Here is a 124,841-nt window from a genome sequence, read left to right as displayed (position 1 = left end):
GCACAGCATTTCTTCCTATTGCTCAGGGACTCTCAGGGTCTACTCCCCTTCTTAGCTCATGTCCATTGCCAGGACTAGTACTCTCTTGAATTCTTAGTCTTGTTTCTTTTGCTGGCAAAGGTCTCACTCCTTGCACTGCTTCCTGTCTCAAGTGACTGCAGGGCTTAGTAAGCTAGTATTTTCAAGGTGATCAAGGGCATGGTTAATATGTCAGCCAATGCTAAGCTTCCTTTCTATGTACATCAGGGAAAATTTCATACATTTTGAAAAGGGGTAGCAGACTATTAGCATTTTGTTAACACGTTAAAATCTAATTATTCGCCCTGCAGCTTCCTATCTTTTTTGGGTGAGTATAATCAGTTTGGTTGGGGACCAACTCCCTCCCTTATATAGGCTGCATTCATTTTGTATTTTGTTTGCCCTGTTCTGTTTATTTCACTTTGTATCAGTTCATGGCTTTCCATGTGTCCTGTATTCTTCATATTCAGTATTTCTTATGATGCAGTAATTTTCTATTACGTGAGCCACAATTTGTTTAGCCATTCCCCCGTTGATGAACACATACTTTGTTTCTAGTTCTTTGCTCCTACAAAAAATATTGCTATATATATTTTGGCTGATTAAACATTAGTTATAAATCTACTATGTGGGGCACACTTTAAAAAATATGATTATGAAATATCACTTATCTTCGATGAGCTTATAGTGTAGTAAGTTTTATAATTGAGACTTGCTATGACATATTGGTGATGGAACCTAGAGCAGAGAGGACATCTCCTTTTATCAGAGAAATGGAAAATAAGGCTTAGAGGAAAGTTAGATAACACGTATAATGAGAAGTACTGTTCAGAATGATTAGGTTATCCTAGAAAGAGCAATAGTTGAGACTGTGGTCATCTGGATCCTAGTTATAGCTCTGCCACTAAGTAGCTATACATCCTTAGGATGGTCACAACCTTCTGAGTCTTAGTTTCTTCATCTGTTAATGAAGTGATTAAACTAGACAATTTATCAGGACTTTCCAAATCTAAAATCTTGATGAACTTGAGAATCTGGAAATAGTGAGGTTTTATTTTGTTTGAGGTTTTGGTTTTGTCACTGATTTATTCTGATTTGTCTGATTTTGTCCTTGAATGTCTGATTTGAACTCAGGAAGATGAATCTTCCTGACTACAGGCCTGTCACTCCAGCCACTGCACCACCCAGCTGTCCTCCATATATATATATATATATATATATATATATATATATATATATATATATATATATATACTTATGGATAATGGTAGTGAGATACAAATCTAGGAAACAAGCTCTATAAATCATTCATCCAAATGGCTGATTTTCATATGAAATGCCCAGTATTTCATAATCTGGGCAATAGAAATTCATATCTATTTATTTCCTGCTTTCTTCTTTCCTGTTCTTTCTTACATGGATGGTCAGGATAAACTATTTTGAGTGTTATGACTATATCTTGCAGGATTCTCTGCATTGTTTTACGGCATGATGAAATAGCATCTACTAGCAGATATATCTATGGACCTCATCAAAGTAACTATGAACAAAAACTTCAACTTGGACTTCATACTGGATTAGCCCCATCACAGTAGTGGACATCCTTGGTGAGCAAAAACATTTTTTATGTCCCATCTGATGTTGGTGATCAGAGGGACTTTGAAAAGGGTTATTTCTGCTGTTATAGCTCACTAAGTTTTGAATGATTTTGATGTATGGATGGGAGACATTGTTGGAAAAGAACTTTTAAGATGGTGTTTTTACTCTTCAAAAACAAATGCAGTTTGACAACCAACAAACTAAAACAGTAGGCTCTTGTATTTTCTATATCTTTCATCAATTGCAGAATAGTAAGGGTGTGGTCCATTGTTGAATATCAGTTGTAGAATCCCGCTAATTCCCTACTACTGCCCTCATTAAAGATGTCTTTGATTTGTGTATAAATTATTTTCTTAAATACTTTGCATAGACGGCAAAGTAGATATCTAGGCCAGTAGTTGTTAATGTTCTCTCGTGTACTTTTTTTGCAGGGGAGGGGAAATATTAATAAGGTCTAAGACAGGAGTAGGGAATCTGCAGCCTGGAGGCCACACATGGCCTTCTAGGTCCCTGGATGGAGCCTTTGGACTGAGTCCAAGTTAGTTTTACAGAACAGATCCTTTTATTAAGGGGATTTGTTCTGTGAAGTTTGGATTCGGTCAAAAGGCCACACTTGAGGACCGTGTGGCCTTAAGGCCACAGGCTCCCCACCCGTGGTCTAAGATAACCCTTTTTTTTTGGCCAGGCAATTGGGGTTAAGTGACTTTCCCAAGGTCACACAGTTAGTACATGTGTCAAGTGTCTGAGGCTGCATTTGAACTCAGGTCTTCCTGACTCACTGCACCACCTAGCTGCCCTAACCCTCCATTTTGTGTTCCTCCTTTGCTTTAGATACCCCGTACATTGATGCCTCAAAGCTTTCACAATTGTGTTAGCTCCAGCATGGATCTCTGGTATATCGATTTGATCCAATCCAGCTGCCTTTCGAATGTTCTCTTTAGTACCATATCTATGTCCCTTATTGGCACATGTGGAACTATGAAATTATTACTATGTGCCAAACACTATGTTAAGCACTTGGGATACAAACATAAAAAGAAAGGCAGTCCCTGTCTTCAAAGAATTTACATTCTAACAGGGAGAAACAACATACCTAGGGCAGTGATAGCCTGTAAGGGGGCCTTATGGTTATGAACATTATAGATCGGTAAATGAGGCCATAGAGGCTTAGATTGACATATCCCTTCTAGGAGAACATGGCACAGTTGATTTTATCGTGCTTCCAGATCTGAGGAATCGGAATGGTACATGCATGCAGCTGCTGGTGAGGCTGGTGTGGCGTGAGAGTAGGGAATAAAGTGAGGCAAGACTGGGATCTGCTTGAAATAGTGATCCAGGTAAGATAGTCACCAATCTGGAGAGCAGAGTCCCATGACAGAAGTTCATAAGGGGAAAGGGAATGAAAGGACCTCCAGAGCATGGTTTCTGGAATGGGAGGCTAAGTTGTCACTAAAGATAGCTGGGAGTAGGGAGTGTTAGAATCTAGGTGCTTTGGATTCATTGTCCTTGATGGTGAGAACAATAATAATTTTTACAAATCTTTCACATTTTTTCCTATTTATTTTCCTCCTTGCATTTTTATTCTTATATATTCTCGAAATGATTTTGCTTAACTGGATTATTTGCCAAGTTTTTTTTTTTGAACCAGTATTTCCCCTTTACCAATTCTTTCCACTAGATGACACTCCTCATAACAATTCTTCATCCTTCCTTGTAAGATTTTACAAGCAAGTTTATATTCAAAATCCATGTTGTTTTTGACCACCATATTTTTTCGTTTCATAATTAAGTCAACTCTTTATGGACTCAGGTACTTTCTGGTCTTCTTGTTGTGGTAATCAATTTACATGGTTTAAGCTTCTATATAATATTATAATCAATGCTGATGTTATTTCTGTTGCCCATTTCCCATTATTTATGATCAATTACTCATTGAAATTGCTTTAATTAGATGCCATACCCATTTCTCCTCCTTTTTCCTCTCTTTCTACCCCTCCCCCCACATCTTGCTCCCTGTCTCTTTCTCTTCACTTATTCTGATCTTTGATCTGACAAGTCTTGATGATCTGGCCCAATATACCTTTCAGTTTTTGTCTCTCTCTGCTACATGTCCCAGCTAAACAGTGCTCCTTGCAATTCCCAGACATGGCAGGTGCTTTCCATCTTGTCCTTGTTTACGATATTTTCTCCATATGGAATGTCTTCTGCTCCTCCTCTCCTTTCCACCAGTGAAAATCCTACTCATACTTCAAGCTCCTGCCTAAATGCTATCTCTTCCATTAAGTATTCTTTGAATTCTTCAATGGGAAAGGAGCTTCCTTTCCTCAGAATTTCTATAGCACATTATACTTGTCTTATAGCACTCAGAAATACAGAAGACGAGAGCTGGACAGGATCCTTAAAGATCTCTAATCCACCTCTTTCATTTTATGGATAAAGAAATAGAGGCCTAGAGATGGGAAGTCACTGGTTCAAGGTCACTCAGTGAATTAAGAGCAGAACAAGTACTAGGTTCAGATTCCCCAACTCTCAATTTAGGAATCTTTCCCACTACTTTAGGACTTGCCACATCCTATCTTTGTATTCTGTTACTTTCCTAGCACAGTGCCTTACATATAATACGTATTAAATATGTCTTAGATAAATGAATGAATGAACTAACAAAGGTGTGAGAAAAATCTGTTGCATTAGAACTGTATATAGTCTTTGTTGGAGCTCCCTCTAGTGGGCTTTCTGCTTTTGACCTTGGCCTCGATCTACCCTTTGGGTAATTCCCCACCGGAGGCCAGGGGGAAAGAACTGTTGGTAAAAGAAGTTGGGAGAAAAGGATTAGAGATTTACTGTCCTTCTCTTGGCCTGTAAGCTACTCCTTGCCATTCCATCCCAAAGTCCATTATCATCTCATCTACTTGGGTAAAAGACTTGGCCAGCGTTAAAAGCTGCAAAAGCTCCAATGGCTTGTTCTGGCAGGCATTAAGGCACCGGATGAATCTGTCTCTGGATAATTCTTCCTTCCTCTCTCCACCCTCTCCTTCTAGTGCCTTTGGCCAGATGCCTAATATCAGAAATAAATCTGCAGGAACAAGTATATGATTTGAAATTAACACCATACTTCCTCTAAGGAACAGGACTCAGAGATTCAGCAGAAGCTCATTCGCATTTATTTACCTTTTAGAAGCAGTGGGTGCTATTCTAGGCACTCCAGACATTTAATAGGACTGGAAGAAAACACCGACTTTGCCCAGAATTTGTAATACATGTACATAGAGGCACTATTGAATTGGTTTCTTAAATCTCTATAATTTTTCTTCCAATGATTTCAAAACACACTACTTCTCCAATCATACACTATTGTGGAGAGTCTACACAATAGCCAAACTATAATCTTCATTGTCCCTTTACACATTGCACCATTTCCTGACTCTGAACCTTTGCTCATGCACTTTTTAACTGGAACTACCTCTCCCTATTTCTGCCTGTCACTCTTTAGGGTTTAGTTCAAATGACAACTCCTCTGATCCTCCTAGGCAGAAGTTATTTCTCCCTCATTTTATCTCATAGCACTTTATACTTCACTTATACAGTTATGATATCTAATTCATATTATATCCATCATGTTTAGCCTTGACAACAGGAAGACCAAAGACTAAGTGGCAAAAAGGAAAAGCATGAAACCCGAAAAAATGATCAGAAAAGAAGGTACACTACTCATGTAGTAAGAACAAAAGAAAATATGGGTACTCAGGGGTTTGTACTGTACTCGTGAAATGTTAAAATACCTAGAAGAAGGTCTCTCACATATACAATGGATCCTTGATGGATGATTTATTAGAGAATATAGATAAATGAGTGACACAGGATGAAAGGCGGGGATGCAGTTTGATCTGTATCACTGAAGGGGCTACCTACATCAATGAGATCACAGATGTATTATCTTTATATCTGTGCTTGTCAGATTTTTTCCTACTAGATTACAAGATCCTTAAAGTCCAGAAAACTTATTTATCTTTGTATCTCCCTAAGTGCCTAGTATAGTGCCTTAAACATAGACAATTAATAAATATTGAATTAATCAATGAATAAATGAGTGCACTTCATTTATCTTCCCAGAATAACTGCAAGTTAAGCAGAAGAGATTCCTGTCCTCATCATCAAAAAGTCTATTTGTATTACAGGCACTATGCTGAATATTCACAGTCTAAGATGTGATGATGTAGCAAACAACATACAGACAATAGAGGGAACATGGTAATACTCTTATAATTTACAAATTACACTTCACACATGAAAATATAACTGACTTTAGGGGAGGAAATGAGTATGTTCCCTTCTTTGCAGGTAAAATGACACAGTAAAACTCATGACACACTAAATAATTTATGAACAGAGCTAGAACTAGAACCCAGTCTGGAATCCTACCTTCCATACTTTATCTTACAGAAAGACAGAAGAGAAAGCAGTTTTATCCACAGATGACACTTTTATTAAGTTTAGAAAGGATGGGAAACATTATTCTTTCAAGTCTCTGGATGTTTAGTCCAAAGGCCTCTGTATTAAGGGTTATGTGCAGAACCAATAGAGAAAGCAGACTACCCTTTCTTTTCTTTTGTATTTTTAATGTGAGAGATAGGACCATATAAAAATGAAGTAGAAATAATTTTAAATAGCAGAGTGAAAACCATATACATAAAATGTTGAAGGGATCCTATACATTCTAATTTGAAGCATATTGAAGAGGAAAAGGTTTAGGAAAAAAGTTACACCAGAGGTGTGCATTATATATAATGGCCCATGGATCTATTTCTCACCCATTATATATCTAGTGTGTTAGTGGGGGAATAAAAGGACCTTGGGAGGAATATACATTTACTTGTATACATCACCTTTCAGAAGAACCTCAGTTAGTTTTACCCTGATTGCAGACCAGAAGTACCTGGTTTAAATAAAAATAAAAGCATACATTCAAACTCTACTTCAGAGAGAGAGCAACTCCAATGGGCTGGCCACGTTGTTCAAATGCAAAATGTACTCTTACCAAAAAAGACTATTTTATGGAGAACTCTCACAGGGCAAGCATTCACATGGTGGTCAGAAGTAACAATACAAGGACACTCTCAAGGTCTCTCTTAAGAACTTTGGAATTGATTGTGTGACATGGGAAACACTGGCACAGGACCACTCACCATGGTGTTCCCACATCAGAGAAGGTGCTGTGCTCTCTGAGCAAAGCAGAACAGAAGTAGCTCAAAAGAAATGTGAGATGCACAAATTTAGAGAATCCACCCCAAATGTTCACATGGACTATTTGTGCCTGACCTGTGGTAGAACATTCCAAGCTTGTATTGGTCTGATCAGCCACGGCCAGACACACTGTAACTTGACTCTAGCAAAGTGATGTCATTTGGTCTTCTTTGAGAATGAAGGACAACAACTATTCAAAGAATAGTATATAGAACATATACTATTATAAAACTTGCTGTACTAGGTGCCATGGGAGCTACAAAAATGAATGATACACTTGTCCCCAATGACTTTACAATATAGTAGAAAACACACATACACATGTGCGTAAATATGTACATAATACATGTATATGGATATATATACACATGTCGATATAAATATACACACATTTATAGACATAAATACACACTTATTAGGGAGATATGAAGAAGGTGCTATAGGAATTCAAAGGAAGGAGTTGTTTAAAGTAGTAAGCACCGAGATGGGTCAAACTTAATGAAGGAGATACCATTTGAAGGATAAATAAGATTTCCACAGATGTGGATGACAGATATCCAAGATAGGTAATGAGATAGAAAGAGAGCACCTAGATCAGGGAGTTTTAACTTTTTTTGTGTCATGGACATCTTTGACAATCTGGTAAAGCCTTTGGATCCTTTCTCATAATAATGTTTTTAAATGCACGAAATAAAAACATAGGATTATAAAGGAAACCAATTATATTGAAATGAAGCTATTAAAATATGAATGAAACAAGGTCATGGACCCTAGGTTAAGAACCTCTGACTTTGAAGCCTTTGGTCACTTGAAGTCACCTGACCCAGAAGAACTACATCTTCAGGTGCTGAAAGAAAGGTTTAGTGTGATTGCTGAGTCACTATCAGTGATGTTTAAAAGAATAGGAAAAATAAGATTAAGTAATGACAAGTGTTGTCTCAATTTTCAAAAAAGAGAAGAAATCAGAGTCTGCAAACTATAGGCCTGTGAGCTTGACTTTGATTCCTGGAAAAATCCTAGGACAGATCACTAAATACAAAGAACTTCATCAAGAACAGATCATGTCAGACTATCCTCATTTCTTTTTTTTTGACAGGATTTCTAAACTAATAGATGAGGGGAATGTTGTGAATGTATTCTACTTAGATTTTAACAAAGATTTTGATAAATTATCTCCTACTATTCTTGTGAAGATGGAAAGATAGTATCTCCAGGTCCTCGAGTGCAGCCTTTTGACTGAATCCAAACTTTATAGAGCATATATCCTTAATAAATGGATTTGTTCTGTAAAACTTGGACTCAGTCAAAAGACTGCACCCGAGGACCTAGAGGGCCACATGTAGCCTTGAGGTCACAGGTTCCCCACCTCTTGTTTAGACCATAACAAAGGTAGAGGAACTCGGAACTGTTCAATTTCAAAGTAACAGGATGTCGTCATTGGAGAACAGCAGCGTTCTATTATTAGCCCTGTGCTATTTAACTTTGTTACCAATAACTTGGGTAAAGGCATAGATGTAATTCTCATTAAATTTGCAGATGTCACAAAGCTGGGTAGCTAACACACTAGCTGGTGGGGTCAGGATCCAAAAGAATCTTGACAGGCTACAGCTTTGGACTGAATCTAGTAAGATGAAATCCAGTAAGAATAAATATGTGCTTATTGACTTGACAAGTCCAGGATAGGGTGAGGTGTGATTAGACAGTAGTAATTTGAAAAAGATCTGGGTTTTTTAGTGGACTACTAGATCAATATGAGTCAGTGATGTAGTATAGTAGTAAAAAAAAGCTAATTGTGATTTTGAGTTGCATTGAGAGAGGCATAACTTCAGAGGACAGGGAGATGACAGTCCCTCTGTATTCTGCCCTTGTCAGACCACATTTGGAATATTGTGTTCATTTCTGGGTGCTACAGTTTAAGGCAGATATTAGAAAACTAGACTATCGAGAGGACCAGGATGGTGAAGGTCCTTTAGTCTATATCATGAAGGGATTAAAGATGTTTAGTTTAGAGAAGATTTGGAGGGAACATGGTAGCTGTGGTTAAATACTGAAAGACTGTCATGTTAGGGATCAGACTTGTTCAATTTGACTCCAGAGGACAAAATTCAGAATAATGGGGTGGAAATTGCAAAGAAGCTAATTTAGGATTGACAACAAGGAAAACTTCCCACCGTTAGAACTGTCTAAAAGTGGGATGAGCTGCCTCTGGAGGTGATAGATATCCCCTCCTTAGAAGCTTTCAAACAGACCACATATCAGGTATGTTATAGTAGAGAGATTCCTTTCATGTCTGGGTGGGACTAGAGGGCTACTAAGGTCTCTCCAACAATCAAATTCTGTAATTGTGTGTCGAGGGTAGGGGGATGGTGTTTGCAGTGGAGAAGAGATGGATGGCAGACAAGAGATATCATGAACAAAGGTAACAAGACTGGAAAGTGCTAACTGTCTTTTGGTAATAGTCTTGTTCATATAAAGGAGATATATATATATATATATACACACACACACATATATGCATATATGTATATATATAGTATATATGTATACACACATATATACATACATATCCACATATATGTACATGTATATATACACAGGGTAGAGAGAGATGCTATTTTAGTGTCAAAGGAGGTTAGAATTGAAAGAGACCTTAGAGATAATTTAATCTTTTGCTCTCTAACTGATAAAACTGAGAGTTGAAGTGACAAGTCCAATTCCATACAACAAAGGTAAGGTTGAGCCAGAACATGGAAGGCATTGAATGCCAGGCCAAGTAATTTAATTACTAAGTGGGCAATGGGAAATATTTAGGTTTTTGAGCAGGAAAGTTACATGATTAATCTGGCAGTAACAATCAGGATAGCTTCAAGAGGGGAAGAGACTGGAGACAGGAAGTCGAAGAAGCTAATGCAATAGTGAGAGTTGAGAGATAATGAAGGCCTGAAATAAGGTAGTGACAATTTGAATGCAAAATTTTGCTTCTTGAGAGCCTAAGAAGACAGTCACTTTTGCTTTTGCTGGATTTCTGTTTTTTCTTTGTCCCTGCCTAAGGCCAGAATTAATAAGAAAAATTTTGCTGCTGGGAACTGATAGTGTCTTCTTCATAACTGACTTCAGCAAAAGGGGGTTTGAACTGTAGAATCAAGATGTCAGAAAGGTGAATTCAGTTAACTAGTATTTGTTACGTGCCTATTATGTACCAGGCTCTGCTGATTGCTGAGGATACAAAAAAAGGGCAAAAGACAATTCTTGCTCTCAAAGAGTTTACAATCTACTGGTGGAGACAACATGCAAATAAGTACAAACAAGACATATACAGGATAAATTGGAGATAATCAACAGAGGGAAAGCATTAGTATTAATTGTAGAATCAGGGTGTCAGAAAGGTTCCTTCCTTGCCCAGATGAGGTACAACTTTGACTTCTCTTATTACTGCAGTGGTTTACAGAAAAGGCAGGAACTTGGGGCTAGGGTCAGGGTTTTACTTCCCACAGACACGCAGCTGTGGAATTTAAAGTTCAGAGCTACCAAGTCTATGACAAGGGACTTTTTACGGAGGGAGAGTTAATTCCTTTTTCAAAAACCTTCTCAAGCAAACCATTTGAGAATAAGGTGAATCAGTGAAGTGGTAGAGTATAACAGCTCAGGGAAATAAGGCATTTCTACTCCACAGTTGAAGGAACTGAGGATGCTTAGATGTCAGAAGACACTGGAGCTATGACAAAAACTGGAAGACGAGAGAGTGGTGTAGGAAAGAGCATTGGATTTGGTGTAAGAGGGTTTGGATTTTAGTTCCAGCTATGCTTACTACCAGTATGATCTTAGGAAAGTTACCGAACCTTTCTGAGAAATTTCCCCACCTCTAAAATAAGGATGTCAGACTACATCTCTAAGGTCTCTTTCAGGACTGAATCCTATGAACTGTTTACAAGTATTTGAAAGTGAAACAGGAATTAGGTTTATTCTACTTGGCCCCAGGAAGCAGATGCAACGTGTATAGACTGCACATGAAGTCCATGTAAGGAAACACTTGGTAACGATCAGACCTCTCCAAAAGTGGACGGGGGAGATAAGAGGTAATTTTTCTTCCAGCAGAGTACCTAGTACTGCTCATGTTCCAGTTGGGATAGACCATCTCTTGGGTCCTTTCATGTTTTGAGACTCCATGGGCGGGCAAACGGCTCCAAAAGCAGATGTTTATGACTCGAGCTGCTGCTTTCAGATTAAGCAGGCAAGGTCTTCATGTCACATGCAACAAGTAGAGGAAGAGAATCTTGCTTAAAGCAGAAATTCAATTCCAAGAAAAGGAACACGATGTCCCAAACCCAAAAGAGGAAATGGGTTGTTTTTGAGCGTGGGGGGCGGGGGAGCATGGAGAAGATAGTGAAGAGTACTAACCCTCAATGTGTTACCTCTTTTTAGGGGCTCCAAAGGGTTTGTTGGGTAAATGATTACATCTCACCAGAATAATAATAATACGATATGCTAGTGGGGTTGGTTATTATTTACCTCTCCAACACACAACTCAAGACCCCAGGGAGAAAGTCTCAAAACTCCAACCAGGGATGTTAGGACCCCTAGGTCTAAGACCCCCTCCATTCCCTTAAACCCATTACCCATATGAAACATGGAGGCCTCAGCTTCCCGCCTGCCTTCTGCGCATGCTCCTCTCCACCCACCTACTGGCAGAGTGACCCTACCCGCCCCGCCCCGCCCCGCCTCCGGCCCCAGAATGTGGGGCGTGACTTGATGGAGGGCCCCACGGCCAACTTCCTTCCTCCTAGTTATTCCGGCCCCTCCCCCTTCTGTGGGATTAACTTGGCCCGATACTGGTTTTAGGAGAAGGCAATGGGGGCCACTGACAATCCCTCTGGATGAGGCACTCCCTTCCCACACCTCTAGCTGCCTGTCCGTTTTACGGCCCCAGCGCGCGCGCACGCGATGCTTCCCTTCAGCCTGGGAGCGCGCGCGCGCGCCGGAAGCTTGCGCTCAGCCTCGGGGTGGAGGAAAGCCGGGCGGGGGGTGGCGGGGTGGGGGTGGTGTGTGCTCATGGGTTCCTCTCGGCGACGCCTTCGCCTAGCCCCTCTTTAAAGGGACGCGCGCGCGCCCGCTTTAGCACGCGCGCTCCTCCTGTCCCCACCCCTTCCGCGCACCGCCCCCTGCCCTCCCCTCCCCGCGCACCGCCCCCTGCCCTCCCCTCGGGGCCAGCGCTCCGCCCTGGCCCCCAAGAGCCGGTGGCGGCGGCCGGCAGAGGGAGGCTCCGCCTCCGGTCCCCTCCCTCTTTCCTTCCTCCCTCCCTCCCTCCCTTCTTCCTTCCTTCCTTCCTTCCCTCTCTCTCGGTGCCGGGTTCCCGGGTGGGTTCCCCCCCGTTGCCCCGAGCCTCCCCGGGCCATGGCCGGCAACGTGAAGAAGGGGGCCGGGGCCGGGGGCAGCGGCGGCTCCGGGGGCTCGGGTTCGGGCGGCCTGATCGGGCTAATGAAGGACGCCTTCCAGCCGCACCACCACCACCACCACCTCAGCCCCCACCCGCCGGGAGCCGTGGACAAGAAGATGGTGGAGAAGTGCTGGAAGCTCATGGACAAGGTGAGGGGGCTCGGGCCGAGGGCGGGGGAGGGGAAGCGGCGAGGGTGGGGGAGGGGCCGGGGGCTGCGGAGGCCGGCGCAGCTGGGACCCTGGAGCAGGGCGGGGGGGTGGGGGGACTGAGAGCTGGGACGATGGGGCGGGGGGGGGGGGGGTCGACGAGCCGGGCTCAGGGGTTTGGCATGGAGCTGGTGAGAGTTGAGCAAAGGGTTTCTCAAAGAGCCTAGAGAGAGGAAGTCTCCAGGGAGTGGGTCAGGGGATCCAGGGTAGATAGGGCTGCAAAAACAGAGGAGGTGGATGTGTGGGTAGGGTCAAGAAAAGGGTATCTTGGGGTGCGGGTGGGGGGCAGTTGGAAGCAGAAGGCCAGGAGGAATTTGATTTACTAGGGACCTGGAGAGTCTTTGGATCATCAGGGTAAGGGTATGAACTATGATTTAGTCAGATCCAGGGTTAGTTGTTAAAATGTGCCAAGCGTTGGTGAGTTTTGTTTTTGTTTTTGCCTTTCATTATGGTATAGCATATGGTTCCCCTTGTATTTTAATAGACTAAGATGAAGGAAATTGGGATGTAAGGTGCTTAGTGGGGGCTGGGAAGGAACCTTATTCTCTAGATATAGCAAATGACTTAAGTTTGACTTTAAAAAACTATTTTTAATTTTTTTCTGTGAAATATTACATATGCTGGTATTTATAGACTGAATTGATTTGTGGGCCAATTTAACCAGTTTCTGGTCCAGTGCATCATCTCCTGGGAGATAAATTGACTGAGGAAGCTAAGTTGCATGGCCCGTCTACCCTAACTTTTTTTCTGGTTCCCTTTGGCTAAGTCATTAGACGCTTTCTTAGGCCTTGCTGTTAATTTAATTTGATTAGCGGTAACCCAAGGAAACTTTTTCATTCACAGATGATGAAAAATAGTTCATGAGCTATCCTGTATTTAACCACTTTTAAGTTTAGTGAGTACATCTTTACTCCTCTCAAGCTTAGTCTTTAATAAGAAAAATAATACAAGTATCCAAGGTACTTGAAACAATGTTAAACCAATCTAGATTATCAGGGGGAATTCAACACAAAGTATTATATTTTGTCTCTATCCCCCACCCCCATATTTAGTGAATGACTTTGGCAACTTTATATATATTTCTAGTCACTGTAGCAAGGTGGAAGTGAACAACTGTTATATACAGTGGTGTTATTTCCTCTAGTAATTGTCATAATGTAGACAGTTGGTATTTCCTGTAGTGTAGAAGAGGTTGTGGTGATTCTTTGCATGTCACTTAACTTCTTTGTGCTTTGGTTCCTCATTTGTAAAATTCTCGCTGGGTTGGTTTGGAAAAACAGCTAATAAGTCCTTGTGATAAAGATGTGATATAAATACCTAATAAGCCCTTTGTTATGAATTAACATCTCTGTTTTTCTCATTGATTTAAAAATAGTTCCACAAAGTTTTCAGTGATGTATTTGCTCATCTAAAGAATTGGTATTTTAATTCATGATATGTGTATTATGCACAGTGGCTAAAGTTGTTCTCTCTGTTCCTTGCAAGATCTAGCTTAATGGTGCTAAAATGTTAATTTCATTTTTAGTCATTGGGGTAATAAAGATTATAAAAAGTTAGCTGCAAAAGACCTCTTGAAATTATTTGATTTTCTTGAATTTTTGAATATTTACTGTTCTTTTGATCTGAAGTGCTTGTAGCTTAGATTTTATAATGAAGGTTGAAGGTTTTCAGAGAAGAAAAATTTGAATTTCAAATTCGTAACCTTCATGAGAGAATGGGATTCAATATATAAAAAATTTTACAGATGGAGACTATTCCTCAGAACCATAAAGTTCTCTCAGACTTCTTTATTTTCCTAGAAATCCAGATATGTATATGTTCTGCTAAGTTATCTTTTAATAGCTTCATCAACTCTTTTCCTAGTTAGGATATAATGAATTTTTATTCTTCAGAAATTTTGTAGCCATTCGCATCAGAATAAAGAAACATCCTGCCTTTGGGGTCAAAAATGCCTTTGGTAGTTATTAAGGAAGGGTTTCCACTCTTATTTTTCCAGGAGGGTCGATTATTATGTGATGTATCTACATTCCATAGGATATGTTGTTTGACAGAATTGAACTGAAAACTCACTTATTTCCACTTTAAAAGGTGTTGATCAGCCCTAAGACCAAATTTGTCTTATGTATTTTATGTACACAGGAAAGGGAAAGAAAGAGAATAAGCATTCATGTAGCATCTACTATGTGCCAGGCACTGTGCTGAATGCTTTACAAATAATATCTCATTTGATCCTCACAACAGCTCTTTAAGGTAGGTGCTTTTATTATTCCTATTTTACAGTTGAAGAAACTGAGATAAACAGATTTGCCCAGGATCACACAGGTAGTAAGTATGTGAGACTGGATTTGAACTCGTCTTCCTGATTCTAGATCCTGTACTCTATCCATTGTGTCACCTACATGTCTCTACACAAACCCTCCCCGCCCCGCCAAATCCAAAATTAAATAGCAGATCTCCTTTGGGAGAATGGAGTTTTGCAGTGGTTTGGTTACTGGGTAATAGGATTGTCAAGCAGGGAGTTTTCTGTTGTTTGAATCCAAATTGTTGTTGAATGAATTCATGTACAGTTTCCTGTTCCCCCCAAAGTGGAAGTTGCTTGACATTTCTTTTAGGGGGAAAGGACTTAATTCTAAAGTAGACAACATGAAAAGTGCTAGTGGGAAAGGTTATTTAAGTTAACTTAAGTTCATAAATAAAGTATGCATGACTAATTATCAACAATCCTCAGACTGACTCAATTAATTTATAAGGTGTATGTATGTGTGCTGGAAGCAATGGGCTTTGAGCTGGTGGTTACAAAAATAAAATCAATTATTAAGTATTTACAATGGCCTAAACCCTGGTGATGCATGGAGAGATTTAAAAATAGTCCCTTCAAGGAGCTCATGTTCTAATGAGGGCGACAACATGAAAATAATTAGGTATATACAGAGTACATAGGAGGTTATCTCAGAAGGTAAGGCAGTAGTAGCTAGAAAGACCCTCATGTAGAAGATTGGGGTTTGAACTGAGATTTGAATGAAGTGGGTGGGGGAAGTCAGGAGGTAGAGATGAGTAAGGGAGAGCTTTCCACAAATGGGGACAGCCAGTGAGAAGGCACAGAGTTGGAGATGGAGCATCTTGTTGGAAGAACAAGAAGGTCACTTAGCTAGATTGTACAGTGTGTGGAAATAAATAAAGTGTAAAGGAGGCTGGGAAGGTAGGAAGGGGTCAGGTCAAGGTCCTAAAGGGAGAGAAAGGATTCTTGATCCAAGAAAGTAGTAGTTCAAGTACTGAAGTTTTGCTTAGTATAGTTGAAAATTTCTTTGTTGTAACACTTCATTGTCCCTTAGGGTTACCAATATTCCCTTTACAGTACTGTAAATTTAGATCATGTGGGAGATAAGAGTTACTGGTTTTCTCTCTAATAAATCTCTGGTGTGAGAGGGATTTTTGGTTATTAAATACAAAATAATTTCAGTTAATTGAGGGTTCTGGTTAGTTGAGTGCCAGTTAATCAGGGTTTTATTTGGTATTTGTTCTTGGGTTTATAATTTTCAATAAACGAATGGCTCCAAAATATATGGTGTTTTGAAAGTATTAGCCTCTCTTATTCACATCAAATTCTATTACAGCAGATACTACATGTATATTTTTCAACAAAAAACCCCAAATTCTGAACTCAGAATTCTTGGGTCGTCATGGTGACTGCCACTCCATTGACAAATACAGTAACTTAGTACTACCCCTTTTGCTATATTAACAGAAATGCTCACCCTATTATATATCTTAACAAGTCTCAATATTAATTATTACAATACTTTAACAGGCTCTACAAACAGGTTTTTGAGAGCTGACAGCCCCAAATTAGACTTTAGGGTAGTGAGAGTCTTATCAGCTAAGTAAATAAGTCATTGAGCTTCTCAGAAGGAAGGAAGTTAAGGGTAATAGTCACAATATACTAATTTACTATTTCTTTGAGGGATATTACTTAATTGCTAGACAACTACTTTTCTGAACCCCAAACCCACGTTGCTTAAGGGAGTTTGGAGGATTTGATCCTTAGTTTTGTACCTCCCTCTTTTCTTCTTAACTTTTTACCTCCCTTCATTCCTCTCTTCTTTCCTTCCTCCCTTCCCTCCTTCCATAATAATTACTGATCACCTCTTGTGTGTGAGGCATCATGTTAGATTCTGTGGGAGATAAAACAATAAGACATATTCCTGTCCTCATGGAGCTTTATCATTGCCTGGGGAGAAGGATGAATACAATCAATAACTGAGCCGTACAAAATAGAATGTGAAAGTAGAGTACCAGTGGTACAAAGTACTATATAGTTCGGAGGAGAGAGATCATTTCCGCTTGAGGAGGAGGCTTTGCAGGTGTTACTGGCTGGAGAAATATGCTACTAAAGGAAGAACCAGATACTTCAATTGATAGAAAGGGGGAAGGCTGAGAAAGATAAATGAATTACTTTGGATTAAAAGTATTAATTCAGTCTGAGTTAGGGATAAGCTTAATATTCAAGCATTTTCATTAGAATTGCTACCTTTACAGTGGGAATAACAGGCAGGCTGTGTAGAACAGATTATTATTTTGTCAAAGTTTTTGGTACTGTTCTTTAAAAAAATTGTTATCAGAGCGCAGCATTCCTTCTTAATATGTTGATTCTCATTTCTGGTTGACAATGAAGTTTATTGTAAAGTTTTCCACTAAATGTATTTTTAAAAGGCTCACTGTTTTGCTTGCCACTACATTACCATCATGTGGCGTGCCATGGATGATTTCTTCCATGGCCCCCAAAGAAAATATCTTAAGATAGTTGTGGTAAATAATGGAAAAATAAGTTTCACATAATAGAAATCTGTGAGTCAGCAGACATGGTTGGAATTTATCTGTTATGTTCATTGGTAAACATGGAAAGAGCCAGGTTCCTTGCATATAACTGTTTATTAAATTGACAAGGAAAGGTATTTCTATAACGAGCTTTTTAATCCATAATTACTTATTTCAAGCAGTGCTCTATTTACCAGACTTTAATATCACAATAAAAAATACTTTGGATAGTTTATTGAAGTTTGTTATAATGAATCTAACTTGTATAATCGAACAGTTAATATGCATTTATCAAGAAGCTTCAGGAAATGTACTAGGTACTAGGGATACAGAGATAAAAATGAAATGGTCCCTGACCTCAAAGAACATTTGTTCTGTTCAGGGAGGCACATATAACTACATACAAGGTAATTTTCAGGGCCACTAGTGGCTTGGGAAATCATGAAAGGCTTCGTTTAGGAGGTAGCATAGGAACTATACTTGGAAGGAAATGATGATTTCTAAGGATATAATTTAGAAGAGTGCACGGAGAGTCATGAGGGAAGATCCTGTTTAATAGAAATGGGAAATGGAATGTCATGTGTTTAAGAACAAGACTAGTTGGTCTGGATCAGAGTATGTGTGGAATATAGTGTATAATAACCCTGGAAAGGTAGCTTTGAGTTAAGTTGTGAAGGGCTTTAACTGTCAAACAGAGGCATTTGTATTGATTCTTGAGGTAATAGAGAGTCAATGGTATTTATTGAGCAGAGGAGTAACCTGTGCTTTAGGGATGTCACTGGCAGCATTATAAATTATAACTTGAAGACATAAGCAATGAGGCAGGGACACCAATTAAGAGGCTATTACAGTAGTTAAGGCAAGAGGTAATTAAGATATGAACTAGCGTGGTAGATGTGTTTAGAGAGAAGGAGATGGTTGCATTATGGAAGTATAATTGACAATATTTGGCAACTGATGGAGTTTGTGGGGTGAGAATAATGAGTCATGGATGACTCTGAGGTTGTGAGCCTGGGTGATGGAAAAATGGTAGTACCCCCAACAAAAATAGGGAAGCTCTTAATACAGATGGATTTTTAGGGGAAAGATACTGAGTTCTGTTTTGGACATGTTGAGTTTGAGATGCCTACCATAACATAAGTCTAGTTGGAAATGTCTAGTAGGCAAATGGTGATATGGGACTAGAGCTCAGTAAAGACTAGGGCTGGATCTATACATATACATTATAATGCATATATTATAGATAGATAGGGAGGAGGGGAATGAGAGATGAAATCACATTTTCCCAATTCCATTTTATTTAGAAGGGGACATTTTTAAGAACGGAATAAAAGTAGTACTTAATAGATGTGATATTTTAATATTTATTAACAGTGCTTCCATATCAGTGTAACTAGGTTACATATTCTTTATTATTAAATGAGAGAACTTGGTTTGGAAGTTTGTGTATGTACTGATAGTGATTTATGAGGAAAGCAGGGGTAGTTACCTAATACTAATTGAAAGATTTTCCATAAAACTCTTTTTGCATGTTTTGACCATTGTTCATTTAAGGAGCTACATCCCTCAAAATATTATATGATAAAATATTTATTAATAATAGCCTATAAGGATTGATTTTGTTCTTTAGTACTGGTGGAGTTTCTGAAGTATTAACACCATTCATACTAGAAACAGCGCATTCTTAGCTTCTAAAACACTTTATGCTGTTAAAAACACTGTCCCTATCTTGTAGCATTTAAAGCTTGTTAGGCTGATTAGTGGTTTGAAAACTCCATGACTGAGCATACTTTGGTCCAGTTCACTCTTTAATTTTTAATGATTTTCTGATAATTTTTTTTTCTCTTCTGCTATGTTTTACTTTTCCTCTTCTTTAAAATGGGGGAAATATGTATGACCTATGTTAGAGTTTTGGGGAGAAAGAATTACAATAAAGCCATTATGAAATATTTCTGGGATGATCACATTTTGTGTCGGGTCAACCGGGATCATTGGAGGCCACATTCAGGCCTGATCCCATAAAATTTCTTCCCTCAACAATTTCATGAAGGGGAAGAAAGGCCAGGAAAGTAGCTGTGGTTTTTATTGTTCTCTTGCTGTGCTTGAACATTACCATTTTCCAAAGGTTGACTGGCGTGAAGGTTTCTCTTACAAGAATACTACAGGCCAGTCACCCGTGCTAGTAACTTTGGTGTTATCCTTGACTCCTCACTTGCTCTCACCCTTACATGTCCAATTTATTGCCAAGTCTTGTTTCTACTTTTACAACATCTCTCCTATGCATCCTTTTCTCTCCATTCACATAGCCACCACTCTGGTGCAGCCTCTCAGCATGTCATGCCTGTTGGTTCCATCTCTTTGCTACAAGTCTCTCCTGGTTCCAGTCCATCCTCTACTCGTCTGCCAAAGTGATCTTGCTAAAACATAGGTCTGACCATACCACTCTCACACCACTCATCCAATAAACTCTAGTGGCTCTCTGTTATCTCCAGGATCAAATACAAAATCTTCTGTTTGGCTTTTAAAGCTTTTCACAATCTTGCTTCTTCCTGTCTTTCCACTCTTACACTTTACTCGCCTCCTCATTTTTTACATCTTCCTTCTTTCTGTTTCTTCACATTGTTCACTAGCTGTCCCCCATGTATGGAATGATTTCCCTCTTCTCTCCCCTCATCTCTCCCTCCTGACTTCCTTCAAGGCTCAGTTCTGTAAGAAGCCTTTCCTGGCATCTTTTCCTTTTCCTCCATTGCCTTCCCACTGAGATTACTTTCCATTTATTTTGTATACTATATCTTACATGTACAGAGTTGATTGCATGTTGCCTCTTTCTTTAGAATGTTAGTTCTTTGAGGGCACGGACTGTGTTTTTGCCGTTCTTTGTGTCCCAGGTGCTTAACACAGTGCCTGGAATATAGTAAATGCTTAATAAATGCTTGTTCACTGGCTAGTTCTACCTTGTAAGTTTGGAACAGGTGTTGAGTGGCTTAGTAGTAGCATATAGTGTCAGGAATCAGGTTTCTCACCACTACCTGGTACCATTTCCCAGGCTTTTCCAATCTATGAGGAATAGCTTAAATGAGGCTAACTTCTTAGCATTATGTGGGAGGGGTAGGGTCTTGCTTAACCCCATCAGTGTCTTCTATTTATTGATTTAACTCAGCTACCTTTAATGGTAGCACGCAAGGACCCTGCACAAACACAAAAGAAACATTTATTAAGTGTTTAGTATATATGTTGTCTTCCCATGTTAGATTGTAAGCTCCTTGAGGGCAAGGATTATCTTTTTCTTATTTGATTATATTTTTCTTATTTATATCTTTTTTTTATTTGCACAATGCCTTGCATATAGTTGGCACTTAATACATGCTTATTGTTTGTTTATTATTGTTTAATTGCAAGAATTACTTTCACTGAGGTTTTACTCCCATAGCTCAATGTGATGGGGTTACTCTACCTCAAGGCCACAGGTTCCCTGCTCCTGCAAGGCTATGTGAATAGAACACAATCCTTGTCAGACCTTCCACCAAGCTTAAAAGTCTTTCTGGTCTGGGTATGGTGACACAATTTGCCCAAGGACCAACTTAATTAAATTTGGAGAGACTCATTGCCAAATTTGCAGCAGAGTGGTGAATTTTTCTGCCATAGCAACATTTAAAGACCATCTACTGAACTAGGTCCTGGGATAGAAAACTGAAAGATATAGTCCTGCCCTCAAAGATTTTATATTTTACTAGGAGAGAGAGGATATAACATATATACAATCAAGTCTACTGTAGGTATAATGTGTTATAGAGAAGGGAGAAATACTTAAAAAAATTGCTGTAGGTTAGAAGAGGGAGAGATTAGTTTTACTTAGGGGTTCTATAAAAGAAGAGGTGGCACCTGAGCTGGGTCCTGAAGGAGAGAAATGTGGATTTCAATAAGCAGAGATGAAAAGGGAAGTGAATTCTAGGTATAGAAGGTAGGAATCGATGAAGGAGGTTGGGAGATGAGGTAGCAAGGTGATATCCAGAAATAACTAATAGTCTATTTTGACTGAAGCCAGAACTGCAAGGGGAGTAATGTAAAATACGATCAGAAAGCTAGGACGGAGCCAAATTTTGATAATCCTTAAATTCCAGCCTGTGAAGGCATATGTTATTCCAAAGGAAATAGGGAACCATGACAGTTTTTGTATTTATTTCAATAATGCTAGTTAAACACTTAATCTATGTAAGGCACATGGCTAGGTAACACAAAGACAAAAATGAAACCGTCTTTACTCTAAAGGAGTTTACGTTCTATTGGGGGTGATACAACGTGGATCTCTGGAGGAAAGGTTCTTTTTTGTTTGTTATTTAGTTAATTTTTGTTGCTATCTTTTTTTTATATCACCAGAATTTTATTCAATATCTCTCCCTATTCTCCCTCTAAGAGAGAAGTCCTATGTGATAAATTTATATTTTTAAAGAAAAAGAAAAAAAATCAGCAACAGCAATGAAAAAGTTTAAAAAATATATGTGATATACCACATTTGTGGAGCTACCATATCTGCAAATTGAGTTGGGAGTATCTTTTTATATCTCTTCTTTGGGGGTGTGCTTGTTCTTTATAATTCTGCCACATTCACTTTCAGTTGTTTTGTGGTTTTTTCCATTTACATTCTTGTAAATAACTCTGCTTTCTTAATTCTATATCAGATTGTGCAAATGTTTCCATACTTCTTATTCATCATATTTCATGATTTTTTTTTACTGATTATTTCACTCTGCATCAGTTCATATGGATCTTTCCATGTTTCTCTGAATTTATTGCATGCATAATTTCTTACAGCACACTAAGATTCCATTACATTTATGTATCAGAGTTTATTTAGCCATTGCTCAATTGATGAGCATGTATTTTGTTTTTAATTCTTTGCTGTCACAAGCAATGCTGCTATAAATAGTTTAGTGTATATAGGGAGTTTCTTATCATGATTTCCTTGGGGTATAGGCCTAGGAGTTGAATCTCTGGGTCAAAGGGTATGGACATTCTAGTTCATTTTAATTATTTTATTTGTATAATTCTGACGTGTTTTCAAAATGATGTACTGATTCACAATTGAGCAGGTACTCTTAACCCTTAAAATTTTTTTTTTTGTCATGTACGCCTTTGGTAGTCTGGTGAAGTTTGTGGAGCCCTTCTCAGAATAATTTTTTTTATTGCCTACATTCATAATTAAAGGAAATATTAAATTTTAATTAGAGGGTAATGAAAATAAGGATGTAATTTTTTACCCTAGGTAAGGCCATATGGACCTCAGGTTAATATCTCCTTCTTTAGAGTTAAATAAATGCAGTATCTTTACAGAGTTCATACTGTACTCAAAGTAATTTCCAGCTTTAGATAGCACTAACAACCTGGGGAAATAAGAAAAGAACTCATGTAGGAACTAGCATCTAAACTATACTGTGAAGGAAACTAGAGATTCTCCAGGTCTTGGAGGGAGTGTGTTCAGATGTGGGGAAGAAGCTATGCAAAGGCATGAAGAAGGGAAATGGAATGCCTTGTATTAATGGCCAGTGTTATTGGAATGAAGGAAGAGTAATATGAAGTAAGACTAGGAGGTAAGAGGGAGCAAGATTGTAGAGGGTCTTGATAGCACAGGCTAGGGATTTTGTTTATCTTATAGATAATAGTAAGATTTTTGAGTAGGGAAATTACATGGTTAGATATGTATTTTAGCTTTATTAGTTTGGCAGCTGTGAGAAAGAGGAAATGGAGAGGAATGAGCCCAGAGACAAATTAGGAGACTGTTGCAATGTCCCAGGGTAGAGGCAATGAGTGCCTCAATTAGGATAGAAGTTCTGTAAGTAGAGAGAAATAGCAGATTCTAGATAGAAGTGGAGTAGTTAGAATCAGTATGATTAAAAAAAATTGATAAGACATGAACTGGAAATGACACATGCCAATGTTGCTTTTACATTTTCTAAATTTACTGAAGTAAGAATGGCTTAGAGGTACCTGGTCCCAAATTTCTCCCTTCCCTCAAAAGCATCAGCATAAATTTCACCAAAGAACCAAGAACAATCACCAATTTTTAAAAATCTTTCAAAATTATCTCCCAAATAAAAGTTTTACATGTGCGTGTGTGTGTGTGTGTGTGTGTGTGTGTGTGTGTGTGTGTGTAAACGCTGGCATTTCTGTCACTTCCAGTTTATAGTAAATATTTCATATTTGCATTTATAGAAGTAGTCATGGTATTCATGGTGGGGAATTAACAGTTCTTTGATAGATTCAGGGATTAGTATTAGATTAACTACAGTCAAGTTGTCATAACATCCTAGTTACTATCTAATTGCATATTTAAGAACATGCTCACTTGGCTGCTTTATGCTGTTCTGGGGATGTTATTAATTTATTATTTAATTAGTTGATTATTCTTTTAGGAGAATTGTGTGGCACTTTTTTTGAACTGTGTGCTGTAAGGTGTGATTGTGCAAAATGCCAGGGGCAGGGAAGATGATATATTTAGCCAAAAATGTAAATGAAATCAACCCTTATCTCTTCACATATTCTCCAGCTAACTGAGAAATGTTTAAGAATACCGTTGGTCTGGAGTTTGCCATGTTCTTTATGTTTGTCAGATTGGGTATTGCATTGAAAACAGTGTTGAATTCATTTTTTCTTCAGTTGATGTGATAACTGAAAGTAAGTTGGTTTGCAACCATGAGGGACAGGGTGTTTCTAAAAAGTACTTCGGTGCTATTCAAGATATCTGATTTAGTAATTATAGTTCAGACCTCAGAATATTTTGATAAATGGGTGGAGAACGGTAATTAGGAATAAAAAGCTTTTCTTGTGCCCATTTGGGAGGCTGTTTCATTTAAAAAAATTTGGGGGGAGTTATTCTTTGTTCTGTCTTATAATATAAAATGCAAATTGTTTTAGTTAAAAAGCTGTTAAGTTCCTCAGGTCGATTGATTTTTTTTTTTATAGTCACATAGGTGTATGGAATTTTCATTGTTTTATCCATACACTAATACATTGAAGTTTTTTTTTGTTTTACATTACATTTATTTCCTGACGAATTGAATTTTTTAAACAACTTAGTTGAATTATATATTTTTTTTTTTTTTTTTGCTTTTTGGCAGGGCAGTTGGGGTTAAGTGACTTGCCCAAGGTCACACAGCTAGTACATGTGTCAAGTGTCTGAGGCCGGATTTGAACTCAGGTCCTCCTGACTCCAGGGCCGGTGCTCTACTGACTGCGCCACCTAGCTGCCCCCAGTTGAATTATATTTTGAACAAGTTAAATAATTGTAGGGAATTGATAGCAAAAGTAAGAAAATATGGTGGAAATTCTACTAAATCTTTTATCTAGTTAAATATGCAAAACTTTTTAGAGGGTAAATACTTCACTGGGTAAGATGGATATAATAAAAACTTTTAAATGCCTAGTTTTAAGGAGGCAGTAATCATATATAGTATAGATTTGTATTTCTTCTTTTTCTAGACCATACTAAAAAGTGTAAACTCTTTAGTGCAAAATTGTTAGGATTTAGTAGCCCCAAACTGAACTTTTTACTCCTCTATTCACATTCTCTAGGTTACATTTTTTTAATAGTTTTTCAAGGAGAATTTTGTTCTTAACTACTATGGTCATACAAATTTCCAATTTTTTTAATCTGCTGAACACTTTACTTAACAGAAGAAAATTGGGAAAGTAGAGGCAGTGGCCAGGTGGAACAGTAGATAAGGTGCTGGGCCTACTATGATCAGGAAGACCTGAGTTAAAATCTGGTCTCAGACAGTGACTGTGTGATCCTGTCACTTAACCCTGTTTGCCTCAGTTTTCTCATCTGTAAAATGAGCTGGAGCAGGAAATGGTATCTTTGTTAAGAAAACCCCCAAAAGGGATCACAAAAAGTTGGACATGACTGAAAAACAACTAAACAACAGAGGCAGCGAGGGACCTGTTGTGAATGTAGTGCACTAGGGCTCCTGATGCTTTCCCAGGCTCTGCACTTCTCTTTTTGACATTATTGTGAAGGATACTTTAAGTTTATAAGATGGAGAAAGAAGGAAGGCAGCTATTTTTGCTACTACAGTATAATTGGAAACAAACTTGATTAGAAAGCAGTTTGTGTTTCAGTTTTTTCCTTAACATCGGAGTGTCTATAGAATTTTCTTAAGCCTGAAATAGTTGGCACTCCCTACTTTGTTGGCGGCCCATTAAGCTCGCTTATTTAAATTCATGGTAGACTAAAGGCAGGTTGCTCTAGATTCTAATGCTCTGTTAACTATTGACTTGAAATAGTCACAGAGAAGTGTTTTTGGGAAACCTTTCTAGGACATATCCTTTTTCTTTGCCACAAATAACCCCAAATTCTTCTTATAATTAATGCTGCATAACCAGTAATTACTAGGCTGAGAGCATGTAGCGTATACGGACACTTGAGGAGTTAGTGTAGTACTGACAGCTACTCGGGGATGGAGTGGGAGGATTACTTGTCTCTGGCTGTGTGTTAAGTGAAGATACTCTTTTTTTTATTTTGGGGTTGGCTGGCTGGCCTGGACCCTGGGAGGAAGAGGCTTAACAGCTGCAGGGGACAGGCATTTTTTTTTTTTTGGTTTCTCTGTGTTTTCTGCAGCAGTTTTTCTTGACAGGAGACTGAACCTCGTGTTCTTTTTTTCCCCAGTTACCAAATGGTTACCTAAAGCAAATATTATTAGTAAAGTGGTTGTGGCTATTGCCAGGAATAAAGGGCACAATTTCCAGTATATTTATAAGCAACAAAAGGATAAAGGTTAGCTACTTGCCCCTTTGCAGAGACTGGTCTTAGCTGCATAGCAGTGGCCATCTGGTGGAATATGGAGAGTTATATAATATTAGAATTGAAGTGAACCAATATCTGTCCACTCCAACTCCCTTCATTTTACAGATGAGAAAACAGGTCCAGAGTGGGTAAAGTATTTCTCCCAATGTCATATAGCTAGTTTTTTTTTTCATATAGCTAGTTTATGGCAGCTTGGAACTTAAACGTAGGACTCTTGACTTTTAGTCCAGTATTCTTTCTTTTATGTCTTTAAAGTGTTGCAAAACACAACTTCCATGAAGTCTTTCCTGATTTACATGCTTACCCCAATCCCCACATCAATAATGATCTTTTTCTTCTTGAACTTCATATAACATTTGGTTTGTGCCTATCTTTAGGATTAGGTCATTTAGTTTCTAATTAATTTTTTAATCTGGTCTTCAATGACACTTTATTAAATATAATTTTCATTGCATTATGGTCAGGAAAAGATACATTTAGTATTTCTGCTTTTGTGCATTTATTTATGAGGCTTTTATGCCCTAATACATGGGCAGTTTTTGTGAAGCTGCCATGCATAGCTTCTCAAGGAACATAGATAGACTCTTTTCTATTCCCATTCAGTATTCTCTAGAGATCTATCTAACTTTTCCAAAATCCTTATTTTGTGGTTAGATTTAGCTGGGTCTCAGAGAGGTAAATTGAGATTCCCCCTATATAATTTTACTGTCTATTGCTTCCTGTTACTCATTTAACTTTTCCTTTGAGAATTTGGATGCAGTGCCATTTGGTGCACATATATTCAGTATTGATGATATTAATTCATTGTTTGTAGTACTTTTTAGCAAAATGTAGTTTCCCTGATTGTCCCTTTTAATTAGGTCTTTTTGCTTTTGCTTTATCTGAGATCATAACAACTACCCTTGCATTCCCCATTCTCATTCTCTTCTTTTCTTTTTTTTCTTTGTTTTTTTTTTGTTTTTGGAGGGGGGAAGGTAGGGCAATTGGGGTTAAGTGACTTGCTCAAGGTCACACAGCTAGTAAGTGTGTCAAGTGTCTGTTGGATTTGAACTCAGATCCTCCTGACTCCAGGGCCAGTGCTCTACTCACTGCCACCTAGCTGCCCCCACTTCTTGTTTTCTGTGCCCACAAACGTCAGCCCCTCTATTGCTGCTGTTGAAATCCTTTCCTTACTTCAAAGTCTAGTTCAGATATTTACCAAAATATAAATTGCCCAGATTAACAGAAGAGGAAATAGAATACCTAAATAACCCTATCTTAGAAAAAGTAAATTAAACAAGTCATAGATGAATTCCCTAAGAAAAAATCCCAGGACCATATGGATTTACAATCAGATTCTACCAAACATTTTAAAAATAATTAATTCTAATACTATATAAACTGCTTGAAAAAAATAAGTAAAGGAGTCCTTTACTTAAAGGAAGTAAATAAGTGTAATTCCTTATACTTGAAGAAATAGAAATTCCTTCTGTGATACAAATATGGCTTTGATCCCTAAACCAGAAAGGGCAAAAGTAGGGAAAGAAAACTATAGACCAATTTCCCTATTGAACATTAAAGCAAAAAGTTTAAATAATAGCAAAGAGATTATAATAATATATCACAAAGATCAAACATCATGTTCAAGGTTGGATTTATATGAAGAATGCAGGACTGGTTAAATATGTATTTAGAAATAATGACTGTAAATGAGATGAACTCACCCACAAAATGGAAGATAATAGAACAGATTAGAAACCACCACCCAACAATATGTTCTTTACAAAAAATACACTTGAAATAGAAAAATACACAGAGTTAAAATAAAAGGCTGGAGCAGAATCTATTATGCTTCAGATGATGTAAAAAATGCAGGGGTTGAGAGAGAGTGAGGAGTCAAAAATGATGCTTAAGTCGTGAGTCTGGGTGACTGGGAGGATGGTGGTGCCCTCAGTATTAACAGGGACGTTAGGATGTAGGGAGGGTCCTGGGGGAAAGATAATGAGTTCAGTTTTGGACATGTTGAGTTTAAGATGTCAGTGGGACATCAAATTGAAGATGTCCAGTGGACAATTGCAGATGTTAGCAGAAGGGTTTGGGCTTGATAAACAGATGTAAAAGTCATGCATAAAGAGATGGTAATTGAATCCATGGGAGCTGATGATTTCACCAAGTGAAGTAGTTTAAAGAGAGAGGAGAAAAGGACATGCATTAGGAAGATCCTTCTGGTAGTGGTGTGAAGGATGGATTAGAGGGTGAAGAACTATAGATAGGGAGGCAAGTTAGGAGGTTATTACAAAGTCCATGAGCTAGCATTATTGCAGTGGAGAAACACTAGAAGCTTTCCCAGTGCAAACTAGTATAAAGAAAAGATGGCTTCTCTACCCACTCTCATTTGACATAGTTTTAGAAATACTAGCTATAGCAATGGTGTCAGATAAGTAAATTAAAAGTATAAATATTGGCAAGGAGAAGGTGAAATTATCTCTATTTGCAGATGACATGATGGTATCCTTACAAAACCCCTCAAAATCAGCTAAAAAACTGAGATGATTAATAGTTTTAGTAAAATAACTATACACAAAATACTATAACTATATAGTACTAACAAAAAACCAGGGGAAAATGGTAAGGTAAGTTCCATTCATAAGGATAGGAGTTAGACCTATGATTTCATTCATACAGGGAGCTCCTGAGTGAGGAAACTCACTTTACCAATGCAGGCCTACACTTTCTCTTCTTAGAACTGAAAGGTTAAGTGACCTACCTAGGTTCGGACAGCCAATAAGTGTCAGAAGATTTACTATAGCAACTCATACATTAGTCTACTGAGGAAATTTGTTGGTGGAGGGATTACCTACACTAATGAATTACAGATCTTTTGAATTATTAAAGATTCTATTGTACATTTTTATTGGTTCTTTATGATTGCTTGGTATACAAAGAATATTTTCTCAATATGTTCCATTAGTGATGTACAAAGAACTTAAACATAGACCATTTAATGCATTTCTGTAATATCCTCCTTGGTTTTTAGAGAATTAGTCATAGTTAACCATTAAATCAGAAGTTTGAAACTGTCCTTGATCTTTACATAATTTTCCTTTTCAATTTGTTCCAGGTGGTGCGTTTGTGTCAGAATCCAAAGCTGGCTCTAAAGAATAGTCCTCCTTATATATTAGACCTGCTGCCAGATACCTACCAGCATCTTCGCACAATCTTGTCAAGATACGAGGGGAGAATGGAAACACTTGGAGAAAATGAATATTTCAGGGTATTTATGGAAAATCTGATGAAGAAAACTAAGCAGACCATCAGCCTTTTTAAGGAAGGGAAAGAGAGGATGTATGAGGAGAATTCTCAGCCTAGGTAATGAAGAGTTCCACAGAAATACTCATAGTTGTACTTTTTGATAGTCTGAATGAGCGATGTTCAGAAATAGTTTAATTAATCTCCTGTTTCAGGTATATTGTACTAAGCATATAAAGGTAGAATTTGTCATAATTGCATTTTTATAGTGGTTTGGATTGCTGTTCAGGTCTTGAGACCACCTCTGAGCTTTCACAATCTACTAGTTTTATCATCTTGGGCTGGGGCCAAGAAAGTGACCAAATGGTTATGGAATTGGGGAGTGATTTGGAGTTTGTGGCTGTGTAGTCCATTAGGGACTTCAAAAGACTTTAAACTTTTAGTTTTGGGAGGAAGATGGGATTAGAAATGAAGTAGCAAGTGAAAGTGAAATATTGGATAAGAGTATCTGAGAGGCTAGTGGACCCACTAGCAGCAGTTTCTGGGTTGAACTTCTCCTGGTATTTGGTTTGGTCTCTTAGTAATTCGTGAATGTTTAGGCCCTTTTAGGGTTTGTCATGTTTTGGGGAACCAGAGCCTCAAATTAGTGCTATATGAGCATGTGGCATGTAAGTATGCTATATAAGTACATGATGATAATATACACTGCTTTGTGAAATGCACCTAAAATATGATTGAATTACATGAATTTATATAAAAAATTAACAGGGTAAGGATGGGGCTAGAAAGTGAGATGTTATTTTTCAAGCAAAAAAATAAAGTGTTGTTTTCTGTATTGATGAGACTTTTTTGAATTAGAATGGATAGAGGCCAATTCAGTTCCTATCAATAGATTTTTATTGCCCTGTTCATGATACCATGCTGGATCCTTTGATGATAGAATGCAAAGGAAGTATGTCATATATTGAAATGTTGATGTTTGTTGATGACTAAGTTCACAGTAAAAATGAAAATTAAAGCATGGTCATAGTCTTATTGGGAGAGAATAAAACAAACATACAGCCATTTATACAGCACATTATATAGGTAAGTGCCAAAATGAGTGGTTTGGATAAGAAGTACCGCACTTAGTTCAGAGAAGGTACTTCCAAGGTTTCAGAAAAAGTATTGCGCAAGGTGGGTTGGAATGATCTGGTCAGGCTTTATATTTGACTCTAACAATATGCAGTTAGGTGGATCTAGTAGATAGAGTGCTGGAGATAAAATCTGGAATCTTACCTCACACACTTAATAGCTATGTGACCCTGGACAAATCACTTAACCTCTCTGTACCTGTTTTTGGGTCTGTAAAATAGGGATATTTCCTATCTTACTGGTTTGTTGTGAGGATCAAATGAGGTAAAGAGTAATATAGTTTGCAAACCTTAGCTATTATTATGAATTATTATAGTGTATGTTGAAGTACTTTGTAATTCTAAAGTGGTATAATGTGCTGTACATATGTAAATTGTTATTGGAGAAACCTTTGGTATTGTCAGTAATCAATAATAATCAATAAACATTTTGAAGTACCTACCTACTATTTACCAAGAGTCAGGGGTACAAAGAAAGTCATATGATAATCCCTGCTCTCAAGCAGTTCACAATTAAGTGGGGGGAGACCATGCGTGAAAAGAAGCTGAAAAGAGAGAAGGGTGGGTGGGGGGGAGAGGATGAAAAAGCATGATGAAGTCCTGTGCAGGCATATGGGAGGGAATGACTGGAGGAGGGCTAAGTTGTAGAGTTGATTTTATCTTGCAGAATGATGAGGCTCTGGAGACTCTTGGAATAGGAAGTGAAGGTGAATTTTCCCTGTGCCCTTCTTAAAGGGTAGAAGATTAGGGAGGAGCATTCCAATGTCTGGCCTCCTCCCTTTTCATTCAGAGGGAGGGAGGAGCCCCAGGGGTATAAGGAGTGCTGTTGTGGGAAAAACTCTGGGCTTCACCTTCGAATTAATTTTAACCTTCCTACCTCAGTTTCCTTCTCTCTAGGAAGAATGATTTTTATACTAGCCACTTCCAAGGGTTGTTTTGAGGAAGGTGCTTTGTAAATCATAAAGCTCTAGCTGTGTGAGCTGTTGTCTACCTCCTACTTTATAGCTTCCATAATCTGTTACCCTCCTGATTTTCTTCCTTTTTAACTGTTCCATTTCTGATTTTCTTGGATCTCCTTTTGAAACCTTTAAATGTTGGTGTTCTTCAGGATGCTTTTTCTCAGTTTTCTCCTTGATCTATATCACATATAGTTACTTTTTTTAATGTGCCAGTCATTTTATTTTTTATTTTCTTTTAAAAAATAAGTTCTTATTCATGTCTCCTCTTTCTTACATGTCATAGTTATTCTCAGGATTCTTTCTCCTTCCCTGCCCCCTCCAGAGAGCCATCCTAATAGTATTTTTTTAAAGAGGGGGGAAAAAGTCAGTGCAAACTGATTGATACATTTAAAAAGTCCAAAAATGTGTGCAGGTCAATCTCTAGATATTTTATCCATGTTATAGTTATTTGAATGGAGTCTCCCTTTCTATTTTTGCTTCTTGGGTCTTAATATTATTAGAACTGCTGTTAATTTTTGAGGGCTTATTTTGTAGCCTGCACGTTTGCAGTAGCTGTCAGTTGTCTTAATTAATGTTCTTACTTATTCCCTAGGATTTTACAAAGATATACCATCTTAACATGAGCAAAAAAGAATCATTTTATCTCTTTACTAACTTTATGCTTTATTTTCTTTCTATTATCCTGTTGCTGTTCTTAGCATTTCCAGAACTACATAAAATAGTGGACAGAATGGGCATCTTTGCTTCACTCCAGTATTTATTGGGAAAGATTCTCGTGTTTCCCCATTGTATTTGCTGCTTACTTTTGGTTTTAGATAGTTGCTTTTTGTGATATTAAAAACAATCCCTCTTATGCCTACAACTCAGAGTTTTTAGCATAAGAGAGTTCTGCACTTTTAAGGCTTTTTCTTCATCTATTAAGAATGACCATGTGGTTTTAAATGATTTTGGTTTTTAATATCATCAATTATGTTGATTATTTTCCTAATGCTGAACCATCCTCATATCCCTGATATAAATCCCACGTGGTCATAATGGATGATTCCTTGGATAAATCACTGTATTCTGTTTGACAGGATTTTGTTTAAAATTTTTGAGTCAACGTTCATTAATGATATTGTCCTATAATTTTCCATCAAATTTATTTTTTCCTAGTCTAGATATTAGGACTATATTTGTCTCATAAAAGGATTCTGGTAGAATACTTTCTCAGTTTTTGAGAATAATTTGTGAAGTGTTGGTGCTAATTGTTCTTTAAAAGATTGATAGAATTCTCCTGTGAATTCATCAAGACTAGGAATTTTTCCTCCTTCATTCCTTTACAGCTATAGATCAGTTTCTTTTTCTGGGATTGGATTAAGATCTCAAACTGGTTTTTTTTCCCCAATTTTTTTGTTACATTTTAAGTTCCAAACTGTCTCTCCTCCTTCCTCCTCACCCTACGTTAGAGAGAAGGCCTCCATTTGACATAGGTTTATAAATATATGTAAAACCATGATATGCATACTTCTGTTTATCAGTTATTTCTCTGGAGGTAGATAGCATCTTCCTTCATAGGTCCTTTCTAGTTGATTTGAATATTTATACTACTCAGAGTAAGTTAGTTGTTCACATTTATGCTTTGACAATATTGCTGTTATTGTATACAACTTTCTCTTAGTTCTGCTCACTTCACTTTTTATTTCATGCAAGTCTTTCCATGTTTTTCTAAAATCAGCCAGCTCATTTCTTCCAGCACTAATATTCTATCACAGTCATATACCACAGCTTGTTTAGTCATTCCCCAATTGAAGGGCATCCCCTCCATTTCCAGTTCTTTGCCACCACAGTGATAGCTGCTATAAATATTTTAGAACATATATAGATAGATTCTTTTCCTTTTTCCCTGATCACCTTGGGAGACAGTCCTAATGGTGTTATTGAGTATAAAGAGTATATATACAGTTTTATAACTCTTTGGGCATAATTCCTGATTGTTCTCTCTGGCCTTCTGTTACTTTGGGTATTTTATATTTTTGAAGATATTTCTTTATTTCTTTTGTGTTCTCACTTTTGTTAGCATATAACTGTGTACAATTTTCTGATTCTTTTTTTTCTTCTGTTTTTCCAGTGACTTTACCCTACCCGTTCGTTAATTTATTGATTTGATTTTCTACCTTCTTTTTAAAATCAAATTAGCTAAAAATTTGTCAATTTTATTAGTCTTTTTAAAGAAGTGGCTTTTAGTTTTCATTTATTGCTTCTATGGGTTTTTTGTTTTCAATTTACCAGTCTTTCCTCTAATTTTCAAATGTCTCCTCTCTTGTGTTTATCTTAGGTTTATTTGTTGACTTTCTATTTATAAAAAATGCATATTCACTTCATTAAGTCTCTCTTTTTCTATTTTGTTTATGTGTGGTTGACTCATCTGCTCACTTCTGTGGAGCTTCAACTCTCACCTTTATGAAGGTGACACTCAAATCTTTTGTATATTCAGTCTCAACCTGACCTCCTGTGGTTCCTTAACCTGTGCCTCCTGTGTACTTTCCACCTGGATGTTATGTCAGCAGTTTGAACTTCTGTAGTCCTGTGTAACTTTTTTGCACCTTTGTATTCTCTATTTTTATTTAGAGTCATACGTGTAGGTTGTAGCTGTTTCATGCCATGAAATAACTTATTTCATATGTTCTATACAGACCCATCCATGTAGTTGGCACTAGAGTTTTGGAATGAATAAATACTAATGTTATTGCTTAGTTATTGGATTATTGCCATCAAGTTCCATGTTTTTGCAGAATCTGTTCCCTTGGTATTAAACATAGGAATTAAGTTGTATTTGAGAGAGAAGATAATTTCGTTTGACTTCAATAACAAATGGTATTTCGTTGAGGATTATGTTTGGTATTTGTGTGTGTCATATCTTCTCTTAACCTGTAAACCGTTTGAGGTCAGGGACTTTTTAAAACTATTTTTCTTGGTGCTTAAAAGTGTTTGTATAATGTAGGTGCTTAATAAAATGAATTCAGTTCTGTCCAGCAAACATTTAAGCACCTATTATATGAAGGAATTATACTAGACTCTGGATTGTGTAGACAAAATAGTTCCTGCCCTCAAGAACTGACCTTGTAGTGGAGGGAAAATAACTCCATATACAGACAAATAAATACAAAATATATACTGAGTAGCTTGGCATGCAAAGGCCTCTTGTAGGAGATGGCAACTGAGCTAAGTCTTGAAGGGATATAGTGTTTATTGAATTAGAATTGTGAATTTGGGTTAACATTATTTTCTTTTCAGTTAGATACCCCCAATTTCTGCTTTTTTAGAGAATGTGGTTTACTTACATAGTTTAAAAACTAAATTTAAATTCTTATTGAACCAAGCTTTTATTTGTTAATGAGAGATAGGAAATGGAACTGGAAGTGATTGACGCATTATCTTTGTTGCTTTCGGATGAATCTTTCACATGGATTACTACTTATTAGTAAAGGATTTGGAATTCATACTTGAGAGTTTTCTAAAAGGTGTAAACATAGTAACTTTTTATGTACAGTCTATTGCCTATTTTGTCTAAAACAAAACGAAATAAAACTGCTAAAGGAGTTAAGGTCAGAGTGATGAGAAACTGAGTGTGCAATGTGTTATTTTATACCACGTTCTAGGAATGTGAAATTTGAAGCATGGGTTAGGGGAAGGAGAGAAGTTTCCTCTTTTTCCCCTTGGGGGAGGTGGGGATGAGGAAGAGGATATAATATGGAGAGAAAGGATGTAGAAGGAAAATTTTTGGTACAATTGAAATATATATACATATATATATAATATATATTCTATGTGTGTGTGTGTGTGTGTGTGTGTGTATGTATATATAAAACAGACACAACAATGCTTTAAGTCTAACTTGATTTGTATCTAAATGTATAATTTTGGGGGAATACTCATTTAACCCAGTATTTGGCATGCTAATTTGAAAGTAAAACCTATTCAGACAACAAATTTCTTTTTTTTGAACAAATTTCTTAATATAATTTCTTATGAAAATGGAACAATAAGCTCCTAATTTTAAGAATTCCAGTATTTCTTCATTCTTTATGAGTTTTTGAGCAGACAAAAATCTGAAACTGTAGAGACTGCAACAATGTAGTACATCAAAAGGTTTTTTTCCTCCTATTGATGCTTCGTTGTCAAACAGATACTAAGAGTACTCTTTCTGAGAAAAAGTGAGCTAAGCTTTAAAAATTGAATATTTCTTTTGGATACAACTATTGTCATATGGAACTTTAATCAGTCTTATTTGGGAATGTGTATTTCATTTTACAGCGTTTGAAAACTGTGTTTTGTTTCTTCTCAGAATAACGTGGGGCTGAAATTGCCTACAAATGCTAGAGACTGGCATTATGATTTTGTTGAGAAGGGAAGAAAGGGAAAATATAACTTATTGATTGGTTTGGTTATACTGTAAATGCAAAACTACAACATTTACATTTATTAATGGCTTTCCTTCAGAATTAACCGTAATCTTTTAGCCCCACCTCACTACATGATTAAGTTTTGTTTTTATTTTTTGTCTCATATTTCCCAAATTAATGGCAATTCAGTTATGATTTTTAGGTTATAAAATTATGCTAAATAAGCTAAAATGTAGTTTGTTACATGAAATTCATTTTGATAAATATATTTTCTTTTAGCCCCTTTCGTGGATGTTGAGTTCAGAGGATTAGGTTCTTCCTACTGTAAAACACTAAGACACACTTTTGTTTGCTGAGCCTTTAAATAAGTACAGTCATGTTGTTGCTGTTCAGTCATTTCAGTCACATCCTACTCTTTGTGACTGCTTCTAAGTTTTCTTGGTAAAGATACTGGAGTGGTTTGCCATTTTCTTCTCATTTCATAGTTGAGGAAACTGAGTGACTTGCCCAAGGTCACACAGCTAGTAAGTGTGTCAAGTGTCTGAGGTCACATTTGAACTCAGGTCCTCCTGACTCCAGGGTTTGTGCTCTACTCACTGCATCACCTAGCTGCCCCTAGACTCTTTTTTTGATCATGGCTTTCAGGTAGACCAATAATTTTTAAATTATCTCTCCTGGATCTGTTTTTCAGGTCAGTTGTTTTTCCAGTGAGATATTTCACATTGCCTTCTATATTTTCATTCTTTTGGTTTTGTTTTATTGTTTCTTGATTTCTCATAAAGTCATTAGCTTCCATTTGCTCCATTCTAATTTTTAAGGAATTATTTTCTTCATTGAGCTTTTGGACCTCCTTTTCCATTTGGCCAGTTCTGCTTTTTGAGGCATTCTTGTCCTCATTGGTTTTTAGGACCTCTTTTTCCATTTGGTCTAGTCTGTTTCTTAAGGTGTTATTTAAAGCATTTTTTTGTGTCTCCTTTACCAAGCTGTTGACTCATTTTTCATGATTTTCTTGCATCACTCTTATTTCTCTTCCCAATTTTTCCTCTACTTTTCTTACTTGATTTTCAAAATCCCTTTCAATCTCTTCCATGGCCTGAGACCAAATTCATCTTTTTCTTGGAGGCTTTGGATGTAGGAGCCTTGACTTGGTTGTCTTCTGAATGTGTTCTTTGATCTTTCTTGTTGCCATAGTAACTTACTTTGGTCAGAATTTGTTTCTCTTTGCTCATTTTCCCAGCCTATTACTTGGCTTTTTAACTCTTTAAGGTTGAGCTCTGCTTCTAGGGTGGAGGGTGCACTGTCCCAAGCTTCAGGAGTTTTGTGCAGCAGTTACTTACAGGTACCTGTAAATTTCCAGTTCTTCTAAAGTAGTATGATCTAAGGAGAGGTGTTTACTACTCTCCTGGCCTGTGCTCTGGTTTATGAGCAACCACAAGCATTCTTTTCTGCTCTGGAACTGTGAGGAGGATCCCCCCTCCACTGTGGCCTCAAGCTCTGCTATGCTAGTGTTCTTCCTCTCCCTGGGACTGCCACCCAGAACTGCAACCCAGATCCACGTTTGGGCAAAGCAACAGTGCTAGCAAAAAGAACTCTGTAATCTCCTTCTGACCATCTGTTCGACCCCCTTACCGTCTGTGGGTGATGCTCCTACAGATTCAGTGGCTTCCAAGGCCCACTCCTGGTTTGCTGTGGTGGGCCCTGCGCTGGACTGGGCTCTACTCTCATATAAGTGCGACAGACCTTTCCTGCTGACTTTCTAAGTTGTCTTTGGCATCTGTGGGCTGAGAGGTCTAGAAACTGCCACTGCTGCCAGTGATTCAGTTGCCCTGTGGCCTGCTCCCTCTTTGTGAGGACTGGGTCTGCACTACCTTGGCCTCTGCTCTTCTCTCATCCTGGTGTAATAGACCTTTCCTTCTGACCTTCCATGTTCTCTGGGGCTTGAAATTGGTTTCACTCCATCTTTCTGTGGGGTCTGCTGCTCTAGAATTTGTTTAGAGTCATTTTTAAAAGGTGTTTGGAGGTTGGGGAAGAGCTCAGGTGAGTCCCTGCCTTTACTCCACCATCTTGGCTCTCCCCTGCCCCCATGCTTTATTATTTTCAAAAAATCATTGTGTATTTCCAGGAGGCCAGGGCTGACTTAAATAATGGCTTATTAGTAGTTCACTAAATAATTTAATACATGTAGTATTACATAGGTAAATTTCATTTTTTTTAACAACAGTCAAAAGATAGGTCATAATTGTGAACATTATGGCTTTTTCATTAGAAATTCTTGAGTCAAGAAAACTCAAGGAGACCAGCTGAGAGGTGATGATGCCCTTACCTAGATGGTAGCTTTGTAAGTGGAAAAAGGGAACAGATATGAGATGTTTTGGTACTAAAAATGGCAAGACTTGGCAAATGCTTTACTTGTGAGAGGAAGTGTGAAAGTGAGGAATTGAGGATAACACTATACCTTTGATAGAAGTGGGGAAGAGTGGTTAGTTTTGAGGAAAATACAATGTAAAGGCAGTTCATGCATGCGTGCTCATCTTAGGTGATTAAATTCTACCCAAACTAAAGAGGTGCTGATAGGTTTCTCATTCATCAATTACTGCCCTGGAACTCAGAGCCTATCTTCTGAGGGGCACTGTTTACAGCCACAAAATTATTTTTTTGTTTTTAGAATAGAAAAAATTTTTATTCACATCAGGTGATATATATTTTCTTTTCTTAAAATTTTATTTATTTATTTTCAAATCATTATTTATTTATTTAATATTTTTAGTTTTCAGCATTGATTTCCACAAGAGTTTGAATTACAAATTTTCTCCCCATTTCTACCCTCCCCCCACTCCAAGATGGCATATATTCTGATTGTCCCATTCTCTAGTCAGCCCTCCCTTCTGTCACCCCACTCCCCCCCATCTCCTTTTCCCTTACTTTCTTGTAGGGCAAGATAGATTTCTATGCCCCATTGCCTGTATATCTTATTTCCTAGTTGCATGCAAAAATTTTTTTTAGAACATCTGCTTTTAAAACTTTGAGTTCCAAATTCTCTCCCCTCTTCCCTCCCTACCCACCCTCTCTAAGGAGACAAGCAATTCAACAACCACAAAATTTTGAGGGGTCGAGGAGAAAGGGTAGCTCTGCTGGTAGGTGTGGTGAGGATTTTCCCAATAGTATCTGTACAGCCATTCAACATAACCTAAGGGGAGAGGAGTTGAGCGCTTGCATAGCTCTCTCTGTCTCAATAAAGATGAAGGGTGGTAGGCATGGTTATGTTGGAGATATTTCCAACAAGTACTTTCATTGAGAAGGTAGGCTGTGGAATGGATGATGCTAGACCTGGAGTCAGAAAGATCTGAGTTTACTCCTTCCTCAGACATTTCTAGCTGTGTGACCCTGGGGCAAGTCATTTAATCCCTGTCTGTTTCAGTTTCCTTGTCTGTAAAATGGGGATAATAATCATACCTGCCTCCCAGAGTTGTGGATCAGTGAAGTATTTGTTAAGTGCTTTGCAAACCTTAAAGTTCCAGGTTAGTGCTTCCTACCCTGCAACTAGTTGATAACTCACTCCTTGGTTTCATGCCACAGACCCTTTAGACTCTGCTTTAGAGACAGACTCTGCTCCTTCCCCCCTCTCTTTCCCTCATTTTCTTTCTCTCTCTCTTTCTTTCTTTTTCTCTCTGTCTCTCTCCATCTCTCTCTCTTCCTGTCCCTCTACACACATACACACACATATATACATATATACATATATACATTTATGTTGTCTTCCTATTTCATAGCTTTTTAGTTCTTATTTCGAGTTAGAATTTCCTTGAGGGCAGAGATTGAGTTTTGCTTATATTTATATTTTCTTCTCTGTACTTTCCCAGCTAGCATAGTGCCTTGTGATAAATGTTTGATTTGATTTAAGGAAAACTTTTACTGACTTAACTTTCTAGTTACAAAGGAATGAAGATTATAAAAATGCCCCTTCCAAAATCACCCCCCTCTTTTCTCTAGTTCTTTCCCATTTGCTTCCTCCACCTTATCCTATAGTGCTGCTTAAGTGCCAGGATTGCCAATTGAGTACCGAGGATCTTGTTTCCAAGGGCAAGGAGAATTATGCAGTGACTTGCATAGAGTGTAATGGTTGTCTTTTTGCCATGGCCAAGCAAATTGCTCTCTGTGTTCAACATAAGAGGCTGGCCTCTCTCCTAGAAGAGAAGGTAAATGAATGAAGTGTTCTTTTTAAATGTGGTGGTGAGGAGAGAAGATATAAACAACTGTGAAAAAGGCTCTGGAGAGGCAAAAAGGAATCCTGACCTGCCAGGAAGTTTTGGAGAGGGGAAGAATTTGATATTGGAGAGAAAAGGAAGAACCTTGAACACCTTGAGCTAAGTGGTAAGTGTAAAAGGGTCTTCCTGTAGAGGTGAAATCCAGAGTCGCCGAGGAGAAAGCAACTACTTTTGTCCCAAGGAATGATGATATGAATTTACTGATGTCATTATGAGAGAGATTATTCAGTTTGGGTCTGAGGAAGACTAGACTGTTGGTGGTCAGATGACTTCCTGCTGAGGAATATTGAGGCAACTATTAGTTGACTTGACATTAATAATAGAGAGGTTCTCTTTCTTGCCTGGGTATGTATCTGAGAGCACTGGAGAGCCTCTAACAAGTAACTCATTTCTGGAGGTTTCCATGAGGGCTGAAGGGTACTCCCAGAAGGAAGTTAAAAGGGATTATAAATCCTGGGCAAGAAACATGTGACTTTTTTTATCATTGCTACTGATTTTTTTTTTAGTTTTATTGGTGTCTTTTAACATTATAATTACTGATCCCCTCCCCGCCACATGCACACACACTGTGAGAAGTTTCTTATAACAAAGTGAACAGTTTAAGCAAAACTAACTACTCATTGCATTCATCTGAAAGTACATGCAACACTCCAGATCTATAGCATCCCCTAACTACTTAAAATTAAAAAAAATTAATAGACATCTATTTTCTCTCCCTTTCACTCCATCCCATTGAAAAGGAGGAAAGAAAAATAAATTCCTGGTAACAAATATACAGTCAAGCAAAACATTCCCTCATTAACTATATACAAATATCTCATTTATACATCTCATTTTATACACTAAATTGATAACTTCTGTAAGGCATTGGATAGTATATTTTATCATCAGTCCTCAGGAAAATCTTAGCATAGTCATTGTATTGATCATAGTTCTTACTGCTTTCAGAGTGGTTTGTCTTTTTTTGTTTGTTTACAAATATAAACAGGTCTTTATCCTTTAAAATTATGTTTATTTTCATTTTTAAAAAAAAATTTGAGTTCCAAATTCACTTCCTCCTGACCCTTCACTACCCACTGAGATTGTTGTAGCATATTGAAAGTTGTCTTTATAGTGTTGTTATTATATAAATTGTTTTTCTGGTTCTGTTTGTTTCCTTCTTCATTAGATTATCAAGGTCTTCAAAATTGTTTTTGTAATATTATAAATTACTTTTTCTGGGTGTGCTTATTTCACTCTTAGTATAAGTCTTTTTGTGTTTCTTTGAGAACGTTTGTTTTCTTCATTTCTTAAAGCACTGTGGTAATTTTATCATATACCACATACCACACTTTCCAATTGATGGATATCCCCATGGGTTCTAGTTTTTTGCCGTCACAAAAAGAGCTGCTATAAATATTTTGTATATATAGGACCCCTTTCTGTTTGTTTTTTTTTAATCTCCTTTGGTCCAGCAGTGATATAGTAATTCCAAATTGCTTTCCAGAATGATTATAGCCATTCACAGGTCCACTAGATAAACAATCAGTGTGTTTGTGCCTGTTTCCTTTCAGCCCCCCCATCCAACATTTGTCATTTTTGCCAATTTGTTGCCTGTGAGGTGGAATCTCAGAATTACTTTAATTATGCATTTATTTAATTATTAGTGATCTTTTAAAACATTCCCCCCCCCCCCCAATGTGGCTTTAGATAACCTCATTTTCTTCTCTTGAGAACTGCCTGTTTGAAGCCAAGGGCTTCAGATAAGAGAGGAAGATTTGGGAAATGAACAGCTGGTTAGAAAGATAGTGTCTGAAAATAGAATTTAGATTTCTGGTCCACAACTTAAATGTAGGAATTATGAATTCTTGACCAAGGATAACAGTATCCACTAAAAATATATTTGCTTGGAGCCTTAATCAAAATGGACTTAGCCACTGAAAAAGGAAGGGGAAAGAGAACTGTCTAAATGTACCACATTTTTACCTTTAAGAATAGCTATAATATATGAAGAAAAATAGCAATATGGTTCAGAAATTCACAGAAACAGAATACAAACAAAAGAACCAGCAATGATATCCATGGCTTCAGATGTCAACAAAGACGTCCTGTGTGTGGGTACCAAACAAGGTATGAGGCAACTTGGGCCTGGCAGGTATTACTGAGACTTGGTAGGGTGGCATCCATGATTTGAATTAGTTCTAGTAGGGTGCATCTTACTAAAAAAGACTAAACTAGATAAAAGAGAGTAATGGTGTAAAGTAGCACTGAATATTAAGGAGATAGACTCATGTGAAGATATTTAGTAACTAAAGCTGGGGGCAGAGAGGGAAACATGATAAAGATTTAAAAAAAGATCAGTGAAGTCTAGCCAGAAGAAAGAACTAGAAAAAAAATTTCAGAAAATAATCATATGGAAGCAGTGTTGTAATGGGATTAGGTTCATTCTGCTTGACTGCTATGAGTCAAAGTAGGAACACTGGGTGGAAGTTGCAGAGACAGATTTGGGTGCAATGTAAGGAAAAATTCCTGATAATTAAAGCTACCCTGAAGTTGAATGGGCCATCTTGAGAGATAATGGGTTTCCTTTCATAGAATGACTACTTGTTGGAATTATTGAGCAGTCCTCCTCTGTTAAGGGATGAATAGGTGGCCTTTAAAATATTTTCCTACTCAGATATAACAGGAAATAGTACAGTTGGAAATGCTATAATAAGAAGCCTAGTGGATTTTGTTTTTAGGAAACAAGGTATCTAAAAGTTTATAACAAATCTATCAATAGATTGTTTTTATGTTACTCAGTTTTCCCCATTTATTACCCCTCACTGCCATCCCTTATAACAAAGATTTTTTTTAAAAAGAAAAAAGTTAGAAAAAAATTCAGTAAGACTAGATCAATGCATTAAAAAACTTGACATATATAATGTCCCGCATCTGTGGATTCTGTATCTCTGTAAAAGAAAGGGAGAGGAGGGCCAAGTTTGCTATTTATAATTTTTCAAGATTCATTTAAAAATTTTTTTGTGGTGGTAGTTCTTTCCATTTACACTTTTGTAGTTCTTGTGTTATTGTTTTTCTTACCTGCCTTTTTGTTTATCTTTCTCCTCCCTCCCTTTTTTGGGGGGGGGGCAGGGCAATTGGGGTTAAGCCACTTGCCCAAGGTCACACAGCTAGTATATGTGTCAAGTATCTGAGGCTGGATTTGAACTCAAGTCCTCCTGACTCCAGGGTCGGTGCTCTACTCACTTGCCACCTAGCTGCCCCCCTCCCTTTTTAAAACAAAAGGAAACCAATGATTTTTTTTTGTTGAGTAGTCTGAGTTTAGGTGGCTTTAATGGAGTTGGTGTTATGCCATGATACGTAAGCTCAATACTTGTCTTTATTAATTTTAATAAAATTCTTTTGTATAGTTATGCTTTTTCTTTGTAATTTTGCAACATACACTTTTTTTTGTTCTCTCCATTTACATTGTTGTACTCATATAACAATAATAATTATATTGTATTCATGTACTGCAACTTTATTTAGCCATTCCCCAATCAACACATATCTACTTGACTTGGGAATTCGTTGCTGTTCTTTAGTCATTTTGCAGCCAAGTCTGACTCTTCTTGACCCCATTTGTGATTTCTTGGCAAAGATACTAGAGTGGTTTGCCATTTCCTTCTCCAGCTCATTTTGTAGATGAGGATTTGAAGCAAATTAAGGGTTAAATGACTAGCCCAGGGACTAGCCCAGTATGTGTCTGAAGCTGAATTTGAGCTCGGGTCTTCTTGACTCCAGTCTGGGTAGTCTATCCACTGTGCCACCTAGCTGTCCTGGCATCCCTGGGTGAATCCCTGTTTGGGAATACCTTATTTGAAAGCGACAGTTTAGATAAGTGGGATAATGGGTTTGGAGTCAAAGGACCTGGGTTTGAATCCTGCTGCTGCTACTTATTGTCAAGATGATTACACAACACTCTCACTCATGTACTCTTTGCTGTTCTCCTATCAGTTAGTCAACCTACTGATCCCCATGTATGATGTCCTGTCTCCTGCCTTGGTGCCTTTGCACAGGGAATGCTCTACCTCCTCACGTGTGCCTTATGGACCACCTCCCTTCTTTCAGCCCAGCTCAAATGCCATTTCCTATGAGAGAACCCGCTCCAAATGTTCCCATAGACTATTTGTGTCTGACCTGTGGTAAGAGCATTCTGAGCTTGTATTGATCTGATCGACCGCAGTCAGAGGCATTGTGACTTGACTTTAACGTAGTGATGTCATGTTTTTTTTTCGAGAACGAAGGACAATAACCACCACCATCACCATAAGAGGCCTTTACTAAATTCTCCCAGTTGATAAAGCTTTCTTAAGTTACTTTATATTTATTTTGCACTTTTACTTATTGAGGGATGTATCGTCCCAGTAGACATGAGTTCCTTGAGGGCAAGGAATGTTTTATTGTTTTGGTTTTTGTATTCCTGGAGCCTAGTATTGTGCCTGGCAGGTAGGATAATAAATAGATTTAGATTTAGAACTGGAAGGGACATTAGAGGATAGTAGACACTTAATACATTCTTGTTGATTTAAATTGAATTCTGTAAGATTTTGGAAGTCACTTCTACTCTATTGGCGTTTTCTTCAACTAAAACAATCAAGGTGCTATACTAGACAGTCTTTAAGATCCCTTCTAGGTCTACATTCTATAATCCTTTGATTCTCTTTTCAGGCCTGAACAGGTGCTCTACAATGACTAAGGGAGTCTACGGAAAGAGGAGAAAATTTGTTCACCATATGTTTTAATGTATTCATAGGCCCCCTTGATATAGCCCTAGATGATTCTGGGCCCTGGGCTGTTGTTAGGTGACGACTGACTAGGTAGAGAGGTAGAGCCAAGTTATGGAATGATAGGAAGCCATGCAGTCAGTTCAAAACAACTCATTATTCTTTCTTGTTTCAGTATCATTAAGTGAAACACTATGCAATTTGCGTTTGGGACTATCTTGTTTAAATACATTCAGTGGAATGTTTTTGCAAGGTTCTATACAAAACATTTTTTTGTTTTCATTGGGCATTTCAAATACACACTACACTTTGAAATTAATCAATGTGTTGGGTTTTACTTCTTCTTACTCAGACTCTACCTGAAGTATTTGGACCAAAAATCATCTGAAAAATAAAGTCTATTTCAATTTTGGATGGTAGTCAAAAGGCAGTAGCATTAATGAAGCACTCATAGTTGACTGTGGATCAATAATTCCACTGTTTGGCCTCAGATGGTATTGATGAGGTACTGTCGTCTTCACTTTAAAACATTTTTCTTTTGTCTAGATTTCAAAGCTTAGGATTTTGTATTGTCTGCCCCTGTGACAGGACCTTTATAGTGTAAAAAGATTTTTTTATTGATATTTTTTGTTTTTTCATTGCCTAGATTTTCCCTTGTATTCTCCCTCCCCCTTCAAGAGAGACATTGCTTATAACAAAGAACCTTTTTAAAGAGGAAGAAGAAAAAAAAGGTTCAGTAAAACTGTTCAGCTCATTGAAAACTGACATTTTATGCAGTGATTCATACCTGTGGACCACAACCTTTTCAAATGGGTGGGGCGAGGGAGGTGTTTTCTCATGTGTTTTTTGGGTTCAAACTTGCTCTTTCTGATATTGCAACTTTCAGTTCCCTTTGTTTTGTGGTTCTTCGTGAAAAGGCCTTTCAACTTGAGAAATATAGGTGACTAGGATCATCTGCTCATGCTTTGCCATGTTGCTACAGGGGCCACCATCAAAAACAGTATAAGGGGAAGTGTTGGGGAAAATTTTTTTTAAAATAAACCTCTCAGAAGATGAGATGGATAATTTTGCTTACACGAAGTTAGAAAGATTTTACAGAAAACAAATCTAATAAAACTAAGATTAAAAGGGAAACAACCAGGAAAAATCTTTGTAGAAAGTTTCCCTGATAAAAGTCTCATTTTCAAGATATGTAAAGAACTGGCTCAAATTCTTAAGAATAAGAAAGCCATTTCCCAATTGATAAATGGTCGAAGAGTATAAACAAGCAATTCTTTAGAAACTCAGGCTAGCTATAGCCATGTGAAAAAAATGCTCCAAATTCCTAGTAATTATAGGAATGCAAATCAAAGTAATTCTGAGGTTCTGCCTCACAGCCATCAAATTGGCAAAGAACAGAAAAGGAAAATGACAAATGTTGGAAGGTCTGGGGAAAAACAGGCACATTGATGCACTATTGGTGCACCTGTGAATAGATACAACTGTTCAAAAAAAACAGTTTGGAATTCTACAAAAAAAGTTAGTAAATAATGCATACATACTTTTTGACCCAACTGAATCACCACTGGTCTTGTCTAGAAGAGATCAAAGAAATAGGAATGGATCTTATATGTATAAAACTATCTATACCTATTCTTTTTTGTGGCAGCAAATAACTGGAAACTAAGGGGATGCTCATCAATTGGGGAATAGGTGAACAAATTGTATTATCTGAATATGATAGAACATAAGTGATATAAGAAATGAGGAAATAGAATGTTTCAGAGAGACATAAAACTTACGTGAACTAATGCAGAATAAAGTTAACAGAACCAGAAGAACAATTTATGGTATAAGATCCATATTATAAAGACAAACAGTTTTGAAGACCTTTAGAGACAAACAACTTTGTAAACTGCTATAAGAACTATGATCAATGCAATGACTATCCATAATTCCAAATAAGGAACCATGCTTTCCACCTCCTCACACAGAAGTGATGGAGTCAGGAAGCAGAATGAGACATTTTTTGAGCATGTCCAGTAAGGAAATTTATTTTGCTTGACTGTGCATATTTATTAAGAGGAATTTTTTTTCCAGTGGGGTGTGGAGTGCAGGAGGGACAGAGTGGGGAAGGAGAAAAAATAGATTTCTATTAAATAAAATACTTTGATAAAAGGGTTACCATTGGGTTTCTCTGTCCCTTCTGCTCCAGTACAGGTATGCTTGGTGGAGAAAAATCTTGAAACTAAGCTAGCTTCAATTTCTGTAAAGTTGTTATGTAACTTCAGATATTCCTTAGATTACTCTTACAGTCACGGTGGTGCTTGTGGTCTTCTTGAGTTCAGTTGTATCTGTCTCTTCATGATCCATTATGGGATTTTCTTGGCAAAGATATTGGCACTTAAAACAGATAACCTAGCCTTGTTTTCACAAGAAGGTTAAGGACATCCAACGTGAACTCCCTCAGGCTCCCTTCATCCATCCCTCAAAATTTCTTAGCATAGTCACCTACATTATGCCAGAAGTATCTTTTCTTTCATCAAGGCTAATCCCTTTTCTATGTACCCTTAGCCACACTTCAGTCTGCTCATCTGACCATAATCAAATCAGTACTACCATTGCTACTGAAAACCGTGTGTCATTCTGCTCCCCTGTGGCTCTACTCACCTTTGCTATCCCATGCTCCTTCTCTCCTATATATATATGTCAGCTTTCCCATTAGAATGTAGTAGTATCACCCTTGATTTTACAGAAGAGACTCTGAGAACTTTGAAGTGACTAGCTCCTGGATATGAGGCAGCTGAGATCTGAACAGAGACTGGGAATTACATCAGTGGCCAAGTGAAAAAAAGCTGTTCATTCTCTTTTTAATACTTTCATCCAGAGCTTTTATTTACATTTTTATTTCTTAATTTCTTTTAGATAGTCATGTAGTCCTTGTGGAACCTCCATTTTCCCTTTAAGTCTCTACCTACAGTTCTTAGGGAGTTTACTCTCTCTTGAGTTGGATTTTTGGCTATAATTCTTAATAGTAGTTTTGTATCATCTGTTTATTCATCTCTACAGCTTTTTTTAGTTTCTGAATCTGGTCTTTGGGCCAGGATCATCAAGCTCTGCCTTGTCCTACACGTGTGGTGGAGTGGTTAGCTCTGTGCGGTCTTAATTGGGTTTCTACACTGACCTCTACTTCCTGCACTCAGACCCTCCTGGATCTTTGAGGTTCAGAATACTGGATCTTCAGGACCTTCTTTGTAATCCCAGGACAGAATGCTAGGGAATTCAGGGCCCCAGCTTCTGGGGTTGCCTAAGTCTAAGTATTGTGCCTGGATACTACTCCTAGTTCCAAGCAACTTTGCCTTCCCCAGTGAATCCTCTGCTCTTATTGCCTCTGCATAAAGGGCCTTGCAGGCAACATGATGTGTTTCCAACCCATCACTGGTGGGGCTGGAAGGCTACAGGTCTGTTTGAGTGGGGGTATAGGCATACCTTGGAGATATTGCTGGTTTGGTTCTAGACCACCACAATAAATCTAATATTGCAATAAAGCAAGTCATACAGATTTTTTGGTTTTCCCAGTGGATATAAATGTTATGTTTACACTATTTTATAATCTATTAAGTGTGCAATAGTATTATCTCTTTAAAAAATAATGTACATACCTTAATTACAAAAGACTTTATTGCTAAAAAATGCTAACCATCATCTGAGCCTTCAGTGAGTTACATAGTCTTTTTGCTCAGGGAGTTTCTTGCCTTTATGTGGATGGTTGCTGACTGTTCAGGGTGGTGGTTGCTGAAGGTTGGGGTGGCTGTGGCAATTTCTTTAAAATAAAACAATGAAATTTGCTATGTTGTCTCTTCCTTTCACTTGAACACTTAGAAGACATTGTAGGATTATTAATTGGCCTAATTTCATTATTATTATGTCTCAGGGAATAGGGAGGCCTAAGGAGAGGGAGAGAGATGGGGGAATGGCTGGTTGGTGGAGCAGTTAGATCGCACACAACATTTATTGATTAAGTTTGCTATCTTATATGGATGTGATTCATAGTACCCCAAAACAATTACAACAGTAACATCAAAGATCATTGATCATAGATCACAATAACATAGCATAATATTATCAAAATGTGACACAAGAGATATGAGTGAGCACATGCTATTGAAAAAATGGCACCAATAGACTTGGTCAACTTTGGGTTGCCAGAAACTTTCATTTGTTAAAAACAGGATACCTGGGAACTGCAATAAAAAAGGTGTACTTGTACTGATTCTTTTGGAGGATTCCTTTTCCATTGCCTGTCAGTTTTTGGCTGATTTTGTGTGTGTGTGTGTGTGTGTGTGTGTGTGTGTGTGTGTGTGCAGTTCTGGTATGACAGAAGTCACTCTAGTTTCTCATTGGATTTCTTGAACAATTTAAAATTTTTTGTTGGTGTCAGCGTTGAGGGTGGAGCTAAGTTTGCTTCTATTTAGTCAGCCATCTTCTTTACCTCCTTCATTTGATATTGATAATAAGATCACTGAATAATTGGAAGCTTGCTAGACATACATATGAAATGTAATATTGTATTAATTTTGAGGAATTGGAACATATTTTCATATTCCTGCCTTTTAATAGCATGATTTATATATTGTAATTTTACCCTAGTGGTATCACATAATTCTGCCTTTTTTGCTTCAAGACATAATATTTAGAGGTCCCTGAGATTCTTTCATGAGATCTGTGAGGTCAAAGCTATATTTATGTTATTTACCTTTTCTGCTCTCATTCTCTCACCTAGGTACAGTGGAGCTTTCCAGAGGCTATAAAACTTGTGAATTAAAGATTTAGCTGAAGAACAGTGGTTGGTAAAACTGCTGACACATTAGCAAAATTCCAGGTAGTGGCACCAAACTGTTCTAGTGATCTTTGCATTCTTCACTACCATATACTAGCACTAAAAAAATGACATTTTTACTTAAGAATTTCCTTGGTGAAACAATGCAGATTACTAATTTTATTAAATCTTGACCCATGAGAAACATGTCTTTTTAATTTTCTATGTGATGATGGAAGTGTGCATAAGCACTAGGGCTGTATACTAAATGACAATGGTTGTCTGGAGGAAAAGCCCTTGTGCAGTTGTTTGACTCATGAGCTGAACTAGTACTTTTTTTTTTCATGGAATACCACTTTTATTTGAAAGAAGTACCAACAGACAAACTTGGTTACTCAGACTTGAGGATTTGGCAGACATTTTCTAGAAAATGAACAAAGTGAGCCTGTCACTTCAAGAAAAAACAACTGTGACAGTATTTGTTGCCAATGATAAAATACAGGCTTTCAAGTGAAAATTAGAATTTTGGAAAACTTGTATCTACCACTTTGAGCTTGATAGCTTTGGAATACTTAAAGTCTTTGATAATGGATTGGTAGTGTTATATTAATGAATGTGATTTTTTTAATATTGTATAATGAATCCTTTTGGAAGAACTGTATAACTCAGTGAACAAATATTTTCCAAATGATCAATGCATGATGTTACAAAATCATGCACAGGTAAAAGATCCATTTAAAGTGCAGGATAGACCAATGGATTTTAATGTAATAGAATATGAAAAGCTCATTGATATGGTTCAGCTTCCACATTGCAACTGACCTTTAAGAACCTACCACTTGTTGAGTTTTGGTGTAATATCAAAGAAGGGTATCCACAATTATCTAAAAAAAGATCATTAAAATACTCCTTCCTTTTCTATCTACATATCTGTATGAGGCTGCATTTTCTTATGCTTAAACCAAACAACATATTGCAACAGATTGAATACAGAAGCAGATATGATTCTACTCACCATTGGTACACGGAATATGTACACACTCATAGACAACACAAAATCCAATAGATCTGAAGAACAGTTCTTGTTTCAAGAGAACTCGGCAGGTACCACATCCAAATAGCAGCCCTGAATGAAACAAGGCCGTCAGATGAAGGCCAACTTATTGAAGTCAGGCTGGATACATGTTTTTCTGGAGTGTCTGCTGTGATGAGGAGTGCCTTGAAGCTGGTGTAGGTTTTGCAGTCAGATCTAATCTAGTCAACAAGCTTATATGCCTCCCAGAAGGAGTGGTTAATTGGCTCATGACAATGTGATTGCCACTTGCAGGAAAGTGCCATGCCACCAGCATTAGTGTGTAATGATTTTGCCATGATGAACCCAGATGAGGTCAAAGAACCTGAAGACTTTTGTGACTCATGACCTCTCATCACCTACACTCTTCTGCTTACCTACACACAATAAACTATTGTGGACTCACTCTCACAGAACTTGACATTTTATAGACCCCTTCATTGTAAGAAGAGACAGACAGGATGTGAAAGTGACAAAGACAATGGTGTGGCCAGAGTGCTGGACTGATCATAGACTTATCCTCTCCAAGCTAAATATTCACATTCAGCAAAAGCAGGGGCCCCCAAGGCAAGATGACTATCAGTAGACTCAACATCCAGTGAATGAATAGTTTATTGCTGATCTAGAAGAAAAGCTGAGCTAGCACACAGTTGGCAACAGTGGAGCAGAAAAGGAATGGGCAGCTTTCAGAGATTTGGTTTATGGCACAGCATTTGCTTATGTGGGCCAGAACACTTGCAAACATCAGGATTGGTTTGACAAAAATGATGGCGGAATCCAGAAGCTGCTAAATGGAAAACAAGACAAAAGTGAGAACTCCCCTGGGCGTACCAGCAGGACAGTTTATTAATTTTCTAAGAAGGCAGTGTTTAACTCCATCAGAAGTAAAGTGCAAGTGAAGCTTAGGGAAAATCAGGATTCTTGGTCCAGTAAAAAGACAGATGAGATTCAGTTTTAAGCTGATAGCAACAACACAAAGCAGCCCTGAAGACTGTTTATGGGCCAAAGACCTTTGGTGCATCTCAGTTATTCAGCACTGATGGAACATACTGATGGGTGATAAGGACATAATCCTAGAGAGATAGGTTGAACACTACCATAGTGTTCTCAATAGACCATCATCAACCAATGCTGAAGCCATTGACTGTATACCTCAGGTTGAAATCAATCCAATCAAATCCATCTCCAGCTGAACTTCCAGCTGAAGAAGAGATATTGAATGCCATTCATCTCCTGTCGCGTAGCTGGTGCTGATTCCATCCCAGCTCACATCTACAAAGCAGGGAGGGGATATACTGCTGTTACAGAAGCTGACTGAAATCTTCAGGATTATATGGCAAAATTTCCCCCCAAGGAGTTCAGGGATGCTTCCATTGTCCGTCTCTGTAAAAGAAAGGGAAATAGGTTGTCTTATGACAATCTTGGAGGTGTGTGGGGTCTCTTTCTTAGTCATTGTTGACTAAATTCTTGCTAAAGTCCTTAATCAGCTTCGCGTGGAAGATGGTCATCTACTTGAGAGTCAGAGTGGCTTCAGGAAGGGCTGATGAATGGTTGATATACTGTTTGCTTCCCAACAACTCCAGGAGAAATGCCAGGAACTGAACAGAAGTTTGTACACAATGTTAATCAACCTGACCATCAGTCATGAAGGTTTGTGGAAGATCATGGCAAAGTTTGGTTGCCCGGAGAAGTTTGTCAGTATTATATGACAGTTTCATGATGGCATGCTTGCACAGGTTCTGGATAAAGGATAATTTTCTCCCGCTTTCCCAGTCATCAGTGGAGTGAAGCAGGGCTGTGCGCTTGCTCCCCTGCTTTTTAAAAGCATGATGTTTTCCATATTGTTTTCACATGCTTTCAACAAGGACCAAAGCTGCAACCAGGTCAGCTACCACACTGATGGTAAACTGTTTAACTTGAAAAGGCTATAAGCCAAGACTAAAGTGGAGGGAAAGCCGAGGCAAAACTTTTTGTTTGCAGATGATTGGGCGCTCAGTGTAGCCTCTGAAGCTGAGATGCAACAGGGTATGGATTGATTCTTTGCCATTTGTGCTAATGTTGACCTGACATGCAACATCAGGAAAATAGAGGTTCTCCACCAGCCAGTACTGCATCATCTAGTAACTGTTTCTCTTTTGGCCAGGATCCCTGAGGGTCTTCCCCTCCCAGAAGGTCTTCCCCTCCCAGTTTGATTTTTTTTTTTTTTTGAGTTTTGATTAAAGGGACCAACCCTTGATTAACTTCTTAAAGAGGCCTATTCACTGAATGGGCATTACCTCACTCAAAGTGAGAACCTGAAAAGACCTTAGCCTGAAAGGGCCAGGGTCTCACAATGCATTCTGGGTCATCTCCAGTTGTCCTGATGAATATCAGGCCACTGGACCCAGATGGCTCTGGAGGAGAAAGTGAGGCTGGTGACCTTGCACTGCCCTCCCTCACTCAAATCAAAGCCAACTGCAAGTCATGTCACCATTTCCATGATGTCATGGTCCTCTTCAGTCACAAAGGACAAACACACAGCCACATCATCTATACACAGAACCTTTAGTTACTGTAGATAGAGAAATTTTGAATGCTATGGATAAGTTCACTTACCCTGGTAGTATACTTTTCAGGGATGTGCCCATAGATGATGAGGTTGATGCATGCATTGGCAGAGCAAGCTCAGCTTTTGGGAGGCTCCAAAAGCAAGTGCGAGAGAGAAAAGGTATTAGGCTGCATACCAGACTGAAGGCTTACAGAATTGTTATGCTGGCTTCATTGTTGTTTGCTTGTGAAACCTGGTCAGTCTACCAGTCCGTGCCAGAAAATTGAACCACTTTTATTTGAATTGTCTTAGGAAGATTCTGAAGATTACCTGGCAAAATAAGGTATCAAACTCTGAGTCCTCTGAACTGCCAAGCATTCAAACTGTTGCAGGGAGTATAACTCTGATGGGCTGGCCACTTGGCCTGAATGTCAAACATATATTTTCCCAAAAGACTATTTTACAGAGACTTCACACAAGGTAAGCACTCACACAGAGGTCAGAAGAAGTGGTACATATTCATTCTCAAGGTCTCTCTGGAGTTTTAGTATTGATTGTAAGACATGGAAGACATTGCCATAGGACCATCCAGCATGGTGTGCCTGCCTCAAAGAAGTTGTTGTGTGTCCTCTGAGCAAAGCAGAATGTTGCAGTAGCTCAAAAGAAACGTAAGATGTATACATATATCACCATCTCCACTCCAAATGTTCATGTGGACTGTTATTTGTGCCTGACCTGTGGGTAGAGTCTTCCAAGCTCATGTTGGATGGATCAGCCACAGTTAGACAAACCATACCCCAGCATTGTGATGTCACATTGATCTTCTTCAAGAACAACATCCATATGAGGCTATATTTTCTTCTTATGCTTAAACCAAAACGATGTATTGCAACAGATTGAATGCAGAAAAAGATCTCAGAATCCAATTATCATTTATTAAGCCAGACGTTAAAGAGATTTGCAAAAATATAAAATAGCACCAAACTTCTTACAATTTTTTAATTTTTGGAAAATATTTTTATAAAAATGTTATTTGTGTTAACATTTAATGAGTTTCTTCTTATTTGTAGTGAATAAGTACTTAAAATTTTTTGGTTTCTAGTGTTGTTGTTTGTCCTTCATTCTCGAAGAGGACCATGACATCAGGGAGATGATGCCATGAACTGGATTTAAGTGAGGGAGGGCTGTGCAAGGTCACCAGCCTCACTTTTTTGAGTCATCTGGGTCCGCTGGCAAGATATAGATCAGGATGACTGGAGTAGGCCCCCTAATTTCTAATTAATTTCTAATACAGCAAATATCGATAGACATAGTCCACATAAACAAAATCTCTTTAGGATTCTCATATATTTTTAAGAATATAAAGGGATCCTGAGACCAAAAAGTTTGAGAACCATTGACTTAACTGAAAATGTCACAGATATTCAGTATCTTCCAGAAATGGGAATATTTGCACTGATTTAGAGGATGAAGGATAATAATCCTGTGGAAGGAACTTTTAAAAAATGTTTTTATTCTTTAATTGCAATTCAGATAGTGAATGGGCTCTGTCCTAAGAAATACTTATGCACTAATTGTAATTGACTCAGAAAAGTCCAACCATAAAGTTTCTGACTAGACTTAAGTTTATCTCAGAAATGCTGAGGAGTTCTTGAGGAATTTGGAGTGAGCATAGAAAATCAATGATGCTGTTATAAAACATTACAGGGAAAAGTGGAGAGAACCATATATCAATTAGCTTGAAAGTGACCTTTCCTAATACTTTGTCTTAATGGAACTAACCAAGACTTGCTCTAAAACTATAATACTTGTGGAACCTAATCTGCATTTAAATTAGAACATCTTAAAGAGCACACTCAAAAGCTGGCTACAAGAATGACTGTAATGGACAAAGTGGCAACTACTCTACCTCTGAAAAAAATCCAGTACTTTTGGAATCTCCTACTATTGAAGCGTTGTGAACCTCAGACTCAGGCAACCCATTTTTAAAATTTTGCCTATTGTACATTGCACTATAAGTATGTATATATATATATATATATATATATATATGTATACATATACATATATATTTTTTTACAGTGCAAATATAACTGATTAAATTTGGTATAACAACAAGATAAAAAGCTTCTTTTAGCCTTCCTGTTTCTCTTTTCTTCCTCCCTTCCCCCAGCTACTTTGACATGCACCACCATCATTAAGCAGATGAATGTCTTTTTTTTTTTTTTTAATATAGAAAGGCAATTGGAAAACAAGTTTGGAAATACCTGAGCCTATAGAAACGTAGTAGGTTTTATTTAGAATCCCTTCACCTTTCATAGGATTTACATTTTTAAAAAATTGGTTGACTAATTGATTCTATCTCCTCTTCCCCCTTCTCATTCTCCTTTAAAAAAAAAAAAGGACCAGAGGAGAGAGAACTCAGCACACACTTCTATTTCTGTGTTAAAGGGGGAAATCAAATTCTCCCACCTCCATATAAACCTACAGGGAACATTCTGCATACATTTATTAAGTTCTTACTATATGCCCTATAACTATATACTCAGTCCACCTACAGAGGATAAATCCTTTTTAATATGAATTGTTAGTTGAAATAGATTAGTTTTAAAAACAAAGCTCAATCAATTAAACTACTGGTTAGGGTAGAATTTCTTAGTTTTTCTTATTCATTTGTCCATGGTCTGATTAGCAAATATGGTTGTTACACACTGAACGTCTTAAAGAGCACAGGTATGGAGCATAAGGCACCTTTATAAAGACATATGTCAGAATACCAGTAATACTACTCCAGCAAGATGAACAATAACTATATGTTCCAGATGAGCATTAGGTGTAGAAGCTGGTTATTTTTGCTGGTGGTAGTAGTAGAATGCCATCCAGTTTAGTTCACAATTTAAAAGCAATAATTGGTATGTATTCTCAGATTTTGTCTTATTGGTAGGTTTTAATAAAACCATCTTTTTCTGTATTTATTTTCCTTACTCTGGTCCCACCCAATATAGAATCATTTTGACACTTCCATAGTAAACATTCCTATAATTGACTGCAGGGGGAAAAAAGCCAAGAAAAGTTTGGCGTTAGTGGCTTCTTGAGAATTTGTTGTGGTGATTCAATGTGTTCAGGAATCCTGATTCCTAGAAATAATGCAATCTTAGAATTTTTTAATAGCAAATTAGATAGTGTCATGTTTTATTGGAGGTCATCTATAAGGAGCTCTTCCTTTATCCGATATGGAGGAAAATATTACGTAATTTATGAATGTTTTTATTCTGGTTTGCCTTAAACTTCTCTTTTTAAAGTATTATTGATGCCTTCTTTTTGTTGTTTACATCCCATTCATTTCTTAATATATGCTTCTTACCTCCCTTGCCCAGTAAGCCTTCCTTTGTAACAGATATAAATATATGAAAAGAAAGGAAAAAGCTCAGTAAAACCAATGGACATATCAACTGTTTGGCATATGAAGTATTTCATATATCTATAGTTCTCCAGTTCTAATGAAAGGAGAGAGAGGAGTATTTTCTCCTTTTGTTTCTCATTTAATTTCTTTTCAATGGTCCAAGCTTGATCATAATCACACTGTATTCAGTTTTATTTTATTGTTGAACTTTTGTTATAAGTATCTTGCCTTGCCCAATATATAACTGTATTTTTATTAGACCCATAAATTCCCCAAAAGATTTTTATAGGTGAGTGCTCTCTAGCACAAATATTTTTCATTTACAGCTCTGAAATAATTTACGTGATTTCTTTAATTTTGCTATTGATTATTATTCCTTTAGGCACTAACAACATTTTAATTGAATGTTTCTCTTCTTTTGGCATTTTAAAGTTTCCGTTGTATTTTAATGCCTGTAGTGAACACAATTTTTATTGTTTGTTTCTTTACTTAACATTGATATGCAAATCCCACACTGGTTTTGGGGTAGAGAGGCCTGATTACGAGAGCTGGAGTCCGAGTCCAAGAGGCTGAGAAGTTGCTAAGAAATGTCGACAGTCTAAGCATTTCCTCATCTTTTCTATATAAAGCACACTAGGAAACAGATTGGGCCTTTGGTGGTCATGTTTACTTTAGTCTTTTATGAGAACAAGTAAAGAATTAGCACAACTTCCTAAAAAATGGGCAGTTCTGTTGTATCATTTGGTTCAGCTAAGTTAAAGAACATGTTTACTATTATACTTCTTATTTATATAACACATGCTACGTACCTGACACTCTTTACAATTATCTCATTTGATCCTCACAACAATCTTGGGAGGTAGGTGATATTATTATTCGCATTTTACAGATGAGTAAACTGAGGCAGACAGATTAAGTGACTTATCCAATCACAAGGCTAGTATGTTCAAAGTTATGCTGACTCTGAGACCTGTGATTCCCAGACCTGATTGTCGGTCAGTGTTGGATGAGACATCACCTATTCTGCAGTTTTCTATTACCTGCTGTTTACCACCTACCAGTTAAACTTCATGTAGTCCTCACAGGCGTTTGGAGAGATGCTGAGATGCATTGGTCCATTCTCTTTTGCTGACCTGGACCTAGCTGAATTGTTTTTATCTCATTACCGAAGTATCAATAAAAGCTGCCCATCAGGGTACCTTGATGTACTTATAATGAACTCCTTTTAATTCTCCGTCCTGAGTTTTGCCTCATTAATCAGGGTGAAAGTCAGAACAAAGAATTTTCCTTTTAACAGTGTCTCTGGCCGAATTTGAACTCAGGTCTTCCTATCTCCAGACTTGGCACTTTATCTGCTGTACCACCTAGCTGCTATATGCAATGTGCTGGGCTAGGTAATGTTAACAACGTTCATATGGATTTATGCTGTAGTTCACAAAAGCACTGTGTGCCAGTGTGCCAGATCTTAATTTGTCCAATACATTTTTCCTTTTTCTTTACTTAACTCGGTCAACACCCCCACCCCAAACCCCAAATCTCTACTAATTCAGCTTCTAGTGTCTTTTTCAGTTAGAATGCCATCAAATTTCATTATGTCTGAGTGAATTTACAGTAGAAAACCCTAAAGATCCTAGAAGTAACTCTGGGTCCTTAGTCCAGCTCTTCTTTTTACAATATGAGCAAACTAAGGTGAAGTGACTAACCCCAAGGTCAGACAGGAAATAAGTGGTAGATCAAGGCTTTGAACCTTGGTCCACTTCCATTGGCTCTAGCACCACCTCTTCCTTAACAGTGCACCAGGCCTCCCTATTTACAGATGAAATTGAAGAAAATGACAAGTGATCTCAAGTTCTAGGACTAATAGAGAAATGTGTAGCCCAGGGTCCTAGCTTTGGCTCTGCAGATATTCTTTAAATCTAAGTTATATAAGGAAAGTGGGAAGCTCTGAGGTTTCCTACTTCTCTGGGCATAGCAAACTGTAGTGGTAGTATGTACCCTCTTTAGACCTGAAGTGGTATATTTAAATGAAAGACAATCTCTGACAAGCCATAGACTGACTACCTCTGTGAAAGTTGTATGCTAAAGATGACTTGGCAGGGATCCTAAAGTGTCAAGTTATGACCATGGAATTGACTCTGAACACTTTCCCCCTCTTCTATCTTTCCAGTCTTCTTACACTTTAATCCACCTTGTGTAATCTTTGATCCAGTGACACTGGCCTCCTTGTTGTTCCTTATGCAGAATACCCCATCTTCTTACTCTGATCATTTACACTGGCTGTACTGCATGCCTGGAATACTTTCTCATATCTGCCTCCTGGCTTCCTTCAAGTCCCAGCTAAAATGCCACATTTTTCAAGAATTCTTTAACACCCCTTAATTTGAGTTCCTTTTCTCTGCTGATTAGCTCTAATTTTCCCTATTTAGATCATGTTTGTACATAGTTGTTTGCATGTTGTCTTCCCCATTATTCCATAAGCTCCTTGAGAGCAGGATTTGCCTTTTGCATTTCTTTACATTCCCTAGTGCCTAATACATGGTAGGTGCTTAATATATGCTTGTCAACTGATAAAACTAGAAAGGTTTTAAATATGGGCCCAGAAACTGGCCATTTTTCCAGGACCAGCTTACTTGAGTGTAGATAGGCTTGACCACTGATCATTGAATTTTGGGGTCATCATAACTTGTGAAGCCATTTACTAAGTAAAGTAGGGAGGATTTTTGATCTGTGTCAGTGGAGGGAATTATCTGTATTGATGATCTCCTACACTTTTTGAAGTATTAAAGAAATGGTAAGTAGATGCTCTTCTTGAAATGGTGGTTTGGGGCTATGTAAGGAATATCTCCTTTCCTTTGTAGTGTGATTTTGTTTTTAAAGAACACAGAAGAATGAAGGTACTCATAGCTTTCTGTGTGTGTGCCCACTCTTTTTTTCATTTCTTCTGCCTTCGTACATCTGTTTGAGGAAGTGGTATAGGGAAGTCCTAACCAAGAAGCAGGGTTAACCCACTTTGCTTGGTTAAGGACAAATGTTACCCAATGCATATAACCTTACTTAACATATAGCTATTTCAAAATACAAGTTGAACAAAGGTGTACGGTGTATTGAAATAATAGTCAAGTCCAGTCTTACCAATGGAAGCCTTTATTTTAGAAATTAAAAAAAACCCCAACAACCTAGTTTCCCTCTAATTCAACGCAGTTTATTATTATGCTGCTAAGTGTTTACAATGATGTTAGCTATTTTTGTGTTTTCCACCCACACTTAAATCCAAAAGTTTTAGCACTTGAGGATTGCCTCAATAGTGTGTTCATTCTAATTTAAAATATCACATTATTAATCACTGTGGTTTGCTTCTAGAATACATTTGATCTCCAGATGGGGGTGAAGTAAAGAGATGGAAGAGAGAAAGAAGTGGTCTCTGTACATTTGACTGATCCTTTTTTTTGTGACCCCATCTTCCAATAACAGGATATACAAAAATCCATCCAGGCATTTTCAAATCGTTTTTTTTTTTGTTGTTGTTAGGGGGTAGGGATTGGAAGATTTCAAAACTTAAAGTTAATCTTTTCTCATCTGTCAGTAAAACAAGAACAGAGACTTACAAATTGTTCAAATTCAGCATCCTTACAGTTTATGGAATGAATAACTGGTTTTAGGTGCTGGCCATAAAAAGGTAAAAGCAGACTTAGTCCCTGCTCTTGTAGAGATTACAGTCTGTCCAGGAAGATAAAACATAAATAATTAACATGAAAATTAGGGCAAAGGAAAAGTATGTATATCATCGTCTTTGAGAAATTCTAAGAGAAAACTTTCAGGTGGGACCTGAGTTGGGCCTTTAAGAAAGAGAAAGCTTCCATCTGGCAGATTTTGGAGTGGGGTGTCCCATCCCATCTGCTTAGTGAATTCTGCTGGTCCAGTGGTTCTTGAAGTGTAGTCTGGGGACCTCCGCGAGTGCCCAAGATCCTTTCTGGGTCCGCAAGGCCAAAACTATTCTTATAATAATACTAGGAAGTTTTAATTTCTAATACTGCAAACAAAGGTAGATTTAACTCACAAAAGAAAAGCTTTTTTGGGAGGAACTCAGGAACTTTTAAGAGTGTAAAGTGGTCCTGAGACTAAGAAGTTTAAGAACCGCCATACTAGATGATTGCTGGGGCTCTGTCATCTTCCAGGATTAAGTAGTTGTTTGATTTAGTTCAGAAAGTAAATGGCTCAGCTTGCCTTATTACGAGTTTACTGTGGTCATATTGGGGTTCTAAAAAGTGATGATAAAATATAGGACTTCAATAACTTAAGTGTGATATTGCCATAAAATATTAAAAAGGTTTATCATTTTACAGGTAGACTCTTGAACGCTTTTAAATAGGTGTTGATTTTCTGTTTTTAAAGCTTCACAAGCAGGTAAGGGTTAAACTACTTTGTTCAGTTCCTGAGGAGCTTTGGTGAAAGTAGTTCCGTTGTATCTATTTTTAAAGCTGATTACTGTGTGCAGTGGAGGCTGTGGTGCACTTTAGTTATAAATGTCATCTGTCATCTCTCAACGTTTTCTCACTCAGCATTCTTTGGAAGGCATCAGTGTTTGTATACGAGTTGGAATTAAATGAACATGCACAGCACAGTTGTTACTAAAATGGTAACAACAAATGGAATATTCTTATCACTGAATACTGTGTCGTTACTCATCATTAGTTTCAACCTCTTCATACAATCCTTCGTCTAAAATGTGTCTCAATACCTGTCATTACACAAGGCAGCAAAGGTTATATTTAGCTCTGGAAGTTATGAGTCCTTGCAAATCTCATGGTATTTCTTTTAAAAAATCAGCAAAACATCTTTATGAGACATATATCAATGCATTTAATGCTGCTCTTAGAAGTGATGATCATTAAATGTTTGTTTTTTGTTTGTTTGTTAACTCTGGCAATATATAAAGTCCTTTTAAAAAACATACCCCCCAAATCATTTGGGGATACAGCACCTCTATAGTATGTAGCTCTATAGTATGTGTGGATTAGCTGATGAGACCAGTTTTTCAGGTGCCACCTAGTGTTCGGAAATCATAATAGTTAAAATCAAAAAAGAAAATTCAGGACTTTTCAGACAAAGCAGAAGTAGATTTTTCACCTAGAATAATTCTCACTTTATACTTAGTGGTCATCCAGCTCATGTAATATACAATAAGAATTTTATTCCTTGAAGTTCCATTTTCCCCTTTGGTCCTATTGTGAAGTTGTACTGATAAGTGCTTTTAAAAGTAAGACTGTGTCTGGGGTACCATCTCATATGTATCAGATTGACTAAAATGATAGAAGGGGAAAATGTTAAAGGGAATGTGGAAGAATTGGGACACTAATACACTGTTGGTGGAATTGTGAACTGATCCAACCATTTTGGAGAGCAATTTGGAGTTATACTCAAAAGAGTTATAAAACTATACTCTTTGACCCAGCAATACTACTATTAGGTCTGTTTCCCAAGGTGGTCAGGGGAAAAAGGAAGAGGACCTACATGTTTTAAAATGTTTATAGCAGCTCTCTTTGTGATGGCAAAGAAGTGAAATTTGAGGGGATGCCCATCAGTCGGGGAATGGCTGCGTAAGTTGTAGTATATGATTGTCATGGAATACTGCTGTGCTATAAGAAGTGACAAGTAAGTTGGTTGTAGAAAAACATGGAAAGACTTGCATGTAATAAATACAGAGTGAAATGAGCAGAACCAAGAGAACACTGTATATAGTAACAATAGTATTATTCGAAGAATAGCTGTGAATGACTAAGCTATTCTGAGTTACAGGATCATTCAAATAAACCACAAAGGACCTATGAAGGGAAATACTATATCCACCTCTAGAGAAAGAACTGATATATGGAAGTATGTATTGTATGATTCCACATATATATCTATATGAAATGTTGGCCTTCTCTAATGTGGGGTTGGGAGGAAGGGAGACAACTTGGAACTCAAAATGTGACAAAAAGTTTTTAAAAATAAAAGCAATAATGCAATGGAATTTGAGTTGGAAGAAGCTTTAAGATCATTAAATTTGACTACTTTCTTTTATAGAGGAGGAAACAAAGGGCCGCATAGGCAAGGTAATTTGTAGCAAACAAGAACCCAATCTGCTTTTTCTCCATTTGTACCACATTACCCTTCATGTCATATGCAAACACGATCTATTTATATATGGGTACAAATGGGGGGGGGGGATGTTAGATGAGGGAAATACAGTTTTATAAGATATATAATTTTCGAAAAGAATAAATAGTATAGTGCCAATTCTAGATTTTATTTTTTTAAAAGCAGTGTTAAAATTTGGTTGGGGGGTACACTTATGACATCATTGGTGCAAAGAATATGGAAACTCTTTTAGTGCAGAGGCCATTTGTTTGCATTTCATAGTCTTAGAGAATTGTCTGGAATCACTGAGAGGCTGTGACTCACCTATAGGCACAGGCTCTGTTCAGAGGCAGGTTTTTCCAACTCATAAGACAGCTTTGAATCCACTATAGCACACTCCCTCTCATATTAAGATAACTTTCAGATCAGCCAATCATGCATTTATTAAACATCTCTTATGTGCCAAGGACAAGATTGCTGTGGATACAAATATTAAAAGGTCTCTGTCATCAAGGAGCTTACATTTTATAAAGGAAATAGCATGGGCACTTACAAGTTTCTAATTCTTTAAGAAATAGTATGGCATAGTGGAAAGATAATTGCGTTGGGAGTAAGAGGACTTGGATTAAAATGCTGGTCTTGTTGCTCTTAGTGGTAGGACCCTGTGAAAGCAAATTAACCTTCTGGCCTTCCATTTCCTTATCTTTTATAAAATGAAAAGGATAAACTAGATTCTTAAAGTCCCTTTTATCTTTCAGTCCTATCATCCTGTAAGTAGTGAAATGGAAACTCAGTAGAGGGGCCACCTTGAGGATGCATTGATTTCCCATGGAATAAAGACCTTTTTGCCTTGAAAAGCACTGCAGTTCTGAAATTCAGAACTAGAAGGGACCTCAAATGACTTTTATCTTAATCTCCTTATTTGACAGGTGAGGAAACTGAGGCCCAGACAGGGTAAGTGACTTGCCCAGGGTCACACAAATAATAAACTTGGGGTGGGATTTGAAACCGGGTCCTCTGACTTGATCCTCTATATATATCATGTTTCCTCCAAATCAGTTTCTGGAGTTGAGAAATAGAATGTCTTGCATGAAGAACAACAAGGAGGCCAGTAATACTGGATCCATAGTGAGTGGATAACACAATAAGAAGACTGGAGAGGTGGGGGCAGATTATGAAGGACTTTCAATGCCAGAGGATTTTCTGTTTGATCCTGGAGGTAATAGGGAATGTAAAGAAATGCAAAAGGCAAATCCTGCTCTCAAGGAGCTTATGGAATAATGGGGAAGACAACATGCAAACAACTATGTACAAACATGATCTAAATAGGGAAAATTAGAGCTAATCAGCAGAGAAAAGGAACTCAAATTAAGGGGTGTTAAAGAATTCTTGAAAAATGTGGCATTTTAGCTGGGACTTGAAGGAAGCCAGGAGGCAGATATGAGAAAGTATTCCAGGCATGCAGTACAGCCAGTGTAAATGACCAGAGTAAGAAGATGGGGTATTCTGCATAAGGAACAACAAGGAGGCCAGTGTCACTGGATCAAAGATTACACAAGGTGGATTAAAGTGTAAGAAGACTGGAAAGATAGAAGAGGGGGAAAGTGTTCAGAGTCAATTCCATGGTCATAACTTGACACTTTAGGATCCCTGCCAAGTCATCTTTAGCATACAGCTTTCACAGAGGTAGTCAGTCTATGGCTTGTCAGAGATTGTCTTTCATTTAAATATACCACTTCAGGTCTAAAGAGGGTACATACTACCACTACAGTTTGCTATGCCCAGAGAAGTAGGAAACCTCAGAGCTTCCCACTTTCCTTATATAACTTAGATTTAAAGAATATCTGCAGAGCCAAAGCTAGGACCCTGGGCTACACATTTCTCTATTAGTCCTAGAACTTGAGATCACTTGTCATTTTCTTCAATTTCATCTGTAAATAGGGAGGCCTGGTGCACTGTTAAGGAAGAGGTGGTGCTAGAGCCAATGGAAGTGGACCAAGGTTCAAAGCCTTGATCTACCACTTATTTCCTGTCTGTCCTGTATCATGAATAGAAGGTGGCACACAGAGTGGGCAGAGATGATGAAATCAAGAGGACATGTGGAAGAAGCAAATGTTTGGGGTGATTGCAACAGTATAACCAGTTAGCTAACTTAGGCTCTTAAAAGCTTTAAAAATTACTTTAGGTAGGAGGATTTTTCATTAGTTTTTGGAACAAATATTTGCTCTACTGATACTTAAGAGTTACTCAGTTTTTTAACATTTTGGAAATGCTCCTATCCCCTGGTCACTATGTAAAAAAAACCCAAATCTGATATTTAAAAAATTTAGGGTGAAGATTGTGGAGTTTTTGTCTAATGTTTGCTTTGTAGATTTTTTAACACTTAATTTTTTAAATAATTCTGATCATATTTATTTAACACACAAAACAAAATAACACAGCAAACCCATAAAAGTTGCCCTTTCTATGTGATATGAGTACCTTGCACAGCATACAGAGTCTTCTAAGTCTCAGGTGTAGCTGTAGCAACTTCTTGGTTTTTTTTTTTTAAGTAGATTTTTTTTATTTTTAGTTTACAACATTTACTTCTATATGTTCTTGAGTTTCAAATTTTCTCCCCTTCCCTCTCCTCCCTCCTCCCCTCCAAAATGGCAGGCAGTCCGATATAGATTCTACATAAACCTTCACATTAAACTTATTTACACAATAGTCAAGTTGCAAAGGAGAATTTTGACCGATGGGATGAATCATGAGAGAGAGGAAACAAAACCGAAAAAGAAGAGGAAAAAAAAGGGAGCAAATAGTTTGCCTCAATCTGCATTCAGACTCCACAGTTCTTTCTCTGGATGTAGCTAGCTTTTTCCATCATGAGTCCTTTGGAGCTGTCTTTGAACCTTGTATTGCTGAGGAGAGCCAAGTCTATCAAAGTTAATCATCACAGAATCAATATGCTTGTGGTTGTGTATAATGTTCTCCTGGTTCTGCTTCTCTCACTCAGCATCATATCATGTAGGTCTTTCCAGGTTATTATGAAGTCCGTATCTTCCCCATTTCTTATAGCACAATAGTATTCCATTACATTTATGTACCACAACTTGTTCAGCCATTCCCCAATTGATTTCCAATTCTTTGCCACCACAAAAAGAGCTGCTATAAATATTTTTGTACATACAGGTCCCTTTCCCACTTGTGTGATCTCTTTGGGATATAGCCCTAGGAGTGGTATTGCTGGGTCAAAGGGTATGCACGTTTTTATAGTTTTGGGCGTAGTTCCAAATTGCTCTCCAAAATGGCTGGATCTGTTCACAACTTCCCCAACAATGTATTAATGATCCAGTTTTCCCACATCCTCTCCAGCATTTATCATTTTCTTGTTTTGTAACTTTTTAAATTTCTAATTTCCTTCTTAGTAAAAAGAAGATAAATACCTAAATGATAGCAGTAATAATGCCTTAAGTTACATGAAGACTGATTATTGGAATTTAAGAAGTAGATTCATGAAGTCATCTTCATCTTTTGTGTTGAGCTGTTTCATATGGTTAACAAGTTTTTCCAGAAAGGAAAGTACATGGAGCATTTCTGAGGACCTTTGAGAATGCTTAATAATATTGCCTTGACAGCTTTTTTTTTTTTGGATTGACAGCTTTTTGCAATGGGATTGGTGGTAGGCAGTATAAAGGGCCTAAAGCAAAAGTGTTGGGGGGGACAGGGAGAGGAAGGAAAGAGATAACCATCTATTAAGCACCTACTATATGTGCTGAGTACTGTGCAAAGGGTTTTGCAAATATCTCATTTGATCCTCACAGCAACCTTATGAGGTAGATGCTATTTACAGATTTCCCATCATGTCTGAACTGCTTGTTGGTTATTTGAGTATTTTTTCAAAATTCTGTTTCACTAAAGTATTTAGAGTGGGTATGTTTGGGAGTTTTTGAACCAAGGTATTCCTCAGTGACATTTTCAGTTCTAGTGGTACTAATGGTATTAAAAGAACTAAATGATTTAGCTCTGGAGTAAACTATGGAAGGGAATGAAGCCTTGAGGGAGGTAGTACTACTTTTTGAAGTACCCGCATTTCCCCATGTATAAGATGCACCCTTTTCTGAAAAATTTTGGGTCTAAAAACTGGGTACGTCTTATACAGTGGTTGTAGATTTTTTTTTTAACTTGCATTTCCTGCTTTTTCATGCTTATTGTCTTTGCACTCATCGTTTCAAATTTGTTACTGGTATGTTAGGTTATGTTTTGCCATATTCTGCCCAGAAATGGCTCAGAAAAGATTTTCGTACAGTGCTGAATTCAAGTTAAAAGTGATCCAGTTTGCAAAAGTGAATGGAAATTGTGCCGCTGAACATAAGTTTGGTCCTCCTCCAAGTGAGGAAACAATCTGAAACTGGCTATGGGAAGAAGAAACCCTACTGAAAACACCATGGCAGAAGAAAGCCATGAGAGGCAAGTCAGCAAAATGGCCTGATTTAGAGATGGAATTGAAGATATGGATTGAAGAGCAAAGGGCAGTTGAAATTTCTGTGTCCACAAAGATGGTTCAGCATGAGGCAAGAAGAATTGCTGATGAAAAAGAAGTTACTGATTTCAAAGGAGAACACAATTGGTGCTTCAGGTTCATGAAACGGGATGGACTAAGCATGCGTACGTGCACCAGACTTGCTCAAAAGATGCCTAAAAGCTATGAGCAGATGAATAAAACTTGAGTTCAATACTTTATGTAACACATTTTTTTTTTAAATTTTGGGCCCCCAAATTAAGGTGCATCTTATACATGGGGAAATACAGTAGATCTTTTGAAGCAGATATCAACACTAGAACATAGTGACAAAGTTTACAGTTGGTAGAGCTTGTTCAGGTGTGAAAGAATTCACTTAGACCTTCTCTGTAGCCATTGGGAGCTTTTTTGATACAAAAGCAGTATTGGTCTCCTAGCAAGAAAGCTAAGTGAGACTCCGATATTTGTGGGAGTTATGCTTATATAGAGGTTTCAGAACGGTGATGCAGTTTTAGAGGTTTTTATGGAGGTTAAAGATTAAAGACAGGACAGGATGACAGGATGAAGGAGACAAAGGGAATTCTTTATGGTTTAAGGATTTAAGGACAGGGCAGGAGGACACAGATTAAAAATGAAAGGAGGGGGGAACACAGGATAAGGGAGACAATTCTTTTGGTATAGGTTCAAGATAAGGGGGGAAGGACTTTAGGGTAACTTCAGGTTACAGAATAAACTAGGGGCTTCACAAAGTCATTCCTTAATATTTTTAACTCTTAGGGCACTGTTTGTATCTGCATCAGTAGGAGAACCATTTATTACAACTTTAAAGAAGTCTCTCAATGTTACTATATTATTCAAATACTCATAGACTCTTCAGAAATAAACAGTTAAGGCAAAATTGTTTTTTTCTTTTCTGAAAACTTTATCCGTAATCATAAGAAGAAATGCCTCCCATTTGTATGGTGCTTTCTTGTTTTCAGAGTGCTTTTCCTTGTTAAAACTTGTTATTTAGGATATGCTAGCAGTATGTCCTTGGTATAGCCCTCATATTAACTTTGTCTTAACAAATGCTCTTGCTATGTTTCTTTTAAAAATGAGGGTAGTTACGAAGTTCCCAGACCTGTGATTTTTGTCAGTATAAGGAATCCTTGGTATGGAAACCAAAAAAAAATTGTGTGATTTGCTCTATTGCAGTGGCCTGGAACCCAATGCATGGTATCTCTTCTGTGTGCCTGTATAATAAAAAGTCTTAGGCATTTAGCTTATAGGGTAGGTGGATCTTAGTTCTGCTTCTAGCATTACCATTATAAAGGGGTTCAGATGTATTTGAAGAGTGAGAATCTTCTTGGTGAGCATTTTATACTTTTTGTTAATTATACTTCATTATTCTTTATGAGCAAGTTTTGATACTCCATCTATTGCAAAAAGTGTACTTGGGTTGATTAGCCAGCTACTTGATGTAGAGAAGTAACTGTTTAGAACACAGGAGGCCTACACAGGTCTTTGTTGATGAACAGTCCTAAATGCAACTTATCCACCACGTAAGTTTGTATGTCTCCGATTTCATGTCTGTTATACTTTCCTAGGGAACTCTCCAGTGAGTTATAAAAAAATAAAATCTGTTTCCCTGTTATAATTATACAGAAAACTTCTGTATATATGCATTTAGCTTAGATTAATGTTTATTACCTAACCTACTAACATGAGCTGAGTCTGAACTACATGAACTTATGCAAAACAAATAGCAAATAGTAGTAAAATAGCAGTAAATAGTAAAATTTTGTTTTCCTGTTATTTCCATAGTTTTTAGAACTTTCAGTGAGTAGGTGGCTCTGGCAGACTTTGTATAGTTCTTATTCTCCAATATAAAATTCTCTAAACTGCTAATCTAAAAGACCTTGTGTCTTCAATTCGAACCTATCTGGCATAATTTAAGTTGAAAATTAAGATATAAGGTTTAAGATAACATTGATTCTTGCTTACCTTACCCCTGTAGCACATGGAGGATTAAGAGCCTTCCTTTTGTACATGTGATGGGATTTCATTCCCCTGGGTTGTTAACACTTTTCATAAAATGTTAATTAAGAGAGCTAGCTTGGTGTCTAAAAGAGCACATAATATGTACTTCAATTCTAGACCTCTTGGTTCTAGGCCTTATTCTACCACTTAATTAGTTATTTGCAGCTGACTGTGATTTCTCTTATTCACTGGTCTTGGTGGAGGAGCAAGAATACTCCTTGTTCCTTATTACTGCTTCCTATTGAGCAACTTCTCCATTAGTTTCAAACTTTCTTAATTTATCACCCAATCTAGATTCTGGTGGCTGTTATCTGTAATTTTCATGTCCACTCAGCACCCCTTCTTCATTGAGTTCAGTGCCTGGCTTACAGTCTTTCTTCCCCCCTTGAATACCCTAATTTCCCACTTCCTCAATCAACTCAGTTCCCGTGATCTATTCTTCTACTTCCCTCAACTACATAAACAGATGGTCACACCCTTGATCTTACCATCATCCACAAGTGTCTTTACTTCCATGTTCATGAACTCTAAAATTTCTTTATCTGATATTGTGACTCTATCTTTCCCTATGCCTGACAACCACTAGCCTAGTTTTTTATCTTGTGAGCTCCATCTCTTCCATTCTTGTCTTTCCATTTCTTTCATCTACATTTCTTTCCCAGGCCATCACCTTTTCACTGGCTATGCTTTCTTCCCTTATCTTTCTTAACCTCTTGGTTACCCATCTCACTCTGACTTTTGTCAATTGGCCAATCTGATTGGTTCAGAATGAATGTAAATAGTAATTGTTTCTGTTTTGGCCAGAAACCCTGAGAGTCTTCACCTCCCAGATCAATTTTTTTTTTAATTAGGTAAAGAGGCCATTCTCTGCTTTATTTTGTATTAAGCCTTAGTCACTGATGAGACCTGTTAAAGACCTTAGCTTGAAAAGGCTAAAGTCCCCCATTGCATCCTGGGCCACCTGGCCACTGGACCTAGATGGCTGTGGAGGAGAAAGTGAGGCCGGTGATTTAGCACAGCCTTGTCTCACCTAAATTCAATTCACTTGCATGTCATGGCATCACCTCCCTGATGTCTTGGTCCTCTTTGAGAATGAAGGACAAATAACAATAGGGTCCTCTACCCCCTCGATTCTCTTACTCCTTTATTATGTCCTGAACAACCTTGCCAAGCTCTAATCCTGAATTACTCCCAGCTATGGTTTCCTTCCTTCCCATTCACATGCTGGTGAATGAAGCTAGAATAGGTCATAAATCTATGCTGTTTGAGCCCTCAATGAAAAATATCTCCTTTCCTGTCATCCCTCTCTAAGTAATTCACCATTCTGTTCCACAAAGTAGAATTTCCCTTCAAGTCTCCCTTGAGACCTGCTCCCCCAGCACTCCACTGAGATTCGATAAGAGCTCCTTATCTTATCTCTACTACCTCCTTTTTCACTGCCATCTCAGATAAAGTGGTGGTTCTTGTTAAGGCAAACTCCCCAATATGCACTATTGTTCCCATTCCTGCCTGACCTCTCCAGCAAATTGTCCCTTATCATCCTGTAATCTATTCCTATTTGTGGCTAAACTTGGGAACACCATCTAATGTGTGCATCCACTTCCTCTTCTTTCATTCTTTTCTAAACCTTCTGCACTCTCTCTCCTAGGTTCATTGTCCAACAGAAACTTTTCAGTTACTAGTGATCTCTTAATTGCCAAATCTAATGGCCTCTTCTCAGTCCTGATTCTCCTTGACCACTCTGCAATATTTAATACTGTTGACCACCCCCTCCTGGATACTTTTTTCTTTATACATGTTAGTGACATTGCACTCTTCTGGTTCTCTCCTCTCCGACCACACTTTCACAGACTCCTTTGTTGGTTCTTTATCCATGTTCCCTCACTAACTGGGTGTCCTTCAAGGCTCTGTCCTGGGTCCCCCCTTCTCTTGATTATAAACCAGGGACTATCACACTATATACATGGACCAAATGGACCCATGGATCCAAATGAGCTGGCTACCTGCTAAATGTAGAAACCATTCTTAGCTCCTTAGCAAAATAAAAGTAAACCAACAGTACAGTCAATCAATTGATACACATTTATTAAGTGCCTAAGATAGCCCCTCCCTCAAAGATCTCATTGTCTCATGGGGGAGAGGGGAAGCAAACAAATATAAACAAATAAGCTCTATACAAAATAAATAGGAAATAAGGGAGGGAAGGCACTTAAATTAAGAGGGGTTGGGAAAGACTTCTTGTGAAAGATGGGATTTTAGTTGGGACTTAAAGAAAGCCAAGAGTTGAGGAGGGAGGGCATTCTAGGCATGTGGCATGGCTTAGAGAAAATGCCTGGAGCTGAGAGATGGAGTGTCATATTCATGAAATAGCTAGGAGGCTAGTATCTTTTTTTTAAAAATGAATTTATTTTTAGTTTTCAACATTCACTTCCATAAGCTTTTGAGTTTTCAATTTTCTCCCCCTCCCTCCCCTCCTCCCTCCTGAAGATGGCATGCAATCTGATATACACTCCACTTATACATTCATATTGAACATATTTTCACATTTGTCATGTTGTAAAGAAGTATTAGAACCAATGGGAGGAACCACAAGAAAGAAGAAACAAAACAAAACAACAAAAGAAAAAAAAGAGAGCAAATAGTATGCTTCAGTCTGCATTCAGACTCTGTAGTTCTTTCTCTGGATGTGGATAGCATTTTCCAACTTGAGTCTTTTGGAGTTGTCTTAGATCCTTGCATTGCTGAGAAGAGCCAAGTCTATGCAAGTTAGTCATTGTACATTGTGGCTTTTACTGTGTATGATGTACTCCTGGTTCTGCTCACTTCACTCAGCATTAGTTCATATAAATCTTTCCAGGTTTTTCTGAAGTCCACCTGCTCATCATTTCTTATAGCAAAATAGTACTCCATTACATTTATATACCACAACTTGTTTAGCCATTCCCCAGTTGATGGGCATACCCTCAATTTCCAGTTCTTGGCTACCACAAAAAGAGCTGCTATAAGTATTTTTGTGCCTGTGGGTCCCTTTCCCATATTTATGATCTCTTTGGGATACAGGCCTAGTAGTGGTATTGATGGATCAAAGGGTATGCACAATTTTATAGCCCTTTGGCTTAGTTCCAAATTGCTCTCCAGAATGGTTGGGTCAATTTCACAACTCCACCAACAATGCATTAGTATTCCATTTTTCCCACATCTTCTCCAATATTTATCATTTCCCTGTTTTGTCCTGTTAGCCAATCTAATAGGTATGATGTGGTACCTCAGAGTTGTTTTGATTTGTATTTCTCTAAATCAGCAGTGACTTAGAGCATTTTTTCGTATGACTATATGTAGCTTTAGTTTCTTCCTCTGAAAACTGCCTGTTGTGAGAAATGTGCTCACTCTAAAAAGAACAATATTCATTGTGAAGCCAGGAAAGTTCTCATTTATTTTACATTCCTACTAAATGGGTTAACTCCCAAATGGAGTACCCTTACTCAGACAAATGCAACTCTTTTTATGCTGTTCCCAATTTGAATTTCCCCCCTTGCTCTCCATTGGTTAGATGCAACCTCCTACTTCAAGTTCTCTTACTTGATATGTTCCCTCTCAGACAGCTCTTTAAACATATGTAACAACCAAGCTTCTGACCTTTTACCCGATTAGAACCCTGGTTCTGCTAGGTCACAGCTCTGATTAGAACCAGTCGCCTCTGATTTACATTCTGTTATCACTCAAAGCTGGGAGTAGTTTTAATCCTGTGGAAACAGAATTCCTTCTTTTGTTTCTCACATTGTTCATACCCTTTGACCGTTTATCAATTGGGGAATGACTTGTATTCTTATAAATTTGACTCAGTTCTTTATATATTTTAGGGACACTGGCTGTAAAAATTACTTTCCAGCTTTCTGCTTCCCTTCTAATCTTGGTTGCATTGGCTTTGTGCAAAACCTTTTCAATTTAAAGTAATAAAAATGATCCATTTTGCATTTTATAATGTTCTCTATCTCTTGTTTGGTCATAAATTCTTTCCTTCTTCATGGTTCTGACAGGTAAACTATTCCTTACTCTCCTAGTTTGCTCATAGTATCAGACTTTATATCTAAAGTCTGACTTTGTCTTGGTACAGAGTGTAAGATGTTGGTCTATGCCTAGTTTCCACCATACTTGTTTTTCAGTTTTCCCAGCTGTTTTTGTTAAATAGTGAGTTCTTATCCTGGAAGCTGGAGTTTTGGGGTTTATTGTATATGGCCAGTATTATTGGATCAAAGAGTACATGTTGGAGAGTAACATGTAAAAAGACTGGAAAGGTAGGAGGGCCCTAGGTTATGAAGGACTTTGAATGCCAAACAAAGCATTTTGTATTTGATCCAAGGGATGATAGGAAACCAGTGGACTTTATTGGGTTGGAGGTGGGGGTGGGAACATGGAGGTGGGGTGACATAATCAGACACGTGCTTTAGGAAAATCACTTCAGTAGCCTCCAGTTGGCGGATGTATTGGAGTGATGAGAGTATAAAAGCAGGTAATTAGCCTGTTGACCCTGTTCCATTCTGTATTACTTGATGAGCTTATTAGCTCCCATGGTAGATTTATCAAATGAAATAATATGTAAAGACACTTTGCAAACCTTAAAGCACCATACAAAATGCTAGGCATTTTATGTTATCATGATTCTCAGATCTGTATATCCAACCTTAGTCTCTTGCTTGAGCTATAGTCATGCTTCTCTTGTTAACATGTCCAAAACACAATTCATTTATCTTTCTTCCTAAACTCTCTCCAAATTTGAACTATCCTATTATTATTATTGAAGGCACCACAATTCCCAATCACCTAGGTTTGTAATCTTTGTGTCATTCTTGACTCCTTACTCTGATTCATGCCACATATCCAGTCTGTTTGCTATATGTTATCATTTTGACCTTCACAACATTTCATGTACATCCCTTTCTCTCTATACAGCTACAACCCTAGTTCAGGCCCTCATTGTCTTCCCCTAGGCTACTGCAATAACTTTCTAATGGTTATCCCTGCCTCGTCTCTTCCTCTTCCAATCCATCTTCTGTTTGCTGCCAGGGGGATTTTTCCAAATCATCGGTCTGATTATGGCACACACACACACACCCCTTGTCCCCCGGTAAGCTCAATTACTTCCTCATTACCTCCAAAATCAAATATAAAATCTTCTGTTTGGCATTTAAAGCTTTTCATCATGTGTCCTCTTCCTTTTCAACTTTTTTGTACTTTATTCCCTTCTACACCCTCTATGATCCAGCAACAGAGGCCTACTTGAAGTTCCTTCAGTAGGACACTTCATTTCCTGACCATGCTCTTGAGTTAGCTGGGCCTCATTCCTGGAATGTTCTGCCCCCTTATCTCTACCTCTTAGCTCCCCTGTCTTTCATCAAGATTCATTTTATATCCTATCTTCTGCAGGACATCTCTCAGAGATCTCACAGCTGCTAATGCCTCCCCCTTTCAGATTACTTTCACCCACTCTTGTTTACATCATGCATGTTGTTTGTTGTCTCCCCTATTAGGATGTACGCACCTTGAAAGAAGGGGCTTTTTGCCTTTCCTTATATCTTCAGCATAATAAGTGATTGTTGACTGAATGAATGACTGCATATGACTACATATGAGTCACTTAAGCTTGCTGAACCCTGGTTTCTCCTTTTGTAAAATGGAGATAAAAACATTTTCACTAGCTATTTTATTTTTTCCAATTACATGTAAATATAGTTTTCCACATTAATTTTTTTTGTAAGATTTTGAGTTCCAAATTTTTCTCCCTCATTCCCATTACCCCCTCCCTAAAGTGGCAAGCAGTCTGATGTAGGTTGTACATGTGCAAACGTTAAACATATTTCCACATTAGTTATGTTGTGGAAAAAGAAATAACCAAAGGAAAAAGCCATGAAAAAAAAAAAACAAAAAAAAAACAAAAAAGTGAACTTAGTATGCTTCAATTGGCATTCAGACTCCATAGTTCTTTCTCTGGGTGTGACAGCATTTTCTATCCATGTGGTTGTTTTGAGGAAAGTACGTGGAAAATTTTGGAGCACTATTGAGCTGTTTTAATGAAAAGATCTTCTTTCCATTTATGACAGAACAAGAGTGACAGTATTTTTTTTAACAATATTGGCCAGAGAAAATATCCAGATAGTTTCTAGATATGTTTGGATACCTTTGTAACTTTGCCACTGTCATCTTTCTGGCCATGTGTGCTGTACATAAATCTTTTTCTCTTGTTCCCTTAAATGTTTTATTGTTGTCATTTGTAGGCGAAATTTGACCAAACTGTCCCTGATCTTCAGCCACATGCTAGCAGAACTAAAAGGGATCTTTCCAAGTGGACTCTTCCAAGGAGATACATTCCGGATAACCAAGGCAGATGCTGCAGAATTTTGGAGAAAAGCTTTTGGAGAAAAGTAAGTCTCAGTGTACTTACTTTGGACCATGGAAAAATAATGTTATTTTAAAATCTTATTTTTATTAATGCCTTTTGTTTTTTCATCATCTTAATTTCCATATATATGTCAGTATCTCTTCCTTTACCTAACGGATAGTCCTCTCTAGCAAAAACTTAAAAAAGAGAAAAAAAAGTTGGAATATAGACTCATGGAAAGAAATGAAGTCATGCAAAGAGAAGTGCACAGAACCAGGACTATATGCAGTCAGTCTAAATGTAAAGAAGAACAAACAAAACAACACCAACAAAAAATTAATCGTGTGCAAATATAATGACCAAGCTTTGCCCTAAAGAAGGGATGAAAAAATGAAGCTCCCTCACTTCTTTACAGGGGTAGAGATTTTATGTACTGTCAGACTCAGCTGATGCACTGGTTAATTTTGCTGCATTTTTCTTTCCCACTCTTTTTAATTCTTTGTTACAATCTGTAGCTCTCTGGGCTTAAGGGGAAAACAACATTTAAAATGCGATTAATATTAAAAAAAATACAAAATTTTTTAAAATGAGAATTGAACCTTTAGTCAACTGTTCTCATTCCAAAATATAATTCAGCTCCACTTAGGGACAGTTGAAATTGCTTTTGAAAAGTGAGAGGTGGGTACTTATTTCTACTTCTCCCTTTATTCTTGATTACCGTCATGCCTAGAATTGTTGACTCTGGGGTTTGTTTCTTTTATTTTTAAATCAGGACAATAGTCCCTTGGAAGAGCTTTCGACAGGCTCTTCATGAAGTACATCCCATCAGTTCTGGACTAGAGGCCATGGCCCTGAAATCCACTATTGATCTGACCTGCAATGATTATATTTCAGTTTTTGAATTTGATATCTTCACACGACTCTTTCAGGTAGGTCAAATAACTAACTGACTGGAACCCTGTACATTTGTATTTTGAATAGCATTTAATTGCAACAAATGTTATTGCTGCTTAAAAGTTTTTTTTTAAACTATTGACTATTAATCATGACATCATTTGGTTGTCATTATATTTTCTACATTGTTTACTTTTAGCACAAGCCTGCACAACCTGTGGCCCACCAAAGGATTTTGGGCAGCCCTCGAAAAATGTAGAGGAACATATTCTCTACATTTTCTATAAGCACCCAAAATCCTTTGGCATGTCCACAGGCCACTTACTGCCCTTGGAGCTGCAAGTTGTGCAAGCCTGTTTTAGCATGAAGATGCCAATTTTCATATAGATTTCTTGAAATTCAATTTCACATTTAGGACCTGCCCTTTCATTCTTTTTTGTGTTAACTAATTTCTCTCTACTATTGACTAGAGCTAATCTCAGATTTCTTGACCTTTTTTTTTTTTTAAAGCAAGGCTAAATTCTCATATAAATATGCACCTTTCTTCGTTCCTCTCTCTTCTCCTCTGTCCCCCGCCGCCATGCATTCTTATTACATATTACTTCCCTTCACACATTTACAATAGTTGGCAGACTATCTTTCTTGCTGTTCTTCATACATGACATTCTGTGTTCCTTGTCCATGCATTTGCTATGTTCTGTGCCTGATAAATGCTTTATTTTCCCTTCTGCCTCATACAGTCTCTAGTTTTCTTCAGAGCTCAACCAAATACTACATCTTCTCTGAGGCCTTTCATGATCACAACTAGTTCATGTCCCCCGACATTCCCTTGTATTTATTTTGCAGGTACTTATGTGTGTACATTCTATTTCCCTGGTAGAAAGAAAGCTTGCTAAAGATAAGGACTGTTTCATGTTTGTCTTTTTATCCCCAGCACCTCACATTGTGTCTAGAACCTTAGCAGGTACTTATAACTGCTTATTGATATGCCTAGTATCATCCTATATCTCTTTTGCCCTTTGTAGCTAAATTCCTTGAAAAGATCATCTACAATAGGTGCGCCCACTTTCTCTCCTTATAATCTAGCTTGTCAATTTATTATTCCACCAAACTGGAAACTTCCCCAAAATTACTACTAATCTGTTGCCAAATCCAGCACTGTTGCTCACTCTCTTCTCCTTAATATTCTTTCTAGGTTTTCAGGATACTGCTCTCTCCTGGTTCTCCTCCTACCTATCTAACAGTTTCTTCTCTATCTTCTTTGCTGGAACCTCTTCTAGATCACACCCTCTAACCATAGGTGTCCCTCAAGGTTCTGTCCTAGGCCCCCTTCTCTTCTCTCTTTATACTACTTCATTTGGTGATTTCATCGGCTCCCAAGGATTTAATTAGCATCTCTATGTTGATGATTCTTAATTCTACCTTTCCTGCCCCAGCCTCTCTGCTGACCTACAAACTCACTTCTCCAACTGCCTTTCAGACATCTTGTCTTACATGTCCAGTAAACATCTTAAATTAAACATGTCCAAAACAGAACTCATTATCTTTCCCCTTAACCCTTTCCCCACCTCCTTCCATTTTATAATAGAGGATAACACCATTTTCCAGTCCCTCAGGCTCCCAGCCTAGTCATCATCCTGGATTCCTCACTATCTTTCACCCCCCCATCCAAGCTGTTACCAAGGCCTGTTGATTTTACCTTTGCAACTTTTTTCCTCTGACACTCCATCCTCTAGTGCAGGCCCTCATCATGTCGTGTCTTGATTATTACCATAGCCTGCTGGTGAGTCTGCCTTCCTTAAGTCTCTCCCCACTCTAGTTCATCCTCCAACCAGCCACTAAAGCGATGTTGTTAAAGTGCAGGTCCAGTCATGTCAACCCTCTACTCAATATACTCCAGTGACTCCCTGTTACCTCCAGGATCAAATGCAAAATGCTCTATTTGCCATTCAAAACCCTTCATAACCTAGCCCCATCCTACCTTTCCAGTCTTTTTATACCTTACTCCTTGATATATACTCTTTGATCCAGTGACACTGGCCTCCTTACTGTACCACGAACAACATACTCCATCTCTTGACTCTGGGCATTTCCACTGGCTGTTCCTAATACCTAGAACACTTCTTCCTCTGCTCCTATTACTGGGGTCCCTGACTTCCTTTAAATCCCAACAAAAATCTTACCTTCTACAGGAAACCTTTCTCAACTCTTCTTAATTCCAGTTGCTTCCCTTTGTTAACTATGTCCTACTTGCTGTATATAGCTTGCTTCGTATATATTTGTTTGTATGCTATCTTTCCAGTGGTGTAAGCTCTTTGAGGGCAGGAACTATCTTTTGTCTCTTTTTATATCCCCTGCACTTAGGCATTTAGTAGGCAATTAATAATTGTTTATTGATTGATAATCTGTGATTACTCTTGTTTCTTTAGCCTTGGTCGTCTTTGCTCAGGAATTGGAATAGCCTTGCTGTGACTCATCCAGGTTATATGGCTTTCCTGACATATGATGAAGTGAAAGCCCGGCTCCAGAAATTCATTCACAAGCCTGGAAGGTTAGCACCCTATAGAAATTTGTCTTACATGTTCTCTTATGGCTTCTGTTGAAATATAGGAAGCAGAATTTTGACTTTGGTATCCAGTTACCAAGATTTCACCGTTAGATTGAGGTTTAAAGAAACAGATGGAAAATTTTGCTATGGTAATCTGAAAATTGTTTCAAGTTATGAATATTAAGTTAACAGCCTCATTGTTTTTTATCTGGAGGCATGAAAGAAGTTATCCTTGATGATTTGTAAAGCAGATTTTTTCATTTCTTTCTTGCCTGCCACCCTCATTTCAGCATATTTTAAAACCTTTCTCTGTCTGTCCTCAGCTACATTTTCCGACTGAGCTGTACAAGGCTGGGTCAGTGGGCCATCGGCTATGTCACTGCTGATGGGAATATCCTCCAGACGATCCCTCACAACAAACCTCTCTTCCAGGCGCTGATCGATGGCTTTAGAGAAGGCTTGTGAGTAGCTATTTATCATTCAGTGGTGTCTAGGAACTTGAGGGGCTAAAGCACCATTCCATGGCTTTGTTTCATGTTCTTTCTACAGGTTGACTAGGAGAGTATATTGATAGAGTTTATTGTCTTGGCCTTCCCATTATGTTGAGCTTGGTTTCATTTGGGGTATTGAGCTTTCTTGGATTTCATTATTTGATTTTCTATTTCTTTATGAGCAAGGGATTATCTATTGTTTTTTATCTGACAAAGTTTCAAAAAGAGAATAAATTAACAATGATGTTTACTTGACCATTTCACATTATAGCCACATCGTAGGACAGTATCTTAGTGATTGAATGTTCCTGAGAGTTCAGTTTAACAATATTTTAAAACCATGTCCATTCATGTCCTAACTTCTTTCTGATTAAACAGAATTTATGTAAGGCATTTGACTCTAAACTCTTGCTGGTTGGCATGGCGGACTTCAAATGTATCATAGTCATTATTTCTTCAGGAGGCTGAGCTGCTTCTCTGTTGACATACGTAGAGTATAACAAGAAGTGACTGAATGTCTCCTAAAAGGATGAGGAAGGCCAATTTTCCTCTTGGTCTTTGTGTGGAACCCACAGAAACATGAGCAAAAGAGGTTGTTGCCTCTGCTCTAAACCTTGCAGCAACGAATGCTTGAAGATCTCAGTGACTTAGCCTGTTTTCTTCATCTTTAAAATAGATTTTTGTCAATGTAGTAGTAATCAGGTGCTCAAGGACATTTGAGTCCTTTGTTTAAAAAGAAACTCCCAACAAGAACTAATATCTTTTTTAACTATCATATGGAAAAATGCCAACTCCTCTCCCTGTCTGTCATAATGTTCCATTATAATTTTCCTGTGCATCCTAGGAAGAAACATCACTATAATATCAGTATAACATCATCATCTCAGAATTGCTTGGAGTCATTTTACTCTCCTTAGAAACTCATGTGAATTTTGTCTTTGCCTCTCTTCTGTTTTTTTGTATCATCAGTCATTAGTAATTTAGTTTGAAGTCAAACATTTAAGTGGCTACATTTGCAAGATAGTGTGCATAGTTGCTGCAAATGAGAAGATTAAGAAAAGATAAAACCTCTACCCTTTAAGGAGCTTACAATTTAATAGGAGAGGTAAGACACATGCAGAGGTAACTGTAATAAAATCAGAATAAGATTACTTATGTTTGGAGGGATCAAGCATGAGAGATTTAAGGAAGGGATGGATCACGTCTGCTTAGATAGATCTTGGAAGGCTTCAAGGATGAAAGTGCTATCTCTGCTGGGCCTTAAAGGAATAAACGGGATTTTTCAATAGGCGAAAGTTTGAGAGAACCTGTTCTACAAATTCTAAAGTGCTGACATCCATGTCTTCTTTATTAGCTTTATTTCTTAACAGTAATACACAAGACTAGTCATGTAATCACAGAAAATAAAAAGAACATTGAGTCTTGTTTTATTTATCTATTTATTTTTTAGCTATTTGTTTCCTGATGGACGGAATCAAAATCCAGACCTGACTGGCTTATGTGAGCCTACTCCTCAAGACCACATTAAAGTTACCCAGGTTAATTGCATATTTGTTTCTTTGTAATAATTTCCCTATTCTCAAAAATTAACCCATTGAATTCATTAGTTCAGTTTTATGAGAAGGAACTAAGTCAATTGTGCGAAGTTTCAAAGTATAGTGTCCATCTTGGACTTGTTTGGAATACCGTCTGAGAACTCTCTTTTTGTTGGGGGAGTGGGGTTTGAGGCAGTTGGAGGTTAGTGACTTTCCAGGGTCACAGGACAGTGCTCTATCCACTGTAGCTATTTTTGTTCTGATAACTTTTATTAAACCAGTAATTTTATGTATTTTTTCACACTAGTCTTGTCATTATATTTCCTTATAGACCAATAGCACAAGGAATAGATGTGCTAGTTTTAAAGGAAGAAACTCTGAGCATTCCTTTAGAATTGATTTTTTATTTTACTCTAGGAAGACCTATGAAACAAGTAATGTCTTTTTGAGTGATCTTTATTTTAGGATGTATGGTTCTAGCAGACTCAAGTGAACTTTGTTTTCTCTCATAAGGAACAATATGAATTATATTGTGAGATGGGCTCCACTTTCCAGCTATGTAAAATATGTGCTGAAAATGACAAAGATGTGAAGATTGAACCTTGTGGCCACCTCATGTGCACATCCTGTCTTACAGCTTGGCAGGTAGGATCCAAATCCTACATTCTCAAAGTCAAGATAGTCCCTGCACAAATTTTTTTTTTTTTGCTTTTCAGCCCTTTTTCAGATAATAAAAGCATGACCTGTGATTGGTAGGTTTACATTTTAAATGTCTATCTAGTTTTCATCACTATATAATCTATTTTATACTGTCTGGATATGTTAAGACATTTTAAATACTTTCAGATGTCTGAGACTGTCACTAATCTCTTTCTTTACAGGAATCAGAAGGTCAAGGTTGCCCTTTCTGTCGGTGTGAAATTAAAGGTACAGAGCCCATCGTAGTGGATCCCTTTGATCCCAGAGGAGGGGGTGGCCTGCTTAGGCAAGGAGCAGAGGGAGCTCCATCACCAAATTATGATGACGATGATGATGAAAGAGCTGATGATTCCCTTTTCATGATGAAGGAACTGGCCTGTGCCAAGGTAATACTTCAACTAGGAGACTTAATTGAGTTATTCTGTGAATCAATAGATCATTTGGTGCAAAACAAAGTATTTAAGAATTGTATCCTGGCTTTGGTTTACCCAGATATTTTGGTTGATAAAATAGGATAGGGACATTCAATCAATGAATAAGTAATTACTAAGTACCTGCTATGTGCCAGGCACTTTTGCTAGGGGTTAAGGATATAAATAAAATGAATGAAAATCTTTGTAGGTCTTCTATAATATTCTATTATCTTGTTTGTAAAATAGAAAATCTTCATAGGATCAGAAGTTTAGAGCTGGAAGGCACTTGATAGATTATCTAGTCCAACCCTTTCATTTACAGAGGGGAAAACCAAAGTCCAATAAGATGAATAAGTTTGTCCAAAACTGCAGATCTGCTAAGTAGCAGAGCTGGCATTTAATCTAAGGCCCTCTAATTTCAAATCTAGTGGTCTTTCCACTGTACTGTGCTTCCTCAGATTATGATCTATATTCCACATAAAATAGTAGAAAACAACTATTATGTCACTGCTAGGTCTTTGTCCAAGTGAAGCACCTCTAATGCCTTTATCATTCTAATTACATTTATATAATGCTTTAAGGTGCACAAAGGGATTTCTGGGACTTTTTTTTTTTCTTAAATCAAGGAAATGGACCTTATTTGTTTCTGACCAAGGAAAAGTTACTTCTCTGTCAGAGAACATCATCTTTTTTCAAAAATCATATGTGTTGTTTCTGGAGAGATAAATAGAGAGCAGTGAAGACATAAAGATTTGGATTTTTATTTATTTTTAAAATTATTTATTTTTTATTTTCTTATTATTTACTTATATTTATTATTTATTTTATTATTATTTATTTTATCTGAACTTAAAAGACCCAAAAAACTTCCAAACCATATATCCTTATATATTCAAATATTGATGTTCTTTGGAGTCTCCCATCATTGGTGACCCAACTGGATACCCCAATCCGCTAATGGTTTGAAATATAGTACTTGCATGATCTGAATGGTGAGATTGAGTGACAGTGGATAAGGGAGAGGTCCAACAAGCTGGTCGTTTGGTGATGAATTTTTGGGCCACATGAAGCAAAGAAAAGTAGAAGATGGCCCTCAGGAATTGGAATAGTGTAAGGCAGGGATGGGGAACCTGTGGCTTCTAGGCTGCAGGTTCCCCACCTCTGGTAAGCAAAATAAGACTAAGAACTGATTTCAAAGATGAGGAAAAAATATAAAAGAACTTTTAATGGACATGAAGGTGAATTATAAATGTTATAATTTATATGGCAGAATGAATTTGAAAACCCAACAATTTACTTTATACAGGAAACTGATTTCAGGCACAGTCATAAAAACTGAGGAGCAGGAATAAAATTAATGTATTTCAAATAGTTCCAGAAGAACAGGATTACAGTCACAATTTCAGGTAGGGCAACAATAAAAGGTGACGAGAGAGAGAGAGAAACAGTATTAAGTATATTGTTCTTAAAAGCACTGTGGAAGACAAAAAAATATGGGGGGAGGGGTCCTTCATTATACAAGTATTCATTATACATATATATATATATATATATATATATAATAAAATGAATGAAAATCTTCATAGGTCTTCTATAATATTCTCTTACCTTCTTTGATAGAAAATCTTCATAGGATCAAAATTTTATTTTACAAACAATATATACAAGTATTCATTCTCACAGTCAAGGAATTACATTTTGTTTTGGAATTCTTTCTACCAATGCACTTTGGAAAAGGAAAGCTGGGAAGGGAATAAGCATTTATGTAGTACCTACTACTTGCCAAGTATTGTACCAAGTGCTCTATAAATAATAATTCATTTGATCCTCATAACAACCTTGTGAGTTAGGTGCTGTTATTATCCCCATTTTAAAGTTGAGAAAACTGAGGTTAACAGAGGTTAAGTGACTTGCCCAGGTCATACAACTCTGGATGTGTCAGAGACCAAGCTTGAACTTAGGTTTTCTAGACTCCAAGGTCAGATTTTTATCAACCACTCCACACTGCCTTCCTTTAAGATTGTATATGCAAATGTCATAGGAAAACACAAGTTGTGCATAGAGAAACAAAAGTCATCATAACATGAAACCATTAAAAAACTGATTGCTTGTAAATCAGTTTCCACTTAAACATCCCTCCCTACCTAAAACCAGCATCTAGCTTGTCAGTGTCAATTTCTTTGTTTGTAGTCTGGATGAATGGCTGCCTATCGGTACTCCAGAAGAGAATTATTTTGGATATCAAAGGATAAAGAGATTAAGGGAGACTCTTTGGGAAAATTTATGAAGTCCTTAAAGATCATAAAGATCATAGTTCATTAAATAACTAATAGAGGAACTAAGCAAAATACATAGACCCAAGTGGAGACCAATGAACTGAGCCATAACTAAGAATTCCGGAACCTGGAAGAAATTCACTGAAGGGACCAATTTAAATGTGGACATTTCTGTGCTTAGTTGTAATCCACTTGAGACAGAGGTCATAGACGGTGAGGTTGAGGAACTAGGGGGCCATTATGTTCAAAGGGGCCAGATGCTGAACTTACTGAGGAGGAGGGAGAGCGACCTGAAGGTTCGTAGATGAATCTGCCACAAAGATTTAGGCAGAAGAGAGTTTGTTGCTGAGTGATAATAGCAAGAGGAGGGAGAGTCTGAAGGTGGCATTCAGGGAGCAAAGGAGCATACCAGTTTCTCTTCCTGACAGTATGTGTCAGGAAGTGAGAGAGAAGCAGTGTCCAGATTTGAGGAGACTACCAAGAGATGTGATATCCTCAAGGGAAATTGAGGTTTTTGGAAGTACCAGCAAATGGAAGAAATGTGAGAAAGAGGTCTAAAATGAAGTTTGTTAATGAAAGAGGAATATTCCAGAGGATGCAGTTGGAAAAGAAGACAAAGAAGGATAAGGGACTGGAATAGGTTAGAGCTGATCTGAATAAAGATGAGACTGGGGAGAAGTAGCTGGGGAAAAGGATTTCCGATGTGGAGAGAAAGCTAGCGAGACCCTAGAGAGATAGTCTGACCTGCATTATGGTTGGAGAGATGATAGCTCATACCTTTCTCCCTAATTTCCACAGAAAGAAATCCTGCTTTCATGCCCTTTCTGCTACTGCCTTCCCTCCCAAGCTCTACAAGTTAGAGGCCAATGAAAGACCCCAAGGTTAGAGGCACAAGAATGATAGTCTTCAGTGGGGAGGAAACCTATTATCCTACCAAGATGTTAGCACTTGGGCAAAACCTTGACTGCCTCATCCAGGTTAGGGTTCTAAAAACATTTTCAGGGCAGCTAGGTGGCCAAGTGAGTGGAGCACCAGCCCTGGAGTCAGGAGGACCGGAGTTCAAATCCGGCCTCAGACACTTGACACACTTACTAGCTTGGGCAAGTCATTTAACCCCAATTGCCCTGCCTTTCCCCTCCAAAATAAAAAAAAGAAATTAAAAATCTAAAAACATTTTTAATAATTAGTTGGTCAAAGAAGACATAAAAATTATAAATAGTGGATAACAATAATGCAGTATACCAAAATTTATGGGATATAATTAAAGAAGTCCTCTAAAAATTTTCTACCTCTAAAGATTTTTAAAATAGGAAAACAAATGATGAGCAAACTGATGGTGCAATTTTAAAAACAAAAAAGTTGACAAGTCAGGTGAGAGGTGTGCAATTGAAAAATACAACTCACGGGAAAAAATCAAGATGAAAAATTCATTTTAGGGCATGCAATTGACTGAGGGCTAACCTTGTGAGTTAGTTGATTAGTGCACATATATATCTTATTCACTACAGATGAGCTGGGCCCAGAACTGAAGGAGGAAAAGAATGGGCTTTGAACCATTTGGGAAGTTATGCAGCACTTCCCATGACCCCAGGGTAATCCCTATCATAAAAGCCTGTTTTTAAAATACCTATATTTTCCTGGCATTGCTATATTGTTGCAAAGGAATCGAAATTGCAAACAATACTAGAAAGACAAGTGAACTATATAGCACGTTACTCATACTGCTACTTGTACACTTGTCACCATCTAATTGAACCTTATTTTTCTCCAGTTGCTTTCCTCCTATGATTCTCCCTTTCTGTTGTACTCTTAGGAAGCCCTGTTCTGTTGTTAACTTCTGTTCATCCTAGTTCTCTTTTCATATTCTTTCCATCTTCTTGTAGTCACAGAAACTTTGCTCTTTGTGATGATCTTTTCTGGGGCTGACTTTTCTTATGTGCCCTAATACATGGGGCAGGATGGTGAGCTTTAGCATATTCCCTGCTCAGATGTTCATTCCATCAGTCAGTATCACCCAATCTAGATACTTGTTGCCATGATACCACCCTCCACATCACTTTCCTTCCTCTCAAAGAATTCAGTACCTAACTTGTAGTTTTCCCTCCCTGCCTTAACCCTTGCCTTCATACTTGGAAATTTCTGTTTACGTTTGGATGTCTCCTTGAACATGCTGGGCTCCCAGTTCATCAACCAAATTAACTCCCATGATCTATAGCTTCACTTCACTTCTGCCCCTTAGGGATGATCATACTCTTAATCACACCATCATTCATAATTGTGCCAGCTTTATGATTTTGAACTTTGAAATTCTCCTCTGTGATCCTAAGTTCCTCTTATTCCATTTTTCCTTCTGCCTCCTGCTTCCTCTGAACCTTAGTCTTTATCTTTACCATAAGCTTCAGCCCTGACTATTCTTTCCTGACCTTTTGGTCCCTTATTCCAGCCAAGCCTTCAATCTCTTCTCTTAGCGGCATTGAACCTATCATCTACCAAATCAATTAAACATTTTTCACCATCCTTGTTATCTTTAGCCCCTTGTGATTTTGAAGAACTTCAACCCTGGATCACCCTAACAAAACTATTAAACACTCGTGGAGGAAGTCATACCACTCAAGTATTTCTCTGATGTCATAAGCTTGGAAGTTCTCTCAACCTACCAGTGCCGACATATGCTGTAACTCTTAACCATGTCCTCCCACAAGTCACTCACATGGTCTAGCCTCTGGAGGTCTTCCTCACTTTCTGCTCATATTGTAAGAGCACCAGTGAACCACTCTGGCTGTCTACCTTTCTTTCCTCATTTTGTGACCAGCCCTTCTTCTCTTACTATCATACAATTCCCTGATGACATTTTTTTACTCCTGTTCATCAAAGTTACTCGCTGGTTATATTTTGCAGTCTGTTCATACCTGTTATGTGTCTCTCCATTGCCTCTGAGTGAGATTCATTTTTAATTCTTTGGAGATTGTTGTATTCATGTGTAGTTGCTAAATAGCAGCAATAATAGAATTTTGATATTATTGATATTTGTTCTCATGGGAAGCTAAAGTCATTGTAGGAGCTTTGCAGTTTTTTGGAGGCAATCTGTCTGCTCACTTTCCTTCTCTTGTTCAACTCTGTGACCAAATAACTTTCCATCTGTGCTGTCTGTCCCAAATATACATACTGATGGACAAGCCCTGCAGGTTATCTATCCTAATGCTTATTTTAATATGGAAAATAGACATTCTTCTTCTCCTTGGGTAGGAAATTGGGAGTCACTGGTAGCTTTTAAGTTTAGTCTGGATTGCATTAGAGATAGACTAGACATAATAACCTAAGCCTCAATTGATGATCTGGACTAGGGAATGATAGCAGTAGGAATGGATAGAAAAGAATCGATGTGAGATTTCTAGGGGAAAAGTGACATGATAACTGTGACTAGATGAGGAAATGAAATAAGTTAGCTTAACCTATTATAAAATTTAGATCAATTTTATTCTCTCATCCCTAAGCAGTACTGCTTTATGGTTTATTCTGTTGCCTTGTCAGCAGGAATTGAGCCTTTTCTCTAAACAAAGAAATAAGCACAAGCCACTCCAGAAGATGAGATTTGCTGTCTTCCTTCTCTTCTTTCCCCTTCCGCTCAGCAATAATGACTGGTCTAAGTGCAGGGCATGCTGTTTTTGTTAAGGAAATATATGGGCTGTCATCTTATTATGAGTACATTCAGTATAAGTTTGACTATTTTCTGTCGGTTTTGCTTTCTGTTGTGAATGCAGAGAGGCATTTTGCATGGGTCATTGTGCCAAATGCTTATCTGTTCATCATGCTGCTTTGTGCAGGAAGATGGAAAAAGCTTTACATTTGTTTCAAATAATTTGAAGCCTATTTTTTAACTTTAAAGGATAAGTGTTAATTCTATTTACTGGATTGAAGTAGCATGTTTCTTTAAAAGAATTGAAGATGCTCGTCAGTTTAAAAAAATCATCTGTAAATGTTTCATTCACCTTCTTCAGGATTCAACAAACTTGATCATCAGCACACTTCTGTTAGGTGCAAAACACTGTCCAAGTGTGTGGGGAAATACAAAGATAAAACTTGGTCCTTCATGGAACTCATAGTCTAGTATGGGCTTTTGGAATATCATGTATCATAGTTACTTGTGTAAGTGTATGAGAGAAGTGTAATTGAAGTACTTTGTGAAGTCTGAGTGGATCCTTACTGGCTGGGGATGATTTTATAGAAGACATGGCACTGGGGCTGTGAAAAGCAGGTGGTAACACAGTCCTAGTGTAGCATTAGCAAAGGCACAGAGATGGATGATAACAGCCTAAGACATCTGTTACCATTGGAAAGTAGTCCAGCTCCTTTGAAGCATATAGCACACATGAATGAGGAAGGAAAAGTGGAAGAGTGGAAATCTGAAATGTGCGCCGGATGGTGAAAATGGTAGGGCCTTGAATGGAAAGCTCAGGAGTTGGACCTTTTTTTTCAGTGGCCATAAAATGCTATTGAAGGTCTTTAAATAGGAAGATGCCTGGATATATGCGTGAATTCTCTTTTAGTCTCTATCTGTATAAAGAAGCCCTATAAAGCATACTTTACGTAGACTTGGATCTACTTTCTTGTCCTAAAGACATTATTTTTCCTGGTGATTTGCTCAGGTTGATATCTTCTTGCTCCTTCCCTATCTTTTCATGGATTACATTTTTAACCTTGAAAAGCATTAGTAGTTAAGCTTTCTTGAAAGAAAGCAGTAGAAAAACAAGAAAGAGCAATTTAGCAAAGATTTTTCCACTTGCAGTGGAATGAGCTCTTAAAGGACAGCAACAACATGAGAGAAAAGTTAAAGCTCTTTCTTCTTCCAAATATATTCTCTGATAGCTAGCTGGTTGGTGTTTATGGGTTGAGTGCCCTCTCATGGTGGCATGAAGGCAGTAAAGTCCCAGTAGAAATTTATCATTGATTCTGGAAGAATATCTTTTTCAGTAGGGGTTTGGATGACTAGTCCTGTGTTTGTGTGGCAGTTGCTAGACACTGCTTTGGAGAAAATCAGTGTTATTTTGGTGTAGTTTTTTTCTCCCTAGAACATGAAAATCCTTGAAACAAACTTTTTATTTTAGGTTGAACGGCCTCCTTCTCCATTTTCCGTGGCTCCACAAGCTTCTCTTCCTCCAGTGCCGCCGCGACTGGATCTTTTGCAACAGCGAACATCCATTCCCTCAGGTGCTTCTAGTCCTGGAAGTGCTTCTAAGGTAAAGACTTTTCTATCTCTGCCATTTCCCTGCAGGCTTTTTAGTGCTGAGCAGGTGGATGCTTACCATTTTCCATTATGTCTCAACAGGTTACCACTGGCTCCCTTCATAAGGACAAACCTTTGCCAATCCCTCCCACACTTCGAGATCTCCCTCCTCCACCTCCTCCAGATAGACCACATTCCATTGGCGCAGAGAGTAGGCCTCAGAGACGCCCACTACCATGTACACCAGGCGACTGTCTGTCCAGGGACAAACTTCCCCTTTTTCCTTCTGGCCACCCCGGGGAATCATGGCTTCCCCGGCCAATACCCAAAGTACCTACAGCTACCCTAAGTCCTGGTGACCCCTGGTCAGGCAGAGAATTGACCAACCGGCACTCGCTTCCTTTTTCACTGCCTTCTCAGATGGATCCCAGAGCTGATGGTCTTAGGCATGGAAGCACCTTCAGCCTGGATGCCCCAGTGGTGAGTCAGTTTTTCTATGAGTGTCTGTGTATAGAGCACTGGGAGTAGGTACTCTGGGGAATACAAAGCATATATTAGGGGAAACATGTACCCAGGCAACTATACTGTAATATAAAGGCCACATAAGAACAGAGACAATAATTCCTAAAAGAGTTTGGAGATGGAAGAGATCATTTCCATTGAAGATGATCTGGGCTTTGAAGGATGGGTAGAACTTGTAAATGGGAGGGAGAGTTTCCCAAGTTTAGGAGAGAATCAAGAAAATGCAGGGTCTTTTTCAGGAATGATAAATAGACTGGTTTGGAGTAGACAGTCCGTGGGTGAGAGTAGTAGAAAATAAGACCAAAAAGAGTGGCTGGAATCATATGGGAAGGTTGTGGCTTCAGGCCAAGGAGGGTGGACTTCATTCTCTGGACGGTGAAGAACTATGGAGATTGTTGAGCAGTGTGTATTTGACATAGTAAAAGTGATCGTGTAGGAAGATTAATTTTTTGGCAGTGTGAAAGATGATTGGGAGAGGAGGTGGCATGCTAGGTAAGGAGGATACAAGAGCTGAGATGGAAGCACGATCTGGGATGTTCTTCTATAAGTGACCATTTGAACTGGGATCAGTTACTTAACCTCTCTGGGCTTCCATTTTTTCATCTGTGAAATGAGGGGGGTGAACTAGATGATCTTTAAGGTCATTTCCATTTCTAAATTGATGTTGTTAAGTGATTACAATTGTATAATTCATTAAGTACCTACTGCATATAGAGCGTATGGTGCTAGGTGCTGGCAGATACAGTTTGTTGTAAAGTTGTTTTTCAGTTGTATTGACTCTTTGTGACCCCATTTGGACATTTTCTGGGCAAAGATACTGGATCAGTTTGCCATTTCTTTCTCCAGATCATTTTACAGATGAGGAAGCTGAGGCAGAGACAGGTGACTTGCCCAGAATCACACAGTTAGTAAGTGTCTGAAGCCAGATTTGAATTCAGGAAGAAGAGTCTTCCTAACTCTAAGCCCAGTACTCTATCCACTGTGCTGCCTAGCTGTCCCAGAAATACATAGTTTAGGCAAATTATAAACCTGCCCTCATGGAATTTATAGTCCAATAGTGTGATAGGATAAGCATATACAAATAACTGGAACACAATAATATACCTGTATAAGAAAGGTGTTAGTAGAATGTTATGTGAGGCCCATGGGAGTAGAAGAGTAGGGAGTCGTTAGTGATTGGGGGTATCAGGGAAGGAGGGTACCCCCTGGGTAAGTAACATTTGAGATGGGCTCGAAAGAATGAATAGAAATTCAACAGACAGAAACCTTTCAGGCAGCAAGGAATGATGATGAGTAATGGGCATTCCAAGCATAGGAATCATAGGCCAGAGACATAGAGATGGGTTACTACAGGACGTGTGTGGAGAGCACTAAGTTAGTCCACTTTGACTAAAGTGTGAATTACATGAAGACAACAGATTGGGGAGAAGGAAGAGCTGGGAACGGTAAGAGATAAAGTTGGAAAGGTGGAACAGTGCTGGATTATGAAGAGCCTTGATTGCCCTTCTAAAGAAGTTTGAACTTAATTCTGTAGGAAATAGGGAGGTGTTGAAAGGTTTTAAGCAGAGGACTTGTAAATTTTTTTTTAAAAGTCTGGTAGTTGTGTAAAGGATGGTTTAGAGGGGAGTAGAGAGTGGAGTTAGGAACCTGGTCCGATGCCATTGAGGTAGACCAGCAGTTGGTAATGAAAACCTGTACTTGGGTATAGTGGCACTGGAAATAGAGAGAAGGGAGTAAAGAGTTGAAGCTGCAGAGCTCAGATGGTGTGTGTTATGTAGTGACTGATTGGATAGGTGATTGGAAGGAGAGGAAAAGGGAGATTGGGTCAGGATGGTAAAGCATGGAGAGTAGTGGTGAGAATAGGAAGAAGAGAATATGTACAAGAATGACTGCAGAGGAAAAAAGAATAGAGTTTGCTCACTATGTAGAGAGAGTCAAAGAGGTTTTAAGTTTGGACAACTGGTTCAAGATTTGAGTTTTAAGTGCCGCAAATCATACTGAATGAGAGGCCTGAAGGAAAGAACAGATGGATGTAATTTTTCAGAATTGTTCTGGTTGGGGCATAGTCAAGATGGAGGAGTGAAAGGTCACAACTGCCAAATCTCCCCCAAAATCTCCCGTAAAACTAGCACAGAAAATGCTAAACAGAATTCGGAGCAGGAAAACTAGCAAAAAGTCAAAGTGAGTCATTTTTCTAACCCAGGGCAGCTTAAGAAGACAGAAAGAGAAGTCTGTGACTGGGGCGGGGCCTGGCCAGAAGCAGAGTGTTGTGGAAGCAGTATCAGTTTTGGGCTATGGGCTGTGTGGCATTGGCAGCAGCCTGGGACAGTAAAAGGACTGAACGTCTAGTCAGAAAGAGATCCAGGGGACCTCTGTACTAGCACTGAGACCAGGACCAGGTGTTGTTTGGCAGCTCTTTTGCCTATTACCCAGTTTCAGGTCCAGGGCAGAGAGGAGCAGTCACAGTCACTAGGGAGCAGGGGCCCCACCTGTGTAAGGAACAGAGCAAGAAGACAGTGTCCAGACTTATCACGCCACACTGGAAACACCAAAAACGTGCAAGCCCCCAAATTGAGCTGTGAAAACATCAGAAGCACATAAAAGACAGAAGCACCTCCAGATCTGAGAAGAGCACTATTCTAATATAAAGTCCAAAGTCAAGAAGTAGGCTAGGAAAATGAGCAAACAACAAAAGAAGAACCTGATCTTAAAAAGCTGCTATGGTGATGGGGAAGCTCAAGACATAAATTTGGGAAACAATGACTTTAAAAAATCCACAAGTAAATCCTCAAAGAAAATGTAGATTAGATCCATTCAATAAGAATTTCTAGAAGAGCTAAAGAAAAAGATTTTTTTAAAAAGCAAAAAAAAAATTATTTAAAAATCAAATAAGAGTGGTAGCAGAAAAATTGGGAAAATAAATGAGCTATGCAAGAAAATTATCAAAAGAATTAACAGCTTGGTAAAAGGCACAAAAAATTACTGAAGAAAATAACTCCTAAAAAATCAAAATTAGCAAATGTAAAAGAGGCACAAATCCTGACTGAAGAAAAAAACTTAAAAATTAGAATTGATCAAGTAGAAGCTCCATGAGACATCAAGAAACAAAATTGTTCTGGTTCTGTCAGAAGAACTCAACATTCCTTGGAGTAGGGAAAGGCAAGGGATGAGGAGAATGACCTCCATGTAGGTTAGTTTCATTCTTCCTCCGTTTTTGTTCATTACAATTATATGTAAGTTAAGTAGGGAAATAAAGAGTGAATTCAACTTTCTGGTTATCAATATATGTAATGAGTTTGGATATAAATATTTATGCTAGGAAAGTTTAGTCTGTGTTAATGTCATGTATCTAATGTCTTTCTATAAAGAAATTATATAAACCCTGAGAAGCAGCATGGTGTAGTTAAAAGGGTACTGGCCTTGAAGTCAGGAAAACCTGGGTCCAAATCCTCCCCCAGACACTTATTAGTTGTGTGACCCTGGGCAAGTCATTTAATCTCTATATGCCTTAGTCTCCTTAAAAAATAGGGGTAGTTGTGAAAATCAATGCTGAAAACTAAATATGTTAAATAAATTAAAAAAAAAATAAATAAATAGAGTACTGGACCTAGACTCAGAAGAGTTCAAAAAAAAAAAAAAATAGGGGTAGAGGTGTTTGCCTCAGTGGCAGCTCTAAATCTATAATCCTATTTCCTTGACTCCTGCATGATCCTTCTCATGGATGAGCCTTCTTAAGGGCTGAAATCAAGTATTCAGTTGTAATAAACCCAGGTGTGAGGCATTGGGAGAAAGGTCTAACTGGCCACCCTGGGCTGTATGAAGTAGATAAAGGGAACAGGAGATTTGAATGCATTACTGTAGTAGGGAAGAGCTTTTAAGCATTTTTTTTCCTTATTCCAGAACATAAACAATAGTCCATTAGCTGGGCCAGAGTGTGAACACCCCAAAATCAAGCCTTCCTCTTCTGCCAATGCCATCTATTCTCTTGCTGCCAGGTATGCTATTAAAACCAAATTCAATGTAATACGTTTATTAGGGTAGTTCAGAAAGTTTTTGAGTAAATAGTTTTTTGAAATAAAAAAATGAATCTGTGCTTCTAGAAGAGTTGACAGAAAAGTTTCCTGATAATACTAATCATAACTTTTTGAATGAAAAACTCTTTCCTGGTCCATTAGGACCCACTCTTTAAAATAAAACTTCTTTGGATTGGCATCGTCAAGAACCAAGGAGCTGTGCATGTGTTGCACATCTTCAGTACAGAAGCCACACCTGCTGGATGGTGGCAGATACTAGCGTCTGTCCTAAGAAAGTGTACTTTATCCTAGCTGCCTCTCTTCTCAGGAGAATTAATGATTTCAAAAAGGTTAACATGAATTTGGGGCTTAATTTGCTGTCATCGCTTTGACAGAAACCATTTTGAAGGCATTTCAGACCTTGTAGTGTTCCAGCTCTTGACTTGTTGTTAGTTCTGCTTGTTCAGATTTATGCTATCGTGATGCTTTCTCCTGTCTTCTGCACCTCCCAGACCTCTTCCTGTGCCAAAGCTGCCCCTTGGGGAGCAGGGTGGAAGTGATGAGGATGCAGAGTATATGTCTCCTTCTTCTCGGCCTCTGGTGCTCCCTGGTGCCAGCCTCCAAAAGACAGAGCTGAAGCGACCTCTGGAGATGACCCATGGTTCACAGTAAGTTTCTAACACTTCCAAACTTTACTAGTGCAATTATTATGGCTTTGTCTCTTTTTAATTTGTTTTTTAAAAAAGGTTTATTAGGCCTTTTGCTTTCACATCACACTTATTTCCAAATAGGCCCTTTTAAAAAAAGTCCAAAACCCCCATTCAGCTAAACCATCAACCCATCTACTGTGTCTGAAAACAGGTAGCATTCCATTACCATAGTCCCCCAACTCTGCAGTGAAAAGAAGTTACATTTCTCATCTCTTCTTAGGGCTAAACTTAGTCATTATAATTATACAGTGTTCAGTTTCTTTTTACTATTTTTATCTGTATTGTTGTAGACATCGTATCTGTTGTGTTCTTGGTTCTGCTTATTTCACTCCATATCAGTTCATATAAGTCTTATGTTTCTCTGAATTAATCATATACATCATTTTTTAGAGTGCAGTAATATTCCATTACATTCCCATACCACAGTTTATTTAACTGTTTTCCATTTCACAGTCACTCACCTTGTTTGCCTTTTTTTGCCAAAATTTTTTTATGCTTCTTCAGAGGCGGTTAGGTGGCTAGAGCCTTGGGCTTGGGGCCAGGAAGATTGGAAGATTTTTCTAATCCTACCTCAGATACATACTAGCTTTGTGACTCTGGGCAAGTCACTTAACCACTGTTTGCCTTAGTTTTCTCACCTGTAAAATGGGGATAATAACACCCACCTCCCAGGGTTATTGTGTGAGAATCAAAACATATTTAGACCAGTACCTGGCACATAGTAGGTGCTATATAAATGCTTAGTCCCTTCCCCCTTTGCTATGATAAAAAGTGCTGCTGTGAATGTTTTGGCATATTTAGGTCCTTTCTGTATCTTGGTCTCTTATTTTGGATGCTGCAGGTGGCATCATTGCCTTAGTGTGTATACCACCTTTTTTGTTTTTTCAGCATTGATTAGTTAGTATTAAAACAGAGTCATTTAACTTTAGTTCTTTATCCTCTTTTTCAGTTATTATCAATTCCATTTGTGTTTTCTCCTATCATCAGCAGAAGCTTTAAACTATGCTCTCCTTTTGCATTTTCATTTGACTGTACATGAAGGAGGACTGGCATCTGAGTAATAGTAGTTAGAAGTGACTAAGTCTTTTATTGTGTCCTTTAGGTAGCATGAAGGCTACACTTGTTTCTGAAGAAGTTTGTCATGTTCTCTTTTCTTTTCTTTCTTCCCCCCTCTTTAGAGTGTTTGACTCAGAGCAGCAGATTGACAGCTGCACCTATGAGGCCATGTACAACATTCAGTCGCAGGCGACTTCTTCTGGCCTAGAGATCAGCAGTACATCGGGTGAGTGCCCTGACTTAAGGCCTGTGGAAGGTGGAGCCTCTGTAGCCCTTTGGCTTATTTAATAACTTGACTGAAGTGGTAAGCATGTGTGGTACCTTCTTGGATTGGAGGTTAAACTTCAAACCAGTTATTTTAACACTTTTTTAAGGTGCTCACAAAAATTGCTCTGTTGTTTTAATTCTTTTTCAAGGCTTGGGGGCGTTTGAAGGTTACTTTGCCTGGGCCTGCTTTGTTGGCAGCTCCTCTCTATTCCCATTGCTTTGCAGCATTGATGAAATTCTTTTGTGTGTGGGTGGGGAATACTTAATTCCTCTCTTAACTAGCTGAGTTGAAAGGTTAAGAAGCTGGTGAACTCAGGGCCCTTTGCTTGCCTTTGGCTAATCATTTGAGGTTAGTTGTGGAATTGCTGCTGACTTTTGAAAGATTTGAGTGTTTATTTTCAATTAGCTATGGGATTTGATTTATTCTACCCTTAACTAAGAAGTATTTGTAAAATATAACTTCTCTTTGTTAGCTGAGGGAGATGTGGCTGCAACCCTTCCCAGCAATGGTCCTGAGGAATCAGAGAATGAGGATGATGGATATGACATCCCCAAGCCCCCTGTGCCTGCAGTTCTGGCCCGCCGGACTCTCTCAGACATTTCTAATGCCAGTTCTTCCTTCAGCTGGATGTCTTTGGATAGTGATCCCACAGTAGGTAAGTGGACCTGTTTGTTTGTAGGTCCCCTAAAATTTGGAACAGCTTGCTGCTACTTTTTGGTTTTAGTCTTGAAGCACAGATGATTACTGGTGGGGGGGTGGGGGGGGGTGGGGGGGGGTGGGGGTGGGGGGGGGAGAGAGAGAGAACGAGCATATAGGTAGGTGTGTGTAGGTATAGACAGGAAGAGAGTAAGGCCCAAGCTGGATCACTAATACTAACATTGGCCAATTTGAAGGTTGTGGCCATACTATTTTGCCAGAGGATACTAAGTTTGTCCTTAAACCACAGCTCATACTCTGCTTGGGGCCATTAAGATTGCTAGCTATTCCAAGTATACATAATGACACTGGTAATTAAGCTTTGTACTTAAGACCAAATGTTCATGGTTTCTGGCTCCTTTCCCATTAGAAAAAGAGTTTGTTGGATCTAGCAATAGCTCTAGGCAGACTTGAGGATCAGCCCACATTTGGATACTGATTGTCAAAGGCCAGACTTTTCTTGCACCTGTTGCCACCCAGCAGGATGGTAACTGAAGTTGCTGTCACTTTGGAAACTTGAGGCAACTCCCAGGGTAACAGCTGTTCACAAGGAAATAGTGGGAAGAGTTGCTTTTGGCACTGAGCTGACCAGGGATTCTGCAGTCCCTTTCTGAAGGCTAAATGTGTTCTATAACTTTGGTTAATTTCTTCCTAGGACTCTTTGCAGGTCTTCTCAGGCATCTGAGGAGCAGGATAAAAGGAACAATACCTTGGAAGTCAGGAAGACCTATGTCCTATTCACTAGCAATGTGGTCTTTAGCAAGTCATTTAGTCTTTTTCCATGTTTCACATCTGGGAATAATGCCATCTGTTTTGAGTACCTCACAGAGCATTTTGAAGATCAGATGAAATGATGTACATGGAAATACTATACAAATGTGTTGTCTTTGTGGCAGCCTTGATGTTGATTAGGAAAAGTGCCTGATAAGCATCTTTGGTGTTTAGTGGGTTTGTCCCCCCCAATACTAGGAGAATCTTATGAGGTTCTTGACTTTGAAGTTTTAAGTTATGATATATTACTGAGGATCCATCCCCATAGCTGGGTGGGAGGTACATTCTCTCCTGACAGTTGTTTGGTTAGTATCTTCTTCATTTTAAAACATTATTATTCATGTTGACGTTACTAACGATTTTGCCCAGATATATAGATGGTCGATTACTGTACTTTTTCTCCCTGTAGGTTTCAACGATGGTTCCCAAGTTCCTGAAAGGCCTCCCAAGCCTTTCCCTCGGAGGATCAACTCTGAACGGAAAGCAGGAAGCTGTCAGCAGGCTGGTGCTATACCTTCCACTTCTCCTCAGTTATCCAGTGAAATCGAGAGTCTCATGAGCCAGGGGTATTCATATCAGGACATTCAAAAAGCTTTGGTCATTGCCCATAACAATATCGAAATGGCCAAAAACATCCTTCGAGAGTTTGTTTCTATTTCCTCCCCTGCTCATGTAGCCACATAGCACATCACCTCCTTACCTCCAATTTCAGTGGACCAGTGAGCTGGGCGCCATGCTCCAGGAGCACCTGAGAGGGCAAAGGGTTTTTTTGGAGACTTCAAACTGAAGTCTTGCCCTTGTCTGGTGGATGTCTCATCTGTGGTTCAAGATTTCAAAGCAGTGGAACAAACACAGAGCAAGCAACTAGGATGTTGTTTTGTTTTGTTCACTTTATAGTGTGTGTTTGAGGGCAGTTTGCCTTCTGTCCCCATTTAGAGAGAGCATTCATTTTTATGATGACATGGTGTGGTGCAGCTCAGCCCCTTGGAGAGCAGTCCAAGGGCAGCAGGACAAGTATTGAGGGAAAAAACAAACTGAGGGCTTTGAGTTTTCCAGCTTAGGTGGGTGGGTGTAACTGCGCATGTGTGTGTTTGTGAGTGTGTATGTGTCTGTGTGTGTGTGTCCTGTGATCAGAAGATTAACCCCAGACAGGCCACCATTTCCTGGGGATAGGCACAAGAGGTTTAGGAAGGGATCTTTTGGTAACTTCCATCTACTGTGGTATTATACTCCCTAGTGTGTAGTGCAGTTTCAGTGCTACTCCAGATTATCATGTGCATAGCTAAAGTCCTGTATTTTTAAAACTGTCTCCTTTTCTGTCATTTGCTTTGCTGTCCATGATGCTCTTGTTATTGGCCATGGACTGGTTATGACTAACTTAAGTGAAGCCAGGGAGTTTATGAGATATTCCGTTTTATATGTGGTTGTGTTTGTTTGTTTGTTGGGGCGGGGTGGGGGGCTGGTGGCCCAGGGAGAGTGGGGGTTAAAGTATTGTTGCATTATCATTACAAATATGTTTGACTTTAGCAGCTAACACTGGTCACTCCGAAACGCTGTTTCTATAGGAACATTGAATTTGACAAATAAGATATTTTAACTATCCTAATTAAACAATGGCTGAACTGAACTAGAGGCCTTCAGATACATTCCTTATCCTTCAGAGAGTAGGAATCAGTTGCCTTGATATTAGGTGTGTGCTTTGAGAGGTACTTTTCTGCTTTGTGGGAAAGGAGCATCATATCTAAGATAATGTTATAATCCTGATACTGGGAAGCTTTCAGGAACCTTGGGCCATTTGCTATTTATCTTTGTATAATGAATGAAGAAAAGCAGACTAAGTATAAGCCTCCATCAGTCTGGCTCTCCTTCCTACTAAATTTCTTTTAGCCTTTGCAAGTGTCTTCCTTCAACAAGGGCCAAATTATCATTTTCAGAAAATCTTCTTTTTTGTCTTCCCCAAAATATGGGGCACTTTTTTTGATGTCACAGTATGCAACTGTTAGCTCCCCTCTTAGATTGGTACTTGTCCGTGGGTTTAGAGACTGACCCTTGTGTGATTGTAATTAGAGAATGTAGCCTCTTTTTACGTGTCTACCCTATTCTTAACCTTTGTATCCTTCCATAGAGTAAATTGTTGCAGTGAAGGAGTAGGCCCCAGATTCTTTTAATCTCCCCAGGAAGATACAGAGAAGCTTCCTTTCACACACAAATCTCACTTTCAGGCATCAGGAATGGGTAGGAAGGAAGTAGAATTTGGCCTAGTGAAGCACCATCCACTATTAGGGACCAGTGTAGAGCATCACCACTTGAGACCAGACCCAACTGCCATTACATAGAGACATTGAACCTTGGGGAAGATTAAAGAACAAATCCCAGGAATTTCCTTGTGCACTATTAGAATCTGATGTTGAAATTCTTCCTTGTTTATTGCTGTTGTGGGGCCTTGTGCTTCCTAATATATGATATTTGTCTCTTACACATACTACTTTTTATGTGGATACAAGGTTTCCCTCTCTGCAGTTTACTGTTCTGTTTATATAGAATACAGAGTTTCTTCCCTTTATGACTTGCAAAAACTCAGTCCAAAGCCTTACATATGAGGTTGTGTGTTTGGGGATATGTTACGTATTTGTCAAATGCCTCTTTTTTTTCCTGCGACTTCCCTCTCCTTCCAAGAAAAAATAAAAATTAAAAACAAAATCATTGTAACAAATAAGCATAGTCAAGCAAAACAAATTCCCATTATCGGTCAAGTCCAAAAATGTGCATTTCATTCTACATGTTAGTCCATCTCCTGTCAGGATGTGGATAATATTCATCGTTGATCCTTTGGAATAATCCTTGATTGGTCTGTTGATCAGAGTTCTTAAGTCTTTCAAATTTTTTGCTTTTATAGCATTGGTGTTATGCTATAAGTTGTTCTGGTTCTTCTCACTTCATTCTGCATCAGTCCATACAAGTTTCCCCAGGTCTCTGAAGCTATCTCTTTCTTCATTTCTACAACACATTAGTATTCCATTACATTCATATGCCAAAATTTGTTCAGCCGTTTCCCAATTGATGCGTACCCCCTTAGTAAACACCTCTTAACATTTAGGGATCCAAATCAATTTATCTGAGACTTTCTCTTTGACCATTTGGTCTAAGGTTTTAACTGCGGCAAAAATTTAGGAAAACTCGGTGAATCTTCAAAAGGTTTTCACCTGTTTTTTGATTTGTGGCAGTTCCCAACCTTCAGGCTATGACTTTTTCCCCTTGAACATGAGCCATTTCCAGATTATTAGGGCATACTTATGATGTACTCACTAAATTTGTCCATTAATAACTTCTGCCTTGTCTGTACTCACAGAGAATGGATATAGAACATATAGAATCTCCTAGCTGAAAGGAAACTATAGGTTGTTCAGTCCAGGCTGTATCTGAAGCAAGAATCCTCTCCACAGTGCCCCACAAGTGGTCATCTAGCCTTAGCTTAAACACTTCTAGTAATGAGGTACTTACTACTTCTTGATTGTAGCCTTTTCCACTTTTAGATAGCTCTGATTGTTAGGGAGGTTTTCTTTATTGTATGCCAGAATCTGCTTCCCTATGTGTGATCTTTCTTTGAGATTATTGCCTCTCAGTCTGAGAAAATCCCAGATTAATTTCTCTGGATCCCTGAATAATATCAAGAGTATTTTACAATCTGAAAGCTGTTCTGGCAATCATTAGCCAAATAGATTATTTTCTTAGCTCATTTTCAAACATTGCTTTTATATGGACATTTTAATATTTTTAGAGTTGGTAGAAGGCAGTAACCCTAGGGGTCTTGGCCCAAGGAGCTCCCTTAGGAAATTTCCCCCCATTAGGTTATCGGTTCCTAATTCTGTTGTCTTCTCCTCAGGCTAATTAACTGAATTATTCTTGAGTTCTCTTATCTGTTGAGAGAATACACCCTTTTTTTTTCCTTTTAATTACAAAATGTCTATCTTCTGCTACCTTTTAGATTGATGGATAGGAGAAAATCTTCTTCCAATAGACTTTCCTATAAAATTAAATATCCTACTTCTGGGCTTTCCCCAAATTGCTTTACATAGTCCATAACATCTGTAGCTCCATTGTTCAACATGATCAAAACATGATTGCTATAAACCACCAGCCACAAGGTTTTGACTTCCTATGTCCTGATCCTTCTGTGTAAAGGAATTCACAAAGGTTGGGTGAGCTCCAGACTTTCTCACAGATCTGAGCACAAAATGCAAGAAACTTAGAGGACCGTGGGATCTCCCTGTAGTCAAACCCAAATAAGGGCACTTGTTTATCTTATTGAGTAAGATTGCAAGATCTAGAGCTGAAAGGGACCTTAAAATTCTAGTTCATTCCCCTTGTTTTACAAGTCAGAGAAACTTGCAGCTCTGGGAGGGGAAATGACCAAGATTACACAGGTAAGGAAATAGCAGAATACTAGGATTACACCTTTGGTCCTCTGATTCCAAATGTGCTTTTCTCACACACCAAGCTGCCTTCCTCATTTGCTACATTGTACATTCAGGAAACCCTAAACTAAAACCAGATATTTGAAGGGCTGCCCACCTAGCTTATATTGGAAACCCTTTCGCCATGGAAATCATTATGAAATGACTTAAAGCCTTTAAAGAATTTGAATTCAGATATGGGAGAAGAAATAAGCTTTGAAAAGCAGAAATGGTTTAGAGTTGCTGACCCCAAGTAGCATTTGATGGTCTGCATAAGATCTACCCTTGGATTTTAGGTCTTGCTAAGATGTGCTACCTAAGTGATTCTAGTTTTCTCAGAATTGATCCATATAAACTTCACTTTATTTCTTTTTTCTAAACCTTCACTGAACTCTAATTCAGGGTCCTACCTTCTTACTGACCTTTTTTAGTTTTTGATCTTGATTGGTTCCCTGGATTAAAAAGACTACTATACCTGATAAACTGATTTTGAGCCCCCCTACTCTCACTCCCATTATTTTATCATGGTGTTCACTTCTAACACATCTTGCCCTTTTCTTACTGCTACACACTCCATATTCACAGTTATGTTTTATAGGGCTAACTTGTATGACAAAAAAGAATATTTATCATATACTAAGGAAAGGTAATATAGAAGTACATACAAAAGAAATCTTAACTAATCTTATGCTAGATGACCCTTAAATTTACCAAGCTATTGTTCAGAAAGTTATCTAATTTCAGATTTGGAAAGGATCTCAGAGAGCATTTAGTCCAACCCATGCTTAAAACTGAATCCCTACTACAACATATCTTAGAGATGGACATGGGGGGCGGAGCCAAGATGGTGGCTGGTAAGCAGGAACTAGTGTGAGCTCCGTACCCGAGTCCCTCCAAAAACCTATAAAAAATGGCTCTGAACCAATTCTAGAACGGCAGAACCCACAGAACAGCAGAGGGAAGCAGGGCTCCAGCCCAGGACAGCCTGGATGGTCTCTGGGTGATGTCTATCCCACACGGAGCTCAGAGCTGGGAGCTGGGAGCTGGGAACGGAGTGGAGCAGAGCCCAGCCTGAGCGGCGTGGACCATCCAGACCAGAAGCCAGGTGGAGGGGGCCCTAGTGCCCTGAATATGTGAGCTGCAGCAGTTACCAGACCCCTCGACCCACAAACACCAAAGACTGCGGAGAAGGTTAGTGGGAGAAGGTTAGTGGGAAAAGCTGCGGGAGTGGAAGGAGTTCTCGGTTTGGCTTCCAGCCCCGGGGGGTAGCAGAGGTGGAGCAGCTACAGCTGTTGTTACTTCCGGCTCCAGGCCCACCTGGTGGGAGGAATTAAGTGGTGGATCAGAGCAGGAGTGCAACAGCCTGCTGAAGATCTAAGCCCAGTCTGGACTGGGGGTTCTTGGGGAAGGAGGAGTGCGGGTCTGACAGAGCTGGCACCTCCCCCCCAAACGTGGAACATAGAACTCGTTAGTCTACAAGCAGTCATACCCCACTGAAAAACTCAAGGGTCAAGTTAGTTGGTTGGGAATATGGCCAGGCAGCGAAAACGCGCCCAGATTCAGTTTCAGACTTTGGATTCTTTCTTTGGTGACAAAGAAGACCAGAACATACAGCCTAAAGAAGAGATGGACAACCAGGGGGCAGCTAGGTGGTGCAGTGAGTATAGCACCGGCCCTGGAGTCAGGAGGACCTAAGTTCAAATCCGGCCTCAGACACTTGACACATGTACTAACTGTGTGACCTGGGGCAAGTCACTTAACTCCAATTGCCCTGCCTTCCCCCCTCCAAAAAACAATTAGGAAAAAGAAATGGACATCCATCCAGGCTTTGCTTGAAGACCTCCAATGAGATGGAAGCCATTACTCAATCAGGTAGCCTATTCCATCTCACATCCCATTATATTTCTAATCATCAAGAAGCCTTTTCTTATATCAAAATTAAATGACAATTCCCATGCATTGCTTCTAGTTTCTACCTCCTGAGGCCAAAGAAATGACATTTAATCCTTTTTCCATATGGCAAACTTGAATGGGATCTTGGAAGTGGAAGGAACTTTAGTGGCTATGAAGTCTAAACCCCCCTGTTTTTTACAGATGAGGAACCAGGCATAGAGAGGTTAAATGATTTGCATGGAGGTAAAGTGACTGACTTGCTCAAGATTACCCAGCTAATTGGTATCTGAGTCAGGATTCAAACCCAGATATTCCTGGCCCTAAGCCCAGTGCCCAAACCTGTGCCATGCTGGCTCTCTTGAAGCAGTCATCATCAAGTTTCCCTGGAGCTCTCTTGTCTTCAAGTTAAATAGGCTCAGTTTCTTCAGCTGATTCTCTTGTGGCATAGATTCAAAGCCCTTCACTTTCCTGTTTGTTGTCCTTTGAACACTTTCCAGGTTATTGATGGCCTTTGCACTGTGTAATGCTCTGAACTGCGCACAGTATTCCAGACATGGTGTGTCCAGAATGATGCAGTAAACTATCACCACTCTATTCCTGGAAACTGTGTCTCTCGCCCTAGGCCAAGCCTAATCTGTGTATCACGGGACTACAGATCATGTAGTCTACCCCTCTCATTTTAAAGATGATGAAACTGAAGCTTAGGGATGTTAGGTCACTTGCTTAAAGTCGCATAGCTAATAAGTAACAGTACAGATTAAAACCCAAGTTCTCTGATTCTGAATCCAATTATTCCTTATATCTTAGGCATCTGCTACCTCTTAAGTGGAAATATTCTATCCCAAAACCAGCCCTAAAATGATTTGGCATTTCAGTGGCTGTTCTACAGAAGTAAGAATAATTCAACTGTCATACTAAAGATTCATAGAAGACATCATTTCCTTACAGTGTCCCTTCTCAAAAAAATCTTTCCCAATTCTACCTGAATTTTTTCACTTTGCTTTATTATACTGTTTGAAATTCCAAATGTTAAAAACTAATTTGATTTCAAAGTGTTCACATTAATTAGAATCAATAGTTTTATTTTAGCAGCTGGTGGAGGGCATCAATGCTGAGAGTGGAAATTATACTTTGGAAGGGAGGCAAGTAATTTTGGAGCATGAAACATTTTGAATGGTAGGACAGGTCTATGTGGGATCCTGCTTGAGACGACATAAAGAAGGGAGTTAGTGATTCAAGAAAAAGCATCGGGAGGCAGCAGAAAAAGGAACTAGGCAATTTCCAAAGACAAACGCTAAGGCTAGTGCAGCTTGTACTATGTATATATACAGTTCAATTAAGTGTGTGGGCAACCCCTGGAACCTGTTTGTTTCTTCTGGGAAATATAGTCTAAGTTCCAAACAATGAATCTACAAACTAACTTTTAGTGCTGCCTTATCTTCCATTACTTTTGCATGAAATGCTAATTCCTTATCAATCATAAAACAACAAAATTGGTCATCAGTACCAGGAAAACAAAAGATACCCACATAAATAAATACTTAATAATGACATCTTGAATAATGAATGGGTCAAAGGAAAAAATCGCAGAAATAATAACTGGAAGAAAATGTGAAATGATGATGTAACATACCATAATTTCTGAGATGCAGCTAAATAGTTCTTAGAGGAAAAAATATCTCTATGAGAAAATACATTAACAAAATAGAAAAACTGAAGGGTAGTGAACCTAATATGCAATTTGAAAATCAACAAGTAAACCCAAAGTAAGAGCAAATGAGGACATTTTGACAATTAGATGAGAAATAGATAAATTAGAAAATTAAGAAGTTTTAAGTTACAGAATTAACAAAACTAAAGCTAGTTCTTTGAAAAGGCTTACCTAACCTGGTTAAAAAAAGAGGGAGGAAAAAATAAACTGACCAAAATAAGAAATTAACTAGGTGAAGTCACCCTAAGAAATAAAAAGAATCATCAGAACTTAGATGGACTGACTGTGATGTACAAGTTCCTGTTTGTAACTGATCAATGAGTGTATTAAAATGTAGACTCTTCTTCCCCTTCTGGATTCCAAAAATCCAGATCTTGATTCTTGTTGGCAATCTTGTTGCTTCTATTGGAGAACTCTGCAGAAATACTTACTTAAAATAGTTTAACCCTAAAATAGGTCAGATTTGTTTTTTTTTTTTATTCATAATGATTTCATTCAAACTTCTTTCCTTCCCCTAGATCTGTTCCGACTAAAGTTATAACCCAGCAGGAATTTCTCTTTAACCCTTACTGTCTTATACAGTCTTTCAGTGAATCGTTCTCATTTATCTGCATGCTTTCCCTTCAAGAGTGCAAATTGAAACCCACCTTCTCATAATGATCAGTTATTATCTGTGTTAGAGTATCTACTGAGTCTATTGGAGGTCCTCCTCTAGTAGGTCTGAATATTTTGTATGTATCATTGTGACACTCAGACTCTCTGTTATCATTCACTTTTTCTACATGTTGGTCTACTCATCTTCTCTTCTGATCATACATTTCCTGGGTAATATCTTTGAAACCCTTTTTTACATGCAAATCATCCTTGGTAACTGTTGCAGTCTATTTGTCAGCACCATGCTCTTCTCTATTGTCCTTTAGGTTTGTTGTCTCCAGAGTATTCTTTATGTCTTGGTATTTTACTGAATTGGCTGATTTCCCCTGGGGAATCTGATAGTAAAATTTCTCCAACTTAATCATTTACTCTCATTTGTGTATCCTTAATGCCAAGCACAGTGTTAAGTATTTAATAATGCTTGTTGATTGGTTTCCGAAGTGTCAGGCTTCTCTGACACTTCCTCTGGAGGCCAAAAGTTGGTTTAGTAAAACACGATTCCACAAGACCATCCTGCCTCGGGTTTGACTTTATATAGTTATTCTAAAGTCTGACTGAACCTAAAATATTTATATACCATTTCTTTGAATACAGTATATACAAGTCTCCTTGCAACGTACAGTTTAATATATCAAAGAGTTACTATCCCTAAGGTGTGGAGGAATTTCAAACCTGTGCCGTCATTCAACTCCCTTCTTTATTGCTTTTGTGCAAGCAGAGAGGTCCATATGAAGGGGTCAGCAAAGAAAGTGTGAGGTGTGCTTTCTGATCAGCCCTCTGAGATCTTTCCCTTCCTCCTCCTGTCTACACAGGCCTTTGTCATTTCACTGTTCCTCTGAGTTTTTCCAGCTCTTTCCTCAACCTGTCTCAGGTTTGAGGGGAGAGGAGGGTATGTGACTATACATTCTCAGGTCAACTATTTTAAGTGTAATTGAAGCCACTTTATAATAGCATTTAAATGTCTTAAATTTTTGACAATTACAGGAACATGAATTTGATGGAAAGTTTGGAAACTGTTCTCACTAAGTCCCTCTTAGCAAAATACCTCTTCAACTCCACTTTATGAACTTAAAACTTTTCCTCTTTATTTTGCTTCTCTGCTTCTTTTGCTCTTACTAATTCCATGTAGTCTTTCTGGGGGGAATTGGCAAACTTAGTCAACTAATTAGCTGCTAGTCATTTTATGTATACACAGAAGACAATGTGATGATTACTCAGAAGATATACATTTTAGGCACATGGTTTTGGGGAGAATGATACATTTGATCAGCTGGACTGGACTCTGTCTACTAGTGAACAAAGTCTTGCTCTACCCTGGGTAAAATATTGAGGAATCTCCCCAGTGCCTTTTGGTCCCAGGGATTGGCATAAAACAAAGGCAGAAGGGAGAAGAGGTGAAGGTGTTGTGCTATGTAGGAGGGACCAATGGAAATCAGAAAGGAAATGTCATGCTGCAGAGCCAGCTTTTGCAGAGGCAGTTGTTTAGAGGCCTTTTGTCCCTATCCCTCAGTAGTGTACTTGAAAAAAAACTGTCTAACCACTCCACCTGCTTGTGCTTGGCTGAGCTTAGGACTCCTACTTACTGATTTGGCATTTGCACAATTTACCCTAGTTCCGACTGGACTCATGTTCTTTCACAAGCCTAGGAAGAAATGCAAGGAGTCACTCCACAGCAAACTCATCTTATTCCCTCTCCAGCCTCAGAAACAGATTTGGGAGTGAGAGGGAAGCACTGCTTACAGGAGTGGGAGTTGCTGTCTGTAAACCCTATGGACTTTGCTTGAAACTAAAGTGAGGCCAACTGTGTGCCCTCTGTTCTGGCCCAAGTCTTATGGTTTCACATATGTTAATGTATCACATGTGTTGGTTCCCTCCTGCTGGTCTACCTCTGACCCTGTTGTGTGGCCGGCATACCAGGGGCTGGATGGAATCTCTGGGGATGGGGCTGCTGTGGTTGGGTATAGAACATATGCCCTCTCTCCTGTGGACAGCCCCTCTTTTGTTCCACTGCCTCAGTGGAAAAGCCTGTAGACACACTGCCAGCTAGCAGAGATGCCTTCCTAACTTTCAACATGAGCTGAAGTAGTTGATAATCTTATCCTTGAAGGAAAACCCCAGCCTTCTGCTTAAAGACATGGAAAGAGGAACAAGTGGCAGCTGTGATTATTCTTCTCACTCTGGTTCTGTGATGACCTGGGTCTCTTATAAAAGACTTTAACTGAAAGATACTTTTTCTTTATTTAAAAGTTATTCATTTCTCACATGCTGAACAAAGCCAAATGTCTTGTGCCTTTCTGTGGGAGCACCAAATCCCTAGTCATATATTAAGAACTTACTGTGGAACTCCTAGAGTCTTCCCCCAGCCCTATCCCACCCAGTATCATTAGTCCCTAGAGAACAGAAAGTTGCCAGGGAAGGGAGTGCTCATATATAGCTGGAGAGATGACAGATTGAAACTCTGTAAGTGGTAACTTGTTGCCCTTTTGTCCCTGTCACAGCATTTAGTTGGAAGAGTAAGCATTGTGTCCCAGGATCACTGGGGTGGTTCAAGTCATTTAGTTACCATGGAGGTGTTAGCCAGAGAAGAAAGACAGGTAGTAATGTCCATGTTACCAGAATAGTCATCAGGTATCCCATGTACAGTTCCAAGCCTCCTGCCTTTCCTGACACATTGGTCGTCTCCCTAGGTGAAGGCTTCAAACTCAGCATGAAATAGTCAGTGCCTGCACAAGGCAGACTCCCCGGGAGACAAATCCAAGGCAGCCACAAATCACTTCTCTCCTTGCCTCTCAGAGAGCTTCTGTGTTGCTGCCATAAGCTTTGGTTTCGAGCAAAGAAAGTGTTTTTTTTCTACTTGATGGTATTTTGTCTATTTTGTTCCTGTCATTTTCTCCCTACTTGTAACTAACAAAAGGATTGGGAGATAGAAAGGTTATTTTTTTTTTCATTCATACTTATTTCTCATTTCGAAATTCTTTATATGGGTGGGGCTGGAGAGAGGAACCAGTAACTTTCTCTCTTCAGAATGAACAGTCCCAGTTTGTATATCAGTGTTTAAAAAAAAACTCAAACAAGATTTTCATGGACTATTTTAAAAAGTATGTGTCCTTAATATAAAGTTTATATTATCAGTATTTAATCACTTCTCACCTGTAAAGAAACAGAAGGTAAATATTCTTGCAGAGAATAATTAGAGCTTTAAGATTCATTTTGGGTTGAGTCCACTTTGTTTGCCATGCATTGTTACTGTTTAGAGGTCTGTTGTACTAATGTTATTTATTAATTATTTTTCATTCCCATACATAGCCAACTAAAGAGCTTTTCCATGCACCCATGTCTGTAAAAAAATTATTTTTAAATAAAGTTCCTTTTGTTGTAGCAGACTTGCTGTCCAGGCACTTTGGAAATACAGGAGGCAAACAGGCTGCCAGGCATCTGGGCCAACTCCTTTGACACACTGAGTCAGTACTGCAATATTTGAGGGCTGTTCCCAAGTGGTCAGAAGGGGAAGATGAAAGGTAGGGAAGGAAAGGCTGGCAGGGCTGTTGGTGGTCTCCCAACACCACACCTTCCCATTTTAAGAGCAGAGGCAAGTGAGAAAGGAGTTCTGTGTTTCCTTGGGTAGATCACCATGCCACTTGCTTAGAAGAAGAGTTCTGCCCAAGTTATCTCCCAGCAGCTGCAAAGTATGTGGCCCTTTCCCAACCCTAGAGGTCCCTGGTTCCTAGGTGCTAGAGTTAAATAAGGGATTAGAAGCAGAGCAACTTTGGGGATAGTTCAACTTTATTTTTCACATATCTCTCTCTCTCTATATATATATATAAATCCTGCAACAAACTTGTAAATTTACACACATCCCAACAGAATTTTATATATATATATATATGTACATATATATATATATATATATATATATATATAAACCAAAGCATTGGCCAGATCCCATTTCTAACATCCAAGTACCATTCACCTTTATTGGGTTCATATCCTAGGATGTGTGCTTCTCAACTGATAGTATGGTGCTAATAAGCCCATAGGATAGATCCTTGACTCTAAGGGCCATTTAGGTTCACAGAAACTGCTCTGCCTTCTTGCACCAAAGTTAGTCACTGTGACAAGAAACTTGAAAGCTCACATCCTACTGACGGTGGATCAACAGTTTCATCTTCACTTTTTTGAGTGGAGAACGAAGGACATCCCATTTCTAGCTGCCTTTCCGTAGGGAGCCATAAGAAACCCCAAATTGGGAAGGGGACAGTTTGAGCAACACCACCGTTGTCAGCGGCTTTCAGAGATTGCTCCCTCCAGAGCTGGTATGAGCAACAGAGTGTGACAGGGATTTTGGTTTCAGGATACATTGACTCCCACAAATTGATACCACTGTATTAGGGATCAAGGCTACCTGAAAAACCTGCCAGCTAGCCAAGAAGCCATCGAACGGGACCACTCACACTTCAGCTATTGAGAGGAGAACATGGTTATAAGACCTCCACAAATGTGAGAGCTGGGGAGTTACAACATCCCTGCGTCAAACAAAGGATCTCCTGGGACCATAAGGCCTCTGCTTGGGGTATGAACTCTACTCCGGCCCCTTAGAGAGGAAATGATGTCCTCATTCCCAAGGCCAGGTAAACGTGACAAGATGATGCAACCTGGCTTCTTCCTGTTCCCTTGGCTTCTACAATGGGTTCTGCAGGTGAGCCAGGACATAGGACAGTCATTTCCATTGATTCACGGTCATCCCAGGCGATGTGGAGGGGTGAAAAAAGAGCAGAAGCTGTCCCACATAGGGGAAGAAGAAGCATGGTGGGATGTTCTTTGGGCTAGTGCCTTAGATCGATGTATTTCTCTCCCTGAAAGTGGGTGGAGAACAGAAGTGAGAGGAGGATTTGGGAATAGTGGTCCAGGGGCAAGAGGCAACAGTGGGTAGGGAGGAGAGGGTGATGCAGAAGCTGGTGAACCAGATGATGCAGCCCCTAACAGAAGCAGCAGAAGTGAGGAAGGATGCGGGAAAAGAAAACAAATTGGCTACAAATTGAACCCCGATGGCTGGGGCATAATAAAAACAAAAAATGCCTCAGATGTAAATTTTGTAAAAACCGAAAAACAAAACAACTTCTACTTCCCACCTAATGACCTAGGACAAGAGACATGGCAACAAACAGCTGTGAGAGAAGGCTTCTGCTATCTTCCTAATTCAGATCCTCATTTCTGTTATTAGCTGTCTTCTCTTAAAAAAAAACAAACCAAAAAAAACCCCTCCTCAGCCTGATGCCTGTGAACAGTACCAAAAAGACTGAATCAGGTTTGCCTCTGTTCCCCTCCACCTCTTAAGAGGAAGACAAAGACCAGGGAGAGTATATGGGGGGCAGAGTGAGGAACCAGTAGGCCCCTTCCCTGGTCCCTAGTGAGATAGAGCCAGGCCAGGCATTAGCCAGGGAAGCTGCCTCCTACCTGGTCTCTTGGCGCCCTCTTGTCACCGTTGCTTCCCTGCAGGAGGCCCATCTCTTCTGGGAGCTTATCTGACTTAACTTCAACTACAATTTCGTTCTTACGAGCCAGGGGCAGTGTGCTGGGGGAGGGAGGGAGAGGTTGACAATGTGGAGCACAAGGGGGCAAGGGATGAAATACTAGGTGTTATGGGGAATGTTGGGAGGTGAGGTGAGGTGGACCCTGGTCCTCCAGGAAGAGTTCAGAGGGAAATGGGATTGGGAGGTGTGATCCATGGAAGCTGGGGTGGTGGGCAATAAAGCATGTATTCTCTCCCCATCCCCCACATCTCCCCTTCAGCATAGGAGCAGACAGGGGCCAACCCTTGGCAGCAAGCAGGCTGGCATGAGGGAGCATTATTCTTACATTTCCTGTTTGCCTGATCGCCCACAAGGCATCTTGCCTTTCTTATAGAGGAAATAAAGGACAGCACCCAACACAGCCAGCAACAGGATACAGACGATGACCACCACGATGACCACTCCCTTGCTCTCCTGCTTTGTTCCTGCTACCCAAAGACAAAGCCATTCACTGTCTGTGATTGGTTCCCCCCTCTCCTCTTGTCCTCTTCCCTCTTAGCCCAGGCTCACAATTCACACAGCAGAAGCAGGGGAGGAAGTTAGGCAATACTCACCTTTCTTGACTGGGTCTCCTGGGGTGGGCACAGGAAGGAAGAGGGGAGTGAGTAAGGTGAGTGAATGAGCACTTCTCTGCCCTGCCCTACCCTTTGCTATTTTGCCTATTAAGCCCTACTTACCTGTGGAGGTGCTGTTGGCTTTGGCAGAAGATGGGCTGCTGGTGGTGGTGCTTGGGCTGCTGGTAGTGTTCCCAGTAGTGGTGACGGGGAGGGTGGTTAAGTTGACTGGAAGGCAGAGAAATAGGTTACAAATAGTGGAAGAGGTAATGCTTCATCGGGTCTTCCTTCTTTCTTGCTTCCTCTGATGTACCAAGCAGAGCAGAAGACCTTACCCAGCTCCAGAAAGATGGTAGTCTTGTTGCTTCCCAGGGAATTGGACGCCTGGCACACAGCACCCTTCTCCAGCAGTTCTGGAGTCACTTGGACTTTCAAAGTACTCAGGATAGTCTGAAAATCCTTTTTGTGTTCATGGATCTGCCCAAGAAATGGTCCTAGCTCAGCAGATGGACAATGGGTGGAGGAGTGGGGAGGGGAAGAAGGTATGGTGAGGAAGAATCTCAGGTCCTGGGTAGTAGAGGCCAGAAGGTCAGGGTGTGGGTATTTAATGGGGAGGAAGAACCTATTGGGGTTAAGGATAACCCCCCTCTCACCGTTCCATTGACACTCCAGGAGATGGTGGGCCTCGGTTGCCCTGACACCTCACATGTCAGGTTCACCATTTCATTCTCTCTTACCCACATGTGTGCTTCCTTTGCCATCACCCATGGGGACCCTAGGAGACAGGAAGGGTGGAGTAGAGCCAGGTATCCTAGGATCTGTTTGTTTGCTTGCTTTACTTGGATAAATTTTCCTAGCCTTGGTCCCTTTCCACCTGGGCATGGTTAGGGGTTCCTGTTGATAGGGACTTCACATTTCATCAGGAAGGTGTCAGGATATCAGCTGAGAAAAGACCCAGTCAAACAACAACACATAAAAGTAAGCTTTCTCCCACCCCCAAAGGACCTTACCATTAATGGTAACATTGACCAGCTGTGTACGTTTCAGGCCAGGCACTCCGGGTACAGATGCCACACAGAGGTAGCCTCCTCCTGCCTCCCTAGTCAAGTTGGTCAGATGCAATACAGATCCATTCTTCAATATCTCTTTGGTCTAGATGAGAAAGTTGAGGGAAAGGGGAAGTTAGTGCACTTGCCTTTGTTCACCCTGTCGAACCCCAGATCTCCCTATCCTGCTTGGATACCTTTTCTCGCTTCCAGTGGAATACCACAGGTTGGGAACTCTCTGCAGAACAGTTGAGTTTTAGGCTGCTGCCCTCTGACATCACCGGAGCCTTGGGTTGCACTCGGATATTGGACACATCTGGGGGCATAGCCAATAGCATTGGGACATGTGTAGTTCAACCCTCCACACCCCAACGAAGCTTCACTGGCCTCCTTCACCATGCCTAGGGTTTCACGTCCCAGTGACCTCCCTTTCCTCTTGGGCATCAGGCCCTCTTACAATTCACCAAGAGTTGCTGCTGGTCAGTTGCCTCTACTCCAGTATCAAAGTCCAGACCCAAGCACTCATATAGTCCACTGTGATGCTTCTGTGCTTGCTCCAGGATGAGGACCCCATCACTTATGTTTTCTACCTCAAGCCAACTGAGACTGGTAGGGTCCTGGGGATGGAATAGGGCAGGTGGAGGGTGAAAGGGGAGACAGGGAGACAGCCTGATGTCAGAAAACACTAGCTTTCTACCATGATTCCCCGACCTGACCCGGATTGTCTGGTGTCTCGTCCAGGCCACCATGCCCTCTTTACCTGCTTTCGGATTGTGAAGTGTGGTGGAGGATTGCCGTCTGACAAGCACTTGAGCTCCACCTTGTCTCCTTCCTTCAGCAGCCTATTTGGCATCACCTCTAGCCACACCTTCTCCATTGGGTCTAGGTAGATACAAGGGGTGGCAATCAGCCTCAGGCACCCTGACCATCCACCTCTGGGAGGAAGTGGTGGATGTAGGTAAAATTTAGCACTAGCTTCCTAGGCAATGGGAGGTTGGTGTGTGTGTGTGCTGGACTGGGGAAAGGGGAAGAAGAAGTAACAGCCTCCTGGCTCTGATGTGATCCTGCCCCACTGCAAGCACAAACGCAGAATGACCCATTTAAGGGGAGGAATAGGACTTACAGTAGACAGTGACATTGACCTCCTTGGATTCTTTCATGTGGTCGCCCCCAGGAAGCCGGTAGCTGAGCTCACAGTAAAAGAGGGCCTCCTTATCCTCTTTATCCAACTGTGCCCACAGAGTGCTTCTCACGGTGTAAAGCCCGCTCGACTCTTTGGTTCGTACTTCCATAATTCTAATCCCTGAAAGGGGTAGGTAAAGGAAGAGAGGGGTACAATCTCAAGCATTTATTCTCAGCTCCACCTATCTTCTAAATGAGCCACGCTGCCAGTGTCTACCTCTGTCCCTGACTAAGGAACACTAGGCAGCTAGTACAGTTCTCTGCTTCTCAGAAAGGCTGGTACCAATGCAATCTGATCTCCGCATCATGACAACTGTCATGGTTGCAGGATGGGCAGTATTCACTCCAAGGAAGATAAAAGCAATGGAAATAGATGGCTGGCATGGCAAAGGGTCTCCTCACAGGTAGGCTGTGGCCAGGTGGGCAGAGGGCCTATTGGTTACTTACGATTCTTGTCTTCTTTCAGGGGCCTCCGGTTTTTATACCAGGTGACATGAGGGATTGGGTATCCATCCTCCCCATTGCAAGTGGCAACCTGGAAAGAAAGATGCCAAACCTGAGTATTCCTGGGCCCCTAAACACTGAATCCCATCTTGCTGGTTCCTACTTCTCCTACGCCCATGCACTTCTTACCTCCTGAGGGACCTTGTTCATCACAGAGATGCCAGAAGTACTGGCTTGGATTGTGGGCTCCTTTGGGGCTTCTGTAAGATTGACCAGAGGAGTGAGTGAAGGGCAGTAGACAGGCATGTAGAAGCGAGAGCAGAACAGAAGATCCACACAGACATACAAGGGAGAAAAGATAGTGCCATGGGAACCCAAGACCACTAGTGGCAAGTGGGGCAGAATATGCCGGTAAGAAGGGATGGAAGCACTCACTATAAATCTGGAGCTGGATGTATTTCTCCTGGGTATTGGAAGTAAGGCCTTTGACCTGGCAGATGAAGATACGCTCATCTTTGGGGGTAACATGTGCCAGAGACAGGTTGGCCCCATCCACGAGGGTGAGTCGGTGCTGGTACTCACCAGGATCAGGCTGGCCCTGACCCCGGCGCACTTGGAATATGTGAATACGCTGATCCTTGTGTTTCTAAGGGATGGAAGGAAGGATGAATGGAACACTGTAAGGGATACCAAGACACCTTGGGAGTAGATGTATCACGTACCCCAAGGGACAGTGGTATTTCCCCTTCACCTTTGGCAATGCCAACACCCATGCTTCTTCCCTTCACCCTGTCTCTCCCTTTTTGCCCCCATGTGTCTATGCACTCACAAAAAACCAGTCGACATGGCTGAGGTTGTCAATGGGCAAGGAGCTGTCACAGTTAAGATGGGCGTTGTCTCCCACTTCAAACTCTAGTATTTCTGGTTTGGGCTCCACTTCACTAGGCACTCCTAGAGTGGGATGGTGAACATGGATGTGCATGCAAGGGGAGAGGGAGAATTGTTATTAGGAGCCCCTACCCAAGCAGCTGTTCCCAGCTCCAGCTGTTTTCCCATCAGCCTCTCCCCCACCCCCACCTTGTTCCCTAACAGCTGTTCTCTTGTCTCCTTGAGAGATGGGGTCTGACCCTGGCCCTGTCCTCTCTCAACTCCTTCGTCCCTTGGCTGGGTTTCCTCCCATCTCAGGCTACCAGGCTCCCCACTGGACTGGAGGCAGGGATATTTGGGTCCTAGAGGCACCTGCTTAGTTAGGGTGGAGCCCTGGAGATGAAGCTATACATCTCCAGAAGCCAGATGGCAGGGGAAGGGAGAGGGGCAGCCCCGGCTTGGGGCCAAGAGGAAGCCCTCCCTTCAGCCTTTTTCTGGGTGAGGTCAGGCTGTGGGAATGTCAGGCATTTGTCTGGTTGGGGAGGGTGGGGGCAGCGCATACAGCCATTCTTTGTGTGCCACCCTCCCAGAGGTAAAGGGAAGGTGCTAGGCCTATGTGCTCTCTCCCCAAATGATCTGTGTTCTCTTCCTTTACCAGGGACATGCCCTGGGCCTGGAGCACATCACGCCATATGGAGCACCCTCTCTTGCTTCCTTCATTTGTCACCACCTAGCACCCCAGGCACACTCAGGAGCAATTACATTTAAGAATGTGAGGTGGTGGGGCAGTGAACCCAAGGATTCTACACCCCCATTCCTGTTCCTGTCCCTTTCCAGGATGATATCACTGGTGCCAGTTGTTGGAGCCTGCACTGCCATCCCCTTCAGGCTGGTGATGTCACCAGTCCTGCGGCCTGGGCTGTACTTAGGGAAGTCTAGGTCTGAATCCTGACACTCTAGCCCATGATTGGGGATACGACGGGGTGGCTGGGAACCAGGCACAGGTGTAGAGCCTGTAGGGTTGCTCCATCATTAAAAAGGGGCCAAAGCCCAGTTGTTGTGCCTCAGTTTCTTTTCTTGTAAGAGATTTGGCTTGAGTCAGCTGAACACACTTCAGAGCTCAGAAGCCCATTTTAGTTCTTTCCCCAGAAATAAACCTAGTCTGGGAGGCGGCGCCAGGGACCCCTGGGACTGCACTGGGAACAGGGCCAGAAAACTGGGTACTGCCCCTTCATCCTCCACCCCCCCCAGCCTGATTGGGGCAGGGCCCTGGGGAGCCAAAGCCAAAAGAAACATTTGTAGCTCTATTCCGGGCCATACAAGGGCAGAGGGGACCCCGGTGCGCACAGCTCCCCGCTCAGGGATGAAAAGAAGCAAAGCTGCTCTGTGGGTCTAGGAGCCTGGACTTCCTCGGTCCCTGGGGGGGGGGGGCGCCTTGCCTTGGCTTCAGTATCTGAGCCCTCCTGTTCTTCCTCCCCTAGCCTAGTCAGGAGGCTTCAGATGCCCTCCTCCTCTCGGCTGGTAGTCCTGCCAACGCCCCAGGGCGAGAGGGGAGTCCCGACCGCCCATCCCCCTCCCCACCTCACCTCCAACTTGGCCCTCTGCCCGGGCTGAAAAAAAAAACAGGAGGAGGGGCTCCAGCTTGTGGGGCTCTCCCCCATCCCAGCTAGGAAAACCGCCATCCCTCGAAAGAGGCGGTTATTTCATTCAGGATTTGGGGGGGAACGGGTAAAGGCAGCGAGCGCTACCGGCCGCCTCCACCAGGGATCCCCCCCGCCCCCGCCCCATAAGGCGAGTATATGCAGGAGATGCACTCTCCACTACCGTCGTAGAAGGCTCCCGACCCGCTCCAATACTCCTTCCCCGACTCAGCAGTTGCCTGTCTCTTCCCACCCTCCATCCCCCTCCCCAACCATGATCCCGATTCTGGGACTCTCTAGAAGCCTGCAGCTCCGTTCAGTTGCAGTTACAAGCACCACTTTCAGGCGGCACGAGGAGTCTGGTGTCTCCGGGATGGGGGACAGAAGGGGTCTCGCACGTCCAAATGCCAGCACCCCATCCCCGCCCTCCACCCCAAAGTGCCTCATTGCAAGTCCCTCCTGAAGCCGCCAGTCCATCCCGCCCCCTGCTTCGCTGGGGTCTCCTGGCAAACTCACCGGCCGAGCGACGGCAGCAGCAGGCGGTTAGCAGAAGAGTGCAGAGCAGCCTGGTCAGATCCATGTTTCCCGGCCGGAGGGCTAAAGCCGAGTGAGCTAGCTCGCAGCAGCCCGGGGGCTGACGTCAGGGGGGGGCGGAGGGAGGGGGCCTGGAGCTCCCAGCCCGTCCGCCCCGCCTCTCGCAGCCCCCCGCCCCGCTCCTGTCTCCGCAACCCCAAGGGGCCGGGGTCCCGCTTTGCACCTTTTCCTAGAGTTAGCATGGGCCAGAATGGGGAAGGGAAGATAGAAGGAACCTCTTCCCGTCCCCCCAAATCTACAGTCTTTAACTAGAGGCAAAGGATGGGAGGAGGGAGAGAATGAGAGGACCGGGACAGGTGTCTCGGGGGTCGGACAGACTGAACCACGGAGAAAGTCCGGATTAGGTTATCAAGAATTTGGCTTTCTTTTCCAGAATACTTAACGCCACCACTTCCTATTCCAAATCAGTCTGCCCCCTGCCCCCCCTGCCCCATAGACCTTTCTTCTTCCGTAGAACACTCACACCCCCACACTCCCCCCCGAACCCTTTTAACTCTGACCCCAAGGAGATTAGAACATCTGTGTGCCTTTGGTAACTTCCCCCAGCAACTCCCCAGTAGCAGATGGGGAGCAAATACCAGACGGTCCCCAGTATTTCAGTTAACCCGACCCTTCCAGTCCAGTCCTGCCCCGCCCTGCCCCGCCCCTCCTCCTCCCTTCTAAGATCTGACGGGCTCAGCTTCTCTCCGGGACTAATGCTCTCTAACCCACCGCAGCTCAGGCCAGGGCATCGATTGCTTTCAGACATTGCACCAGCCTCCTCACTCCCTCAGCTCCTCCCTGGCGCTCCAGCAACTGCTGAGGCCCCTCCTGTTTCCCTCTGGCACATTTTTTTGGCATGGGGCGGGGGGCACGCGGGACAGGACTAAGCAGCGCTCTTTCTAACCCGATGCTTACCAAGACAGCTTGGTAACAGAGGGGAAGGCGGGGTTTGAATGGTGCCCGCTTTGATTCTCACTTCCTAGCTACTCCGGTGGAACCGGGTGTGGGGGTAGGAGGTTCCTTGGTGCTAATCAGAGTATCGGGCTCCTACCCCCAGGAATCTACGAAAGCCTGACCAGTTTACAGACAAACCCACTCTGCAACTCATTTGTTATGCAACGAAGGGCCAGTTATTTCTCAAGGCTGGCTGGGTCTCAGTTTCCCCATCTTGACGACAAGGAGATTGGACTAGATGATCTCTGACCTCTAATAATCTGTGATTCTTTACCTCACCTGTACGAATAATATCAGGCAACATTATTAAGCGCTTAAAGGTTTGCCAAGTCCTTAAACCGCTAACGTATGAGCTCCTAATCTTGGGGTCCACAAAACTTGGATCGACAAAAAACATTACGTCTTTATCTTTACTAAGGGAAATTTAGCATTTCCTTCAATTATGAATTTTTTTAAAGTTATTCTGAAAAAGGGTCTATAGACTTCACCAGACCACCAAAGAGGTCCATGACACAATAAAGATTAAGAACTCCCAATCTGTTTTCTTCAGGTTCCAAATTCATAAAGGATAAAGGACATCATTAATGCTGATCATGTCTGCTGCCGTCATGCTGATTAAAAAAGCCTTCATTGACTTCCCGTTGTCTATAAACCCCCTATCCTAGCACTCAAGGACATTCACATTTTGTCTCCAGTGTGATGTTCTACCCTTAGCTCACACAGCTCCCTTCCATGTACATTTCTATCCAAACTGGACTGCTCCCTGTTGCTTGTTCTCCTCCTGCCCACACCCCATTCTTATCTTAAATGGAACGAGCTATTCCTCATCTCTGTCTATCCTTTGTTCACTTATGTGAATTTCCCTGATCCCTCTAGCCTGAAGTATTCTTTCCCTCCTCTTATCTCTTCTAGCGCTACCAGTTCTCTGCATTTGCCACATTGTTTTCCTTGTATCATAGATGTTAGCTTATAGGCTCATCACTCTAATGGATTGTAAACTCTTTGAGAGCAAGGGTTTTCTTATTTCATCTTCATATTTCTTTCTGCATACAATAGACACACTTGCCTCAGCTTTAGAAACTGGTTCAATTAAAGGTTCTCTAAGGCTTCTGCCAACTCTAAATAATAGTGACCTTGTGACTTATACAGAGAAACAAGTGAGTGGGGGAGGGCTCAGAGTCCTGGAACCTGCCGCCCACATCCTAGCCCTTCTGGATCTACCTCATCCATCTGCTGCTGCAGCTCCTCCCTGATCGATTGTGGCTCAGCCCAAGTTGGGAAGGACAGGTGATCTGACTTCAATTGGCTGTTTTCAGATGAGCAACCCTGGCCTGGCTGGGGCTCAGGTGAGGTGGAATTGTTTTGTTTTTGTTTGGGTAAGGGTGCAGAACAATTGAAACCACCTCTCTCATTAAAGACTTCCCTGATACCCTAACATTTCCTTAAACCCAGTGCAGCCCTAGATCCAAGGTCCCCTCTTCCTCCAAGTCAGAATGAACCCTCCTGACCTGAAGATTACTGAACAAAATCAAAGTTCCCCAGAGGTCTATCCTGACAGGGTTCCCCAAAGATCCCACCACTTTGGCCTCCAGTCTCTCTCAGGATCTTTTCTCCATATCAGTTCTTCAGGGCAAAAGGAGAGAGATACAGGATACCTTTTATCCCAAACTACTCTAGGGTCTGATTTGGGGGTCTGGGGAGGGGGCTATCTCAGAATGGGAACTCTGGGACTTGGGAGTGCTGAAAACATCACTTAGGGTAGGTGAAGCTGGGACTTCTTATAAGAATAAGGGTGGTAAGAACAAAAGGATGATGATGATGATGGTGTGTGTGTGTGTGTGTGTGTGTTAGTGATGATGCAGATTTGGATGGCTGATGACTCCACAAACCACATTAGCTTCTATGTTCCAGATATAAACTCTTACCCATTATGCCCCTCCCCCTCCTTTGATAGCTAGGAAACAGAGGCCAGTGTGGTATGGGGATGGGGGAGGGGGGGAGGGGGGGAGGGGGGGAGTGGACCCTAGAATCCTCCAATTCCAGGATACCTTCTGATCCATATGAGACTTAGATGCCAGGGATATCATAGGCCAGGTACCCCAATTTACCCAGAATTCAGAAAGGGTATGGGGGGGAATTTGGGTGGGGGAAGAATGAGGGTCACTGTTTGAAAAACAGAGGAAGGGATGACTCAAACATGCTGTCAATTTTTTTAACAAGGCCAAGGACTGAGCAGTGAACTGCCTCCCCTTCCCCCTCCCTCCCTCCCTCCCTCCCTTCCTTCCACTTAACACCATTAACTCACCATCCTTCTTCTGGCTTCCTTTCTCCTGCCTGAGAGGGAAGCCAGCCAACCATCGGGCAGTCTGCAAGGACATACAGTTCTAGATTCTGCTTTAGCCTCGGGAAAGGATCATGAATAGGTAGGGGGCAGCATCCAAATAGTTGGAATTAAGGCTAGAAACAAGGGAGAACTCCCTGGTCATCTATGCCCAATTATGAACGTCAAGCCAAATCTCCTCATTCGTAGTAAATAAGACCCTCCAGCTCCCCCTCTCCAATTAAACCTGATAGTTTTTGTATTTTTTTTTGTGAGGGTGATAAAAATGGATTGAAGGTAGTAAACAACATGTGGTGAGGTGTTATTTTAGTTTTGTTTTCCTTCCAATTTAATATTTGTTTTTAAAATTTATTTTTTTAAAAATCTGAGTTCTCACCCTCCCTCTGACCCCTCCCTCACCCATTGAGAGGGCAAGCAATATAGCAACTATACATGTGAAATCATGTAAAACATTTTCATATTAGCCATTTTGAAAAAAAAAAGCAGGAGAAATAAAGAAAATGTAAAAAACCTGCTTCAATTTGCACTCAGTCTCCACCAGTTCTCTCTCTGGAGATAACATTTTTGATCCTAAGTCCTTTGGAATTGTCTTAAATTATTGTATTGATCAGAAAAACTAAGACATTCACAGTTGATCATCACGCAATATTGCTGATACCTTGTACAAAGTTCTACTGGTTTTGTTCACTTCACTTTCTTTTTTTGAGGGGGAAAGGCAGGGCAATTGGGGTTAAGTGACTTGCCCAAGGTCACACAGCTAGTGTGTCAAGTGTCTGAAGCCACGTTTGAACTCAAGTCTTCCTGACTCCAGGACTGGTGCTCACTGCACCACCTAGCTGCCCCTACTTCACTTTTTAATCAGTACATATATGTTCATCATTTCATATAGTATAGTAGTATTCCATCACAGTTACATACCACAACTTAGTCATTCCTCAATTGATGGGCATCCTCTCAATTTCCAATTCTTTGCCACCATAGAAAAAGCTGCTATACTTTTATACATATGGGTCCTTTGACTTCTTCTTTCATCTCTTTGGGATACAGACCTAGTAGTGGTATTGCTGGGTCAAAGGGCATGCATAGTGTGCTAGTCCTTCATACATAGTTCCAAATTGCTCTCCAGAATGGTTGGATCAGTTCACAACTCCACCAATGGTGCATTAGTATTCCGATTTTTCCACATACACTCCAACATTTATCATTTTCCTTTTCTGTTATATTAGCCAATTTGGTGGGTATTAGGTGGTATCTCAGAGTTGTTTTAATTTGCATTTCTCTAATCAATAGTGATTTAGAGCATTTTTATATGACTATAGATAACTTTGATTTCCTTATCTGAAAACTGCCTGTTCATATTTACTTTAACTATCCATCAATTGAAGAATGACTCATATTTTTATAAATTTTATTCAGTTCCCTATGTGTTTGAGAACTGGGCTTTTATCAGAGAAACTTGCTGTAAAATCTCCACCCCCGCACCCCCAGTGTCCTGCTTTCCTTCAAATCTTGACTGCATAAGTTTTGCTTGTGCAAAAACTTTTTAAATTTAATGTAAGCAAAATTATCCATTTTAATTCCTGTGATCCTTTTAATCTCTTGTTTAGTTGTACCCTTATCCATAGATCTGACAGGTATAATTTTCTATGCTCCAGTAATTTGCTTATGATGCCACCCTCCATGTCTAAATCATGCACATATTTGGACCTTATCTTGGTATATGGTGTGAGATGTTGGTCTACATCTAGTTTCTGCCAAATTGCTTTCCATTTTTCACAGCAATTTTTTGCCAAATAGTGAGTTCTTGTCCCAAAGGCTTGGATCATTGGATTTAATCAAATTCTAGATTATTGCGGTCATTTACTACTGTGTATTACATACCTAATCTAGTCCTCTGATCCACCACTATTTCTTAGCCAGTACCAGATTGTTTTCATAATTGCTATTTTGAAATACAGTTTGAAATCTGGTACTGCTAGGTCACTTTTGTCACATTTTCTTCATTGATTTTTTCAATATTCTTGACCTTTTGTTCTTCGGATGAATTTTGTTATTTTTTCTATCTGTAAGATGAATTTTTGGCAGTTTGATTGGTATGGCACTGAATAAGTAAATTAACTTAGGTAGAATTGTCATTTTTATCATTTTGCCTTAGCCTACCCATGAGCCATCGATATTTCTCCAATTGTTTAAGTCTGTCTTTGAGTAAAAAGTGTTTTGTAATTGTGTTCTTATAGTTACTGAATTTGTCTTTACAGGTAGACTTCCAAGTATTTTAGATTGTCTACAGTTATTTTAAAGGGAATTTCTCTATCTCTTTCTGCTGGACTTGAGGTGTTTTCTTGATTTCAAAAGGAAACCAGGAGAGATGGAACGAGTAACATTGTGGAGGATTCCAAGAGAAATTAAAGTAATGAGAGTGTTAGGAGTAAGTTAGGACGTAGGATAAGGAGTGAGAAGATAAAGTTTCAGGGAGCTCTTGGGAGGTGACAAACAGCTGCTTTTTAGCTCTGCAGAGCTTGAACAGAAAAAGTTAGGCTAAACAGTGTGATGTGAGGGAAAGCACACTGGTTTTAGAGTTAGAAGCCAGATTTAAATCCCAGCTGCCACACTTATTAGCTATTTGACCTTAGACAAATCACTACATTCCTCTGAGCCTTAGTTTTTACATCTGCGGAATGGGAACACTAATACCTATAATTCCTATCACAATGTGATGTTCAAATGAAACAATGTAGGTAAAGCATTTTTCAAATCTTAAATCCAGATGTTATTATTATTGTTGTTACTGTTATTATTATAGCAAGAAAGGATAAAGTTTAAATAAAGTAGAAAGAGCGTAGGAGTAAGAGATTAAAATCCCGCCTCTGTCACAACCTATAACCAGTTATTTAATCTTCTGGGGCTCAGTTTCCTCAACTGTAAAACAAGGGGTTTGGACTCGATGGCTTCTGAGGTCTTTTGGCTACCGGCAGCAAGGCAATCCTTTTACTTCTCCCTAAATGATCCTTTCTCTCACTTACCACAATGGCTATCCTAACCCTCTTTACCCCTCCTCAGGGCTCCCCTGGCACCCCTTTGGCCCACCCTTCCAGCTGAGGGGCTCATCTATATTTCAATGAAAAATTGATGCCATATGCTGAGAGCTCTTTTTTCATTTCATAGCATTCCGGAATCTTCCCCCACATTCTC

At 39.5% G+C, this 124,841-nt stretch overlaps 2 protein-coding genes across 6 annotated transcripts; one reads left to right on the top strand and one right to left on the bottom strand.

Annotated features, from left to right (window-relative positions):
- The first annotated feature begins 12,225 nt into the window (after window positions 1-12,225).
- On the top strand, window positions 12,226-99,206 carry CBL (Cbl proto-oncogene). Its single transcript, XM_036744747.1, has 16 exons — window positions 12,226-12,441; window positions 29,214-29,461; window positions 75,544-75,690; window positions 76,420-76,576; window positions 78,971-79,092; window positions 79,413-79,550; window positions 81,031-81,118; window positions 81,629-81,760; window positions 81,997-82,200; window positions 89,609-89,740; window positions 89,830-90,207; window positions 94,150-94,244; window positions 94,775-94,930; window positions 96,151-96,254; window positions 96,769-96,951; window positions 98,173-99,206. Exons 1-16 carry the CDS (start codon window positions 12,250-12,252, stop codon window positions 98,445-98,447), a joined length of 2,751 nt encoding a protein of 916 aa, XP_036600642.1. The 5' UTR covers window positions 12,226-12,249; the 3' UTR covers window positions 98,448-99,206.
- Window positions 99,207-110,240: 11,034 nt separating this feature from the next.
- On the bottom strand, window positions 110,241-118,385 carry MCAM (melanoma cell adhesion molecule). Of its 5 annotated transcripts, none has more exons than XM_036744422.1 (17): window positions 118,295-118,370; window positions 116,101-116,222; window positions 115,707-115,917; window positions 115,461-115,531; window positions 115,275-115,362; window positions 114,769-114,948; window positions 114,406-114,527; window positions 114,103-114,262; window positions 113,843-113,961; window positions 113,610-113,751; window positions 113,253-113,374; window positions 112,935-113,076; window positions 112,723-112,827; window positions 112,600-112,617; window positions 112,332-112,473; window positions 111,930-112,047; window positions 110,241-111,328 (listed from the first exon to the last, which is right to left on the bottom strand). In XM_036744422.1, the coding sequence occupies exons 1-17, from the start codon at window positions 118,356-118,358 to the stop codon at window positions 111,299-111,301; spliced, it is 1,956 nt and encodes a 651-aa protein (XP_036600317.1). In that variant the 5' UTR covers window positions 118,359-118,370; the 3' UTR covers window positions 110,241-111,298. The 5 variants fall into 5 exon arrangements, with proteins under 5 accessions (XP_036600317.1, XP_036600318.1, XP_036600321.1 ...); XM_036744423.1 differs by having other exon boundaries at window positions 112,332-112,470; XM_036744426.1 differs by lacking the exon at window positions 112,600-112,617 and having other exon boundaries at window positions 112,332-112,470; window positions 118,295-118,385.
- Window positions 118,386-124,841: the final 6,456 nt, after the last annotated feature.

Source organism: Trichosurus vulpecula, chromosome 2 (genome assembly GCF_011100635.1).
Source record: "Trichosurus vulpecula isolate mTriVul1 chromosome 2, mTriVul1.pri, whole genome shotgun sequence".
Taxonomy (NCBI): domain Eukaryota; kingdom Metazoa; phylum Chordata; class Mammalia; order Diprotodontia; family Phalangeridae; genus Trichosurus; species Trichosurus vulpecula.
The sequence above is the reverse complement of the archived record's forward strand: the minus strand, read 5'-3'. Positions and strand labels throughout refer to the sequence as shown.

Excerpts from the sequence above, each read along its gene's own strand:
- CBL (XM_036744747.1), top strand. The coding sequence starts at position 12,250 with ATGGCCGGCAACGTGAAGAAGGGGGCCGGGGCCGGGGGCAGCGGCGGC. Across the intron at positions 94,245-94,774 it reads ATCTATTCTCTTGCTGCCAG|ACCTCTTCCTGTGCCAAAGC; the intron begins GTATGCTATTAA and ends TGCACCTCCCAG. Across the intron at positions 96,952-98,172 it reads GGATAGTGATCCCACAGTAG|GTTTCAACGATGGTTCCCAA; the intron begins GTAAGTGGACCT and ends TTCTCCCTGTAG.
- MCAM (XM_036744422.1), bottom strand. The coding sequence starts at position 118,358 with ATGGATCTGACCAGGCTGCTCTGCACTCTTCTGCTAACCGCCTGCTGC. Across the intron at positions 113,752-113,842 it reads TCCACTGGAAGCGAGAAAAG|ACCAAAGAGATATTGAAGAA; the intron begins GTATCCAAGCAG and ends TTTCTCATCTAG. Across the intron at positions 112,828-112,934 it reads TACCATCTTTCTGGAGCTGG|TCAACTTAACCACCCTCCCC; the intron begins GTAAGGTCTTCT and ends TCTGCCTTCCAG.